Here is a 121,896-nt window from a genome sequence, read left to right as displayed (position 1 = left end):
GGGCAAAGGGCGCGTTATCACTGCTCAGCTGTTCGTATATTAAATAAACAATGCAGTCGCGCAGTAACCACGCGCCGCTTATCAGATACAATCACAGATTCTATGGATAGAATAACCCTTCAAAAAAGTGCGACTTATAGTCCGGTGCGACGTATACATGTTTTTTTCGTCTTCATAATGCATTTTTTGGCTGATGCGACTTAAACTCCGGAGCGACGTATAGTCCGGAAAATACGGTACTTATATATAGCTATAGATATTTATATTGTTTTGTTATATTTCTCCTCCACTGGTACTTGGGAAGTCTTTGAACAGAACCAAAATTTACACAACTATGCTCTGAAGTATTTCTTAGAGCGGAGCACTTCCAAATACTGATTGGTTGCTGCCAAAATGCGTCATAGTTTACTCCCATAAAGTTGCCTAGATTTCAACTTTATTCTGATGCCCCCACTGCCCAAGTCACACCGCCAACAATCATGCCGCTTCTCGCCACCCAGAAACGCTAGCTCTCATACAAAGTAAGCAGCTTCCAGTAACGCTGATGTCTCGCTGTGTTTGGTGTACACATAGGATTAGAATACTATTAAGTTAGTACAGGGAAAAGAAAACAACATGAAGATCTGTAACAAGAAATCTTCAAAATATATCATATGGTCTGCAGTTGAGAAAAGTCAGACTGATCTTCAGTGTCTTTGGGATTTTATTGGAGAGATATTGTTCCTGTTTAGAGCCTGCACCAAAGTCACAGAGAAGTTAAAAGTTAAGTGAAAAACACTGCATTGTTGCCCCACTGCCACCTGATCCAATGTGTGTACCTATATTAAGGCAATCAAAGCTTGACTATGGAACCCCCATCACAGTAATAAGCCACCTTATTCTTCACACTATAGCACTTCTTTCCCCTGAGTCAAACTCGAGTCATGGTGTCGTTGCTTGTGGTTCTTCAGGCTGACGTTGTGACTGAATGACTCTCCGCATCGCTCACACAAGAAAGGTTTCTCTCCAGTGTGGACACGCATGTGGGAAGTGAGGTTTTCCATTTGGTTAAAGGAACGCTCACACACTTGGCATTTGAAAGGCTTTTCTCCAGAGTGGACGAGCTTATGACGTTTTAACTTGATGATGTCCTTAAAGCCTTTCTTACAGACATCACACACACATTTATGTGGACCTCGGTGGGACTTGACATGTTTATTGCGTTTGTGAATCTTGCTAAACTTCTGTGAACAATCTGGACAGCTGTATGGTTGATTTTCTTTAGGATGAGTCTGCTCATGTTCCAGTTTTGCAGACTTGGTTTTGAAGACCTTCAGACAGTATTTACACGGATGATCATAATCTGAATGGAGCTGATTGTAGTGTGTCTTTAAGCCAACCTCCGTGAGGAACCTTTTCCCACACTCTGGACAGACAATAAATTTAGACTTGTGTTCACATTCATGTTCTTTGAAATCTCCGGATTCAGGATCTGCTCTAACAAACTTGCCACAATCTTGACACAGCATATTGAAAGGTTTGGCTCCGTGCTCCTTTTCAACATGCATCTGAAAACTGGCAACATCATCAAACTGAACAGGCAGGGTTTCACAATTATGTGTTTGAACACTGTCACCTATACTGCACTGAGCACAGCAGAACACTTTTTTGTGACGAAGGACAGAACAGGAGAGCGAGGCCTCAGTCGCACACTGTGTACACCACATCACAAGTTTACCCTGACCATCCTCCTTTAAAGCTGTGAACAGGTCTTCATCCATGGACACATCAGAGTCTGTGGCCTCTTCATCTAAACATGGTTCCCACTCATCTGAACTATTAGACTTCCTCTTTCTTTTCTTTTTCTTTTCCTGCAGGCTTGCTTCATCATCATCACTCGATAAATAGGACCCATCCTTTTCGATAAACACCTGCTCACTGCACTCGTTATCTGATGACACAATCTGAACCACAATCTGCAGGACACAGAAAGTCTTTGTTTAGGACACTTAGGATAATGTGAGAATTACAACCCCAATTCCAAAAAAATTGGGATGCTGTGTAAACTGGAAATAAAAATGTGATAATTTGCAAATCATGAAAACCCTATATTTCATTGAAAACAGTACAGAAACACCACATTAAGTGTTGAAACTGATAAATTTTATTGTGTTCTGAAAAATATATGCTCATCTTGAATTTGCGGTCAGCAACACATTTCAACAAAGTTGGGATGGGGCATGCAGGGTTCTCCACGAGGGGTTTTAGAGGGGTGGGCTGCCCCCCTTTCTGTGATTCCCGCCCCCCTTTGTGATTCCCGCCCCCGTTTAATTTCTGCCGCCCCTTTACAAAAGGAAGAGACGTCCCTTTGTTTTTTTTGTGACAGATAGCCTTTCTCTGTTGGAGTACCGACAACGCGACAACACCCGAGTGTGAAACTCATTTACCAGCAATTAGTTTAGTCAGTCTGACGATTATAGTCTAAGAAAAGCGTTTCACACTTCGGCGTTTTTGACACATTGCTCTTGCGCTGGGAGATAACATGCTGTGGCAGCGGGGGGGGTGGTCAAGCATCGGTCTGTGACAGGAGGGCGGAGTCAGGGAAGGTAAGTGGCAGAATCACTACACCTGTCGTTAATTAATGTGTTTGTGTGTCTTCCCAGTGACCGCGCCCTATTTAAGGAGAGAGAGCGAGAGCAGAGGGAGCTCTCTCCTGAACCAGAAGGCTGATGTGTGCGCATGTGTGAGAGTATATATGAATGCTGAAAAGCTGAATAAAAGAGTTTTGTGAACTCAGTTCTGGCCTGCCGTCCTTCTGTGCTCCACCCACCTACATGAACTGTCACAGTGGTGCTGAAACCCAGGAGAGCACAGAAGGACGGCAGGCCAGAACGGAGTTCACAAAACTCTCTTTTATTCAGCTTTTCAGCGTTCATATATACTCTCTCACACGCTCAGACACACGCACACACATCAGCCATCTGGTTGGGGAGAGAGCTCCCTCTGCTCTCGCCTTAAATAAGGCACGGTCACTGGGAAGACACACAAACACATTAATTAACGACAGGTGTAGTGATTCTGCCACTTACCTTCCCTGACTCCGCCCTCCTGTCACAGACTGATGCTTGACCATGCCCCTGATGCCACACACACATTTATAATAACGTGTGAATCGACACCAAGATCGAGATAACTGATTGTTATAGTTAAAACATCTTTTCAATGTACCTGACTCTCTAAAAAAAATAATTTTTTTCCAGTGGTGCCTGCAATTACATTTCCATCTCAAACAATGTCAGCTTTTGTGGAGCAGTGTGAATATAGTTAATACAAAAACTTTTCTGTTCTTTTTTTTGTAGTTTGCTAAATAAAAAAATATTTTTCCAGTTCCATTTCAAACAATGTGTCTGAATATGATTTGCAAGTGTGTAATGTTTGATGTATGATGTGTTTTGTACCAGTCCAATTGATTCCTCTATTCTAAATGATTACTATTTGAGAGTATTTTATGCAAATGACATGTAAATTTATGCAAATTTGTTTCAAGGTCATCCGATTGATCCTCACCCCCCTATATTTTCAATCCGTGGAGAACCCTGGGCATGTTTACCACTGTGTGGCATCACTATACTTTTAAGAACACTCCGTAAACGTTGGGGAACTGAGGAGGAGACCAATTGCTGTAGCTTTGAAAGAGAAAATGATGTCCCAATTCTTGCCTGATATACAATGCCAATTGCTCAATAGTTTAGGATCTCCTTTGCTATATTTTGCGCTTCATAATGTGCCAACTATTTTAAATGGGAGATACGTCTGGACTGCAGGCAGGCCAGTTTAGCACCCAGACTTTTTTACTATGGAGCCATGCAGTTTTAATATGTGCAGAAAATGCCTTGGCATGGTCTTGTTGAAAGAAGGAAGGCCTTCCCTGAAAAAATTTTTGTCTGGATGGTAGCATATTGCTCTGAAATGTTTATATCATTCAGTCCCCCCAGGATTTCACGGGCCTTTTTTGTGATTGTTGCGGGCTAAAATGTCTGATGTTGGGGGGGATTTTCCAAAAAATTACGATGAAAGTTGCGGTGTTTTTTAGGTTTCTGTTGCGATTACATTGCGGGAGGAAGTGAAAGTTGCAAGAAATTGTTGCGATTTTCTCTTTTTGTGATTAAAATTGAGTGATATGTTAAATATTAAGTTATTACTGAAAAACTATTGATTAAAAAAAAACAGACACTGAGAAATAGTCCTATAAACAACTTTACCAATTTAAAAGATTACCAGGACTACAAAAATACAGAAAAATAGGCTTGCCTTGTCCAAATGCACCTGTTGGTTCAAAAGTTGAACTGCATAGAACCTCACAGCACAACATGAAGTTACCTTAAAATATAATATAAATGCCTCAGCTTTCATGTAAGAAAAAAAAAAAAACTATTAATACTAGTGCTGTGTGCAGGCAGTCTCTCCTGAAGACTAAATTAAACAATAATTATAAACTAATAAAATAAATGGCTCAGGCTTCATAGAAGAAAAAAAAACAAACAATTTGAACAGAATCTCACAGTATGATGCTGAAGCTGCCTAAACAATGGAAAATAAAATACCATTTTGGTAAAAAATGTTGGCATCCATTAATTTCTTGTATCAAGTAAAGAAATAAAGTGCACACAGTCCTTCACTGTAAACATAACACACTTTCAGTAACAGAATTTAAACCTACATAAACACTGACACGCACATGCTGCTTCTCTTGAACGGAAACACGGAAGTAAGCAGTGTTGCCAGATACTGCTTGAAACCGCCCAATCTGGCAACACTGGAATTAAGGCGGAAGGTAGTTTGTCGACGTCACCTCAAGACGACGCTAACGATTGGTCAAATTTGCGGGAAAGTTGCGGTGATTGGATAGAATTGCAACACCGCCCTGAATTCGCGGGGATTGGTTGAATTTGCGTTGAAGTTGTAAATCGCAACATCGCGAAATCCTGGAGGGTCTGATCATTTAGCATTACTGACGCCTTCCCAGATGTACAAGCTACCCAGATCATGTGCACTAATGCACCCTCATACTATCACAGATGCTGACTTTTGAACTGTGCACTGATAAGCCGGATGGTCCCTCTGCTCTGTAGCCTGGAGGACGTGGTGCCCATGATTTCGAAAAAGAATTTCTACTTTTGATTCATCAGACCACAGGACAATTTTCCACTTTGCCTCAGTCCATCATAAGAGCTCAGGCCCAGAGAAGGTGGCGGTGTTCCTGGATATTTTTTATATCTGGTTTTAACTTGCATTTGCGGATGCAGTAATGAACCGTTTTCACAGACGATGGTTTTCTGAAGTGTTCCTGAGCCCATACAATAATTTCCACTACAGACACGTGTCTGCTTTTAATGCAGTGAGGGCCTGAAGATCACAGGCATCCAATGTCAGTTTTCAGGCTTACCTCTTGCATACAGAGATTTCCCCAGAATCCTTGAATGATATGTACCGTAGATAATCCCCAAATTCTTTGCAATTTTACATTGAGGACCGTTATTCTTAAACTGTTGCACTTCTGTCTTTCACAGAAGGGTAAAGATAGTGGCACAGCAGTAGCATGCAGCAGCCTCTCTGAATCCAAAATAATGCTTTCTTGTATCATTTTGTTCCTTTGCCTGACCTTGTACAGCACATAGACATCAGATGAACTGGTGTTCGTGTCTATCAATCACCAGGCACTCCTTCGGTACAGAAATCATGCAGGAAAAAAACGATCTGCTGGAGAAGCTACACAACCTCAGTCTGCTGCAAGGAACAGGCCTCAAGTTATCAGCCTCATCCAAGGCCGGTGACCTGGGGAGGAGCCATCGGATGCGGTGTGCAAGGAGGCAAAAACGCAGCAAGCATGGGAGTGTCTGTGCTAGGCTAACGACCAACCCTCACAGGCTGGCTGTCCCATCCATTCTACTCTCCAATGTCTGCTCCCTGGAAAATAAACTGGACTATATCCAACTCCATCAGACTACCCAGCATGAGTTTAGAGACTGCTGCGTCCTTGTTTTCACAGAGACGTGGCCCAGTGACTGAGTTCCAGACATTGCCATTCAGCTGGATGGACTAGCCTCATTTCGAGCCAACAGAAATGCAGCTCTGTGCAGCAAGACTCATGGAGGTGGCTTGTGTATATATACGTCAGCACAGAATGGTGTAGGAATTCAATGCTCATCACAAATGAAGTTTGAGACTGTTAGATGTAGACCATTATATTTACCACAGGAATTCGCATCTGCATTCATAACCGGAGTTTCCATTCCCCCAACACTAATGCTAAGGAAGTGCTCTGTGTACTGTATCAGTACTATCAGCAAACTGCAGAATGCACGCACAGATGGACTGTGTCACCGGAGATTTCAACCATGCAAATCTCAGGTCAGTGCTCCTTAAATTCCATCAGTATGTGGACTTTGCAATGAGAGGGGCAAATGCACTGGATCTGGTTTACATGAACATTGCCGGCACGTACCAGGCAGAACCCTGCCCCCGCCTTGGCTACTTAAAATACAATCGCTGTTATGCCAATTCCAGCATACAGACCACTCGCCAGATGCTCCAAACCAGTTCTAAGGCAGGTTAAAACCTGGCCAGAAGAAGCCAGCTCTGCTCTCCAAGACTGTTTTGAGAGAACTGACTGGGACATGTTCAGGGAGGCTGCAACCAATGGCGACTGCACCAACTTAGAAGAGTACACAGCATCAGTGACCAGATACATCAACAAGTGCATCGATGATGTTACTGTCTCTAAGACCATCACCACTTGCCCCAACCAGAAGCTGTGGATTATTGTAGGTGTGTGAGCGCACAACTGAGGACCCGAAATGCTGCCTTCAGACCAGGTGACAGGGCAGCCCTAAGAGAAGTGAGAGCCAAACTGTCTCAGGCCATCAAAGCAGCAAAGCATGCACACACCCAGAGAATCCACAGCTACTTTCAGGACAGCGGTGACACACCGTGCATGTGGCAAGGCATCCAGATCTTCACAAACTACAGAACACCACCACTGACCTGTGACAATGATGCCTCCCTTTCAGATAGGCTGTACAGCTTCTATTCATGATTTGAGGTGCAGAACGGCATGGCAACGAGCAAGACCATCCCTTCTCCCAACGACCAGGTGCTGTGTCTGAACACAGCCTATGTGAAGAAAACTCCTCAGTCAACCCACAGAAAGCTGCTGGACCAGGTGACATCCCTGGTCAAGTGCTCAGAGGATGTGCAGACCAGCTGGCAGATGTTCTCACTGACATCTTCAACATCTCCCTGAGCAACACCATCATTCCAAAGTGCTTCAAGACCACTACCATCCGCTATCACTAATGAGCAGGACTGTTCTCTTATTCCTGTACTCACAGATGGCTGATGAGGCCAATCCTGGACTTGCATACGTGGCGGCAATGAGGACACTGGGTAGTGGGCTCCGAGGGAAGAGAGTTGCTGTTAGTTGCTTGTTGCCCTTTCCTTCTCTCCCTCCTCCTGGATGCATCTCGGCATAGGCTTTCTTCATAGGTCTTTGTGCCTTCAGCCACCAAACGCCTCCAAACAGGGCGTTCTTTGGCTAGCCCCTCCCAGTTGTCAATGCCACATTTCTTTAGGTTGAACTTGAGATTGTTTTTGAAACGCTTGCGTTGGCCACCCTGTGTCCGCTGACCTTCTCAAAGTTGGGAAAACAGAAGTTGCTTTGGTAGGTGATGATCAGGCATCCGTAGGATGTGCCCTGTACAGGGCAACTGGTTGCAGACAATCATGGTTTTGATGCTTGTACTGTTGGCCTCTTCCAAGACACTAATGTCTGTCTGCTTGTCTTGCCAGCTGATATCTAAGATCTAATGAAAACAACGCTGATTGTACTTTTCCAAGCTTTTCAGATGACGCCTGCAAGTTGTCCAGGTCTCACTTGCAAACAGCAGGGTCGGGATAACGACTGCTTTGTAGACATGTACCTTGGTTTCAGGATTAAGGTCCTTTTCTTCAAAAACTCGTTTCTTGAGCCGCCCGAAAGCAGCATAGGCATAGCTTAGCCAGTGTTATACTTCCGCATCAATATCAGCAGTTTTTGATAGATGACTTCCAAGGTAGGGGAAAATGGACGACATTTTCCAAGATTACATCACCGATTACAAGTTGTGGCTCCTCCGTGGCTACCTTTGGCGGTGGCTGAAACAGCACTTTGGTCTTCTTAATGTTCAGCTTCAGGCCAAGACCCTCACAGGCCTTTGTAAACACACTTAAGATGGCTTGGAGGTCATCTGCAAAGACGGCACACACAACATTGTCGTCTGCATACTGGAGCTCGATCACAGAGGTGGTAGATATCCTCATCTTTGCCTTTAGTCTACTCAGGTGAAAGAGGTTTCCATCCATTCTGTAGACGATTTAGACGCCATCAAGATTCAAGATTAACTTTATTTTCTCACAAAGTGAGAAATTTGTTCTGGGCCATTCGCCCATGCTGCAGCCACAACACAGAACATACAATACAACACTATAACAAACATACATAGTTATGCGCATCCATATTACACTGTGTGCACAATTATTAGGCAAGTTGTATTCCTGATGATTAATTTTATCGTTGAACAAATACAGTGCTCTCAGTCAATCCAAATTGTTCATAAACCTAAAACCAGAATGATTAACAAAGGAAAGGGGAGTTTAGGCCTTCTCAGAGGAATATACAAGTGTGCAGAATTATTAGGCAACATTTAGTGTGCAGAATTATTATGCAACTAAATGAAAAGCTTAAAGTTTCCCATCTCACTTGTTTATTTTAATTTTCAGTGTAACAAATAAACAACTCAGAATTAACAAATAAACACTTCTAGCATTTCAAAAATATTCAGTGACCAATATAGCCACCCTTCTTTTCAATAACTGCCATGAGCCTTCCATCCAGTCTGTTAGTTTTTTGATTTGTTGACGATCAACTTTTTGTGCAGGAGCAACCATGGCCTCCCAAATGCTATTCAGAGTGGTGTATTGTCTTCCCTCGCTGTAAATCTCATGCTTAAGAAGGGGCCACAAGTACTCAGTAGGGTTTAAGTCAGGTGAGGAAGGGGGCCATGTCATTACTTTGTCATCTTTAAGGCCTTTGTGGGCTCGCCAAGCAGTGGAGTACTTGGGTGCATGTGATGGTGCATTGTTCTGCATAACAATCATGGCCTTCTTGAATGATGCAGACTCCTTCCCATACCACTGCTTGAAGAATGTATCTTTTAGAAACTGGCAGTAGGTTTGGGAGTTGATGTTAAGTCCATCTTCAACCTGAAATGGTCAAACTAGCTCATCCTTAATAATAGCAGCCCATGCCATTACCCCTCCACCACCTTGCTGGTGTCTGAGTCAAAGTGCCGTGTCCATTAGTTATCCAGCTATGGGCCCATCCATCTGGTCTATCCAGAGTCACTCTCATTTCATCCGTCCATAAAACCTTTGGAAAATCTGTCTTCAGATATTTCTTGGCCCAATCTTGACATTTCAACTTGTGAGTCTTGTTTAGTGGTGGTCGTGTTTCAGCCTTCCTTACCTTGGCCATGTCTCTGAGCACCGAACACCTTGTCCTTCTGGACACTCCAGGTCGGTTGCAGTTCTAGAATATTGTGGCACTGGAGGATAATGGGTTCCTGGTAGCTTCATGTTTAATCCTTCTCAAGTCTTTTGCGGTTAATTTGTGTCTTTTCTTCTCCACACATTTTTTGCGACCCTGTTGACTATTTGCAACAAAACGTTTGATTGTTTTGTGCTCACATTTCTATAGCTTAGCTATTTCAAGAGTGCTGCATCCCTCTGATAGGCATTTTACAATTTTTGTCTTTTCAGTGTCTGTTAAATCTCTTTTTTGGCCCATTTTGCCTGAGATAAAGAAGCTGCCTAATAATTATGCACACCTTAATATAGGGTATTAATGACTTTAGGTCACACCCTCCCTCATTACACAAATAAATACCACCTGAGAATGCTTAAATCCAATTAGCATTCAAGTGTATCTAGCTTGCGGTTGGAAAACATGCATAGAAATAATGGTAGGGTCAGAGTACTCACTTGCCTAATAATTGTGCACACAGTGTATACAAGGTGCCTAAAAGTGCAAGAAACATTGTGAATTAAAATAAATAAATAAATAAATAAATAAGAGAATGAATAACACCTAATAGGTGTAATAAAATGCTAAAATTCTAATCAGTAAAAATACTAACCTGTGCAAAACAATCACAAGTCCTCTGTGCTCTGGTCTTATCTGACCTTGTTTACCAGCTTAATTGACACAGGAACAAATGAGTTTTTAAATCTGTTCAGTCTGCAGTGAGGAACTCTAAACCTTCTACCAGATGGTAGCAGCTCATACTCGCCATGCATTGTGTGATGGATTGCAGATAATCTTATTTGCTTGTTGCAGAGTGGCCTGTTCATAAATACTCTGAATGGAGAAGTGCTCTTTCACACCAATAATTTTTCCAGCAGCATGAATTAGCCGAAGCAGTTTGTTCTTTAGCTGCACAGAGAGGTTACCAAACCAAGCTGTGATACTACACCTGATCACACTTTCTAAGACTGCCTTATAAAAAAATCAACATAAATCTTTGATCAACACCATGAATTCTCAGACGACGAAGAAAATGCAACTGTTGCTGTAGTCTGCAACAGAGGGTGTCGACGTGTGTGCTCCAGGTGAGTGCGTTGTCAATAAAGACACCCAGATATTTGTATGACTGCACCTGGGCAATGGCTTGATTGTGGATGACCATGGGCCTGTGGTCACCCACTCCTAGAGAGCCGAACACCATTTCTTGTGTCTTATTCACATTCAGAATGAGGTAGTTATCGTCGCACCACTCAAGAAACCTCTGAATTTCCAAAAAGTAGTCAGATATATCATGATTCTTTTTCAACAGTGATAAAATTGCAGTGTCGTCTGAGAACTTAATGATGTGATTGTATAAAAACTTCTACACGCATCTGTGTACAGAGTGAACAGAACCGGTGAACTCACGCATCCCTGTGGTGCACCTGTGCTCAGAGTTTTATTTTCAGATAAAGTTCCATTAACACTGACCCGCTGTCTGCGATTTGTTAAAAATGAAAAAGTACCATTTAATAATAAAAGGTAATTTGCCTTCAACAATGTGAAGCATCACAAAAATGAAAACAGAGCAGGTGCAATCACACATCCTTGCTTGACTCCGGTAGTTATGTCGAAAGGCTCACTTTCAGATCCGTTCCTCGTCAGTATGGTGGCTTTCATGCCATCATGTAGTAGCCGAAGGATGCTTATGAATTTTGTAGGGCATCCAATTTTAGATCGGATACTCCACAGTGCTGGTCAGTTCACCATGTCAAAAGCCTTTGACAGATCTATCAAGGCCATATACAGTGGCCTGTTTTGTTCTCGGCATTTCTCTTCAAGCTGTCTAGCTGTGAATACCATATCCACTGTGCCTCTAGATTGTCTAAAGCCACAGTGTGACTCCAGAAGTATCCCTTCTGTGATTGGTAAGAGACAATTAGCCAGTATCCTAGCAATTGCAGGCAGAATCCTCGCGAGGAGTGAGATCCCTCAATAGTTTCCACAGATGGTCTTGTCCTCTTTCTCGAAAAGGGTGACAGTGAGGGCATCTCTGAAGTCTGCAGGAATTACCTCCTTTTCCCAGATCTTGATAATCAAGATATGGAGCTGTTGGGTTAGCGCAGGGCCTCCATACTTAAATATCTCAGTGGGGATACTGTCAGGCCCAGTGGCTTCTTTGTTGTTCATCTGACTGATGGCTTTCTGTAACTCCTCCATGTTAGGAGTATTTACTAACTCTTCTCTCATGGACAGTTGCAGGATGTGGTCAAACACTTTCTCTTCAACCGTGGAGTTCTGGTTCAGCAGATCCTGAAAATGCTCTTTCCAGCGACAGTTAATGGCGTCATTACCGGTCAGGAGTTCAGATCAGTCTTTTGATCGCACTGAAAAAAAAGCACAAGTATCACCGGCATCCACAAGACACTGAAGCTCATCTGCTTTCACATGCCACCACTTGTTCTTTAAGTCCCTGATCTTTCTCTGCACCTCCACCTTCAACCTACAGAACTTTTCTTTCTTACTGACATCCAGGGGATTGCTTTGCAAAACCTGGAAAGCTTTCCTCTTTTCCTCCATCATACGACATATCTCTGAGTCATTCATATCAAACCAATCTTGGTGAATGCGCTTGTGTAAACCGATTGTTTTGCTACAAGCATCACGGATAGCACTCTTCAGGGTGGACCAGTGCTCTTCATTGTTATCGGGATACTGGTCCTTAGAGATCTTATCTCGAAGGGAGGCTGCTAACTCTGTTTGCCAGGGTCCTTCAGGCAGGCGATGGCCAATTTGCATCTACACAGCTTGCAGTTGAGCCTTCTTCTATGGACAATCTTGATGTCCATTATTGAGCAAATCAAGTGATGGTCTGTCCAGCAGTCATCAGCACTAGTCATGGATCTTGTAAGCAGAGGTGGACAGCAACGAAGTACATTTACTTGAGTACTGTACTTAAGTACACTTTGAGTATCTGTACTTTATTTTTTTTTGGAAACTTATGACTAACTTCACTACATTTGGAAGGCAAATATTGTACTTTTTACTCCACTACATTTCTATCAAGGCCCTCATTACTATGAAGCAACGTTGAAAGTGGATGTTTTTTTCTTTTCTAAAACGTGATTGGTTTATTCGCAGGTGACACTGACTACGTTTACATGCACATCCAAATCGAGCTGCTGTCGGTAATCGAGCTGAAGGTCCCAGCAGGGTGCCAGAGAAATCCAATCGTACATGCACACAACTGAAATCGGGCTATTGTGTGAGGTGCATTGTGCACCCGAGCCACAGGTGGCGCAACACGCCCCATCGTGTTGGTACACTTCCGGTTGTCGTCATGAAGAGCTATTCAAGAGTGTAAACAAAGTTATCAGTTCCGTGTTCTCCATTGCGCGTTTTTCTCCCATCCATGAATTTTAATATATTCAACTCCTTAAGCTGAATGAGCATCAACTCTGTCTCCTCATTGCTCCAGAAGTGCACGCTTCTGCTTGCCTGTGGCAGTGGGGGCGTGGTCAAGCGCCGGTCTGTGACAGGAGGGCGGAGCCAGGGAAGGTGAGTGGCAGAACCACTCCACCTGACGGTAATTAACCTGTGTTTGTGTGTCTTCCCAGTAACCGCGCCCTATTTAAGGAGGCAGAGGGAGAGCAGAGGGGAGAGCTCATCCCGGGACTAGAACACAGCGCGCGTGTGTGCTTCTCTCAAGAATAAAAGTAGGCTGTTAAACTGAAAAGTCTGACAATAAAAAGCCTATTAGTACCAGAAGCTTTGTCCTGCCGTCCTCTCTGCTCCACCCACACTTCAGAGAGCTCTACATTGCCATTTTCTCTTCTCCGTTTGTTCCTCCTGACCTCTTCTGCTGCTCGCGTTGTCATGCCGACTGAGGCTGTTGCGTTTCCCGCTTGTGGTCTCGTCACTCGTCACTTCCGGAAGTAGCTCGACAACTAGCTCGATAGGGTATACATGCACAAAGTAGCTCGGCAGAAATCGCATAAACTAGGTCATGTAGCTTGATTCCGAGAAATCAAGTTCGGTTCAATTTCAGCCGAATTAAGGTGTATACATGGCATTTTGAACTTCGATTTCAGTCGAGCAACGGCAGAAATTCGATTCTCTCTATGTGCATGTAAACGTAGTGACTGAGACAGCCCATCAGTAATCACTAGGGTCAAGTCACGTCCATAGACTGTATAAAATCAAGTTCAGTGATTTCTCCGCAGCGTTATTTAACACGATCAGTTGATGGTAGAATGGAAGGAGGCGGTTCTTCTGGGGAATGAATGCACCCGTGGCCCATAAACCCATGTTTCAATTTTCTGAAAGGATTAAAGAGTCGTTTCGTTTTAAACGTTTGCCTAAAATGAACCACATCACAGCCTACAAAAACTCGCCGTCTGACCTGCAGAAGCATATTGAGGTATATAAACGTTTTATTCCAAGAGAAACCTTGCAACGAAGTTATCTGTGCTTTTAGAGCTAGTGATAAATGTTGCAATAGCTATGCAGTCTGGTTAGTCAAATTACTTTCTATGGATTTTCCCACCAAGTTGCCATAGCCTTGTCCACGGCTAATGTTAATACACAGCTAGTTAACTTGGACACTATTAGTTAGCATGTAAAAATGGAGTTACGCTAACATGAATAATGTTAACTTATCTGAAGCCCTTTCAGAAATATACGCTTTAGCATGATCTTGCCAAATTAACAATGTAGAAGTCTTTCTTTTCTAGTAGCATTAGCTACCCAACATGATTTCAAGTTTGAAAAGTTAGCTAGCATGTCAGGTGGAGCTTCACTAACTAGCTAGGCTTAACGTTAAACCACCATGATTGCACAGTATGTGTTCATTGTGAATTCACATTTCTGTCTTTGGTAATGGTATTAGGTTTTGTAAGCGTTGTGGCAATAATACAAGGATGTGTTGACGGAAAACGTATTTTTAATACTTAAGTATTTTTAAAAGCAAGTACTTCGGTACTTTAACTTAAGTAAAAATATGACTGGACAACTTTCACTTGTATCGGAGTAACATTTGATCAGTGGGATCTGTACTTTGACTTAAGTAATGAAGTTAGGTACTTTATCCACCTTTGCTTGTAAGAAGCACACTGCTGCAATCACGGGATCTGACGATCACGTAGTCGATCACATGCCACTGCTTCCAACGAGGGTGTTGCCAGGATGTCTTGAATTTGTTCTTCTGCTGGAACAACGTGTTGGTGATAAGGTTGTGTTCCCTGCATTTGGTGAGAAGCATCAGGCTGTTGGAGTTCATATTCCCAACACCTTTGCCAATTGTACCAGTCCAGAGCTCAGAATTCCGTCCGACCCTTGCGTTGAAATTGCCAAGCAATACCACCTGATGTTCTTTCGGGATTTTTGAGAGAAGAGAAACAAGCTCAGAATAGAACTTCTCTTTTACATGTTCTTCGTCATCTAGAGGAGGAGCACTAATTATAGTCAAGGACTGATTTTTGTTGAGCTTCACTTCGAGTGTCATAAGGTGCTCATTCATACCCACTGGAGAAACCAGTTATACCAAAAGAAGGTAGAACCACCCCCCTCCTCCCTCAGCTGGCCCTCTTCAGCTCGTCTTGTTTCAGACAAGGCAGCAATGTCGATATTAAATCGTCCCAATTCATGTGCTATGATGGCAGTGCATCTTTCTAGTCTTTCACTGTCCTTGTTGTCCATCAAGGTCCGTATGTTCCAAAAATTAAGCATTTCTGTTTTCGACCACATAGAAGGTGACCTCACTGGCCATGGTAGGCCAGCCAGGGGTTATCGAGGCAGGCTATTTTTGAGGCACCTTTTCTAGCCTCTCCCCTAGCTCTGTAGGGTAAGCAGAGAGGTTCCTGAACAGGGCTGCTTAGTTGTGAATACAGCTCCCGAAATGCTCAACCATCTCAAAATCCTTAAGCAGAACGACTGAATCACGTATTCGCCGCCTAGCGTGCCGATTTGTGACTAGAAGCTTCCGGAGGTCACACGCCTGCTCCCGTTGCCACTCCTCGGTCGCCGCAGGACTCAGTTAGTGGGATTGGGAATAGAAAGTAGAATAAGAGAATGCCTGTGCGTGAAAACTATTCATGTGGGGAGACTATTGCACGACAGCCACCACACATACCGCGCAAAATGGGGGTTTGTAGCCAATGGCAAGGAGAACCAAGATGATCGGGAGTCACCATTTGCTGCAGCTCGCATCCGCCATTGCAGCCAACAGAGTTGCTGCCCATCTACTGCCTGCGCCGCCGTTGGGGTCTTTGGCCAGAACTGCTGCCGAGTTGACCGACAGGACTGCCATGTTGCCAGAACTGCTGCCAGGTTGACCAAACAGAACCGTCGAAGGGGGTGAAGTGACCCAGGCTGTATCCCTGGCTAAAGGAGGCCGAGGGTGTGCTAACATTTGCCCAAGGTGTCTACCCAGGCTAGTGGAGGACAGGAGGTGCCTTACATCTCCATTCTAGACTGGCTCCAAGCAAGGTCTAGCCACTGCCCAACACTACCATCATGCCCATGCTGAAGAAGTCTTCAGCGTCCTGCCTCAATAACCATACTGAGCACTGGAACCCCCCAGCATTGTGTGCTCAGTCTATTGCTGTTCACTCTACTGATTCATGACTGTGCAGCAATGCACATTTCAAATAATATTAATTTTGCTGATGACACAACTGTAGTAGGTCTCATCAGTAAGAAGGATGAGTCAATATACAGAGAAGAGGTGCAATGACTATCAGACTGGTGCAGAGTCAACAACCTGTCTCTGAACGTGGAGACACGGAGTTGGTGACTTCAGAAAAACATGGATAAGAAGAAGAGGAGGAAGTCGTCTTTGTCACATGCACACTCAAGCACAGTGAAATTCATCCTCTGCATTTAACCCATCTGAAGCAGTGAACACATGTGCGAGCACACACCCAGAGCAGTGGACAGCCATACTACAGCGCCTGGGGAGCAGTAAGGGGTTAGGTACCTTGCTCAAGGGCACTTCAGCCCAAGGCTGCCCCATGTTAACCTAACTGCATGTCTTTGAACTGTGGGGGAAACTGCAGCACCTAGAGGAAGCCCACGCAGACACAGGGAGAACATGCAAACTCCACACAGAAAGGCCCCCCATCGGTCACTGGGCTTGAACTCAGAACCTTCTTGCTGTGAGGTGACCGTGCTAACCACTACACCACTGTGCCACATCAGATGACCACTCTCTGCTGTACACGGACAGCTCACTCATGGAGAACGTCAAGAACACCAAATTCCTCGGTGTTCATCTGGCAGAGAACCTCACCTGGTCTCTCAACACCAGCTCCATAGCCAAGAAAGCCCAGCAGCATCCCCATTTCCTACATGGGAGATGGGTTTTCTTCAGCCCATCACCCATCCTCACAATATTCTATAGTGGGACGATTGAGAACATTCTAAGCAGCTGCATCACAGTCTGGTTTGGGAATTGCTCCGTCTCGGATAGCAAGACCCTACAGCAGATTGTAAGGACAGCTGAAAAGATCATTGGAGTCTCTCTTCCCTCCATCACAGACAATTACACCACACGCTGCATCCAGAAAGCTACCAGCATTGTGGATGACTCCACACACAATCTTTTCACTCTTCTGCCATTTGGAAAAAGATACTGAAGCATTTGGGCCTTCACAGCTAGGCTCTGTAACAATTTCTTTCCACATGCCATCAGACTCCTCAACTCTGAGGGACTGGACTGATACACACAGACTGTTCACCACACCATTCCCACTGCAGTCTCTGAACAGTGAACAATAATGCATGCAGGTTTTTTTTTTTTAAACAAACAGTTGTCACAGTTTGGTTCAAAACTGTGACAAAAATGGGATACAACACAAGAGATAGCATATAGAAAAAGATTAGTTATTTACAAAAAATATGTTGATCTACAAAAATAAAGGTAAATCAATCCAAAATCAAAACTGCCTCTGCTGTCATCTGGTCTGCTGGCAATGCAGACCTCCCCCAGACAGATCATGCAGGCAGGTGAGCGGAGAGAGAGACCAACTGCAGTAGACTGAGATTTAAAGACAGGCTGCACTGGGCCCAGGTGTAGCTCAATCAGCTGATGGGTGGCCACTCTGCACAACCCTGCAACACACACTCCAGACAAAGACAGGGACACCTAGTGCCCCAGTGGAACACTGCAGCCCACAGGGGAACAGTCACGCAGGCACCATGCCAGGGGGGCTGTGAGAAGCATTGTAAAAATTGTCACACAAACACCATGTTTACACCCATTTATTTCTTTTTACATATACTACTTCAAAACGCACACTCAACTTTCTGTACATCATTAGTGACAGGTACTGGCCAGCAATGTACCGTCTTTGTTCTAGTTGTCGTTTTTGCACTGTCCTTGTTGTCTGCAGTTTATGTTGTATGTACTTTATAATATGCAATGTTTGCACTCACTGCACTCTTGCACTATGTTCTATTTGTAGATTTGTAGTCCTGTGATGTTTAATGTAGCACCATGGTCTTGGAGAAACATTATTTCATTTTAACTGTACTGTACCAACTGTATATGGTTGAAATGACAAGTCTTGACCTTGACCCCCTCCCCATCTTTACTTCTGAGAGACTCAGCCTCTCTGGGATGCTCCTTTTATACCCCATCATGTTACTGATCTGTTGCCAATTAACCAAATTAGTTGGGTTTTTTTTTTGTAGCATTATACAACTTTTCCAGTCTTTTGTTGCCCCGTCCCAACTTTTCTGAAACGTGTTGCTGACACAAAATTCAAAATGTGCATATATTTTTCAGAAAACAAAATTTCTCAGTTTCAACATTTGATATGTCGTGTTTGTACTATTTTCAATGAAATATAGGGTTTCCATGATTTGCAAATCTTCACATTCTGTTTTTATTTGTTTTGCAGTGTCCCAACTTCTTTGGAATTGGGGTTGTACACACTTCAATTTTAACGTTCTTTCTTGCAATTCCTTGTTTGAAAAGATATTCATTAACAGTTTTAGGCCACAGTACTAAGCCCTTTCCTTTTTTCATATGAATTTTGTTAGAGGAAAGCCAAATGCTTTTGCACATAATACTATGAAGTGTAGCTGATTGCAAAATTACGCACCTCATCATCATGATCATCATCTTCAAGCTTCACTGCATGTTCTTCCTCATCACGAAAGGCCTGTGTAGGTTCAGCTGACAGAGGGTGACTCCTCCAATCTCTGTGGTAGCTACAACTCTGGCAGTCCTGTGTGACCGTAAACAGCTTCTCATTGCCCTCAATGGTAATAATACAGCACTCTTTGTGACAAAGCCAGCAGAACTGGAAGAGCTCCAGCAAACACTGTGTGCTCACCATTACCTCACTGCTCCTGAAGACAGAGGAGAAGAAGAAGAAGAGATTTTCTCCACCATTTCTATTAAAATACCTCCATTGTTGTCTGTGGATACTCTACAAAATCTGAAAAGGTTTGATGTTACATTCTGAAACTGGAAGAGACTGAAACTGGGTCACACATCATGAAGCGACACAAAATTGCCCATAAGAGGGCATGAGAAGTTCTCTGGTTTCCTCCGACAGTCCAAAGACATGGGGGTTAGGTCAACTGGCTACTCTAAATCGCCCATAGGTGCAAATGTGAATGGTTGGTTGTCTCTGTTAGCCCTGCAACAGACTGGCAACCTGCTCAGGATGTACCCCACCTCTTGCACAAAGCCAGCTGGGATTGGCTCCAGCTTCTGCCATCACCATGACAGCTAAGTGGTATAGATAATGGATAGATGAATGGATAACATGGGGAAAAAACTCAACATAGGGAAAAAAATGGTCTAATGTGTAACTACATACGTTGCTGTGAAACCTCTACATTCGTCCAAATGCAACCAGTTGCCATCAGAAGTTATGCAATTCACTGAATGGCGTCAATTCATGCGCAATTTACAGACCACATACTCTCAATATAAAATGCACCCTGCAATATAATGGAAAACCTAAGTAATCATGATCATGTAGAGCAATGAGCTATCTAAATAAATCCAGCAAAGCAAATCCAAAAAAAAAAAAAAAGACCCACACTAATTTTTAAAAACACAGCAACAACAAATCCCTTACATAAACTATGGAAGGGATGTGACAACATTGACTGTCGAGAGGAGGCTGTCCACAAAAGTTCAGTGATTGAGTAATCGGAGAAGCAAACAAGAGGAAAAGTGCAATTCTTTAAAATCTGGAGTAATCCACAGCTCAGATGTGAGAACGTGTTCAGCAGGAATGTCATTGCCCAGATAGTCCACAAAGTGGGGCTGGATGGAAGAGTTGTGAGAACTGAAATAAAGTCTTTCATGTTTCCCAAAAGCAATGCTGGAGGCTCAGCAAACATGGAAAACCCTTTTCTGGTCTGATTAGTCAAAACTGAACATTTTAGCCTTGGCACAAAGTGCTACTGTTGATAGAAACCCAACACTGCTTGGCATCCTGAGAACACCATCCATGCAGCGAAGCAGTGTAGGTAACACAGTCCCTTTTAAAACTACAGATCCCACCAACCAACTTCCGCGATGACCTACGTCACGCCTGGGCGGGATTACCTATGTCACTTCCTCCATGACTCTATAAGTGACCCGGAAACTTCCAACTCGGTCTTTTTGGCTCTGTGAACCACGTGGTAACAGGCATAAAAAGAGGCACTCTCTCCGGACCGTCCGAAATCACAACTTCTGCCTGGCAAGATTTTAGTGCGCTTTCGTTTACCATTGGCCATGGTAAAACTACTTGAGTTGCGCTTTCTCTCTTGGTTGAGTTATAACTGGTTTTATTTGTATTATAAGTAACGTTACGACTGCCGCCCAAAGCAGTTTAATTAAAAGTTAGAAGCGACCGGATTCCTTCTGACTAAATCGCTGTGCACATTGTTTGATCAGAGACTTTTCTTCATGAACGACAAAGCATCGGACCAAGAAATCCTCTGCGCTTTCACGGAAGCAACTCACGTGCTCCTGTGGACTCCAGAAATTCCGGAACATTTCTGCATCCTACACAGGGGCAAAATACTGGAAAGTAAGACTGGCATTTTGGGCAAACTAGTCTTAGGAATTAGCTGTATGAAGTAGTGTGAATTTAAACTCAGGAATTATTTAATTGTGCACACTGATCTTGTGTTCTATGTTCTCTCAGTTGTTTTGTTTAATAGATAGGCTGTTGCATGCTCTCTATCCTTCCTAACACGTTTGATTTCATTATTACACATATTTTGACCTCATCAAGATTTCAGTGAATTTGGTAATAAGTAGTGGGTTAGAATACCACGAGGTGGAATTCCTTTGTCAACCACGTGGTCACCTCCCCCAAACACCACATCTTAGCTAGCAACCAAGGCTAACCATTTGTTTAGGCCACGAGGCCACACACACACACCCTTTTATTCTCCTTAACACCACGAGGTAGATTTCTTTGGACTTAGCTAGCCACCAAGGCTAACCCTTTTGTTTTAGGCCACACACACACACACTCATACACACATCCACAGATATCACTGATGACCATTTGAATGTATTTCAACTGCTATTACTCATTTTTATCTTTGTTATAATAAATTCAATTATTATTGAAACTGTGTTTATTTGTTGCTTCTATATATTCATTGAAGTCATCCAATTTCAAAGAATTCCAAGGTGCATATGAGTTATGTAATAAGGTAAGTGATCATAATAATTTGGAATATACCATAATTTAGCTATTTGATAATTTATTATTAAGCACCAAAATTAAAGGTATTATTCAATGAGACTGATTTAATGAGATTGATCACTTAAGACCAATTGCACCTACAGCAGGGTGGTGGTAGTATAATGTATATAGTGAAAACAATACATCTGGAAATTACATAATCTATTCCTGTTTCACTTAAAACCAAAAGACAAAAAAAAGAGAGACACTTTTTCCTTACCTAAAAATGTCAGATCCTTGAAGAGTCTGAAGGCTCTTGAATGCTGTGGGGATTTTTTAAAAAAAAAATCCAGTTTAATCCATGAGCACTTACTGTATTTAATCAAATATCATATCATGACTAATCAGAAATTCCTCTGACCTTGAGGCCACGAGCTCTTTTCCACCTCAGAACGTGCTGAGACTGGAGTAGGTGCATTTCCCTTGCCAGGAGACACCTGTAATATCAAGAATAAAACATTATACACTCACCGGCCACTTTATTAGGAACTTTTTCTTGATAAGATTCCCGTTCTTGGCTGGCAGCAGTAGAACCCAATGTGGTCTTCTGCTCTTACATGCTGAGATGCTTTTCTGCTCACCACAGTTTGAAAGAGTTGCAGGATTCTAACTAGACAAAAATATCAGCATAGTCACACCAGTCATAATGGCCAGGGGTTAAAACCCACACACGAAGACTGGGCTTAAAACAAAAACACACAATCAAATCAATCAACCAGTCAAACCCTGTACGAAGATGGGGCTTAAAAAAAAAAAAAAAAAAAAGGTGGGGCTTAAAAAAAAAAAAAAAAACAAGCACGAAGGTGGGGCTTAAAAAAAGTGCGGCTTAAAAACCCCACAAACAAACACGAAGGTGGGGCTTAAAAACCCATGAAGACAGGGCTTAAAAAAAATAAACAAACACAAACAAAAGTGGGGCTTAAAAAAAACAACACGAAGGTGGGGCTTAAAAAAAAAAAAACCCGAAGATGGGGCTTAAACCCCCCACAAACAAACACGAAGGCGGGGCTCAACCCCACACACACGAAGACGAGGCTTAAAAATAAATAAATAAATAAATAAATTAAACACAAAAATGGGGCTTAACCCCACCCACACACACGAAGGCCGGGCTTAAAACCCCACACACACGCGAAGGCCGGGCTTAAAACCCCACACACACGCATGCGAAAGTGGGGCTTAACCCCACACACACACACACACACAAAGGTGGGGCTTAAAAAATAAGTAACTAAAAAAAAACACAAAAGTGGGGCTTAACCACCCACCACACACACGAAGGTTGGGCTTAAAAAACAACACAGACAAAGGCCAGGCTTAAAGCCCCCCCACACGCACGCGAAGGCCGGGCTTAAAACCCCACACACGCACGTGAAGGCCGGGCTTAAAACCCCACACACGCACGCGAAGGCCGGGCTTAAAACCCCACACACGCACGCGAAGGCCGGGCTTAAAACCCTCCCACACGCACGCGAAGGCCGGGCTTAAAACCCTCCCACACGCACGCGAAGGCCGGGCTTAAAACCCTCCCACACGCACGCGAAGGCCGGGCTTAAAACCCTCCCACACGCACGCGAAGGCCGGGCTTAAAACCCCACACACGCACGCGAAGGCCGGGCTTAAAACCCCACACACGCACGCGAAGGCCGGGCTTAAAACCCCACACACGCACGCGAAGGCCGGGCTTAAAACCCCACACACGCACGCGAAGGCCGGGCTTAAAACCCCACACACGCACGCGAAGGCCGGGCTTAAAACCCCACACACGCACGCGAAGGCCGGGCTTAAAACCCCACACACGCACGCGAAGGCCGGGCTTAAAACCCTCCCACACGCACGCGAAGGCCGGGCTTAAAACCCTCCCACACGCACGCGAAGGCCGGGCTTAAAACCCCCCCCACACACACGCACGCGAAGGCCGGGCTTAAAACCCCACACACGCACGCGAATGCCGGGCTTAAAACCCCACACACGCACGCGAAGGCCGGGCTTAAAACCCCACACACGCACGCGAAGGCCGGGCTTAAAACCCCACACACGCACGCGAAGGCCGGGCTTAAAACCCCACACACGCACGCGAAGGCCGGGCTTAAAACCCCACACACGCACGCGAAGGCCGGGCTTAAAACCCCACACACGCACGCGAAGGCCGGGCTTAAAACCCCACACACGCACGCGAAGGCCGGGCTTAAAACCCCACACACGCACGCGAAGGCCGGGCTTAAAACCCCACACACGCACGCGAAGGCCGGGCTTAAAACCCTCCCACACGCACGCGAAGGCCGGGCTTAAAACCCCCCCACGCACACGCAGGCCGGGCTTAAACCCCCCCCGCGCACACACACGCAGGCCGGGCTTAAATCCCCCCACCACCCACGCAGAGGCGGGGCTTAAATACACACACACACACGAGACCTGTGGGCTCGGAACGTTGCCTTCAGAGCTGGGGAGGAGGTGGGCCTGAAGACAGCTAGGGCCAACCGGTCACGAGGCATCAGGGTAGCCAAGAGACAGTATTCCAGGTACATTACTGACTATTTAAATGACAGCAGAGACACCAGGAACCTGTGGCGGGGGATTCAGACCATCACAGACTACAAGCCCTTGCCGCAGATCTGTGACAACTCCACGTCTCTGCTGAATCAGTTGAACGACTTCTTCGCTCGCTTTGAGGCAGACAACAGCACCACGGCACAGAAGACCCCACCACCTCCTGGCAACCAGATGTTGACGCTGTCCCCGGTCAGCGTGAGGAGAGCGCTCAGGACGACAAATGCACGAAAAGCCCCGGGTCCTGATAACATTCCTGGTCGTGTCCTGATAGACTGTGCCGAGGAGCTCACAGATGTCTTTACAAACATCTTCAACATCTCGTTGAGCCAGGCTGTTGTCCCCATGTGCCTCAAAACCACCACCATCATCCCGGTCCCGAAGAAGCAGTCTCCCTCCTGCTTCAATGACTACCGCCCTGTCGCACTCACTCCCATCCTCATGAAGTGCTTCGAGCGGCTCGTCATGCGGCATATCAAGTCTGCCCCCTGCCCTGGACCCTTTACAGTTTGCATATCAGTCCACTGTTCGACCGATAACGCCATCTCCACTGCCCTCCACTCAGCCCTCACCCACCTGGAGACAAAAGACTCGCATGTCAGAATGCTGTTCATAGACTTGAGCTCGGCATTCAACACAATCATTCCTCAGCAGCTCATTCATAAACTGGACCAGCTGGGACTCAACACCTCCCTGTGCAACTGGCTGCTGGACTTCCTGACGGGGAGACCACAGACTGTACGGGTCGGCAGCAACTCCTCCAGCACCACCACACTGAACACGGGGGCCCCCCAAGGATGTGTGCTGAGCCCCCTCCTCTTCACTCTGCTGACCCACGACTGCACACCAACATCCAGCTCAAATCTCTTCATTGAGTTTGCGGATGACACAACTGTGGTGGGTCTCATGAACAATGGCAATGAGACAATCTACAGGAGCGAGGTGAGCCGCTTGGCCATGTGGTGCAAGGACAACAATCTCCGTCTGAACGTGGAGAAGATGAAGGAGATTGTTGTGGACTTCAGGAGCGCGCACACCCAGCATGCTCCACTATCTATCAACGGTGCTGCAGTGGAGAGGGTGAGCAGCACCAAGTTTCTGGGTGTGCACATCTCTGAAGACCTGTCCTGGAGCAACAACACCGCATCACTGGCCAAAAAAGCCCAACAGCGTCTGTACTTCCTCCACAAACTGAGGAGAGCAAGAGTCCCGGCCCCCATCATGCACACATTCTACAGAGGCACCATCGAGAACATCCTGACCAGCTGCATCACCGTGTGGTACGGCGCCTGCACCGTGTCCTGCTGCAAGTCTCTGCAGTGCATCGTGAGAGCAGCTGAGAGGATCATTAGTGTCTCTCTCCCTTCTCTAATGGATATTTATAACTCCCGCCTCACCCGCAAAGCCATCAGGATTGCAGGTGACCCCACCCACCCATCTCACAGCCTCTTCAGTCTGCTGCCATCAGGGAGGAGACTGCGGAGTCTCCGGGCCAAAACCAGCAGGCTCAAGAACAGTTTCTTTCACCAGGCAGTCAGGAGGCTCAACTCCCTCCATGTTCTGCCTCTCCTCCCCCCTCTTCCCCCTGCCACAGATTCTGCTCGCACACCCCCCTGCCCCCCCCTTCAGCATCTGACATGTCACCCTCACAGTTCCCCCCCCCCCCCCCAACACACACACACACACACACACACACACACACACACACTCAACGTTCATTAACACACTGAACTCAGGGACTGCACATTTCAGATTTATTTATTTCACACACACACACACCATTATTTAACTTTCAATTGCATGTAATGAAGAAATTTAAGAGCATGGAGAAAAGGGTCCCCAAGTGAAGCTAAGAATAAGCTTATAAGCTGGGGCCCATAGTACAGTAAGTAATAGGTATTAGAGCAAAGAAAAATAGTCAGGCATACAATATGCAAAACAGTTATGACAACCTGCATTTACTCATCACCATATGACATATCTAGGTCCATAAGACATTTAGCACAATTATGAAATACAAAACCATCTACATACACCCACAACCACACACACCATACACAGGCACACAGGTACACATTCACATGCACACACACAGACACTCAACCCAGCTAACCATGGAAAAAAAATTTTTTAGCTATAGATGACTAAAGAGATGTTTTTTGAAGTTGGAGATAGATGGCATCACCTTCAAAGCTTCATCAATTTGGTTCCAAATCTGTGGCCCCCTACAAGCAACACTCATACTGGTGCATACACACCTGCAATATTTGCCTAGAATTAGTGTTTTATGTCGCGTGTGATGGGAATGCTGGGGGCTAGAGATGGGGAGGAGACTGCATAATTTGAGGTTTCTTTTGTTAACAACTTGAAACATGAGACAAGCATTATGAGATTCGTTTAGTTCAGTTATGGCCCTTTTCCACTACCCTTTTTCAGCTCACTTCAGCTCGCTTCAGCCCGACACGGCTCGCGTTTCGACTATCTAAAAACAGCACGACTCGGCTCGCTTCAGCCCTGCTTAGCACCCAAAGCTCGCACGGTTTTGGAGTGGGGCTGAAGCGAGCCAAAACGAGCCGAGTGAGGCTAGGGGCGTGAGCAGACACTCCCCTGTGCACTGATTGGTGAGGAGGAGTGTCCTCACACGCCCCGCGAGCACGCTGGGATCTGTAAACACCGTAAACCTGGCAGAAGGAGAATTACGAATTATGAAGCCTTATGCGCCTCGCCTCATCTATACGCTCTTGCCAGTATCTGTTGGCGTTGTCGGTGACAAGCCACAGCACCAAGACCAGCAACACTAACGACTCCATGTCCTCCATGTTTATTGTTTACTATTCGGGTCGTGAGACTACCGCTTAAAAGATCACTGATGTCACTGTTTGCGCCGCCTAACGACGTCACCTGACGTCCACCCACTTTCGCTAACTCCACCCAATGTGTCCACCCACTTCCAGCCAGCACGGTTCAGCGCGGTTGTAGTCGAAATGCAACTCCAACAGCCCCGCTCAGCTTGACTCAGCCCGACACAGCCGCGTTGGTAGTGGAAAAGCGGCATTAGTCCTAATAACTTAAAGTGGCGGAAGAGAGGGAGAGATGAAGAGTTTAACTCAGACCAAGACAGGGCCCTAATGACTTTCTTTTGTAAGGATTGAAGTTTTTTGAGATGGCTAGAGAAGGTGTTGCCCCATATAACATTGCAGTAGTTAAGATGAGGTTCAAATAAAGGTTTTATATAAAGTAAAAAAGAGCCGACTGAGAAAGATGATGTCTGACTCTGTAAAATAAACCAACATATTTAGATAATTTGGATACAAGGTGATCAATATGACATTTCAAGTTAAGCGAGTCATCTATGAGGACCCCCAGAAATTTTGTGGCATCCACTCTTATTACGTCCCCACTTATGGCAATTTGACAGTGCTCTACAGTTTTAAACTGTTTATTTAAGGTAAATAACATAAAATTGGTTTTACTGATATTTAGGGAGAGTTTATTGCATTTGAACCATGCATCTACTTTAATTCAGAGTTGACAGAATCTTGTAATATTTCAAGGTTTTTGTGTGATCTAAATAAATTAGTCATCAGCAAATATGATTTTATGAAAGACTGTGGAGGAATTAACAAAATCGTTTATATAAAGAATAAGAGTGGCCCCAAAATAGACCCCTGGGGGACCCCACAGGTTATAGGCTTGCAAGAAGAGTTATGGTCATTTACATACACATTGTTCTCTGTTGTACAGATAGCTCCTGAACCAGTCAAGTGCGACACCTCGGATACCATAGTGCTGTAGTTTGTGTAAGAGAATGTCAAAATTTATGGTATCAAAAGCCTTTGACAGGTCCAGGAAGATACCGATACCACATTTCCCCTCCTCAATGCAGTCATTTATTTTTTCGATTAGATCAATCATTGCCATACATGTTGTACTCTTTTTCCTAAAGCCATACTGGGAGGGAACAAGAATATCCAACATGTCAAAGTAGCCACTTAATCTATTGTACACAACTTTCTCCATCACTTTAGATAGGACTGGTAAAATAGAAATTGGTCGATAATTACTCAGGTCATTTTGGTCTCCCGATTTAAAAATTGGGATGACCTTAGATATTTTTAACATCTTGGGAACATTCCCAGTAAGTAAGGAAAGATTAATGCAATGGGCCAGTGGCTCTGCAATGATGTCTGCAATAGCTTTTACGATTTTACTGCATATTCCATCAACGCCAACAGTATGTGAGCTCTTTAAGTTAGAGATGATCTTAATGAGTTCAGTAGTATTTGTTGGTGCCATGTAAAAAGAATGAGTGAAATTACCGGTGAGAAACTGCTTAAAGGTGACTCCCTGAGGTTGGTTGATTTTCTTGGAAAGGTTTTGGCCTATTGAGGTAAAATACTCATTGAAATTCTGTGCTAAATTAGCAGTGATGTTACCAACATCTGGGAGCGTAGTGACTTTTTGTCTCCTGTTCAAGACTTCATTTAACACATTCCACGTCCCCTTACAGTCCCCCTTCGAGGCATGTAAAAGCTCTGTGTAGTGTTGCCTTTTGCTTTTTCTTATGATAAGTGTAAGTTTATTTTTGTAAGAGATATATTTATCTTTTCTAAGGCTAGATGGATTTTTCAGGTAGGATTTGTAGAGATTATTTTTATGTTTAATAGACTTTAAGATTCCCTTTGTTATCCAGGGGCTCTGGAGGGTAGTACTGCACCTGACAGCCTTCTCAGGAATAGTGATATTCACGGAATCTAGAATAATCTTAATTAGACTGTCGTATGCTTCATTGGGTGTACTACAGGTGTAAACTGTATCCCAGCACTTGGTTTGAAGGTATACAGTAAGATGTTGCAAAGTTCTCTTATTTACAATTTGTGTTTTTATTTTAGAGATTGGAGGTGAGGACCGCTTACCTGAGCCCCAGAATATTACAATGGGAAAATGGTCTGTAATGTCAGCCTGCAAAACTCCTGTTTCCAATTTAGTATTTTGAATGTTTGTTATAAAATTATCAATGATTGTTTTTGATGACTTGGTAACTCGTGTAAAACAATTGATAGTGGGGAAGAAAGAGGAGGAATATATAGTGTTCATGAAGTCTTGTTTAGTTCCATCTTCCTTGGATATATCAATATTGAAATCACCAAGGAGGATGCAGTCTTTTTTCAAGTTGTTTACTTTGTGCAACAACTCACCCAGGTTACAGCAGAAAGCATGAGGAGGAGAGTCTGGAGGGCGATAGATTACACCAGCAATTACTGATTTCTCATTAGCCTTAATCTCAATGAATAGAGACTCACAATTGTCATCCTCCAAGGTAAAGTCACACATTTTTACTTGGAGTGTATTCTTAACATAGGCCGAATCCCATTTCACCCCTTGGACCAACCCCTTGGCCCTTCCCCTCCATTTTGCGCGTTCACGTGAAGGGGTAGGGGTATCCCAATCCCAGTTAACGCGGAGGGGTAGGCGGAGGGCTTCTGTACCCCTCCAAACGGAGATTTTCCTGGAGCAGACTCCGAACGAAGGGGTTTGAGTGATTTCCCACAATGCCATGCGGATTTCAGAAAGATGGCGGTTCCCGCGGCGAAAGATTGTCATAAATGTATTTTCTCCATTATTTACGTGTTTTAAGTTGTTATCCAGAGGAAACACGCCGCTTGATTCGCTTTCGAGCTGAGAATGAGCAGCGATTTCTGAAATCCAAGCTGCTGCTAAAAAGCTTTGGGAGCGAGTATTGTTTTCGGTTGCTTACTGCGTACGTTTTGTTCTGTTATTCTCGCTTTTATTGTTTACATGAGTGTTCTGACACCTCATTCTGTCGGATGTGGTGCACGAAGCGCCAAAGATATCCCATTCAGTGGTGTTAGTTAACAAATCACACCCTGCCAGCAGAGATTTCTGGTTCTGCCTCTGGCTCTGACTGTAGCGGCTGGTCGCAGCCAATGACGCATTTGGTTGCGTTTTGCTAACGTAAACGCTGACGGAGGTACGCGATGACGTATGCGATCGTTGAAGGGCTATCCCAATACGTAAGGGTTGAATTTCAAGCCCTATCCCTTGTAGCTCAGTTTCAAGGGGAAGGGCCAAGGGGAAGGCGGAGGGGAAGGGGTAGAAATTAGAATTGGGATTGGGCCATAGAGACAAACGCCTCCACCTGTTCTATTGGGTCTGTTCTTAATATATAAATTATACCCTTCAATGTTGAGTAGTTCCACATAAGCATGGTCACTTAACCAAGTTTCACTACAGCCAATAATGTCAAAATAACAACTTGAAGTAGACAATAAGGAAATTAAGTCATCATGATGTTTGTTTAAGATTCTAATGTTTACATGTAACATTGAGTAGTGATACGAGTCACTTACTGACTTTAGATTATCAAGATCAAGAACGTTACAAGTAATATCGTCACCCAAATGAAAACAGTGATGCTGATCTCCAACAATATTTATATCGTCAAAACCCATGATGTAAACTTAAGCAGTATAGGTTGGCCATGTAGTTAACTGGAGTCACACATTTCCACACACATCTACAAAAAATCCATTTACACACACACACACGAGGGCACAGCCTTAAGGATGCACATAAGAATGCACATTGTACCACACTGTGGTCTTCGCTGCCAGTCCGCAAGTGTCCTTTAGAAATGAAAATAACCTAGAGAATTTCTCACTTCTACCACCTTCCCGCCTGGAGAGGGAAAAAATAAATAGATACACAAGTAGATCGAGCCTCCGTGAGCAGCGCTCGAAACTAACGGTGTCCCGACGTCCCGGGGACCATAAAAAATGTCATCGGGACACAAAATTATCATATCTGGGACAATCCCGGGACAATGGAAAAAAATAGATCTAGAGACAATTCCCCCGGGGGAAATCGTGAGAGTGATGCAGTGCGCGTAGCAGTCACAGTTGCCGGAGCTGAGCTGGACTGTATTTTTGTCTCTCTCTGCTCAGCGCGCGGGTGGGGGAGGAGCACACAAAAAGGGCAGCTTTCCGTCAGAGCGCTCCTTCCAAACAACGGGGGTTTACACGAAAACGGAAGGAGATATTCACAAAATTATTTCACATTGAGTGCCACAAGGGTCTCCTGAACACACTGATGTACTTTTTTTGTCTGTAGTGTAAAAATTGAGGACACTACAGTGAGTTAAAAACGAGTGACTTTTCTGATTTAACAGTCAAAGCGCAGCCACGTTTATAATGGCAGTCTATGGGGCTGCGCGCCTGCCCTCTCCTCACTTTCAGGCTTCTCATTCAAAAACTGCAAGTCCTATCGTGTAGGTAGACACATTATGTGAATCAGGACAAGTGTGGCTACTACTTTTGAGAAAATTGTGTGTGTAGAGTGAAAATTGGGGCTGAAAACACAGTTTAAATGAGAAAGTTTGAGCTATTTTTCCAAGCTCTCTACACTCTAACTTAACGAGCTGCACTGGTGTGTAACGCAATAGACACCCATTATAAAGCCGGAATTTCTCCAGGAACCCACATGGTGTTTGAGCTGGGACTGAGCCAAAAGTATAGAACCTAGCAAAAAGTTGAATGCCAGATCCACAGAGGAGAAGTTTCTCTACGTTTTAAAGTTTGAATCATGTCTCTAGGTGAAAGCATGCCAGAGCAGTGGATGTTTGAAAATGTGTGTAGTTTTTCAAATAATTCCATAGAAATGAATGGGAAATTTATCTAGGTCAAAGAAAATGAAATTAAGCACTGTAAATAATGTAAATGATTTCTATGACTAAAGGTTACAATAAAAAAAACCTTGCATTACATTGCTTTGTTTGCACTTATATGATATGACACTTTTATCCAAAGTGACTTTACGGTTTTTTACAGTGTTACAGTCCCTGTAGCAATGTTGGGGTAGGTGCCTTGCTCAAGGGCGTTTCATCTATTGATGGTATGGCTGATGGCTTTCAAAACATCTCTGAATGGGGCAACTGGTATATTACATAAAAATGGATAACGGTAATGGTGAAAATGATAAGTTGGCCTTATATATGCCAACAGATATTCAAGGTATAAGTAGATGAAATGAACATAAAAGGGGTCTTATTTTCAACTAAAGTGTACTGCAGATGTAGTGAGTTGAAACATTTTCTGAATGAGCTAGTTGGCCCCTTTAAATAAACGGGTATCTATTCATACAGTGAGATCGCCAAAGTTTAATAAACTGAAAATGCAATAACTGTAATTTTGAAGTAGATGATGTATAGGACATGTGTCACTTGTGTTTTGTGACTTATTGTAAAAATGATATAAAGGGTTCAAAACCGCATAGTTACAAATATAATAGTAACTTCATATGATAATATTAACCACTGGTTATTTCAGAGAGGAAAAAAATGGGGACACTATTGCTTCCATTCGGGACAATACAACACAGAATTCGGGACCACTGGGGGACACAAAGAAAAAAAGTTAATTTCGAGCCCTGTCCGTGAGGCTGTTTAAACAACTCTCGCGTAGAACACAAAAATAGGCACATGGGCATATGTGTCAGAAAACAGAATCCAGGGACACATGTCTGCCCGGGGGCACTTTGAATTACTGACAGATTCAGAAAGTACAGGTTTTTTTTTTTTTTTGGGGGGGGGGGGGGGGGGGGGGGGGGGGGGTAATTATTATTTTTTATTATTATTATTATTATCATCATCATCATTGTTAGGAAAGTCTGATCAAGCTGAAATTTGGTGTACTGCACTGTTGGACTAATCTGTAATTGTACAATTAATGATGACTGCATTACTTAACAAACATGGCCAATATCAGTCAGGTTTCAGCAGAGATTTCACACCATTAACAATAAGCTACCACCCAGAAACTTGAGAATGTTCATCAATGATTCTTCTCCTCCTCCCAACTGGAAACTGAATTTTAGAACACTGGACTGAAAAATATAAAACATGCTGGATATAAAAAAAAATTAAAACAATTTATGTATGTTGAATAAATTGATACAGGATAATGAGAAACTGAGTAACTTCTTGGATAAATTTTTTTTTTTTTGGCCAAAAATCTGAATTTGTTAAACTTGGGAAATTTTTTTTTTAATTTACTACAAAACCAAGATGTGTGTAACAAACAATATAACAAAAAACATACAACAACATTAGTGAACCAGGACATAGGACATTCAGTAAGGGCTAGGGACATGGTACTGGGGGGGGTTAAAATGTATGTGTGTGTGTCTGTGAGTGTGTTAGAGGGGGATGTTTGAGTGTGGGTGTGAGGGGGGTATTTGTGTATGCATGTGTGTGTGTGTGTGTGTGTGTGTGTGTGTGTGTACATGAATATATGTACATTATCAGTTTAGCAATTATGTAAATGATATGCGAGCAGAAAAGTCCAGGGCATGGGGAATTAGGATGAGTCCCACTGGGAGGGAGTGGAGGAAGGGAGGAAGAGACAAGGGAGGGAGAAGCAGACTTCGGGCAAACTGACGCACCCCCCCAGACACAATCACACCCCCCAAGAGAAAAAATAAATAAATAAATAAATAAATTAATTTGGGGGGGGGGGGGGATAAGATGACTTCCTCTGACCACTCCAAGCCCCAGTGCATCAGAGGTACAAGCCGAACCCTAGCGGGAGGAGAGGACAGGAAAGGGCCGCCGCAGAGCCCCCCAAACCACCCCACCCCCACCATCCCAAACAGAACAGGAGCCCAAGGCTCCCCCAATCCACGCGCCTCACTGGCCCTATGATGTATTTTATCTAATGTCTAAATGCATTAAAAAGAGGGGGGGCAGAGCAGAGAGAGAGCCTTACTAAAGACTCCACCCCTCCGACCCACCCCCACCTTTCCTATAAATTGAGATTGTGATTTTTCTAAGATGTGATGCATTAAAAGAAGTGAGGCGCAAGCTGATTCAGGCCTTTTTACAGGCCACTCTACAGAGCGCCCCACCTCGGCCCTTACTTACTGGAGGTGTTTGTGTTATTGAGTGGGAATGTACCTTCCGAGTCAGCTAATGTGGAGCGTTAAAAAGTGAGACATGCAGAGTGGAGGCAACCCGGTCCATTCCAGGGGAGGATGGGGTCCGCAGCAGAGGCAGCGGGGGAGAGGCCCCACCACGGCCAGAACCCCCCCACACAAGTCAGCCAGCCCCCGACCCCTGGAAGCCAGAGCAGTACAGAGGAGAGACTGATGTTATGTTGTGTTTTGGATGGGGGGCGTGGGGGAGGGGATAGATAAACAATGGAAAAGGGGGGGTAGGGGTGGGTCTCATCCTGTCTCAGGCACCGATCACATCACCTATTTAGGAATAAGAGTTTCCCCCAGGCTGTCTGATCTATTCACTTTAAACTTTTCCCCCCTTCTAAAAACAATTCAGGATGATTTGCAACGCTGGACAAACCTTCCACTCTCCATCATGGGCCGTATATCTGCTATCAAAATGATAATTCTACCCAAAGTTAATTACCTCTTTTCAATGATCCCAATACAACCACCCACATCCTGGTTTAAATCTCTAGATTCAGCAAACACAAAATTCTATTGGAAAAACAAGACACCCAGAATTAAACTAGCAACCCTTCAAAAACCCAAGACCCTAGGAGGATTAGAAGCACCAAATTTCATTCTATATAGTCTGGCAAATCATCGCCAATATGTGCACAGATGGACCCATCATAACCAATCCGATACTATCTGGCTGGACTTAGAACAGACAATTTGCAATGACCTTCTGATTTCAGATCTGCCATTCCTTACTCCAACAATCAAAAAAACACCCCTGTTTCAAAGCCCCTACCATCTGTTCGGGTCTGACAGCCTGGTGGAAATTCCACAACATCACTAACACAAAGCACTCACTCTCAAAGCTCACCCCGATTTGGAATAACCCAGATTTAATTTGCAACAAACGAACACTTAATTTCTGCACCTGGAAAGATAAAGGCATTACACACCTACAGCACTTGTTTACGAACAGCAAATTTTCCACATTTGCGGACTTGGTCCAGAAATTCGGCATCACCAGCAAGCACTTTCTACAATACCTACAGATCAAATCCACAATGAATACCTCAACACCCAATTTAGAACTCACTACACCCATCTCAAATTTTATTAATATATCTTCTTCAAAAAAGCTATTATCCAAAATTTATGAGTTCAAACTGATACCAGTATGAGCTTACCATCTGCCAAATGGGATTCAGATCTCTCTATCTCTACTGATGCCAATTTCTGGACTCAAGTCTGCAATAGGGGTGTCATGGTATGAAAATTTAACATGACGGTTATTGTGACCAAAATTATTGCGGTGTACGGTATTATCACGGTTATTTGAGTGGGCGTGGCTCAGGTTTTCAAGTTTGGACTGTGGACAAGTGGATCCTGACCTGGAGATGCAAGTACAGTATGTGGAAATAGCAGTGGGCGCACTTCGCAATAAAGATCATTATCAAAGTTTAACATTATTGACAGTCGGATACAACTGTTGTATTTTCCCTCGACCCGAAGTCATACGTTACTTCGTGTGTTTCACTGATCCATTTTCACCGTCTTGTGGCGAATGAAAGTTTAGCTGTGTAACTTAGCTTAGAATGGTGATGTTTACCTCAGAATAGCGCTAACCACAGCTAGTGCTAGATGCATTTTAAAACTGCTAGCAGTGGCCGTCTTTCGACAATAAAGATTATCATCAAGGTCTAACATTATTGACAGTCGGAAATAATTGTTTCATCTTCCCTCGTCAAAAGTCACTTTGCGCATTTCAGCTAAAACATACACGTTAACCTACCTTGCACTTGCTGTACAGATGCTGATGATGGTCTCGCAGATGAGTCATTAGATTTGATGTATTGCTGCCTTTCGCTGACACCTTTTTTCTGCACACTCTACATGCAGGAGCACCGTCATCAACAAGTTGTCCCTCCGAATTTTTGAAATATCCAAAATATTTCCACACTTCCGATTTTATCCGCTTGGAAGGCGGATAGATGTCTTCATCTTGATGACCACCACAGTCTCCTCCTTCCGCCATGCTTGAACTTCGGACAGTGAGTGAGTGAACTTGAGTGGCGTCGGCGGGAAAACTCGCACGAAAGTTCAAAGTCTCGCGAAAATGGAAGCTATCGCGGTTTTGACACTCAGAAGGTTATGGTCACCGTCAAAATATTTTAGCGCAGTAACCGTGTACACCGGTAATCGTGACAGCCCTAGTCTGCAAAAATACCTCTCATGACCAAAAATACCAACCTACAATTAATCCAATACAAGATTATCCTCAGGACTCATCTCACGGGCCACAAATTGTTTTGCATGGGTTTTTCCACAGACATCTGCCCTCACTGTACTCAAAACTGCCCGGACACCTATATTCATGCACTCTGGCACTGTACCCCCATCAAACAATTTTGGGAGAAGGTAACAGATCTACTTTCCACTTTCTTTGGCTGCTGCATCCCAACCTCTCCATCGCTCTGTTTGCTTGGAGATACCACTGTATCCACCTTGAATCACTTTAACATCATCCTATTGGGGGCGTCGTGGCTCAGGTGGTTAAGGCGCCATACCATGAATGCGGGCGACCCGGGTTCGATTCCGGCCCGAGGTCATTTCCCGATCCCTTCCCGTCTCTCTCTCTCCCGCTCATTTCCTGTCTCTGCACTGTCCTATCCAATAAAGGTGCAAAAAGCCCAAAAAAATATCTTTAAAAAAAAAACAAAAAAAAACATCATCCTATTGGTTGCGCTAGCTGTCGCCAAGAAAACTATCCTCATGAACTGGAAATCAAAGAACAAAATTCACATATCTGCCTGGAAAAACTTGTTACTGGACCACATATCATTAGAAACCTCTAATATCCCATCTAATAATAACCTAACCTGGTCATCACTTTCCAATTTCTTACAGTTATAACCGCTCTACTGGCCCTCTCTGCCTGAGAAAGTACAGTTTCTAAGCTTTTCAATGATGCCTTCCATGTGGAGATCTGACAATATTTGAAGAATGTGTGGCCTTTTGAAAGTGTATACCGTATTTTCTGGACTATAGACCGCACCTGTATATAAGCCGCATCCGCTCTATTTTTAAAAAAAAAAAAAAAAAAAAAAAAAAAAAGATATACAAGCCGCACCGGGCTATAAGCCGCAGATATCTATGTTGAAAAATTAGATATTTACTGCATGTACAGAACAATTTTGTACTGTAAATGTACATGTATGTACCTGAACAGATTCTTTCCGAACAGTGCCTTTTAACACGGCAGCAACTTTGCTGATTAAAACGGAACAGAACCAAGAGAAAATAACCGGTATTTATTTACCTTCATTTCTCCTGTGTTTGAAACCACAAGTCACTTTAATCATCTTCGCTGGATTTGAAAATAATTACCAGTTAGTAATTTGTCGTGTGTGTTCTATCTGCTAAAGATCTGCTAATTCTTCTTTGCATTGATTTTTCATCTATCTTATTTTTGATTCTACTTCCGGTTAGAGCGCCCCTAGTGGTGGAAGAAAAATCCACAGAATAGCCGCACCTTTGTATAAGCCGTATGGTTCAAAACCTAGGAAAAAAGTAGCGGCTTATAGTCCAGAAAATACGGTACTTCTTAAAACAGAAAAGGGAGAAAATCGCCCTCAAAAGTTTTCCATCTCAGCTACTCTGGATGTAGGGTGGGCAGATAATGGTGCTCATTTGCATGATATTCAGGAAAGCCCTACCCCCTACTAGCTAGCACGATACTACTTTCATGTAAACAAAGATCACCACGTCAATTTTCCTTCCATGCAAAGTATGCCCAAAACAATTATGAAGTACAAAAATAAGTCCTAAAGTATACTTTAACGTTTTGTGGTTGAAAAATTACTCACACCGTAAGAAAGAAAGATAGCACGATGATGACACAACTAACACAACACTAGTTTCATGTAAAGCCTCGGTCACAACCGGCCGTACCATGCTCCTACGGCCGGTCCACATGCAAAAAACGCAAGAAAGGCGCGTGTGATGTGCTGATTTTCGAGCCGCAGACCGGCCACAGAGGTTCTTTGTCATGTCAAACAAACTCTACGGGCGCTTACGTTTTTTTTCAGGTTGCAAGACAAACTTACGGCCAACGCGCATCTTTCTCCATGAACAAAAAACACGCAGCGATTTGGGAAACGCCAAAAATCGCACGGCCAAAAAAAAATCGTACGTCCGGTTGTGACCTAGGCTTAACCAAACCACAACTCCTCTCCGTTACATGCAAAAATAACCACACAGCCTTAGATTAATAAACTTACCCCATCAGAAAGAGAAACGGCGCCTTGCACACACCAATGCCTCCGATGGAATGTAATCCTAGAACGGTCCGTGTATCATCCGATCATTCAAGTATTCCATTCAATCTGGAAAACGAGGTTGCGGTTTTTTTTGCTAGAAATGGTGATCTCCGATGTAAATACCGTGTGTCTGTTTGCTTCGCGGTGTTTCAGCTCCTCTGCGCTCTGTTTAACTTGCTCATTCCATAGTGAAATTACATGCCTGTATGCAGGTTAAGTAGCCACGAGCTCAGCTCGCATCATACAGCTGATTCGCCAAAAAAAAAAAGACTTAAATCATCATGTGAATGGCCCATATGGTAATTTACCCACACACCCCAGCAGGCTACAGTCCTGACAAAAATGAGACAATTTGCAACAAAAAATGTATGCTTTTCCAACAAAATCTATTATCTGAAATACTGATTGCATTCTTCAAGATCTCAACTTGCACATGATGGAAAAAAACAAAAATCACAAATTTCGAAAAAAAAAAGCTTCTTTTGCGATTATCTCGTATTCATTTCGGCCGACATGTGTCCCTGGATTCGGTGAGGGGTCACGTGTGCATATAGGCAAAATAAATAAATAAATTAAGCCTCCCGTGAGGCTGGTTATGTAACTCCCCCATAGGACACAAATTAAATTAACGGTACCTCATTGTCAAATGAAATCATAAAATCCTCAGTTTATAACATTAAAACAAAATTGAAGACGTTAATTTCACAGTTCAAAACGTTATGACCGGAGTTCATGCATTCTGAGAGGGAAATAAGAGTGGAGGTTACCGTGGCCCAAGGCACCCATGAAAAAGGAAATCAGGACAGGCAGGACTGGTAGAGCTTTACGTGAGACATGGAAGATGGGAGAACTCTACTCCATAGAAGAGCATTCTTGGTTTTGCTGTCTCGCTGTCACCGGTGGCAGGGGGGCAATGTCATTCACCGCCTCAGCCGCTGAGGCCAGGTCTTTCATTATACCCGACTTCAACCAGCTTTCTTGGTTTTGCTGTCTCGCCGTCACCGGTGGCAGGGAGGCAATGTATTTCTCCACCTCAACCACCGAGGACAGGTCTTTCATTTTACCCGACTCCAGCGTGATGTACAGCCTGGCTGGATAGCGGAGACCCGGCTTTAATCCCCGCTCATATAGCTCCGACATGACTCCCTTGTATTTTTTACGCTACTCCACTACCTCAGGTGGATAGTCTTCGTAGACGAGAATAGGGTGGTTCATGTAGTTCAGCTTGCCCCTGTTGGCCCGGGCATACTGGATAATCTTGTCCTTTACCTGGAATTTGAGGAGACGAATGATTACCGGTCTTGGGCGTTCGTTAGGTGGGGGTTTCATAGCCAGGGATCTGTGAGCCCGTTCGCATTCCACAGGTGACTTGACAACTTCTTTGAAAACCTCCTCGAGCATCCCGGTGAAAAAGGCCGTAGGTTGAAGTCCTTCGATGTCCTCGGGTAACCCGATAACCCTGATGTTGCTTCTTCGGCTCGGAGACTCGAGTTCAATTATTTTGTTTGTGAATTTTTTGTTAGCGGCCTGAAGCTTGACAATGGCCTCCTCGACAGCTCTCAACCGTGCTTCTCGCGCGTCGCCCTCACACTTTAGTGATTCCACTTTCTCTTCATGTTCTTCCACAGTCATTATGACCCCGTTGAGTTTGTTCTCGAGAGCTGACAGGGTTTGCTTGAAATCCTCCGAGATAGCAGCTCGGTGCGACTCGAGCAGACTAGTGAGGGACGCCATGGAGACATCGGGGTTTGGTTCAGCCGGCTGTCCTTTTTTTGGTGGCATGGTCATCACACGTTGTAGTGTTTAGTTTAATTATAATGAGTTAAAAGTTTTAGGGGAGAGTTTTGCTTGAAGTTTTGATCTAGTAGAAGTTAGAAATCATTTGCGGGAGCGAGAGAGACACAGCGTGCATTTCACGTGTTACCACATCACCGGAAGTCTCACTTTACCTAGCTCATTTGCACTATTCCGCACTACCTCACCTTAAAGGCCAATTTATGCTGACAACCCAGTCCTCGCAGATGGCGTCGTAGATGGTGTCTGCGAAGCCCCCCCCCTTCGCAGACGCTCTGCGCGCACCTCCCAAAAATTGTGACCACCGCAGACAGCGTCACAGACAGCGTCGCAGACAAGAGGGCTCTGATTGGTCCACTCTACATCCGCTGTACACGCACTTCCGCACTTTCCCGGTCTGGTTTGTTTTCACGACCGCCATTTTTAAAAACACGAGCGAAGATGGAGCAGCACGAAGAGCGGTTGATCGAGGAAGTACGTACATCTACCTATACGACTCCAGTTCTAGTCATTATAAGTAACCGGAGGATAAACACTCCATTAACCACACCCACCAACTACTCCTAACGATTTCGCGACTTCGCGCCCCCTTGCGTTGTGGCAGTGAATAACATCGCGCACGCCTATTACTCCCCGCTCAACGATAAATTACAAGTGTCTGTGAAAAGCTATCTGCGAAAGCCTTGTCGCAAGAGCATGCAGAGGCCCTAACACAGTGTTTTCCCCAGAAAAAAATTAAAGCCCTAAATTCTGGCATGATAATACACAGACAATTGAGCGCCAACGGCGCGAAATGAAACTGGGGGGCATGCTCCCCCCGGAAATTTTTTTTTTTTAAATAATGCTCTCAGGTGCATTTTCAGGGTCTCTGAGAGGTTTTAGATACATGATTATAGGATAGATTTTACCAGTGTTTCAATGATTTCTGACCTAAATAGTATTAATGTATACACATTTGAAATTTCACCTTAAAGTTCAATATGCAAGTTAAACTGTTTTGTTATAGGTTACTGAGATATATGATCGATTGAAAATCTACAGGGATTCCTTAATTATCTATGATCAAGTAGTGTTGTAACAAAAATGTGCATGACCAGTGGTTTGCTCCATCTTATGCAGTCCAATGAAGAGAATCGATCATCATGACCTCCTGTTGATCACAAAGGGATCTGAACCTAAGAACTGCCACCTTAAAATAAGTTGCTGTATTACTATAACTGTAATGATTTAGAATGCTTCTGATGGCATTACCGTAACATATGGATAAGATACTTTTCTTTTCAGTGTAAGGCAACTGCATATTATAAAGTTTAAATTTTTGCACTTTATTAAATGGACTAGATTAAGATTAAAACATTTAAAGGAAAAGAAAACTTAATTCATACATTTAAGTCTGCAGAAAGATTATGTACTTATAAACACATTCATGAATGATAATAGACTAGGTCAAACTTTTGTGATTTAAAATCAGTCGGCTTTGTCCGTCTGATGGGGGACAATATCGGCAGCCAATGAGATCTCTTATAATGAATCAGAAACTCCCGGGATGTCTGACGGTTTCTTTCGATATTTTTATTGGACGGTTTGAACATGTGATCTTGACATAGCCAACAGATTACAGTTTGTTTACATCATACCACACGGACATATCACTTTGACAGAATCAACACAAACATTGGAAAAAAAGACCACTTGTTTGACACAAATATCAATCAATATGTAAACGGATCTGTTATTTGCTCTCCTATGTATCTAGTTACTTGTGGGTAGGAAATTTAACGTATCGGTATAAATCTAAGCGTATCGGATTTTAGCTAAAGCGACCAAGCGTATCGGCAGGCAGAGCAAGCGTATCGGGCCCGATACGCTAAAACGCTTTGGGGAAAACCATGTTAACAGCCATTAGTTTATTGTTTATACTGCTTATTTCATGTTCACCTGCTATACCTCAAGTGCTCTTGACTGTTTATTTGCACCAATTTACGTGTGCGTGTTTTAGTCTATGTCTAGTTCTTATCTAGAGTGTCTATACTGTTTATTTTTTCAATTATTCTATTTTTATTTATTGCATTGCCTGTTTGCACCGTGGGTCAGAGAAGACTGAAATTTCATCTGTGCTGTATGTCGAGCATGTATAGCATATTTGACAAAGTTGACTTGACGAAGGCAGGGCTTAAATCCCCCTCCACACACACACACAAAGGCGGGTCTTAACCCCCACACACACGAAGGCGGGGCTTAACCCCCCCCCACACACAAAGACGGGGCTTAACCCCCACACACACACGAAGGTGGGGCTTAAATCCCCCCCCACACACACACACGAAGGCGGGGCTTAAATCCCCCACACACACGAAGGCGGGGCTTAACCCCCCCACACACACACAAAGACGGGGCTTAACCCCCACACACACACGAAGGTGGGGCTTAAATCCCCCCCCACACACACACACGAAGGCGGGGCTTAAATCCCCCACACACACGAAGGCGGGGCTTAACCCCCCCCCACACACACACGCGAAGGCGGGGCTTAAATCCCCACACACACACGAAGGCGGGGCTAAAACCCCGGATACCGACTCTAGGTATCACATTAAAACCTGAACAGACATTCAATGCATTTGAAGTGCGTTATATTAAAGGTGTCATTGCATCGTTTTTTTATTAATTTTGCAGTGGTCTCTAGTATGAATGAATGCCCTGTGAGCCAGTTTTGGTGAAAAAAAATGCTGTGGTTCTCCTGTTTCAGGCTGTTCTAGTTTGGTGGAGGAGTGGGTGGGGAGAGAACGACAGGATTTCAGCTCTTACTCATTAATATTCATGACATGTAAACGTGTTACCTCTGATTGGCTTAACAGCACTGTGACGCTGCCTCCAGTGGGTCAGAACAAGCGGATGTGGGTGTCTTTGTAAAAACTGTTGATTGGCTATTATGGTCTCGACATCGATGTTCTGACCAATAACAATGTAGATAACACGAATTTTACATCACATTCAATGAGATTTAACCGAGACTAAAGATGGCGACTTACAAATAATGTGTAAACGTCGTTGGAGTTAATAAACTTTGAACAACATGAAGGAACATACCCCAACCCCCCGAAATTAATAAAAAAAAAAAAAAAATTCTCAACGGATTTGGCACAATATAAAAAGGTCGTTTTTTTACTCAGAAAAAGCGGAAAACTCTCATCCCTGCCTAGCTTGTGACCATGTCATGCATGCTAATGTGGAGAATATGAACATACTATTTTGTAACAAAAACCTTCGAACAAAAAGTTCATGTTTTACTTACAGCTTGTGAGCCGGTGGTCGATCGTCTTGACGGTACAGATCCAAGGATTAAAAACAACCTCGAAGCAAAACCACTACTGAAGGCACCGAAGTTTGAAAAGTCACTGTGGTTGAAATGATTAGATCACAGTACTAACGCTGCATTATACTTCGCTGGTGGTGTTCCAAAGATAAATTCCAACCATTTCTTCTTCAGCTCTTTTTTCTTGGGCAAGACATGCAATGTTGATGTGTTACTGCCACAAATAACACAGGCACGAACTTGTTCAGCCATGTGTTCAGCTTGCTGTTAGGTCCTCTTCGTTAGCTACTGAAGAAACGGGCTCTGCTATCTCTCCTCGCGCTTCAATCCGAACTTTCTTCTAATTTTCGAACTTACGTAGGTTCGTAGGGCTTGTTCTGATTCGCTCGTTCTTCCGCCTGTTTTCTTTCATAGGCTAATACAGGGGCTTCAAAGTTTGGGAGAATAGCAGGGTACAAATAATTTACAGCAGGGTGCAAAATGGTAAAATGTCGGACGGACGGACTTTTCATGGGGCGGGATGGTTTAGAACAGGCCATCTAAAATTGGGATAACATTTACCCGGGACAGGTATTTGAGGCGGGTCGTCTAGCTTAAGCTTGATTAGCGTTGTTACGCACGCCAGTGTTTCCCACAGAAATTTTGGAGACTATGGGGGCAAGCCATGGGGGAGGCGTGGGGGTTGTTTAAAATTGAGTGATAAGTTATTACTGAAAAACCATTGATTAAAAAAAACAGACACTGAGAAATGGTCCTATAAACAACTTTACCAATATAAAAGATTACCAGGACTACAAAAATGCAGAAAAATAGGCTTTACTTATCCAAATGCACCTGTTGGTTCAAAAGTTAAAGTGCATAGAACCTCACAGCACAACATGAAGTTACCTTCAAATATAATATAAATGCCTCAGCTTTCATGTAAGAAAAAAAAAAAAACTTAATACTAGTACTGTGGTGCAGGCAGTCTCTCCTGAAGACTAAATTAAACAATAATTATAAACTAATAAAATAAATGGCTCAGGCTTCATAGAAGAAAAACAAACAAACAATTTGAACAGAATCTCACAGTATGATGCTGAAGCTGCCTAAACAATGGAAAATGAAATATCATTTTGGCAAAAACATTGGCATCCATTAATTTCTTGTATTAAGTAAAAAAATATGTTGCCAGATACTGCTGACGTTTTACAGCCCAAAATATGTTCAAAACCCGCCAAAATTGGGCGGGAAAACGCCCAATCTGGCAACACAGGTGGCAGTAATGGCTGCACTCATGTCGAGGATGTAAACACAGTTGACGCGGCAACGGACATACATGACATAGTGGATGTAATTTACGTTCACAACTTTTTTTGCTGTCAGAAATATTTAATATTAAATTTTGTGACTCGACTGACAATAGCCGGCGGGATAACAAGCCATAGCCGGCGATTTGCCGCCGGTGACCGGCTACTTTTGAGACCGCTGGGAATGGGGGTAGACAGAGCATTTTTTAAGGATTTTCCACTAGGCGACCAACTGGTCTGGGCAATACAATCGCAGGCCCCAGAGTCCATGCGGCTGCACCGCTGCGGCATATTCCGTGATGCAAAATGGTTCACCAATCACCATACAGACAAACACACTACAGTGACAACACAGCTATCAAGAGCAATTACCAAGCACAAATGTTATGTCAAAGACACTCAAAGTTACACAGTAATGACATCGGATTCTGACATCAGCCATCTCAGTAACCAAATTTTAGCTTTGTTTTTCTTAACCAACATGATCTTGTGTGTGTGTGTGTGTATATATATATATTATATATATATATTAATTATTATAACATAGATCTTTGTTTTCCTTGTTAAATGTATACTTACATGGTACTTGGTTAATTAATTGCAACTGATTGAACCAAATGATAAGACATAACTTGGTTTAAAATTTGGTCTCCCAGTGAAGCTGGTTTGGCATTGACTAGGAGACCAAATCTACAATGTTAAAAAATGCTCTGGGGGTAGAAGAACATTTTCACATGCAACTCGGACTGAACTATGGTATTTCAAAAAGAGCCAGTATTAAACGTTTTTGGTGGAATGGCACCTTTAACATAACAGATGTAGCCACAAAAAAGGTCTACCGAGTTTATTCTTCTCCAATAATCACCAAACACAAAGCAAAGCATGACAGTTGCTTGCTAAAATTACAGCACGATGACGTCACTATCCCTTACACCATCCTCTCATTTCACTCTCAAGAGAGTGTCGATTAGATTCAATTCAATTTATTTTATTTTAACCAGGTTTGTCCCATTGAGATCACGATCTCTTTTACAAGGGAGACCTGGCCAAGAATGGCAGTACATGAAATTCCATCACATCGTCACAACAAGCACAACAAATCATCATCACATCGCCACATCAACACAAAAACAATTACATCGTCACATCAAAACAGACAAAACCTCATCTCATCTCATTATCTCTAGCCGCTTTATCCTTCTACAGGGTCGCAGGCAAGCTGGAGCCTATCCCAGCTGACTACGGGCGAAAGGCGGGGTACACCCTGGACAAGTCGCCAGGTCATCACAGGGCTGACACATAGACACAGACAAGCATTCACACTCACATTCACACCTACGGTCAATTTAGAGTCACCAGTTAACCTAACCTGCATGTCTTTGGACTGTGGGGGAAACCGGAGCACCCGGAGGAAACCCACGCGGACACGGGGAGAACATGCAAACTCCACACAGAAAGGCCCTCGCCGGACCCGGGGTTCGAACCCAGGACCTTCTTGCTGTGAGGCAACAGCGCTAACCACTACACCACCGTGCCGCCCCAGACAAAACCTGAAATTCAAAATCAAAACTAGTAAATTTACAAGGTTTAGTCAGATATTTGTTCTCCAATAAAACATTTGCACTCCTGAAGCTTAGATGTAATGGAATTTATCATGGATTTGAATGCATTCAGAGATACCAGACTTTGAAGTTTGAGCTCTGCCTGCAGACTATTCCATGTACTTGGAGCAGAAAATCAAAGCGCTTTCTTTCCCATTTCTGTTCTCACCTTAGGAACAGTAAAATGAAACAAGTCCTGAGAGCGAAGACTGTAGGCCCTATTATTCAAGATTAAAAGTGATAAGCAAGATGGAGTCATCTCAAGAATAGCCTTGTAAATTAGCACATACCAATGACCGAGCCTACGCACATATAAAGATGGCCAGTTTACTTTGCTGTATAAGACACCGTGATGAGTTAGAGCGCTACAGTTTGTAATAAACCTAAGAGCACCATGATACACACTGTCCAGATTGTGGAGGCATTGAGCAGAGGCATTCATATACAACCCCGATTCCAAAAAAGTTGGGACAAAGTACAAATTGTAAATAAAAACGGAATGCAATGATGTGGAAGTTTCAAAATTCCATATTTTATTCAGAATAGAACATAGATGACAAATCAAATGTTTAAACTGAGAAAATGTATCATTTAAAGAGAAAAATGAGGTGATGTTAAATTTCATGACAACACCACATCTCAAAAAAGTTGGGACAAGGCCATGTTTCCCACTGTGAGACATCCCCTTTTCTCTTTACAACAGTCTGTAAACGTCTGGGGACTGAGGAGACAAGTTGCTCAAGTTTAGGGATAGGAATGTTAACCCATTCTTGTCTAATGTAGGATTCTAGTTGCTCAACTGTCTTAGGTCTTTTTTGTCGTATCTTCCGTTTTATGATGCGCCAAATGTTTTCTATGGGTGAAAGATCTGGACTGCAGGCTGGCCAGTTCAGTACCCGGACCCTTCTTCTACGCAGCCATGATGCTGTAATTGATGCAGTATGTGGTTTGGCATTGTCATGTTGGAAAATGCAAGGTCTTCCCTGAAAGAGACGCCGTCTGGATGGGAGCATATGTTGCTCTAGAACCTGGATATACCTTTCAGCATTGATGGTGTCTTTCCAGATGTGTAAGCTGCCCATGACACACGCACTAATGCAACCCCATACCATCAGAGATACAGGCGTCTGAACTGAGCACTGATAAGTTGGGTCGTCCTTCTCCTCTTTAGTCCGAATGGCACGGCGTCCCTGATTTCCATAAAGAACTTCAAATTTTGATTCGTCTGACCACAGAACAGTTTTCCACTTTGCCACAGTCCATTTTAAATGAGCCTTGGCCCAGAGAAGACGTCTGCACTTCTGGATCATGTTTAGATACGGTTTCTTCTTTGAGCTATAGAGTTTTAGCTGGCAACGGCGGATGGCACGGTGAATTGTGTTCACAGATAATGTTCTCTGGAAATATTCCTGAGCCCATTTTGTGATTTCCAATACAGAAGCATGCCTGTATGTGATGCAGTGCCGTCTAAGGGCCCGAAGATCACGGGCACCCAGTATGGTTTTCCGGCCTTGACCCTTGCGCACAGAGATTCTTCCAGATTCTCTGAATCTTTTGATGATATTATGCACTGTAGATGATGATATGTTCAAACTCTTTGCAATTTTACACTGTCGAACTCCTTTCTGATATTGCTCCACTATTTGTCGGCGCAGAATTAGGGGGATTGGTGATCCTCTTCCCATCTTTACTTCTGAGAGCCGCTGCCACTCCAAGATGCTCTTTTTATACCCAGTCATGTTAATGACCTATTGCCAATTGACCTAATGAGTTGCAATTTGGTCCTCCAGCTGTTCCTTTTTTTGTACCTTTAACTTTTCCAGCCTCTTATTGCCTCTGTCCCAACTTTTTTGAGATGTGTTGCTGTCATGAAATTTCAAATGAGCCAATATTTGGCATGAAATTTCAAAATGTCTCACTTTCGACATTTGATATGTTGTCTATGTTCTATTGTGAATACAATATCAGTTTTTGAGGTTTGTAAATTATTGCATTCCGTTTTTATTTAAAATTTGTACTTTGTCCCAACTTTTTTGGAATCGGGGTTGTATAACACATCACCGTAATCCATAATTGGAAGAAAGGTTGACTCCACCAGTTTCTGTTTCACCCTAAAAGAAAAGCAAGACTTATTTCTAAAATAAAATCCAAGTAAAAGCTTCAGCTTCTTTAAAGCATACTGAATATGTGCCTTAAAAGACAAGTGATCATCAATCAAAAACCCCAAATATTTAAAAAGTACACTACCATTCAAAAGTTTGGGGTCACTCTGAAATTTCCTTATTTTTGAAAGAAAAGCACTGTTCTTTTCAATAAAGATCACTTTAAACTAATCAGAAATCCACTCTATACATTGCTAATGTGGTAACTGACTATTCTAGCTGCAAATGTCTGGTTTTTGGTGCAATATCTCCATAGGTGTATAGAGGCCCATTTCCAGCAACTCTCACTCCAGTGTTCTAACGGTACAATGTGTTTGCTCATTCAGTGCGTTTACATGCACATAGAGAGAATCGAATTTCTGCCGTTGCTCGACTGAAATCGAAGTTCAAAATGCCATGTATCCACCTTAATTCGGCTGAAATTGAAGCGAACTTGATTTCTCGGAATCGAGCTACACGACCTAGATTATGCGATTTCTGCCGAGCTACTTAGTGCATGTATACCCTATCGAGCTACGTATTCGAGCTACTTACTTCAGCACTGCCCCTTCCGGAAGTGACGAGTGACGAGACCACAAGGGAAACACAACAGCCTCGGTCGGCATGACAACGAATCATGACAACGGCATGAATCTTTTCTTTTTGTGGCATTGTTTGCACTGTTAAAATTTATCTCACTTACTGTATCACCAAATACATCTGTACAGCTGTTGCATAGCTGTGAATTGTGTACATAAGTCACTGTGTGTGTGCGCGCATATATATATATATATATATATATATAATAAATAATGTCCAACATCTGAAGAATGTCAATAAAAACAAAACAATTGAACTTTGTGTGTTTATTAAGACATAAGTTAAATTGTAATAAAAAAAAAATATTTTTTTGTAAGCAAAAAATGGACTTTAGAAAAATATTATTGTGCAAAATAAGTTGTCTTACAAAACAGTGGTCAGCGCAGGACAGTTTGTAGCCATACAGTCTGTTAGAGCAAGCCTAACAGCTTGAGCACAGAACTGCCAGTGTTGCCAGATTGGGGGTTTTAAGTGCATTTTAGCGGATTTGAGCATGTTTTGGGGTGGAATACGTCAGCAGTATCTGGCAACACTATAGCTCTTCTTCATGACGACAACCGGAAGTGTACCAACACTATGGGGCGTGTAGCGCCACGTGTGGCTCGGGTGCACAATGCACCTTGCACAATAGCCCGATTTCACTTGTGCATGTAGGATTGGATTTCTCTGGCACCCCTGCTGGGACCCTTTGCTTGATTACCGACAGCAGCTCGATTTGGACGTGCATGTAAACGTACGGAGTGCCTCAGAAGGCTAATGGATGATTAGAAAACCCTTGTACAATCATGTTAGCACAGCTGAAAACAGTTGAGCTCTTTAGAGAAGCTATAAAACTGACCTTCCTTTGAGCAGATTGAGTTTCTGGAGCATCACATTTGTGGGGTCGATTAAATGCTCAAAATGGCCAGAAAAATGTCTCGACTATATTTTCTATTCATTTTACAACTTATGGTGGTAAATAAAAGTGTGACCTTTCATGGAAAACACAAAATTGTCTGGGTGACCCCAAACTTTTGAATGGTAGTGTATACACAAGTTCAATTTGATAAAAATCATCTTAGAGTGCTTCGAGATCAGCGCGAACCCAGCGGTGGCCATATTGGAAGTCAAATGTCGCTGTGTTAGTGCATTGTTGTTGCTCAGCGAAGCAAAATGCCGAATACGTGTGTCATTGTTGGCTGTAGTAGCCGGGGGGAAAAGGGTGGCAAAAGCTTCCACAGACTCCCTAAAGTCGTGACTAACCAGGGAATTGCAGCACAGGAGAAAAGCGAGCGGAGGAGACGACAGTGGCTGGCTGCCATTAACCGATCAAATTTAGGACAACTGGACTGTAACCGGATTTGTTCTGATCACTTTGTGACAGGTAGGTTAAATTGTCTTGAATTTCATAGTTACTAAAATAAATGTGATACAAACTATTAGCTTTTCTATGTACTTTCAGCAATGATTAATGGATATATTTGTCACATTAGGTAGCTTATGTCTACTGCAGTGCATTGTTGCATCAAATGGCATTTAAGATCTAGGCCTAGTAATGTTTATGTACACATGCTGTTAGTACAAGTTACATACTAGGCCTACATTTTATTCACTGACTAAAATAATTGATAATTTTGCGGCAACAAGCTGGGGTCAGCTTTCCATTCCTTCTCACTAACAGTATATGGATCTACATTCCCAATGAAACGTACCTTCTCAGCATAACGCTCCCGTGCCTGCTTATCCAAACTTTCACAGTAGTGCTCCATCACTTCAGATGTCTAAATTCTGAAAAAATCCAAGCTTCTAAGCCCTCATCGATGAATGTGTACTCTATGCGCGCTCTGGAGCGAGTGACTTCCAAGATGGCCGCGCCGACCGCATGGTTACTATTTTTATCGTCATCTCGGAGCACTCTATAGACTTGCATTCAGCGAGCACACTCACAGCGTTCATCCTGTTATAAATCCTGCAGCAAGTCACGTCAAGAACATCTGTTACCCCAGCTGTTAGCATTAGCTGGTGCTAAACACCCATTTTAAACACTTACATTCCCCTGGTGTTCAGTTGTGACCCGGATAGTCGGTATAGATCCGTCTTTGAGATACAGTTTGGTCGCCAGTCCTGCATTGTACTGGCCCAGGTTAGAAAAACAGTCGGACACAAAGTGTTGAGCGCACACGAACAGGTTTTTACTGACTGTAGCTGGGACACTGTCATTAAAAATGAAATTAATCCACTCCGCTCTCCTGGGCTCTGAAGCTGGGGGTCGGTGTAATGAGACGTGCTGCTCTCTACAGCCCACAACAGAGCAGTTGGCGTGTTTAGCTCGCTTCGACATCATGCTCGATTACAAAAAAATAAAAATAAATAAATGCTGCCCTTAGATTTAAAAAATGGCGGGTGTTCAGGCGCGGTTTGATGACGTAGAATCGACGCGCAGATATTTGTTGGTGTTATTCTTCCGGGCTTGATGACAGTTAGATTTTTTTTGTTGTTGAAAAAGTACAAACCCAATATAGCAACACCATCATGTTATCAAGTCCACCGTACTTCCATAATGAAATATGTTCTTCTCTGAATTGAGACGAGCTGCTCCGTACCTCTCCGAGCTTTGTGCGACCTCCCAGTCAGTCAGACGCGCTGTTACTCCTGTTAGCAATGTAGCTAGGCTCAGCATGGCCAATGGTATTTTTTGGGGCTGTAGTTAGATGCAACCCAACTCTTCCACATTTTTCCTGTTTACATAGGTTTATATGACCAGTGACATGAAACTAAGTTCAGTTACACAAATTGAAACGTAACGATTTTCTATGCTATGGAAAGTCCGCACTATAATGACAGGCGTACTAACACCTTCTGCGCGCTTCGACAGCGCATTGATACCTTCACTCCTGTTTTTTTTTCCTCTCCCCCGCCCCCCTAACTTCCGTCAATACAACCAACGTGACCACCAAGACAAGTAGCCTGCACTCCTTGGAACACAGTCTAGTCAGGAAGCATCAGGTTGTGGCAAGAGCTTGCAGAAAATTATAACAGAAAAGACTTTACGTGTGCTACAATGGAACATTTTCAAATGGAGGACATAGATGCTGAAGATTGGCTCTGCAGTATGGTGCTGTAGATACACAGCATTTATGTAGCCTGGCAAGCCAGACTAAATGTGAATATTTAGTCTGGCCTCGATCCGTAGACATTTGTGAAGGGTGTAGGAGGAACAAACCGCTGTCTTTCAAACTGTCTCTGTGCGTATAGGCCAACGCTCTGACCAATCAGCGCAACAGTGACTGTGACGTAGTCAGAGCGCACAGTGGGGGAAGCCTTGAAATAAATAACTTTTCAAAATGCATATTAATTAATAAACAGGTTCTAGATATTAAGAAGTTTGGAGATAATTACCACAAGTTTGGAGTCTGTACCACATACTTAAAGGAATACGCCACCCCCAAGTGAAATTGAGTCAGTCCCTGCAGTCCCTAGAGTTGGATGAGTGAGCCAAAGCGTTCTGTAGCCGACCCAGCCATTGTCCTGATCTGGAAACGTCCCGGTTAGCTTTAGCTTAGTCGCTGTAATCCGGCGTGTCCAGCTAGCATTGTCGTTGCAAAAGTGAATCAAATAACAAGATTTTCTATAATTATTTCTCATGACTTGTACAGTCACATCGAGTACACATATCAATGCAAATTAACACGAAGGGATTTACAGTGGTGCTTGAAAGTTTGTGAACCCTTTAGAATTTTCTAGATTTCTGCATAAATATGACCTAAAACATCATCAGATTTTCACACAAGTCCTAAAAGTAGATCAACAGAACCTAGTTATGAGCAATTCCAGCGTTATGGACGTGACACTTGAACTCAAAATGGCAACAAATGACCCAGTGCATGTTTTATCGTCTCCCAGTATTTAAACAGGTGTTGCATATTTTAAGGCTGTACCATACTGGAGAAGTGATAGAACAAGAACAATTCCCATAGTACATCTAGGGCATGCCAGAAAATGCCAATAAAAGATGCGTTATGGATGTGACAGAAAAAGTATCACTTTTCTTGGGTGACTGTACATTTTTATCAAACTCTGTGAAATTGTAAACCTAATGTCGAAATGGAGATATCCATTTGATAGAGGGGTCCAAGGTGAATATTAAAAAAATCTTTGTTTAAAATATTTTGCATTTCATGCAGAGTTTCGGAAGGAAAAGTCAGCGTTACGGATGTGACGAAATTCCGTTACGGATGTGACGCGTCTGAAATAGACATGGCATATGTTTAGAAAATCAGCAATTTAACCACCATAACCCTTTGAAAAACTCTCTAAATATCAGCTAAAACTATCAAAGTTCTTAAATAATATTTAGGATGGCTATTGTTTTGCTGTTTTGTGGATTTTAGCATACATTTCTGTGGCTTGTGGCAATAATATAGAATTGTACATGATCAAAGTTGATTTTAGCTTGGGGTTTACATTATAAGAAAGAAAGACTGACAGTGATACATTAGGTTGGTTACAAATTGGTTCAACTTATTCACATCTGTAAAATACAGGCCTAGGTGATATCTCTGGGAGTGATTTTGATGTATTACATGCTGCTTTATTTTTGCATGGTGAGGTTGACATTTACATGGAATTGCCCTTAAACAAATGAGACAAAAATATTATACTTGGTTGTGTATTTATTGAGGAAAATGATCCAATATTACATATCTGTGAGTGGCAAAAGTATGTGAACCTCTAGGATTAGCAGTTAATTTGAAGGTGAAATTAGAGTCAGGTGTTTTCAATCAATGGGATGACAATCAGGTGTGAGTGGGCACCCTGTTTTATTTAAAGAACAGGGATCTATCAAAGTCTGATCTTCACAACACATGTTTGTGGAAGTGTATCATGGCACGAACAAAGGAGATTTCTGAGGACCTCAGAAAACGCGTTGTTGATGCTCATCAGGCTGGAAAAGGTTACAAAACCATCTCTAAAGAGTTTGGACTCCACCCATCCACAGTCAGACAGATTGTGTACAAATGGAGGAAATTCAAGACCATTGTTACCCTCCCTGGGAGTGGTCGACCAACAAAGATCACTCCAAGAGCAAGGCGTGTAATAGTCGACAAGGTCACGAAGGACCCCAGGGTAACTTCTAAGCAACTGAAGGCCTCTCTCACATTGGCTAATGTTAATGTTCATGAGTCCACCATCAGGAGAACACTGAACAACAATGATGTGCATGGCAGGGTTGCAAGGAGAAAGCCGCTGCTCTCCAAAAAGAACATTGCTGCTCATCTGCAGTTTGCTAAAGATCACGTGGACAAGCCAGAAGGCTATTGGAAAAATGTTTGTGGACGGATGAGACCAAAATGGAACTTTTTGGTTTAAATGAGAAGCGTTATGTTTGGAGAAACGAAATCACTGCATTCCAGCATAAGAACCTTATCCCATCTGTGAAACGTGGTGGTGGTAGTATCATGGTTTGGGCCTGTTTTGCTGCATCTGGGCCAGGACGGCTTGCCATCATTGACGGAACAATGAATTCTGAATTATTCTGGCGAATTCTAAAGGAAATTGTCAGGACATCTGTCCATGAACTGAATCTCAAGAGAAGGTGGGTCATGCAGCAAGACAACGACCCCTAAGCACACAAGTCGTTCTACCAAAGAATGGTTAAACAAGAATAAAGTTAATGTTTTCTAAGGGCCAAGTCAAAGTCCTGACCTTAATCCAATGGAAATGTTGTGGAAGGACCTGAAGCGAGCAGTTCATGTGAGGAAACCCACCAACATCCCAGAGTTGAAGCTGTTCTGTACGGAGGAATGGGCTAAAATTCCTCCAAGCCGGTGTGCAGGACTGATCAACAGTTACCAGAAACGTTTACTTGCAGTTATTGCTGCACAAGGGGGTCACACCAGATACTGAAAACAAAGGTTCACATACTTTTGCCACTCACAGATATGTAATATTGGATCATTTTCCTCAATAAATAAATGACCAAGTATAATATTTTTTGTCTCATTTGTTTAACTGGGTTCTCTTTATCTACTTTTATGACTTGTGTGAAAATCTGATGATGTTTTAGGTTACCGTAAAATACCAAATAATAGCCCGGGCAATTATTTGTCTCAATCACGTAAGAGACCCGGTGCGTATTAGAGACTAGGCGGCTATTTGGAACAGGCGATTAATTCCTTCTTCACAAATACCTTCCCCAAAATCTACCTCAAAACGGGGAAAAATCATTCTCAGATAGGCCTACTTTTAACCAGTATAACTTACAGTTTGTTTAGAGTTAGATTACAGATAGCACGGTGCCGACTTCGGGGAATTTTGAAGACGCAGAATGCATCTTCGCATGGCACAGTCGGAGTGGATAAAGGATAAATCACACACCTTTTCCTGTTAATGACTAGTTAAGCGCATGCTTTACAAAATAATCAAGAAACCACACCATTGTCTGTGCGCAGCACTGTGATTTAATTACTCTGCAAAGTTATGGTCACTTGCTATCACCCTCACCCATGCAGCCTCCACCCTTTGCGCTTCGCGATGTCTGTCAATCTGAAATTGCATGGAGGGCGCGACGTTGAAGCAACATAATTAGGGTGCGAAGTGTCAAACCAAAGGGTTTTTTCTTATGCTGAAAAATAAGTGACCTGCAGTGGCTACATACTGTCCTCTTGCATCACGTTTCTCTCCAAGACGTCTCCCTATTTGGCCGATATGAGCCTATTCCCCGAGTGAGTTGGTACGGTGGCTCGACCCCGTAGAAAACTTAAAGTTCGGATGAAAGTTAGTTGAATAGGTTACTGACTTGTAGGCCTACATGTTGCCTGCCTGACACGTGCTTCTGCCCAACTTGCACGACAGATTACTTGTTGAAAAGGCCCCTTGGATTAGATTGGCCGCGAGCAGACTGAAATGCATGTTAGAACGCTCTCACCTTTTTTGTAAAGCGTCTTCCAGATCCGAATGGGTAAGGGCAAGTGAAATGGTATAAGGTCTTTAATAAAACTCAGTGTGTGCTTTGACGCATGCATTCGGCAATTTAGGTCGTTTAACAGAAGCAGCAGTCCAACCTTGGAAACCCGCAGTCCTCAATGTCACCACACACGCTGGCTTTCGTTGGGTATACCCAAAGGGGTGGCTAAGACATCTGTCAAAAGTTACGGAGTTGCATTCCTCAAGAAATATTACAGTAGACCAAGATTATAACATTGAAATGGCATGTTTATTATCACGTAACAAAATGTTGTAAACAGTATTATAGAAATAATTTAATTCATTCATTCATTCATATTGTTTCGGTAGAAAACTATGCAATGCAAAATCGTTTAAACACCAGAAAACCAGAAAAGTGCTGGGCCTCAAGATTCTAGATAGAACGTTCGGACGCTTTTTTTTTTTTTTAGACCCCGGCGAGTATTCGGAACCGGCCTTTATTTGTCACAACACACGCGTACACCCGGCCGTTAAAGGGAACTCGGCGGTTAATTGGAACTCGGCTATTATTTGGTATTTTACAGTATATTTATGCAGAAATATAGAAAATTCTAAAGGGTTCACAAACTTTCAAGCACCACTGTACTAGACCAATTTATATATGGAACTATTTTCGGCCACAGCACAGGCAAAGCACCGCTGCAGGCGCAAAGACACCACGCAGCACCACAACTTCCATCAATACACCAGTGTTACCAGGGAAACCAGGGTTTTCAGGTGCTGCGTGGTGTCTTTGCGCCTGCAGCGGTGCTTTGCCTGTGCTGTGGCCGAAAATAGTTCCAGATATAAATTGGTCTAGTAAATCCCTTCGTGTTAATTTGCATTGATATGTGTACTCGATGTGACTGTACAAGTCATGAGAAATAATTATAAAAAATCTTATTTGATTCACTTTTGCAACGACATGCTAGCTGGACACGCCGGATTACAGCGACTACGCTAAGCTAACCGGGACGTTTCCAGATCAGGACAATGGCTGGGTCGGCTACAAAACACTTTGGCTCACTCATCCAACTCTAGGGACTGCAGGGACTGACTCAATTTCACCTAGGGGTGGCGTACTCCTTTAACATACTCATTTTTTTCAAGGGTTTGCTTAAACTGTTTGAGAGTTTTTATTTAGTGGTGTTTGGTGAAATAATTTCCCTTAAATTTAAAATAACGGGAAAATAAGAAACAATCAAAAAGTAAATGTTTCAAAGCTGTTTATTAATTCTTCGTACTGCACAAACTAGCCCCATCCTTTTGGCTACGAGCGGAGCCGGCTGGTAGATCAGACTTTTGCCATAGCCAGTCGGCAAAACAGCAAAAACATCCTTCTTGAAAAGGAATGAGCGGAGAGCCTCTTCCTGCTCATGTTTCAATGAAAACTCCAAGTCTAATTCTTCTAAAACTGATTCCAAAGCGGAGTCAAACGCGCGCTGTTCACTAGCCGTAGCCACCTTCCCTGTTGTGCTTTCTCCAGCGTCGCGCAGCTTTGTCATCACTCCTGCAAAAGCCCGCCCAAAGAATCCAAACAAAAACCTTGCGTTGTGATTGGCGGGCACGATTTGATGCCCGGGGTGTTTTTGTTTATATGGTGCGAGGCTAGACCCATTCGCTAGGCAAAAATATTTTTGGCTGCTAGGCAGGTGGGTCTAGTTTACTAGGCTAGCATTTATGGTCAATTGAGGGAAATCTTTTTTTCAACATCATAACGGATCGAAACATCAAAAACACAAACTTCCCCCCCTGCACCGTCGGTCACGGATAGCCCATCTACTGTTTACGACAATAGACGCAGGCTACCCCAGTACATTGCCATGAACTACACATAGGGCCTATGGAGCACTTGCATGTGACGTCACAGCCGATCCAGATTGTGACAGACGCCATCGTGTCGGTCAAACGCCATATTCCGCCTTCTACTTCTGGTTCTACTTCTACCTTTTCTTCTGGAAAACCCTACTATATACAATTCTACTACAACGGCTGCGGCTACAAGCTCTCCCTACCTGTGCACGTTTTTTATGGTTTTGTGTGTATTTTTGCGTGTTGTTCGTCTGTACCGGACTTCAATATCCACTACAACCATATGGACTTACTGGACACTGGTTTCCAGCAGAAAATGACGGTTTGTAGTGATTTCCATCGCATGCACAACATTCCGGACGAGAAAAAAACAAACAAACAAAAAAAAACATTCCGGACGAGACAGCGAGGTCTCCGTGGATTGTTATTGGAAGCAAAGCGAAGGAGGCAGCGCCGGGAGCAGAAGCAAAAGCGAGGCTGCAGGCAGAGTCGGCCTGTTGACTAAGCTCAGAAAACAGCCACTCAAATCTCCACTGCTAAGCCTCTATCTCTCCAACGCCAGATCCATGTAAACAAGACGGACGATTTGGAATTACCTTATTCTATTCTATAATCGGCTGGTCAGTGCTATACTCAATACTTAAGTGACTTACCCATCCAATGAGGATTCTTGTTTACAAGATGCCACATCTGAGTCGCTGACAAATCCTGAATTTCTGTAAAGAAAACTGTCCAGAGATTTATAAGCACGCAGTGCTTCACCACTGAACAGCGAGGGAAAGTTGATGAGGTAATTATACACGTCCGGGTATTCCGCTGGCAGTTCAAAATCCGGTCGTGAAAACTCCGTCCGGAAAGCCATAAGGGTCACAAATCTGTAGATCGTTTATTTTAGACATATATCTAGTTATCTGTTCATTAGAAAAATGAGCCGTGTAGTCCGTCGGTTGAAATTGATCCATTCTGTACACGAGTGCAGCAGTATTCAGCGGTGTTTTTGACCGACAAGATGGGGGTTGTGTACTTTCTGGTCACGTGACTGCAAGATCTCTATGGACCCTTTTCACGTGACGTCACGACAAACGCGGTCGCCATTTTGGACGTGTACTACCAGTAGTTTACCACAGCCAGCATTGAGGAACGGCAGCAAAGAAAGTGTTTATTTTCAGCAAGACTTCCATCATGCCACTATATTGTTGTGCACCTGGATGTAGTAACCATCAACAAACAAGGCAAGGGTTATCATTTTATCGGATCCCGACGGAGAAGATGGCTAGCAGCCATAAACAGATTGGCAGCCCTCGGCATACCAACGCTTGTGTAGTGACCACTTTGTTGGAGGTAAGACGAATAAAATCAGCCAGAAAAGGCATTACATTGCTGTTAACATTCTGTGGTGGCGAGTGTGCAACCAAATAGGTTAAAATAACCCATTGTAACCTCTTTGTTCTTCTGTAGTAGCTATTGTTGACTAGCTAATGTCAACAACATCATAGCTAGTATGCTACTGTAGCAATGTTTACGTTCAGTCATTTGGATGACTGTTAAAACCTTTCAGTCTCAAGTTTTTCCTTTACTGGATTTACTAGTTTACTGTAATTATGATCTGGCAGCTATTTACAGTGTAAATCCAGTGTAAATAGCTGCCGGAGCCAACGTCCGAGAATTAAGCAGCGCGCTCCGGCTTGCTCCCGGAGTGCTCCGGCCGAGGTTCCGGAGCTCGCTCCGGCTTGCTCGCCCTCAAATTAAGTGGCTTGCTCCGGAGCAAGCCGGAGCGCGCTGCTTAATTTGAGGGCGAGCAAGCCAGACCGCGTTGCTTAATTTGAGGGCGAGCAAGCCGGAGCGAGCTCCAGAACCTCGGCCGGAGCACTCCGGGAGCAAGCTGGAGCGCGCTGCTTAATTTGAGGGCGAGCAAGCCAGAGTGCGCTGCTTAATTCTCGGACGTTGGCTCCAGCAGCTATTTACACTGGATCCGGTGTAAATAGCTGCCGGATCATAATTACAGTAAACTAGTAAATCCAGTAAAGCCGGAGCGCGCTCTGGAACCTCGGCCGGAGCACTCCTGGAGCAAGCCGGAGCGCGCTCCGGAACCTCGGCCGGAGCACTCCTGGAGCAAGCCGGAGCGCGCTCCGGAACCTCGGACGTTGGCGTGTATGTGTATGGCGATGGGTTTTTAACGACATGGGTATACAGATCATGTGGGCCGAAGTCAGGTAAAGACGAGGGCTTCGTGTACTTCCGTACATCAGTGAACAATCCTGGTGGAAGCAGGTAAACGTCGTTCTCTAAGCCTGCTAACCTCAATTTTTGCAAATACCTCTCCCTCTGCTCGCCCTGTAAACGCCCTACGTCGCTGGATAGCGAAGGTGTTTTCTGCATCTCGCTCCTTTTTCTTTTATGTTTTTCGTTTGTCGCCTTCCTCGCATTCAAACTGATTCGAGCCGAAGTCCGCTACATGTCCAAAATGGCGGTCGTGTTTACGAAGGTCACGTGACTGAAAAGGTAAAGTTTGCTCAATATTCAGGCTTTGCAGTATGATGCTGTAGATACACAGCATTTATGGTCAATTGAGGGAAAACTTTTTTCAATATCATAACGGATCGAAACGTCAAAAACACAAACCTATCGTATGAATAATGATTTTACTTTTACTTTAATTCTTCGTTACTGTGATCCTCGTAGATTGTGTCTGCGGGACGATTTTTGGTGATCCTCGTGGAAGAGCGCACTTTGAGTTAAACCCATAATAATTAATCTCGAGGCTGATTATTTCATTTTATTAATTTAATTTCTACTATTGTTTAATTATTATTTTTCTTCCCCAATTATTTTATGTAATTTTATTTTCTATTGTTTACTGTTCTGCTTTTACTTCTGTAAAGCACACTGAACTGCCACTGTGTATGAAATGCGCTCTATAAATAAACTTGCCTTGCCTTGAATGCAACATACGGTACATCATCAGATAACACCGTCAGACAATACAAAAGTACACCGTCAGGCAAGCACAAAAACATCACACAGAGTGGCACGGTGAAGTCAGGCTACTTCTTTGTTATACCTTAGCTAAGTTACAGCATGTACCTCAGTCAGTAAATTCTTATAGCAAGTGTGAATTTTGTCGTGAAGTTATCTGTGCTAACCGGACTCGCCTGCAGTAGGACAGGCTAGCTCGTGTGAATGCCGCTTCCAAAAACAATCAGGTGCAAAAAAGACACTTACAACGCTGAGCGGTGAGTTCCTGCATTGGATGCGTAATTTCTGAATTGACGGTGTTGCCGTGTCATTCAGTCGTTTCCCAGTTGCTGTGTAGTCCTCATCTGTGAAATGTTCGGAGCAAACTCTCCAGGTCCTCACAACGTCCAGCGGTGTCGAGGGATCCAGCTGTAAAGCAGCTAGCCAAACTTTCCGCCGCTTGTAATACGCTGGAATGTTGTGAAACATCACGGGACTGTAAACCTTCGGCTTGTTGCCACAACCCGGCACGATGCATGTAATAACCATTGTTTTTTTAGCCGCAAACAGATGATTCCTCGACTAACCTCTGACTATTACTGACCCCAGCACTGACGCTTCCAGTCCCATTGGCTGTGTATTAACGGAGGGCAGGGGGAGGGGAAACAGGAGTGAAGGTATCAATGCGCTGCCGAAGCGCGCAGAAGGTGTTAGTGCGCCTGTCATTATAGTGCGGACTTTCCATAGCATAGAAAATCGCCACGTTTCAATTTGTGTAACTTTGTTTCATGTCACTTTATAACTTCAAGCACATTAGAGGTGCCATGTCAGATACAGCTGCCCTAACGTTTTTACACGCAATGATTTTTTTCTCATTTAAGCTACTGTATTACTAACTGGACCATGGTGGGTTCCACTACACTTAGGCCAGTCGAGATTCTATATAAAAAGGCATTGAAAATTTTAGATAAGAAACCTATATCATACCATCATTGCAATATTCTAGTGAAGTATAATCTGCTGAGCTTTGATAATTTCTGTAAACTGTCTTACATTTGCTTATTATATAAAATTCTGCATGGCTTGGCACACGGGCGCAGATAGAGGGGGGGACGGGGGGGATTCGTCCCACCCAGATTTAAATTCACCTCGTTCGGTCCCCCCCACTTATAGGGAGGAAAAAACGTCTATGCTGTCTTTCTTTGCATAAGGCAAACCTCACGGAAAAATCAAAAGACTAATTACCATTCGGTTTATTGAGGTGCACAGCAGTACATACATAGCTGCAACTGCGCAGACTGCACGGGTTGCGAGCTCGAGCTTGGTTGCTATGGTTACCCACAAGTTTGACAGGCATATCGGGGACAGCGCCTCCTAGTTCAGGACCCCAACACGGCATGATGAAGGGTGCCAAAAGGCAGAAAACAATTGCATCGTTTTTTCAAAAAAAAAAAAAAACGACTGTAAGTAAACTGTGCCTTACTTTATCATACCACCTTGCAATTTTTTGATAGTCTGTTCAAAGTAATGTCGTAGTGAAAGTAAAATCGTACGGAGTAGAGATGCCTTTCTGGTAGCCTCCTTCTTTCAGTGGCAGCCTGTAGATACAGTGCTCAGAAGGCAGTTTTAATGTTTAATCTGGCGTTCCCTGCCATAATTTCAGCGAGCATATTGTTTCATAAGGAAACTTTGCGAAGAGTTGTTGACTGACTGCCGCTCACGCAACACACAGGCATAGTTAGAAAGTCAGGATGCACTGGTTTACACTTTACACACACACGTAGCCCAGCCTCTCGCTATGTTTAACAGTTGGAACTTAGCGGTTTTAAAACTAGTTTTGCAATTTCTGTGCGTGATGATAATGTGTAAACTTTGGATTTCCATAGGCTATGTTAAAATGTTATCATTGTCCTGGCCTGCAGGTAGTTCCTGGTGATGGCAGTGAGGGAGGTGAAATAACATGTATACACACTACCGTTCAAAAGTTTGGGGTCACCCAGACAATTTTGTGTTTTCCATGAAAAGGCACACTTTTATTTCCCACCATAAGTTGTAAAATGAATAGAAAATATAGTCAAGACATTTTTCTGGCCATTTTGAGCATTTAATCGACCCCACAAATGTGATGCTCCAGAAACTCAATCTGCTCAAAGGAAGGTCAGTTTTATAGCTTCTCTAAAGAGCTAAACTGTTTTCAGCTGTGCTAACATGATTGTACAAGGGTTTTCTAATCATCCATTAGCCTTCTGAGGCAATGAGCAAACACATTGTACCATTAGAACACTGGAGTGAGAGTTGCTGGAAATGGGCCTCTATATACCTATGGAGATATTGCACCAAAAACCAGACATTTGCAGCTAGAATAGTCATTTACCACATTAGCAATGTATAGAGTGGATTTCTGATTAGTTTAAAGTGATCTTCATTGAAAAGAACAGTGCTTTTCTTTCAAAAATAAGGACATTTCAAAGTGACCCCAAACTTTTGAATGGTAGTGTGATATATATATATATATATATATATACACACACAAAATGGAATCATTTGTTGACAGCTCAGTCCCCCCCAGTTCAAAAATCCTATCTGCGCCCCTGGCTTGGCATCACCCTGCCTGCAGGAATTCTTTAAATACCGTCAAATACGGACGACACGAGCAGCGGTCAATAAAGACGTGGTGGTTCCATTTAGGAAAACGGCTTTTAGTCAGACTGCATTATCTATAAAAGGTAGTGCCTTATGGAACTCCATACCTGTGCAAATTAGAGAGTGTCCCTCTTTTCCCACTTTTAAGTGTCAGGTCAAAATGTGGATCAGAGATCAACAAATATGTACACACCTTTGATTGTTGTCCTCTCTTTCTCTTTTTTTTTCTCTCCCCCCCCCCCCCCTTCTTATTAAGTGTGCATGTCTGCTAATTTTTATTGTCTCTGGTCTGTATATGTATTTATATAAGTGTGTATATCTGCTAATTTCTTTTGTCTCTGGTCTGTATATGTTTGCTTATTCCCTGTGTCTCTGTTCTTTCAGTTTCTGCTTTTATTACTACCTTTCCATTGCTTTTATATACTCTTACTATTTGTTCTTATTACTACTCTGTGTTTAACATACATCTAACCTGCCTATGTTGGACAACAGATGGAAATTAGCACTTGTGCTAAAATCTGGCACATTTACATGTATGTATATATGTTCATTAATGTGCACTGTCCTGAAAAATAAAGTAAAGTAAAGTCACTGGTCATATAAACCTATGTAAACAGGAAAAACGTGGAAGAGTTTGGTCGCATCTAACTACAGCCCCAAAAAATACCATTGGCCATACTGAGCCTAGCTACATTGCTAACAGGAGTGACAGCGCGTCTGACTGACTGGGAGGTCGCGCAAAGCTCGGAGAGGTACGGATCAGCTCGTCTCAATTCAGATAAGAGCATATTTCATTATGGAAGTACGGTGGACTGTTCCTTTAAAAGACAAGTGATCATCAATCAAATATTTAAAAGTAGATACAAGTTCAGTTAGATTAAAAAAAATCTTATAGACTTGCATTCAGCGAGCACACTCACGTCACGTCAAGAACATCTGTTACCCCAGCTGTTAGCATTAGCTGGTGCTAAACACCCATTTTAAACACTTACATTCCCCTGGTGTTCAGTTTTGACCCGGATAGTCGGTATAGATCCGTCTTTGAGATACAGTTTGGTCGCCAGTCCTGCATTGTACTGGCCCAGGTTAGAAAAACAGTCGGACACAAAGTGTTTAGCGCACACGAACAGGTTTTTACTGACTGTAGCTGGGACACTGCCATTAAAAATGAAATTAATCCACTCCGCTCTCCTGGGCTCTGAAGCTGGGGGTCGGTGTAATGAGACGTGCTGCTCTCTACAGCCCACAACAGAGCAGTTGGCGTGTTTAGCTCGCTTCGACATCATGCTCGATTACAAACAAAAATAAAATAATAATAAATAAATAAACGCTGACCTTCTTAGATTTAAAAAATGGCGGGTGTTCAGGCGCGGTTTGATGACGTAGAATCGATGCGCAGATATTTGTTGGTGTTATTCTTCCGGGTTTGACGACAGTTAGATTTTGTTGTTGTTGAAAAAGTACAAACCCAATATAGCAACATCATCATGTTATCATTATATTAATAAATACAGTGGTGCTTGAAAGTTTGCGAACCTTTTAGAATTTTCTGTAATTCTGCATAAATATGACTTAAAACGTCATCAGATTTTCACACAAGTCCTAAAAGTAGATAAAGAGAAACCAGTTAAACAAATGAGACAAAAATATTATACTTGGTCATTTATTTATTTATTTATTTATTTATTTATTCCGGAAAATGATCCAATATTACATATCTGTGAGTGGCAAAAGTATGTGAACCTCTTGTGCTGCAACTAAACTTTTGCGGTAACAGTCCTGCACACGGCTTGGAGGAATTTTAGCCCATTTCCCTGTACAGAACAGCTTCAACTCTGGGATGTTGGTGGGTTTCCTCACATGAACTGCTCGCTTCAGGTCCTTCCACAACGTTTCAACTGGATTAGGGTCAGGACTTTGACTTGGCCATTCCAAAACATTAACTTTATTCTTCTTTAACCATTCTTTGGTAGAACGACTTGTGTGCTTAGGGTCGTTGTCTTGCTGCATGACCTACCTTCTCTTGAGATTCAGTTCATGGACAGATGTCCTGACATTTGCCTTTAGAACTCGCTGGGATAATTCAGAATTCATTATTCCATCAATGATGGCAAGCCATCCTGGCCCAGATGCAGCAAAACAGGCCCAAACCATGATACTACCACCACCATGTTTCACAGATGAGATAAGGTTCTTATGCTGGAATGCAGTGGTTTCCTTTCTCCAAACATAACACTTCTCATTTAAACCAAAAAGTTCTATTTTGGTCTCATCCGTCCACAAAACATTTTTCCAATAGCCTTCTGGCTTGTCCACATGATCTTTAGCAAACTGCAGATGAGCAGCAATGCTCTTTTTGGAGAGCAGTGGCTTTCTCCTTGCAACCCTGCCATGCACACCATTTTTGTTCAGTGTTCTCCTGATGGTGGACTCATGAACATTGACCTTAACCAATTTGAGAGAGGCCTTCAGTTGCTTAGAAGTTACCCTGGGGTCCTTTGTGACCTCGCTGATTATTACACGCCTTGCTCTTGGAGTGATCTTTGTTGGTTGACCACTCCTGGGGAGGGTAACACTGGTCTTGAATTTCCTCCATTTGTACACAATCTGTCTGACTGTGGATTGGTGGAGTCCAAACTCTTTAGAGATGGTTTTGTAACCTTTTCCAGCCTGATGAGCATCAACAATGCTTTTTCTGAGGTCCTCAGAAAGCTCCTTTGTTTGTGCCATGATACACTTCCACAAACATGTTGTGAAGATCAGACTTGGATAGATCCCTGTTCTTTAAATAAAACAGGGTGCCCACTCACACCTGATTGTCATCCCATTGATTAAAAACACCTGACTCTAATTTCACCTTCAAATTAACTGCTAATCCTAGAGGTTCACATACTTTTGCCACTCACAGATATGTAATATTGGATCATTTTTCTCAATAAATGAATGACCAAATATAATATTTTTGTCTCATTTGATTAACTAGGTTCTCTTTATCTACTTATAGGACTTGTGTGAAAATCTGATGATGTTTTAGGTCATATTTATGCAGAAATATAGAAAACTCTAAAGGGTTCACAAACTTTCAAGCACCACTGTATAAGGAAAAAAAGAAATTATCAAAGGGAACAATATGATAAAAATCCAGTATAAACAACTAATAATACAAAATTGAAAATAAATAATGTAGGAAGTGCTGTAGTTGAGTGTTTTATGAATACTGAGAAATGTGGAGTGGGCAATTTGTCAAAAATTAGGTATGTTGGGTTTTGGTATAAATGATAGGACCACACAGTGTTATAGTCAAGTCACTAAACCTCAAGTCTCAGTCCAGTCTCGAGTCCCTAGTGTTCAAGTCCGAGTCAAGTCCAAGTTATTAAAGAAAATTTAGAGTCGAGTCTGAGAACAAGACTCCATTTGACGGTGGCTGTTGCTGCATTTACCTGAAACCGTCTCTGCTACTGTGTTGGACTAATGTTACTGCTCAACTGCCCCATTTTAGTTAATCAAAGTCCTTCCCACGCCATGTGGCGCATAGGGCAGTGCTGATCTCCGTTTCCGTAGCCCTCAACCTCTCGCCTATTACATAGCTAGGGTTACAGTAGGGAGCTAGTCCTCTGGTAACCACGAGAGTTTGACTCCCCACTCGCATCTGTATTGCAGCGTGCCTTGCCCGATGGCAGTAGGTACCATTTTTTTATAACATGAGAGAGGGTTAACACGAGCTAGTTCGTCGGTCAGCAAGCAAGCCCCACTATCAACAGAGCAATGAACACAGCGTGTCACTTCCTTCTCTAGGTGTAGTTTTGCCAAATGAAGACTGAAGTTCGAGATTGTCCCCGTTGTCTCCTCAATAGTTCTTTTACATATGGAACACACAGCAGTGCATTTTTTCCTACTGCACGAGAAGTCTGTATAACCAAAGCAGACAATTCTAGGGGCATCCTCTCTAGGCATTTTAGTGCCATTAACCTTAGTTTGTTCCTGAACATGATGTATGAACAGGTGAATGGGCATTCTCTTGCACAAAATTAGTATAAAAATTCTCATCTCATCATCTCTAGCCGCTTTATCCTTCTACAGGGTCGCAGGCAAGCTGGAGCCTATCCCAGCTGACTACGGGCGTAAGGCGGGGTACACCCTGGACAAGTCGCCAGGTCATCACAGGGCTGACACATAGACACAGACAACCATTCACACTCACATTCACACCTACGCTCAATTTAGAGTCACCAGTTAACCTAACCTGCATGTCTTTGGACTGTGGGGGAAACCGGAGCACCCGGAGGAAACCCACGCGGACATGGGGAGAACATGCAAACTCCACACAGAAAGGCCCTCGCCGGCCCCGGGGCTCGAACCCAGGACCTTCTTGCTGTGAGGCGACAGTGCTAACCACTACACCACCGTGCCGCCCAGTATAAAAATTGATGTAGATATAAATGTCTTATGCCAAATTATTATGGCATGTTACAAAAAATAAAGACAAAAAAATCAGAGTCCTCATCTCCAATTTATGAGTCCGAATGTAGTTAATGCACAAGTCAGAGTCCAAGTCATCAGTGCTCAAGTCCAAGTTAAGTCACGAGTCCTTAACATTAGGGCACATCTCCTGGACTTGAGTACTACAAGCCTGGTACCACATCCCAAATGAAAGGTACACTGCAAAGCCATGCTCAAATGCTTTTATATTTTACAGTCTATTCCTGTAATACAGTACAATCCTGGTGGCTGTAATCCTTAAGTATTTTGTATAAATGACTGAAAATACTAACTTGCAACTTATCTTAATTTGGGACTAAATGTAGTCAAAATATTTATGCTAATAATAACTAAGCTAGGCCTGTTACTTTTTGTGCACCCCCTCCTTTAAGGTCAAAATCAAATGGCTTGTTGTCTAGAATTTGGTTTCATTAGTAGACATTGTTGGTGGAATTGTAGCCTGCACTGCAGTGTCCAGTAGCATTGGCAATGCTAAATCTACCTTCAATTAGATGTCACATAGTTGACAAATTTGGGTCTTTTTGGCTTGCCATGTCCACTGGTGCTATTATCGCCCAAGGTCATATGCTTGAAGGGAGTGGGCTGCCACTTTGTTTCATCATACTGACTACTTACCACAGTTAATCACACAGACGTAATCATCGTCACATAGTTGACACACAAAAAAGGTACACTTAAATTTTTACACACTCAACCCCATGCAAAAAATATACCAAAAGCAGTACACACAATCATGTGTACGAGATGATGTTCTGTTGCCCTGCCAGATAACACGAGGCAGGCGAACCTTGTATCTGAGTAACCATTGCAATGCTGGGGCTGAATTCAGCATGATCACAGAGTTGATCACAAGTTCGTGGGACACCTACTTTGGCTGAGCTGCAGTCGAAATGATTAAAAGCTGCATCAAGTTTAGTTGTATTTTATTTAAACATACTCATATCCATGACATGCCCAGAGGGTAATCTTGTCTGCTGGCTTTCAGTGGAGAAATAACACTTAGTTCAAACCAAGGTTGCAGGTGGGTGGGACAAGCCAAGTTGGCCATTTTCACACTTATTTTGATTTTTTCCAACAACTAAGAAATGTCAGAGAGGTCTGCTGAGTTTTTTCACAATAGGTCCCAGGGAGTTTTTGCTGTATATACAGGTTTTAGATCTCTCCACATTACACAGGCCTAGAGATGGCTGTAGGACACAAATTTCTCAGTATTCACAGAAACACTCAGTTAAAGATGGATATGGATAGAAAGAAAAAAAAAGGAAAACAAGTAAACAAGCAAGAAAAAAAATTACAAAAACATACATACAAGGGGAAACAATTTTGTGTTATCTAATTCAGTGGGAAAACGTTTTAATGTGTCATACAATCTTTCTGCTTTTGCTCCTTTTACAAATTTTAAGGATATAAAGTATAATTTAAACTCGTTCAAGAAAGAAACAAATTTGGGGGATGATTTTAGGATTCTGTTCTTGTGCTACAGTAGCTCTTCTGTGGGACTGAACCAGATGAGCTAGCTCCCATGTCCCACGCAACGAGCCTTGGCTGCCAATGACCCTGTTGCCGGTTCACCGGTTGTCCTTTGGATCCATGGACCACTTTTGGTAGGTACTAACCCAGTCAGCAATTTGGCCCTTGTCAAAGTCCACAAAGGTTTGTGGACACCTCATTAATTTGTGCTAGCAGCAAAAAAAACAAAAACAAACAAACTCCCTTCCACCCCAGGATCTGGTCTTCCCAGGCAGTCTCCTGTCCCAGTACTACCCAATTCCTTAAGGTGCAGCTCCAATTTCCAATTTGTTAGCCCTCAGCCTCTCACCTATTACATAGCTAGGGTTACAATGGGGGGCTAGTCCTCTTGTAACCACGAGAGTTTGACTCCCCCATTCACATTTCTAATGGAGCATGCCTTGCCAGGTGGCAATAGGTACCATTTTTATGATGGCTTTTGGTATGACCTGACCGTGAGTAGAATCCACAATCTCCCGGTCAAGAGGCAGGGACACTAACCATGAGGCCAACTCACAGTTGCGCTAGCAGCACTGGCACAAATTGTTATTCTCACTCAAGAGTTTTCTACTTTATTATTATTATGATTAATTTGCACTAGCAACTGGAGCGCAAATTGTTACTCAGGATCTTTCCATTTTATTTTTATTATTGTTCTCCAAATGTTTTTTAGGACACAATTTCTCCCTCAGTTTTCAACCAATCATAACCAAATTTCACATGAACACCTCTTGGCTGAATTAAGTTGCTGTGACTTTTGGGGCTGATCCGGATCACCGAACCAGAATGATCCATGAAAAAAAACAGCTTTTTTCCTTACTAAGCATCATTATATCGCTTACCATTCCAGATCTATAGGGAACGATGACCAGACGTCCCAGTTTGTAAGCGCTAGCACAAATCACTGTGACTTTAGTCACAGTCTCTCTGTAGTATATGGTTCTTCCCCAAACTGTTCCCACAAATCTGGAAGCACACAACTGTATAGAATGTATTTGTATGTTGTAGCTTTACAAATTAGCTTCACTGGAACTAAGAGGCCCAAACCTGTTCCATCATGACAATGCCCCTGTGCACAAAGCACTCCACGAAGACATGGTTTGCAAAGTTTGTAGTGGATGAACTCAAGTATCTTGCACAGAGCCCCAACCTGAACACCGCTGGGATAAAGTGCACCCCAGGCCTCCTCACCTAACGTCAGTACCACTAAGGCTCTTGTTGCTGAATAAATAAAATTTCTCCACAGCCACACTCCAAAATCTAGTGGTTTGATGTTATTATAACAGCAACTCCATGTTAATACCCATGGATTTGGAATAGGATGTTCAACAATCACTTATGGGTGCAATGATTTGTGTCCACATATTTTTGGAGATAATGTATTTATAAGTCTTTTGGACAGTCCTTTCTATCATTGATATCAAGTCAAGTTTATTTGTATAGCGCTTTTAACAATAAAGATTGTTGCAAAGCAGCTTTATAGAATTTGAATGACTTAAAACATGAGCTAATCTTATCCTTAATCTATCCCCAATGAGCAAGCCTGTGGTGACAGTGGCAAGGAAAAACTCCCTCAGACAACACAAGGAAGAAACCTCGAGAAGAACCAGACTCAAAAGGGAACCCATCCTCATTTGGGCGACAACAGACAACATGACTATAACATTAACAGTTTTAACATGAAGTCAGTTTTGTACATTGATATCTACAATGATATTTGTTAACAGGAGACACCGCTGTGCAAAACCATAAGCATCACCATGCAACTAGTCAGTAAAGTATCGGAATTAGCATAAGTAAAGCAACTGTGCCTACAGTTTGATTTATTTACATGTTTTACAAAAACATTGCAGTAGTCTTTATGGATAAACATGTCATGTTACACAGTACACAGGCCATGTTCTATGAATAGCATTAGGTCAGTACAGGAATAGCAAACAGAGCTGATTTCAAAATGCATCATATGGTCTGCAAGTGGGGAAAAGTCAGATTGCTCTTCAGTGTGTTTGGGATTTTCTTGGAGAGATGTTGAAAGAATTTCAAAGTTAAATGAAGAACACTGCATTATTGCCACCTGATCCGATGTGCGTACCTATATTAAGGCAATCAGAGCTTTACTATTTAACCCCCACTGCTGTATTCATCACCTTATTCTCTACATCATTTAGCACTTCTTTCTCTTGAGTTGAACCCGAGTCATGGTGTCGTTGCTTGTGGTTCTTCAGGCTAACGTTGTGACTGAATGACTCTCCGCATTGCTCACACGTGAAAGGTTTTTCTCCAGTGTGGACACGCATGTGGGCACCAAGATTTTCCATTCGATTAAAGGAACGCTCACACACTTGGCATTTGAAAGGCTTTTCTCCAGAGTGGATAAGTTTATGCCTCCTCAGCCTGTTAATATCCCTAAACCCTTTCTTACATACATCACACACATACTTATGTGGACCTCGGTGGGACTTGAAATGTTTATTGCGTTTGTGAATGTTGTCAAACTTCTGTGGACAATCTGGACAGCTGTATGGTTGATTTTCTTTAGGATGAGTCTGTTCATGGTCCAGTTTTGTTGACCTGGTTTTGAAGACCTTCAGACAATATTTACACGGATGATCATAATCCGAATGGAGCTGAGTGTAGTGTGTCTTGAGGCCACCCTCGGTGAAGAACCTTTTCCCACACTCTGGACAGACGATAAATTTGATTTTGTGTTCGCATATATGCTCTTTTTTTGCTACGACGAACTTTCCACAATCTTGACACAGTATATAAAATGGTTTGGCTCCGTGCTCCTGTTCAGCATGTGTCTGAAAACTGGTGATGTCATTGAAATGAACAGGTAGTGTTTCAAAATTATGTGTTTGAACATCACCTGTACTGCACTGAGAACAGCAGAACACTTTTTTGTGCCGATGGACAGAACACGAGAGCGAGGCCTCAGTCCCACATTGTGTACACCACACCACAAGTTTACCCTGACCATCCTCCTTTAAAGCTGTGAACAGGTCTTCATCCATGGACACATCAGAGTCTGTGGCCTCTTCAACTGAATGTAGTTCCTGTTCATCTGAACTGTCAGGCTTTCTCTTAGAGTTTCTCTTTTTGGTCTTAACTTTCTCTTCATGCAGACTTGCTTCATCACCACCACTAGATAAATATGAACCATCCTCTTCAGTAAACACTTCATGTTTCTGCTCACTGTATTTGTTACCTGAACACTCAGTCTGAACCACATCCTGGAGGAGAAAAAGATGTTTTCATTAACAGATGTTCTAGTCGGTCATCCTCAGCCCTATCCCTTTTTAACATGTGTTGCCGGTTACATAAACATACACCTCTTCACGCTTCTGTGCATGTCGTACCTCATTATGAAAGCTCTGTGTCGGTTCAGCTGACGGAGGGTGACTCCTCCAGTCTCTGTGGTAACCACAACTCTGGCAGTCCTGTGTGACTGTAAACAGCTTCTCACTGCCCTCAATCGTAATACAGCACTCTTCCTGACAAAGCCAGCAGAACTGGAAGAGCTCCAGCAAACACTGTGTGTTCACCATCAGCTCGCGACTCCTGGGGGGAAGGAAAAAAAAAAGTATTCAGTCATTTATTATTCATTATGTATTTGGAATACTGCTGAATTATCTAAACAAGAGTGCTCTAAGAGCACAATATCCCCTGCTGAGAACTATGCCATAACTCTGGTAAAGTGCGACTGAATTGAATGAAATTGCAATATGTGTATTGCCGATATACAACAAAGAATCCTGCCAAGTTTCATAAAATTCCTCCAAAAATTGTGAGAGGAGTTGATTTCAGAAGGTGAGTACCCTTCCCGGGATGGACATCGCCACGACATAATCCCCCTTCGGGCCTTTCAGCCAGTGGGGGATAATAAAAATTGTGAGGGAAGTTGATGTCAGAAAGCAAGCGCACCTTGATGAAATTGCCAAAGTACAAGTTTGTTAATAAATCAAGGGCATAACTCTGGTAAAATCTGCCCAAATTAAACATAATTTCAATATGCGTATAACTGTCATATAACAAAGCCTTTTGCCAAGTTTTGTGAAATTCCTCCAAAAATTGTGAGAGGAGTTGATTTCAGAAGGGGAAAACACTCATGAAATCGTCAAATTAAGAAGAAAACTTTATTCATCACATGCACACTTCAAGCACAGTGAAATTCATCCTCTGCATTTAACCCATCTGAAAGAGTGAACACACGCACCCAGAGCAGTGGGCAGCCCAGAGCGCCCGGGGAGCAGTCAGGGGTACAGTACCTTGCTCAAGGGCACCTCAGCCCAAGGCCGCCCCATGTCAACCTAACTGCATGTCTTTGGATTGTGGGGGAAACCAGAGCACCCGGAGGAAACCCACGCAGACACGGGGAGAACATGCAAACTTCACAGAGAAAGGCCCTCGCCGGCCGATTAATGAGATTATCTCATCTCATTATCTCTAGCTGCTTTATCCTTCTACAGGGTTGCAGGCAAGCTGGAGCCTATCCCAGCTGACTACGGGCGAAAGGCGGGGTACACCCTGGACAAGTCGCCAGGTCATCACAGGGCTGACACAGACAACCATTCACATTCACACCTACGGTCAATTTAGAGTCACCAGTTAACCTAAACTGCATGTCTCTGGACTGCGGGGGAAACCGGAGCACTCGGAGGAAACCCATGCAGACACGGGGAGAACATGCAAACTCCGCACAGAAAGGCCCTCGCCGGCCACGGGGCTCGAACCCGGACCTTCTTGCTGTGAGGTGACAGCACTAACCACTACACCACTGTGCCGCCCATCGTCAAATTATAATTTTGTTAATCAAGAGCTGTAACTCTGGTAAAATGTGACCCAATTTAATGAAATTACAGTATGCGTATTACTGACATATAACAATGAATCCTGCCAATTTTTGTGAAATTCCTCCAAAAATTGTAAGAGGAGTTGATTTCCGAAGGTGAGCACCCTTCCCAAGACGGACGGATGGACAGACGGAAATTGCTACGACATAATCCCCCTCCGGGCCTTTTGGCCAGCGGGGGATAAAAAAAAGTATTCAAATACACAAGACACTTTCAATAAATTCAAAACAAAAACCAAGAGAATACAAAGCAAAAGAACTTAAAGCACCATGGGTTGCTTACTTAAAAATGTTCGATCCTTGAGGAGTCTGAAGGCTCTTAATAGCTGTGGGGAAAAAATTCAAATGTCAAAACTATCCAGTTCTATCCAAATACACAAGCTTTCAACACAAGCCCCTACCTTTAAGCCATGACATCTCTTCTACCTCAGAACACGTCGAGAGTGGAGTAAGTGCATTTTCTTTTTCAGAAGACACCTACCAAGAACAAGCATTAAATATTATACATTTGTAAAGAAAAAAATGACCTTTATAAAATAAAGGTTTCTGTCTGAAATCAACAGAGCTGTATCTCATATCATCTCTAGCCGCTTTATCCTGTTCTACAGGGTCGCAGGCAAGCTGGAGCCTATCCCAGCTGACTATGGGTGAAAGGCGGGGTACACCCTGGACAAGTCGCCAGGTCATCACAGGGCTGACCCATAGACAACCATTTACACTGGCATTCACACCTACGGTCAATTTAGAGTCACCAGTTAACCTAACCTGCATGTCTTTGGACTGTGGGGGAAACCGGAGCACCCGGAGGAAACCCACTCGGACATGGGGAGAACATGCAAACTCCGCACAGAAAGGCCCTCGCCGGCCACGGGGCTCGAACCCGGGCCTTCTTGTTGTGAGGCGACAGCGCTAACCACTACACCACTGTGCCGCCCAACAGAGATGTATTTAAAACTTATTTTTTTAGCAACTAAAACTTATTGCCAAAATACAGTATTGTGTGAATTGTTTATTAAGATGATTATTTCTAATATTTTTTGTTTGCCACTATTTATTTTAAAGCTAGACTGCCTTTCGATTTCATAAAATCGGTGAAATTTAGTTCCCTCTGAAATTTGGTCACTGTGATACATGTTTATTTCTGTAATATCTCAAAAAAAAGCACCACAAAAAACAGGCCATTCTGTGGCTGGGAAGTTATTTAATTTGAGGGGATTAAAGCAAATAAAGTGCATGAAAACGCTCACTTCGCGCAACCAAGCAGACAGAGGAAGTCCGTGTGCACATGAGCAGGTTTACTTTGACCGTGCACTGACAGTTCCATCATTCTGTCGCTCAACAAACAGCTGATCACACCGAGGTGCTCGTTGACCACTGATATTTATTAGTTTGGTCCTGCGTTCCCTTTCCTTCATATATAACATCTTTTCTTCTCGCTTTCTGTTACTGTAGTCGGTCTTTCATGTTTCATTCGCACACTCACGTCCTCCATTTTTCTCTCCTGTTTCAAATTTGTATCCCACAATGCCTTGTGCGATCGGGGAAAGCCCACCACATGATGCATGATGTAGTATCTTGAATTGGGTCATGGTGAAGCAGGAAAAAATAGTGGAGAATCTAGGGCCACGTCACCCTAAATTCATTAATTGTTCTATTTTTAAAAACCCTAATAAAACTGGAAGTCTGTGATTTGAATTCAGTAGCTTTTGGTCCACTTAAAAATAACTGGGTGTCAGGGGAAATTCTTTTTATGATCTATACTTGAAAAATCTGAAAGGCAATCTACAACCCCAATTCCAAAAAAGTTGGGACAAAGTACAAATTGTAAATAAAAACGGAATGCAATAATTTACAAATCTCAAAAACTGATATTGTATTCACAATAGAACATAGACAACATATCAAATGTTGAAAGTGAGACATTTTGAAATTTCATGCCAAATATTGGCTCATTTGAAATTCATGACAGCAACACATCTCAAAAAAGTTAGGACGGGGGCAATAAGAGGCTGGAAAAGTTAAAGGTACAAAAAAAGAAACAGCTGGAGGACCAAATTGCAACTCATTAGGTCAATTGGCAATAGGTCATTAACATGACTGGGTATAAAAAGAGCATCTTGGAGTGGCAGCGGCTCTCAGAAGTAAAGATGGGAAGAGGATCACCAATCCCCCTAATTCTGCACCGACAAATAGTGGAGCAATATCAGGAGTTCGACAGTGTAAAATTGCAAAGAGTTTGAACAGATCATTATCTACAGTGCATAATATCATCAAAAGATTCAGAGAATCTGGAAGAATCTCTGGGCGTAAGGGTCAAGGCCGGAAAACCATACTGGGTGCCCGTGATCTTTGGGCCCTTAGACGGCACTGCATCACATACAGGCATGCTTCTGTATTGGAAATCACAAAATGGGCTCAGGAATATTTCCAGAGAACATTATCTGTGAGCACAATTCACCGTGCCATCCGCCGTTGCCAGCTAAAACTCTATAGTTCAAAGAAGAAGCCGTATCTAAACATGATCCAGAAGCGCAGACGTCTTCTCTGGGCCAAGGCTCATTTAAAATGGACTGTGGCAAAGTGGAAAACTGTTCTGTGGTCAGACGAATCAAAATTTGAAGTTCTTTATGGAAATCAGGGACGCCGTGTCATTCGGACTAAAGAGGAGAAGGACGACCCAAGTTGTTATCAGCGGTCAGTTCAGAAGCCTGCATCTCTGATGGTATGGGGTTGCATTAGTGCGTGTGGCATGGGCAGCTTACACATCTGGAAAGACACCATCAATGCTGAAAGGTATATCCAGGTTCTAGAGCAACATATGCTCCCATCCAGACGACGTCTCTTTCAGGGAAGACCTTGCATTTTCCAACATGACAATGCCAAACCACATACTGCATCAATTACAGCATCATGGCTGCGTAGAAGAAGGGTCCGGGTACTGAACTGGCCAGCCTGCAGTCCAGATCTTTCACCCATAGAAAACATTTGGTGCATCATAAAACGGAAGATACGACAAAAAAGACCTAAGACAGTTGAGCAACTAGAATCCTACATTAGACAAGAATGGGTTAACATTCCTATCCCTAAACTTGAGCAACTTGTCTCCTCAGTCCCCAGACGTTTACAGACTGTTGTAAAGAGAAAAGGGGATGTCTCACAGTGGTAAACATGGCCTTGTCCCAACTTTTTTGAGATGTGTTGTCATGAAATTTAAAATCACCTAATTTTTCTCTTTAAATGATACATTTTCTCAGTTTAAACATTTGATTTGTCATCCATGTTCTATTCTGAATAAAATATGGAATTTTGAAACTTCCACATCATTGCATTGCGTTTTTATTTACAATTTGTACTTTGTACCAACTTTTTTGGAATCGGGGTTGTAGCTTTAAAATTACTATAGTTCATCATGCCCTCCTGTGGCTCATTGCATTATTACAGCCATACTGGTTATTAATCTTTGTCCTGATGAAAATTATACTACCAGGTAATGAACAAAGTCAGTCATCTGCATTATTTAATCTTTCAGATTTTCTCATCTCATCTCATTATCTCTAGCCACTTTATCCTGTTCTACAGGGTCGCAGGCAAGCTGGAGCCTATCCCAGCTGACTACGGGCGAAAGGCGGGGTACACCCTGGACAAGTCGCCAGGTCATCACAGGGCTGACACTTATGGCCCTTTTCCACTACCCTTTTTCAGCTCGCTTCAGCTCACTTCAGCCCGACACGGCTCGCGTTTCGACTACCAAAAACCGGCACGACTCAGCTCGTTTCAGCCCTGCTTAGCCCCTAAAACTCGCACCGTTTTGGAGTGGGGCTGAAGCGAGCCAAACCGTGCCGACTGAGGCTGGGGGCGTGAGCAGACACTCCCCTGTGCACTGATTGGTGAGGAGGAGTGTCCTCACATACCCACACACGCCCCGCGAGCGCGCTGGGATCTGTAAACACCGCAAACCCGGAAGGAGAAGAATTACGAATTACGAGAATTTCTGAAGCCTTATGCGCCTCGCCTCATCTATACGCTCTTGCCAGTATCTGTTGGCGTTGTCGGTGACAACAAGCCACAGCACCAAAACCAGCAACACTAACGACTCCATGTCCTCCATGTTTATTGTTTACTATCCGGGTCGTGAGACTACCGCTTAAAAGATCACTGAATCAGTGACATACAGAGCATCGTGGACGAGTTCGCGGAGCGCAAGGCTCGTCGTATGCCCTTCAAATAATGCGCGCAGTAGGCTATTGATGTTTTATTATGAGCCATGTACAGTATGTCGCCTAATGTTTTTTTGTTTCTGAGTTACATGTTCGTTTGAAGGACTTAATGTACAAAATAACATAGTTGCACCCCGGAGTGTTGAAATTGGTAAACACAGTGCATTCAGTGAGGTTTGCACCGCCCTCCTTTTATTTCTGACTCTTCCTGTCACCACTCTGAGCGCTCATTCGTATGCCCTTCAAATAATGTGCGCAGTATAGGCTATTGATATTTTATTATGAGCCATGTACAGTATCCTAATGTTTTTTGTTTCTGAGTTACATGTTCGTTTGAAGGACTTGATGTACTAAATAACATATAGTTGCACCCGGTAGTGTTGAAATTGGTAAACACCGCAGTTGCGGACATTTTGTAGCCTAAAATGATGTTATGATAAGCTTTAATAAAGTGCCCGGTCATTTGCCCCGCCCCCGGCCCGGCTCTGACTTGTTCCGCCACTGTCACTGATGTCACTGTTTGCGCTGCTTAACGACATCACGTGACGTCCACCCACTTTCACTAACTCCACCCAATGTGTCCACCCACTTCCAGCCAGCACGGTTCAGCGCGGTTGTAGTCGAAATGCAACTCCAACAGCCCCGCTCAGCTCGACTCGGCACGGCACGACTCAGCCGCGTTTGTAGTGGAAAAGCGGCATTAGACACAGACAACCATTCACACTCACATTCACACCTACGGTCAATTTAGAGTCACCAGTTAACCTAACCTGTATGTCTTTGGACTGTGGGGGAAACCGGAGCACCCAGAGGAAACCCACACGGACACGGGGAGAACATGCAAACTCCACACAGAAAGGCCCTCGCCAGCCACGGGGCTCGAACCCGGACCTTCTTGCTGTGAGGCGACAGCGCTAACCACTACACCACCGTGCCGCCCTCTTTCAGATTTTATTTGCTTTTATTTATCTTTCTTCCATTCAATACTGCCACTCTTGCACAGTTTTTATCTTCATTAATTTGCACTAGAGCAAATTGTTACTCTCACTCAGGACCTTTCTACTTTATTCTTCTTCTTCTATTATTCTCCTAACATTTTTAGGACACTATTTCTCCCTCAATTTTCAACCAATCACCACCAAATTTCACATGAAGAATACCCTCTGGGCTGAATTAAGTTGCTATGACTTTTGGTGCTGATCTGGATCACCGAACCAGAATGATCCACGAAAAATGGGCTTTTTTTCCCCTCACTAAGCATCATTCTCTCTCTGACTGTTCCGGATCTATAGGGTACGGTGACCAGACATCCTGGTTTGTAAGAGCTAGCGCAAATCACTGTGACTTTCGTCACAATATCTATCTAGTTTAATTTTTTTAAATTAATCCTGGTGCCATTAGAAAGTAACACACATTTCACCTGAACTCACTTAAAAATTCAATCTTATTTTTCTCCAGGTGTAGTACTAGCCTTTGTCTATCTTGGTGATACTTAGGACAGTATTCTTTGGTTTAATTTGATGGTTTCTTCTTCGTTCCTCCATATCTTTTTCTGTCACACAACCATCCTCATGTCCTCCTTCACCACATCCATAAATCTCATCTCTGGTCTTCATCTTTTCCTTCTACCTGGCAACTCCATCTCCAGCATTCTTTTCCAATATACCCTGGATCCCTCCTCTGTACGTGTCCAAACCATCTCACTCACTTTGTCTCCAAGCCGTCCTACATGTCCTGTCCCTCTAATATGCTTGTTTCCAATCCTGTCCAACTTGACTTCCAATGAGACGCTCAACATCTTCAACTCCATTACCTTCAGTTCAGTTTCTTGTCTTTTTTATCAGTGCTACTGTCTCAGGGTTCCTACAGATATTTTATGTTGAATTTACTACCTTTTTACTACCTTCACAATTTTTTTTACTACCACAGCAACAATTTGGATTTGGACATTTTCTCACAATTTAACAAGGTAATCTTTGAGTGTGTGTGTTAGTCCAAGTGAATGTGCTACATACAAGTTAGTGACAACTCTACCCAAAGTGTTGGACTGATGAGACAAGATAGAAAGAAAATCTGAACGTACCGGTAGTGTAACTCTTTCCCTTTGGACGCATAATAGAACCTCCCATTGCTAGGGCTACACATGGAGTAATGCATATTTGCATAAAAGAAAACAAACTTCCACATACAAGTTATAATTTTATTGAACTGTGAAACTGTGGCCCATAACCTCTTAACAGGTACACAGATTTGCACTAAACCTTGTGTGTCAACACTTCACATTAGGTACAAGATCTGATTACATTTTGTCGGCCAACACTTTCAAGATGGCCAGCCTTTTGTTTGTGGAATAATCTTTTGAACAGGTGAACAGATTTGCACAAAAAATCTTATGTGCTTAGGTACATCAACTCATTACATTTAGATCAGGTCAAATGGCAAACACGAACCCACACACACACACAAAGCGCACCAGGCGCACGCACACATGGGTGCACACACACATGACAAAGACAAGACACACACCCTAAAGATACAAAACACACATAACCCAAGCCCTATTTTGGCAGTCTCTCAACACATTGCCAAGTTTGCTTAAGAGCAATTCCAGTGTTATGGATGTGACATTTGGACTCAAAATGGCAACAACTGACCTAGTTAATTTTTATTCCTTTCCAGTATTTTAAAATTTATTGTATATTTTTAAGACCTCTCATATTGGAGAAGTCATGGGAAAAAAAGAATTCCCATAGTACATTTAGAACTCTAGAAAATGCCAAAAAAGACATGCGTTATGGATGTGACGGAAAAAATACCCCATTTCCAGGGTGACTACACATATTCATCAAACTCTGTGAAATTGCAAACATAATATCCAAATGCAGGCATGCATTTAATAAAGGAGTCTTAGCTGAAAATAAAAAAAGCCTTTGTTTAAAATATTTTCTATTTCAAGCAGAATCTAGGAAGAAAAAATCAGCGTTATGGATGTGACATAATTCCGTTATGGATGTGACGCGTCTGAAATAGACATGGCATATGTTTAGAAAATCAGCAATTTAACCACCATAACCCTTTGAAAAACTCTCTAAATATCAGCTAAAACTATCAAAAGTTCTTAAATAATATTTAGGATGGCTATTGTTTTGCTGTTTTGTGGATTTTTGCATACATTTCTGTGGCTTGTGGCAATAATATAGAACTGTACATGATCAAAATTGATTTTAGCTTGGGTTTTACATTATAAGAAAGAAAGACTGACAGTGACATATTAGGTTGGTTACAAATTGGTTCAGCTTATTCACATCTGTAAAATACAGGCCTAGGTGAGATCTCTGGGAGTGGTTTTGATGTATTACATGTTGCTTTATTTTTGCATGGTGAGGTTGACATTTACATGGAATTGCCCCCAAGATAGTCATTTGCACCAGTCCTGTAGTCAAATTTAGACAAATAATCCAGTGTTAGTGAGTAACTTCAGATTGCTGTGTCTTATACAACATCGTGAAAGTGTTCCTTGAATAAACTGAACCAAGTACTTGCTGTTTGCAGCAGAAAAGCTCCAACTTTACCTCAGGCTGACGTTTATTTTGAGTCCGAGAGTGAGAGGGCCTACTGCCTGCCTTTCGTTTTGTCTGGAATATGGACGGAACTGCGGTTTTCTTTAAAACCTTTTTAGGTGGATATCCCAACAATTCCGCCTTCAAATCCCTCTCATAGTCGTCAGGTTTGAAGTGCTGACTACACACTCGTAAAGACGCGTACTTCTCAGTTTTGCTCGCGTCCCTGCCGATAGCCGTTAGCCATTTACTGCAAAGCTCCAGGTCTTTTTCAGGGAACCGGTGAATCACAACGTCTTTCGCTTTGGCCTGATTGCGTTTCCCACAGCCGCGGACACTACACCTCCACGACATGCCTCAGCCGTGCTTTCAGCTTCAAAACTGACTAAACAATGCACTGTTTCTTTCTTTACATGAAGCTTTCTTCTCCTTCTTCCTGGTGCTGAGAGAAAGCATCGTGACTGTTGCCCTCTACTGTAGGGTTCTTCTTCTTCTTTCAGGTTTAATGGCGGTTGGCATCCACTATGGTGCATTACCGCCACCAACTGTATTTTTGCGGAACTGCGACACTATCTAGTTGGAGTTTCAATGGAGGAGTGACCAAAAAAAAAAAAACCCAATAAATACACTAAATCCTACCTAAAAAGCCTGTATTTTTAAGGAACTCAAAAACATGCTTCCAAGCAGATGGTACTGAGAAGGCAAGTAACCTATCAAGAGTGAGCCTAGTCTCCCCTAGCTCTCTAACTCGTTCTAACAGAATTGCTCTCTGGACACTATAAGCTTGGCATTCTAATAACACGTGATTTACAGTCTCTCTTTCCTGACAGTAGATGCAGTGACCAGTGGCATGTTTGCCAATTGTGTGGAGGTTGCCATTTAATCTACTATGACCTATTCTAAGCCTTGTGATTACTTGTTCTTCTCTACGGCTACCGCTGCCCAGTCTTCTTGAAGGGACCTGTTTTTGAATTGCTCGTAGAAAGATGCCCCTACTTTCCCTATCCCACTGCCCCTGCCATGCACCCAACATTTTCCTGAATATAATAACCTTGACCTCCGCTTTGCTTAGTGGGATGTTAGACTGGATTTCAGATTTCAAAGCCTCTTTGGCAAGCTGATCCACAGCCTCATTTCCTGCAATGCCCGAGTGGCTACTGTAGGGTTGCGAGCTTTCACAATTTTCTTTTCTTTTTTTCCTCAGTCAGAGACCCATTTAAAGGTGCAATAATCAATTTTGTGCCAAAATGTTCATACAATACTTTTGAAATAATCAAACAAAAACGATAAATCAAAATTCAAAAATTTTTTTAAAAGTCAATTTTTTTTTAGACTGGCAAACAAATTATTCGTGTAATCATGCAAAATAGTCTATTACTCTTCAGAAACCTTTTATTTTTGTTCCGCGTCTTTCTCAGTTTTGTTTGACGTAATTTATTTTGGTTGCGATTCCAGCTTTCTCGTTTGTGCTCCCTGACTTTTTGCTTGCAGTTTTGGCACAAACTTCACGTGTGGGTGGGCTGTCCAGGAATGCATTCCCATTGGCTAACTTGTGTTTGACTGACAGCTACGCTCAGCCATTCCCTACTCAGATTCTGGCGGACTGTGACGAGTGACCGATCCATTGACGGTAAACAAGGATCGAGTGGACTTCAGTGGCGACCAACACTACGTTCACACTGCAGGCTGAAGTGACTCAAATCCGATTTTTTCGCCCATATGTGACCTGTATCCGATCTTTTATTGACAATATGAACGACACAGATCCGATTTTTTCAAATCCGACCCAGGCCATTTGGATATGTGGTCCCAATTCCGATTCCTATCCGCTCTTTTCATATGCGACTTCAGTCTGAACCGCCAGGTCGCATTCATCCGACTTACACGTCATCAACAAGCCACAAACGTCACTATTCTGCGCTGGAGTAGGCGGTGGGTCTTTCAAAAAAAGTTACAACAACATGGCTTTGATGTTCCTTTGAACGGAGGTTGCAGTCACTACCCCGCAGAACGCCTGAGCCAAAACCCTTGCCCTCTTCCTTCTCAACCTCCTCCTTAACATCAGGTTATTGTGCATGTTCTGGCTCCATCACAACAACAACAACAACTGCATCATCGCCAGGTACTCCATGCTGGCTACTGTCATACACAGGAAACTTTAGGTTACTTCCATAAACACTGGCCATGCTCACTGTGTGTGACGTTGTCGTATCCTGCAATGCGCATGCGGAACACTTTTAGGTCGCTTTTCGTTCATACTGAGGATCACATACAAGTCGCATATATTTGTTAATGTGAACGACCTCACAAAAAAATCGGATTTCACAAAAAAATCGGAATTGAGCATTAAGCCTTGCAGTGTGAACGTAGTGCAACACTACATTCAGACTGCACCCTGAAACGACCCATATCTGATTTTTTTGCCCATATGCGACCTGTATCCGATTTGTTATTGACAATCTGAACGACACAGATCCGATTTTTTCACATGCAACCCAGGCCGCTTGGATATGTGGTACTAATTCTGATGCATATCCGCTATTTGCACATGCGACTGCAGTCTGACCGGACAGGTCGCATTCATGCGACCTACACGTCATCAACAAGAGACAAACGTCACTATTCTGCGTTGGCTAATCCCGCCTCTTTGGTGGAAAACAACAACATTTGTACAGTTTTCAGAATTTAAATAGACTTTTATAGAATTGATCAAGCTAATCAGGGCTTAATTTGAGGGGGAGCAAGCCGGAGCGCGCTCCGGAACCTCGGACGTTGGCTCCGGCAGCTATTTACACTGGATCCGGTGATCCACCACCTCTCTTGACTATGTAACAAAAAAAAAAATAATAATAATAATAATTAAATAAATAAATGCAAGTTTTTTTTAGTGTTAATGTCTGATTTTGATATCTGTCATCTTGGTGATTTCTCCCATGAAACGACATCCACAAAATATCTGTTTGTATATTACGGAAAAGGAGGGTGCACACTTTCGTGGCCACGGGAGGAAGACGTGCTGTTTGGGGAAAAAGAAGTGGAACCGCTCTGCCAGCAGTTTTGCATCAATGACCCACGACATGTCATCAGGGCATTCAGGGAATTCAGGGAAAGTAATGGAGAATTCATCCCAGATGAACTGAAGGGACTCTTGGCGGGGTTTTAAGCAGATGAACTTAATTTGCAGTGTTATTACAATACATGCCCAGAAGCGCCCCCCCCTTCTTTTTTTTTCCGCACCGGAGCCACTCATCCTCTGCGCTCCGGGACCTCCCACTTTACAAATTAAGCACTGAAGCTAATGGTGGATTTGGTAGGGACCTGGATGTTAAACCATCCTGTATTACAAGATTGTTCTGGAAATTTCCAGTAATTTGACACCTTCGGTCTCATTAGTCTGCTGCCCACATTAATCAGATTATTGTGCGAGTTCCGCCGCCGCCACAAAAACCACATCGCCAGATCTCGCCTCATCTCCATGCTTTACTTACAAACTTGAAGAGTGCGCTTTTTTTTTGTTTACGTATTATGTAGATGTGCTTATTACGTGTCAATTTGCGCATGCGGGACACTTTTGGGTCGTTTTCCGTTCATATTGGAGATCGCATACAAGTCTCATATAATTGGTAATGTGAACGGCCTAACAAAAAAATCGGATTTCACAACAAATCGGATATGGGTCGTTTCAGGTTGCAGTCTGAACGTAGTGTTTGATATTGAATTAATTCAACAAAATGCAAGTACGGGACAAATGTGTTGCAGTAGTATACATTATGCAGGCGTGTTTAACGTTAGCAAGACAGCTATTATTTTGGGTAGTGGAGCTAAGGCTAACATTTGACTTGCCACGAAACACCTGCATAATGTGTACTACTGCAACACATACAACACATTTGTCCCGCATTTACACTTTGTTGAATTAATTCAATATCATAGCTGCCACTGAAGTCCACTCGATCCTTGTTTACCGTCAATGGATCGGTCACTCGTCAAATAGTCCACCAGAATCCGAGTAGGAAATGGCCGCAACTGCCTCCGGGGGAAGTCGCTGAGCGTAGCTGTCAGTCAAACACAAGTTACCCAATTGGAATGCATTCCTGGACAGCCCACCCACACGTGAAGTTTGTGCCAAAACTGCAAGCAAAAAGTCAGGGAGCGCAAACGAGAAAGCTGGAATCGCAACCAAAATAAATTACGTCAAACAAAACTGAGAAAGACGCGGAACAAAAATAAAAGGTTTCTGAAGGGTAATAGACTGATATTTTGCATGATGACACAAATAATTTGTTTGCCAGTCTAAAAAAAATTGACTTTTAAAAAAAATTGTTTTGAATTTTGATTTATTGTTTTTGTTTGATATTTCAAAAGTATTGTATGAACATTTTGGCACAAAATTTATTCCATATACTTAGTAAACACTTTATATCCAAGTATAACAAAAAGCTCACTCATTCTGAAAGATTATAACAAGTCTGATGTATTATCTATTTGAACAAGATACTTAAAATTCCCAATTTCCCCAAAATGTAAAGAAGTTCATTTTAAAACTATAAATAACATTTATCCCTCAAATGAATTTAGAAAAAGATTTAAACTTGATGTAGAAAATTGTTATATTTGCAAAACAGATATGGAAACGACAGATCACCTGTTTTACAAATGTGGAATTGTCCAAAGTTTGTGGAAATCTCTCCATGATTTAATATCGCCCAGCTCCAGAAACATTGCCTCCTGGTCCTTTCAAAATATTCAGATGGGAGTAATCCTTAAAAATAAGAAAACTGCGTTTTTGGTGAATAATCTCATTATTTTTTACAAAATATTATGTACGGGTGGCATGGTGGTGTAGTGGTTAGCGCTGTCGCCTCACAGCAAGAAGGTCCGGGTTCGAGCCCCGTGGCCGGTGAGGGCCTTTCTGTGCGGAGTTTGCATGTTCTCCCCGTGTCCGCGTGGGTTTCCTCCGGGTGCTCCGGTTTCCCCCACAGTCCAAAGACATGCAGGTTAGGTTAACTGGTGACTCTAAATTGACCGTAGGTGTGAATGTGAGTGTGAATGGTTGTCTGTGTCTATGTGTCAGCCCTGTGATGACCTGGCGACTTGTCCAGGGTGTACCCCGCCTTTCACCCATAGTCAGCTGGGATAGGCTCCAGCTTGCCTGCGACCCTGTAGAACAGGATAAAGTGGCTAGAGATAATGAGATGAGATGAATATTACATACACAAGTGTCGATATGCCAAATCCCCCCCTTCATGGCCTGCTCTTAAGAATGAACTGTCCTTGTTACAAAATTGTCTGAAATATATAAACAATCCCCATGCAAATAAACTGTACACATTCATAGCAGAAATTAGCCTTTCATAAACCCCTTCTTTTTTTTCCTTCTTACATATATTGTATATATATGTATTTGATAAGTTTTCTTTTCAGATTATATTTCCAGAGGAGGTGTGATTTTATGTTACTTTTTTTTGTTTATTCCTTTGTCATGTCTTGGAATATCTGTCACTTTGTCTGTCACTTGTTCTTGCTGTTTTATTGTTGTATTGTATAAATAAATTTAAAAAAAGGTGTAAGAGGGGCTTTTCACTGATGTCATAGATGTTTGTTTATCACGGAACGTCCGCCATATTGCCGGGCAAACAAAGAAACAAACATTTCCAAACTAAGAGGACTCATGTCAAAAAATGATCAAGTAGTCAAGGCCACTGCAGTAGGGTTGACTACTGCAGTGGCCTTTTCACAGGCCTGCCAAAAAAGACCATCAAACGACTTCAGCTGGTTCAAAATGCAGCGGCTAGGGTTCTCACACGACCAGAAAGAACAGAGCACATTACTCCAATTCTAAGGTCCCTTCACTGGCTTCCAGTAAGCTACAGAATTGACTTTAAAGCATTGCTGCTGGTGTACAAATCTCTAAATGGTACAGGGCCCAATTACCTCTCTATGTTGCAGCGGCCTAACCCAATCAGATCTACCAGATCGCAGCAGAAAAATTTATTGGTAAAACCTGTTGTTAAAACAAAGTGTGGTGAAGCAGCTTTTAGCTACTATGCAGTACAGCTATGGAACCAACTGCCAGAGGACATTAAAAATGCTCTTGCTGTTGGCAGCTTCAAATCTAGACTAAAGACCAAGCTGTTCTCAGATGCTTTCTGCTAACTGATAAATGTTATCTTTACATGTTTTAAACTTTACTTTTACAGTCTTTGTATGTTTTAAATTTTACTTAACTTTTATTCCATTTTATTCTGCTGTTTTTTACTGAACTTTTACTTCATTACTTTATTTCTACTATTGTTTAATTCTTATATTTTTATTTTTCTCTCTTCCTCCCCCTTTATTTTATGTAATTTTATTTTTTATTGTTTGCTGTTTTGCCTTTACCTCTGTAAAGCACATTGAACTGCCACTGTGTATGAAATGCACATATAAATAAACTTGCCTTGCATACTTGCCAACTTTTCAAAATTCTCATGGGGAGAAAAGTGCGTGAACGACATTTTCAATTGGACGAGGGTATGATGCGCGGTTGAAATAGGGTGACCAGATTTCCCAAGTCTAAAACCGGGACACTTTGCACGTGACCGTGATACTCATGCACGCACACACGTTTTGATGTAAACATGCTTAAACCATGGCTCAGACAGGTGCTTTTATCATTTTGTGGAAGCTCACTTTTATCAACATTTCAGAGAATAATGATGATGATGATGATGATGATGCTTTATTCCAGACTCAAGGTCCATCCCCACAGAGTACAAAAAAAAATTAAATTAACACATAAGACAAATAACAAAAACAAAACAAAACACAATCACAATATAAAAACAAATCATTACAAACAACACACAAAATTAAAAACATCTAATGTCACAATTTCAAGAGACACTTATACCAATGCTTCCAATACTGAGATGTGCAGCGAGTGTCACTGTATACCATGCTTACTAGTGCCACAACATTTTGGTTTTTTAAGTCATTCAGCCTGCAGATAAATCTATACATTGTGTTTCTCAACACTGCATTCAGTGTATTAACTCCAGCACTCACACACAGCCCACTCGCACTTGTCCATCTGGGCCTTTTTAGGAGTATCCTCAACGCATCATTGTAAGCCACTTGTAATCTCTGGAAGCTGGATTTTTTATAGTTTAACCATAAATGTGCAGTATATAGAGGTGAACAATACGCTTTAAAGAGAGTCAACTTCACATTATCAGAGCAGTTACCAAATTTTCGTGCCAATACATTTGCTTGCACACACAACATACGGCACTGGCGATAAATATCCTCATCATCTGTCAGTTGGTCTGTGATAACATGTCCCAGATATTTCACTTCCCTACAGATGTTTAGGACCTTTCCCGAGAGTTTAAAGTCAGGGAAAGTCATATGCTTATCTTCTATGGTTCTGCAAATCATGATCACACTCTTAAGCTCATTGTACCTTATATCTTGCTGCTCCCCAAACACAGAGCATACATTAAGGAGCTGCTGCAGACCAGCTGAGCTAGGGCTAAAAATTACACAGTCATCAGCATACATAAGATGGTTCATAACTGTACTGCCCACCATACAGCCAGTTTTACATGTTCTTAGATTATGGGACAACTCATTCATATAGAAATTAAACAAAACAGGCGATAATATACTCCCCTGTCTTACTCCATTTCTGATATGAAAGGGGGCAGACAAGCAGTTGTCCCATTTCACCTGCATGGTTTGCTGGGCATACCAGTAGGACAATATTCTGACTATATACTTGGGGACACCAACTGCACCAAGTTTTTTAAATAATTTATCATGATTTATTCGATCAAATGCCTTAGAAGCATCTAAGAAACAAATAAAAATTGAGGAGTTTTTTTCTCTTATAGTTGTTCAGCAGTTCTTTTAATACATATATGCACATGTCTGTGCCATGTCTCGGTTTAAAACCAAATTGGTGATCTGTAGAGGTAATTAAATAATTAATTCTCTGCAAGATAATTTGCTCAACCACTTTGGACAATATATTAGCTAAAGCAATGGGCCTGTAGTTATCAGAGGATCCCACTTTTCCAGCTTTATCCTTAATCACAGGAACCAGCTGCACTGTCATCATGGAATCTGGAAGAAAACCATGGGCCATGAGGGCAGTGAAGCATAAGGCAAGAAGTATACTTAACCTAAAGCTGGCATATTTAAGATGTTCAGCAGAGATAGCATCCATCCCTGTTGTTTTATTTATTGATAAATTTTTAATCGCTTGGGAAACCTCATGAGACTTGATCACCTCAATAGCTTCAACATTTGCTACTCAACGGGTGCTAGGCCAAGTCAAATTAAATAGTTTACTGTAATGCATTCGCCAAAACTCTGCAATATTACTAGCTCCAGAGACTCCATCTACTGAACATGGTAAAGAGGGTTTGTACCCATTAATATGTTTCACCTCTTTCCAAAAATCATTGTTAGTATTATTTAAAAGTTTCTTTGCCATAGAGTCGGCCCTCATACATTGTTCATTTTTACTAATGAAACGAACTGCATATTTGTATTTTGCATTTGTACTCTTCTTATACTCAAAAATGGGCCCCTGTCTTGGTTTACCAGCCATTGCCCAAGATTTAGTAGCTTCACGAGCCTCAGCATAGAATTCTGCTACATAGATATTCCATCCAGGCTGGACTTTCCCCTCTCCTTACGACTTTAAGGTGAGGCTTACTAGCTTCAAGTAAACAAGAGACAATGTCAGTATACATTGCAGAGATATATGTATTATGTTTGGTATTTGTACAGTTACAATTTTTACATGAAAGTGCATCTATAGGGAGATATATATTGCTCAATAGCTGATCAGAATATTTACAATAAAAAGCTATGTCTTCACATGAAAAAGATGACCAATCCAGTTTACCAGGAATAGAATTATTTGCACATTTTACTGTTGTGGGTATGTACTCAGATCTGACAACCATCTTTACTGGGATGTGATCAGAAGTGGATACATTATATAGGATTTCCATGTGTGACAAGGAGGCATGAGCATCGGCTGTAGAGAGACAATGATCTAACCAGGATGTGGTGTGCCAAGCTTCACTAATATATGTATAGCTTTCGGCTGGCAAAAGCTCTTTGCTAGAAAGAATCAAGTTATTATCTACACAAAAATTCCTTATGTGATTAGCAAAGCTTGACCTTTTGTCTGAGATATCCGCGTTCATATCTCCAACAATAAAAATGTTTGTGACACACTCACTTTGAACGTAAGAAGTAATAAAAGCAAGCTTATTTACATATTCTTCCTCATTATGTTGACATTCATATGGGATGTAAATATTTAAAATAATAAATTTCTTATCCCCCTGAGTGACCTGTATAGCAATACACCAGTCCACAGCAAGCCTTATGAGATTAATGGCTGAGTCCAGTCTCTTATTCCACAGGATTGCCACACCTCCTGGAATTCTGCCCCTTTTTATACCCTGGCTGAGGTCAGTGGTGGACTCTCCTGCCCCATGGAAACTGTCACTTACGGAATTCAGTCCCTTTAAATCCTGTTTTGCTAGGAAAATTTCCTGTAGGCACAGTATGTGACATTGTTCCAACAGTTGATCAACAACCAAGCGGCGAGCTTTATCCGCTGCACTTTGGCCCAGACGTAGGCCACGACAATTGTATGACAGAATATTTATATCCATAGCAACACCATGGTTAGGCACTCATGTCAGTAGCGAGCACACTCGTGGCCCCAGCAGATAGTGTAGCCGCATTACCAATTATTCCAGCCTTCCGTGGTTCGTAAAAATGCCTTACATATATGTTCCCTCGGGCCAAAGCTCCGGGTTATACATATCGCCAATTTCTTTGCATTCAGCGGACACTTTAAATGATGCGTATCTGGTGTTAACAGTGACAATCCTTTCACATAACACACCATGTCCAAGTTTACTCGCAAGGTGAGTACGCAGTACCTCAGCATCTATATCGGGTGAAAATCTGGATGCAAAGACACTCACCCTTTTTGTTGTTATCATCTTGATGTCCCCTGCATCTCCTGTGCCCACAATAGTTTTTCCAGTTTTCTTTTGGCCCAACGAAGATTTCCCCGAGCGTGTTCCATGTTGGTACTCCTCAGTGCTCTTTCGTTTCCCCTTTCTCACCACGTCGCTCCACTTTGATAATCCGGGGCTGTGTGTTGGTGTGGTACTTTCCATTGTAAGGAGCTTCGGTCTCTGTAGCTCTCCTCGGTGTCGATCCTCTAAAATTTCGGTCACCTCCGCCAAGCTGTCGGCATCTCCAGCAGCCGCGAATTTGGCAGCATGGTCAGTGCTTACATTCCCATCCTCCAGCCGCTTCACCGGCCCAACAAAGCCATTGTGGCCATGATCAGAGTGCTGTTCCAGGGCACCAATACGGCGGGTCACATCCGCCGTAGACACCCACAAGCACTCGCTTATTTCAGTCTGCCGATGAAGGGCATGTTTCATAGCGGAAACATCACAGTGTAGCTGCTCTATTTTTCGAAGTAGGCCGCAGACATCCATATTGGAAAAAGTCACAGGTGGCAACTCATCCAAGTAGTGAGATACAAATCTCGAGACATTTTCCCCACACTCATTTAGCACTTTGAGACAGCTCTTGATGTTATTAGCATCCTTTTGTGCTCCCTTGTGTACGATATTCCGTTGTGAAGTAGGACAGATTTCAAACAGCACTTTCTTTGAGGCCTCTATCCAGTCGGAGTCGAAGTTGTTAGCAGCTAACAAAACAATCTCATCCTGACTCAGCGTTCTCATTTTTATGGCAAGGAAATGTAAAAGTTCATCTTCCACTATGACTTTGCCATCAGTACTCTTATAGATGTCTGGTTTTAGTCGTACTCTGGCTAACACTGGTGCACCCGAGTAAACGGCAGTATCGCCCGCCATCTTGGAATGAGCCATCTTGGTCAATAATCAAGTATTTTCTTGTTATCTACATGTACTTCTATCACAATTCAGTTAAAGTAAGTAAATCAGACAACAGATGTGATGATAGGGAATAGGCCAATAGTCTAAATTTCAACTGATTTATTTCACCTCTGTGAAAATGCATTGCTTGCATATTAACGTCAACATTTTATGCGATGAACTTTTTTTTTTAAACAATAGGCTACGCGTTGTAACAGGAACGAGTGCATGAGCATAATCGTTGTCACGTCTGAACCTTTACCCAAAATGCCTCTGTTTAATCTTAACCAGTGTAGGCTATCAACTATTTTGAAAACGTGAACCCTGAGTTGACAACAGCATCAAACAAGTCAAGACAATCTGTGATACAGATTAAAGAAAGATGAAAGACAACAAAAAATGTTTCAGAAACACAGCCACCCAACCCACCCACCCTAAAGAAGATGCCATTTTATTGCATATATTTACATGATGAGTGAATTTGCTCCAGTAGCACTTTATTGCCCGAGAGCCTGCAGTGAAACTGTGAGCAAGTGTCGTTGAAATTGGCCCGGGTAATGAGCAAGGCTTCGAGAGTAGGCACGGTCATGCGATTCCTCTCGTCAGTCCAGGTGTTGCTCATGAATGAAAATATTCGCTCAACTGGAGCATTGGTGCCAGGTAAGCACATGGCAAACTGCCAAAGCTGGCTGACATTGCTGTAAGGAATCTCCCTACTCCTGAAGTGCGCAAACATCTCCGCCTAGTGCTCATCCGTTTGGTGTTATCGCGTACAGTGGTGCTTGAAAGTTTGTGAACCCTTTAGAATTTTCTATATTTCTGCATAAATATGACCTAAAACATCATCAGATTTTCACACAAGTCCTAAAAGTAGATAAAGAGAACCCAGTTAAACAAATGAGACAATAATATTATACATGGTCATTTATTTATCCAGGAAAATGATCCAATATTACATACTTGTGAGTGGCAAAAGTATGTGAACCTTTGCTTTCAGTATCTGGTGTGACCCCCTTGTGCAGCAATAACTGCAACTAAACGTTTCCGGTAACTGTTGATCAGTCCTGCACACCGGCTTGGAGGAATTTTAGCCCATTCCTCTGTACAGAACAGCTTCAACTCTGGGATGTTGGTGGGTTTCCTCACATAAACTGCTCGCTTCAGGTCCTTCCACAACATTTCCATTGGATTAAGGTCAGGACTTTAACTTGGTCATTCCAAAACATGAACTTTATTCTTCTTTAACCATTCTTTGGTAGAACGACTTGTGTGCTTAGGGTCCTTGTCTTGCTGCATGACCCACCTTCTCTTGAGATTCAGTTCATGGACAGATATCCTGACATTTTCCTTTAGAATTTGCTGGTAAAATTCAGAATTCATTGTTCCATCAATGATGGCAAACTGTCCTGGCCCAGATGCAGCAAAACAGGCCCAAACCATGATACTACCACCACCATGTTTCACAGATGAGATAAGGTTCTTATGCTGGAATGCAGTGTTTTCCTTTCTCCAAACATAGCTCTTCTCATTTAAACCAAAAAGTTCTATTTTGGTCTCATCCGTCCACAAAACATTTTTCCAATAGTCTTTCTGGCTTGTCGTGATCTTTAGCAAACTGCAGACGAGCAGCAATGTTCTTTTTGAAGAGCAGTGGCTTTCTCCTTGCAACCCTGCCATGCACACCATTGTTGTTCAGTGTTCTCCTGATGGTGGACTCATGAACATTAACATTAGCCAATGTGAGAGAGGTCTTCAGTTGCTTAGAAGTTACCCTGGGGTCCTTTGTGACCTCGCCGACTATTACACGCCTTGCTCTTGGAGTGATCTTTGTTGGTTGACCACTCCTGGGGAGGGTAACAATGGTCTTGAATATCCTCCATTTGTACACAATCTGTCTGACTGTGGATTGGTGGAGTCCAAACTCTTTAGAGATGGTTTTGTAACCTTATCCAGCCTGATGAGCATCAACAACGCTTTTTCTGAGGTCCTCAGAAATCTCCTTTGTTCGTGTCATGATACACTTCCACAGACGTGTTGTGAAGATCAGACTTTGATAGATCCCTGTTCTTTAAATAAAACAGGGTGCTCACTCACACCTGATTGTCATCCCATTGATTGAAAACACCTGACTCTAATTTCACCTTCAAATTAACTGCTAATCCTAGGGGTTCACATACTTTTGCCACTCACAGATATGTAATATTGGATCATTTTCCTCAGTAAATAAATGACCAAGTATAATATTTTTGTCTCATTTGTTTAACTGGGTTCTCTTTATCTACTTTTAGGACTTGTGTGAAAATCTGATGATGTTTTTGGTCATATTTATGCAGAAATATAGAAAATTCTAAAGGGTTCACAAACTTTCAAGCACCACTGTAGTAGTTGACAGCTGCTAGTGAAAAAAAACCGTTATAACACGGCCTCTATTGCAACGTTGTACAAATAGATACATTGTAAGGTTGACTGCGCACACACGCACATTGATGCTGAATTGCTAGAAGCTTTATTGACATCTCATTGGCTATGTATGATCGCTGTAACCGGGACAGTTCGTTAGTGTTTGGTGTAAACCAGGACATTTCAGCGTCCCGATGGACCTTTGTCGGGACTGGGGACACGCAACTCAAAATTGGGACTGTCCCGGTCAAACCGGGACGTCTGGTCATGTTAGGTTGAAATCAGTGGCGGCTGGTAGTCTTTCAAACAGGGGAGGCTGGTCGGTTACAATATTTCCAGATTTTAAAAGAAAAAACACATCAATTTTGCCCATACTCTTGCCTCTGATCTGGCTGATTGTTGGCAGGGTCACAAACTGTGAAATAACAGGTCCTTTTGGCCCATTAGCCTACTGTCCAATATACATGATGGTAGTGTTGGGGGTGTATATTTTAACATTTTATATTTTAAAATTGTGGCATGTTGTTTAAAAATTGATCATTATTGAAAGCAGCTCTTTGTCAGGAGGAGGCGAAGTGGCCAAGTGGTTAGAGCGCTTGACCACTAAGCGAATGGTCCCCGGTTTGAGCATCGGCTCGACGGGGATCTGGGGCTCGCTCCCTGTCCACCCAGCAGTGAATGGGGACCTGGTGGAAACACTGGGGGAAGTAAGGCGGCGAGGAAAGGAACTGGCCACCCTACCTCACTATGCCGATGGCCCAGGACAAGTGCGCTCTCTAACAGGCACTCCCCCAATGTACGAATCGTATATGGGACCCTCTCTTCTTCTTTGTCAGGAACCTCAGCAGTAACAGCAAAGTGTTCTGGAATAGGCACAAGCACTGACCTTGGGGAGCCAAACATAGAGCTGGGTGCCACACATTTCATTCAATGACACTTTCCCTATATTTTACTTATTTTGACTGAGAAATGTTTTATTAACAATTTTGATAACCCTTCACTTTTAATCCAGGTCTGTAGTGTGAAATGTTCTCGGCTGTGTTTTTGTTTAAAAATGTTTTCCAAATTGTAGCTGTGTTTAATTCATATCCAGAAAAATATATATTCCAATATAATATACTCAGCATAAACATTTTAAATAGATTCTATATTTTTGGTCCATCCATGACATATGACTAAAGTAGCCTATTTACTGTTGTTGATGTGGGTCACTTGCTGTTAGCCAATTCACTTTCTCGTACCAGGAGAGCTGAAAGGAATGAGTATTATTCCCTACCTTTTTCACCAAGTCAGTTTGAGGCGTTGGTCTACCCTGCTCTTTAATTTCAATTTTTTCCTCGAAAGGAAGACTGGCAAATGGCTTTGCCAAAATTAAATCAGCAATGCTTGGCATCCGTGCGCAGCTTTCTTGCTAGCTGACTAGCCCGTTCAAGTTCAGTCACTCAAATAAACGGAACTAAGATAGCAAACTTGACAACACTATATTTACACTTTATTTAAAATGAAAATATATACAAACTAAAAAAGCTGGTAGAAACCGTATGTAATGAATGAAATCAAAATGTAAACTGATCTCTTACAATACACCACAGCACTTGCGAATCCGCATGGGACTGAACTGAAATTCACCGCTGCCTGTCTATAGTTGAAACGAGATGTCAATCAAAGAAAATATCCGGCCACTTTCACCAATCACCAGTCTCCTCACGGAAACTGCCATGTCCCTCCCACTGTGAGGCTGGGACTCCGTGGGCGGGCATTTTTGCAGTATTTGTCCAATAACCGTCTTGCATTTTGAGATTGACAAGCGCATAGCTCCCAAATGCCATTGAAGTCCACTGAGGCTGGGAGTCCGTGGGCGGGCATTTTCGCAGTATTTGTCCAATAATCGTCTTGCATTTTGAGATTGACAAGCGCATAGCTCCCAAATGCCATTGAAGTCCACTGAGGCTGGGCTGCATCGCTCTGTCACAAGGGGGAAAAACTCACGCATGCATTAGGCGAACTGGGGAAAGTTATAACGGAATGATTTCGCACTGTAGTTGGGTTGAGCACATATATTTCTATGATTCTGGATCTGAAATAGCAATGTTATAAGGTCGGCTATAACATAAGCCTAGCGCAATTTATCCTACACAATGTTCATCATTTTTAGAGGAGGCTGAGCCTCCCTCGTTGTCTTAGAGCAATCGCCCGTGGTTGAAATGATAAAAACAGTGGATCCCAATTAATTGCAAACCATTTTAAATTTATACAATTAAAGAGTTTTTGAATTGTTGATATTGTTCTATCAATTACTATAGGTTATGCGATTCATGTATCAGGCATGAGAGAGCTCAGAGTGAAACATCTGAAATAATACTCATCTCATTATCTCCAGCCGCTTTATCCTGTTCTACAGGGTCGCAGACAAGCTGGAGCCTATCCCAGCTGACTACGGGCGAAAGGCAGGGTACACCCTGGACAAGTCGCCAGGTCTTCACAGGGCTGACACATAGACAACCATTCACACCTACGGTCAATTTAGAGTCACCAGTTAACCTAACCTACATATCTTTGGACTGTAGGGGGAAACCGGAGCACCCAGAGGAAACCCACGCGGACACCATGCAAACTCCGCACAGAAAGGCCCTCGCCGGCCACCGGGCTCGAACCCGGACCTTCTTGCTGTGAGGCGACAGCGCTAACAACTACACCACCGTGCCACCCCGAAATAATACTCGTGTCTTGAATTTTAATATAATAACAATGAAAGGGAAGTCTTAAATCAGATTTTTAGCTGAAAAATCTCATGCCTGAATATTGTATACATACAGAGACCCACAGAAAATAACACAAGTGATGCTTTAGAAGAATGTTTATAATTTCTTAAAATAGTCACAGTGAATGAAGGTATTATTGGAGTGCATCAAATGTGTTTTCCTTCTGTAAAAATACAGAGAACTATAATATCATATATAAATAAAATTTTAAATTAACCAAAATAGTAACAACTCAATTAAATAAATACTGCACTGTCTTAGTACTACTAAAAATGCATCTCTCTCACTTTCCAACAGAATTTTTAAAAAGCACTAGAAATCCTATCAAAATCCTATCAGAATGCATCAAAGGAATTTGCTCATTTGCAAACTCTGACCGAAAGTTTTCAAACAAAATGTAAAAATGGCACTATAAATACTACCATACTATCAAAATATACTCCACAAAGAAATTCACTCGAATGCAAAATTTTAGTACGACCAAAATACACTCGCTAGTAATCTTTCACTTAAAACCTCAAAACTCTATCAAAATCAATCACTTTCCAGATAATTCAATTGTAAACTTTCAAACATAAATTCAAAATAGCACTAAGACACTACCACACTATTCAAATACACTCACCAAACAAATTCTCTGTCATGCAAAATTTCACTAAACACCTTAGAAGTTGTACAGTTTGTTTCTGAAATGGTGTGGAAGACTAGTTTAATTTCACACTCAAATGTCCATTATATTCTGATTTAAGGTATCTTTACCTTAAAATGTGTAACTGGCTGGTCGAACATTTGCTTATCCATGGAAATTCATTCTCCCATGCAACCTGGTATTTGCATTCATATTTTTGCCATTTGGTATTTGGTTTAGTGGCCATGATGAATGACTGCTTGTAAAAAATGTGGGACAGCCTGGGTGAATCCTACATTATGGAAGTGACTGTCATTCTTTTCATTGATTGGTTAAAAATCAGTTGACGTCAGCAGTGTTTCTCATACGATTCTGATTGGACATAATCGGGAGTATTTTTAACTTGGCGGTAGGGATTTCCCAAAACCGGGAGATTATCCAGTTTTTAACAAATACGATCGGGAGGCAGGAGACGGAGGCTAAAATCGGGAGGCTCCCGCCGAAGTCGGGAAGGTTGGTAAGTATGAAAGTGGCTGTGACAGATAATAACGAACATCGAGATAGCTGCAGTCAGTACAATCTCTCTGAAACAATTAAAATTTTAGTTTATACCAGCATCCAAAAGCTGAACATGGTTTTCACCAAAGCGTTTTAGCGTATCGGGCCCGATATGCTTGCTCTGCCTGCTGATACGCTTAGTCGCTTAGTTAAAATCCGATATGCTTAAATTTATACCGATACGTTAAATTTCCTACCCACAAGTAACTAGATACATGAATGAGAAGTATATTAGAGTGGTGCAAGACATGTATGAGAACAGTGAAACAGCAGTGAGCTGTGCAGTTGGAACGACTGAATGGTTCAAGGTGAAGGTGGGACTCCATCAAGGATCTGCTTTGAGTCCTTTCTTGTTTGCCATAGTGATGGATAGCTTGACGGACAAAGTGAGGCAAGAGTCACCATGGAACATGATGTTTGCGGATGATATTGTGATATGTGGTGAAAGTAGAAAGGAGGTTGAGTTGGGTTTGGAGAGATGGAGGTATGCATTGGAACAAAGAGGAATGAAGGTGAGCAATCGCAAGACAGAATGTGTGTGCATCAGTGAGAATGGGGATGAGAGTGTAGTGAAGATGCAAGGAGTAGATGTAAAGAAAGTTGGTGAATTCAAGTACCTGGGGTCAACTGTGCAGGAAAATGGGGGCTGCGAAAGTGAGGTGAGAAAGAGAGTGCAGGCAGGGTGGAGCAGTTGGAGAAGGATTTCAGGAGTCAGTTGTGATAGGAAAGTCCCAGCAAAAGTGAAAGGTAAGATGTATAAAACAGTAGTGAAACCAGCTGTGATGTATGGATTGGAGACCGTACCCTTAACGAAGAGACAGGAGGCAAAGTTGGAGGTGGCAGAGTTGAGGATGTTATGGTTTGCGATGGGAGTGACAAGGTTGGACAGGATAAGGAACGAGCACATCAGAGGGACAGCACATGTGGAGAGCTTGGGAATTAAGCTAAGAGAGATGAGACTGAGATGGTATGGGCACATCCTGAGAAGAGATGCAGAGCATGTGGGAAGGAGAATGTTGAGGATGGAGCTGCCAGGAAAACGAAAACGAGGAAGGCCAAAGAGGACATACATGGATGTGGTGAGAGAGGACATGAAAGTGGCAGGTGTGGTAGAGAAGGATGTGGAAGACAGGGAGCAATGGAGACGAAAGATCTGCTGTGGTGACCCCTAATGGGGGAGGCGCCAAAAGAAGAAGAAGTTTTAGTGTATTGGGCCCGATACGCTTGCTCTGCCTGCCAATACGCTTAGTCGCTTTCGTTAAAATCCGATACGCTTAGATTTATACCGATACGTTAAATTTCCTACCCACAAGTAACTAGATACATAGGAGAGCAAATAACAGATCCATTTACATATTGATTGATATTTGTGTCAAACAAGCGGTCTTTTTTTCCAATGTTTGTGTTGATTCTGTCAAAGTAATATGTCTGCGTGGCATGATGTAAACAAACTGTAATCTGTTGGCTGTGTCAAGATCACATATTCAAACCATCCGATAAAAATATCGAAAGAAACCGTCAGACATCCCGGAATTTTCTGATTCATTATAAGCGATCTCATTGGCTGCAGATGTTGTCCCCCACCAGACAGACAAAGCCGACTGATTTTAATCACAAAAGTTTGACCTAGTCTATTATCATTCATGAATGTGTTTATAAGTACATAATCTTTCTGCAAACTTAAATGTATGAATTAAAGTTTTCTTTTCCTTTAAATATGTTTTAATCTTAATCTAGTCCATTTAATAAAGTGCCAAAATTTAAACTTTATAATATGCAGTTGCCTTACTTTTCTTTTCAGTGCATCTTAGTTATACATATGGTAATTGCATCAGAAACATTCTAAATCATTAGTTATAGTAATACAGCAACTTATTTTAAGGTGGCAGTTCTTAGGTTCAGATCCCTTTGTGATCAACAGGAGGTCATGATGATCGATTCTCTTCATTGGACTGCATAAGATGGAGCAAACCACTGGTCATGCACATTTTTGTTACAATGCTACTTGATCATAGATAATTAAGGGATCCCCGTAGATTTTCAATCTATCATATACCTATGGAATCTGGAACAAAACAGTTTAACTTGCATGTTGAACTTTAAGGTGAAATTTAAAATGTGTATACATTAATACTATTTAGGTCAGAAATCATTGAAACACTGGTAAAATCTATCCTATAATCATGTATCTAAAACCTCTCAGAGACCCTGAAAATGCACCTGAGAGCATCTATTTTCAAAAAATTTTCGGGGGGGTATGCCCCCGGATCCCCTAGTATCGCTTCGTGCCGTTGGCACTCAGTTGTCTGTGTATTATCATGCCAGAATTTAGGGCTTTCATTTTTTTTCTGGGGAAAACACTGCTGAAACATGCAGGCATCACAGATCCATGTAATTTACCCACAAACGTATTTATTTATTATTTATTCTGCACCTCTCTCTCTCTCTCTCTCTCTCTCTCTGTGTGCGAGCATACGTCTGTTCACTGCTTCAGATGGATTAAATGCAGAGGAGAAATTTTGCTGTGCTTGAGCATATATGTGGCAAAAATAAAGACTTCTTCTTTTTCTTCATTTACCCACAAATGTATTTATTCCACTCGAAATGCGTACAGCAAACCAGCTACAGGATTTGGGACACTGCAACATCCTGAATTGTTTAGTATTTGTGACTTCTAAATACACCGGAGATGCTAAAGGTTTACAAAAGTACAGATGCCTACCAGTATTTCGAGGCAGGTTTTGTGCATGCCAGAATGCTATGGGAAATTCCTGAGAAAGAAAAATTGCTTATTATGACAAAGGTAAGCTCAAATGTGGACTTCTAATTGTAATAAACATGTCATGGCCTAGATCTAGCATATTTTTCAACCACCTGGCCGAAGTGAAGCGCCATCTAGTTGGAGTAGTTTTTTCACTTCGTACTTTTTACTCTTACTCAAGTAATTAATTGGACGACTATTTTTTACTTGAGTAATATTATTCTAAAGTAACAATACTCTTACTTGAGTACAATTTTTGGCTACTCTACCCACCTCTGCTTACCACCAACCATGAGCAGCAACTTCCTCTTGACAGTTTGTTTTATCTTCCACTATAACCTGACAATGTGTTTTTTTGCCTAGCTGCAGCTTATTCAGTAATTTTCATTGGCTGATTTCTCATGATCGCTTCCTGTGGGTTCTTACGGAGTATTTAGTCAGTTGAGTTCTTGTTCTATCACCAGTCTTTCTTGGGCATCCCTGAAACACAGGTATGTTAAATTTATATTTTCTCTGATATAATTTCTCTGGTGGTTAATAAATTATTATTATATAGAGGTTGTCTCTTGCATTTTATGATATTTTGGTCCCTCCTAGATTAAGTGCTCTTTCTAGGTAAATTGAATAGAATAGAATAGAAACACTTTTAATGCCAGGTGTGTGGACACACACGAGGAATTTGACTCCGGTTCACTTAGCTCTCATCGTACAGAAACAGATAAAAAAGCATATACGGGTGATTCTTAGACTACGGGTACTTTTATGTTATTTGGTCATATTTTAAAAAATGCTTATAATTTTGGACAAATTCCATTTTCTTTGTCACACTACCAATGAACCCCCCCCCCCCCCCCCCCCAATCTGTCCCTCTGAGTTACATGTTGATCCTGGGATTGAGATGCTGGCCTCTTCTGCCCCTCGGACCTGCTTGGTCCATCCTGGTGCCCTGTGTCTGGTCGGAGTTTTATCGCCCCACTCCTGTGAAGGACGGCCCCATGAGGACAGTTGAGGGTTATACCTGTTAAAACTATTAATATTATAGTCAGGCTGTCTGTTGTTGCCCAAATGAGGATGGGTTCCCTTTTGAGTCTGGTTCCTCTCGAGGTTTCTTCCTCATGTCGTCTGAGGGAGTTTTTCCTTGCCACCGTCGCCACAGGCTTGCTCATTGGGGATAGATTAGGGATAAAATTAGTTCATGTTTTAAGTCGTTCAAATTCTGTAAAGCTGCTTTGCGACAATGTTTATTGTTAAAAGCGCTGTACAAATAAACTTGATTTGATTTGACTTAAAAATTTTTTACTAGCTTTCTATTATGATTTTTTCATACTTTTCAACCTCCTGGAAGGTGTCAAAATCACTGTTTTGTCCTTGTCGCACACCCAGACTTTTAAACTAAAAGACTGAAAATAAAGTTTAAGAATATGACTTAGCTGGTAATTATTAATGTACTTGTATTAAATAATAGTCACATAAATACAATGTCATATAATATTTCATTTGAGTCCATCATTAATATATTTTTTTATACAAAATATACCTGTCGCACAGTATTGGTGTCATTTCCACCACAACACTGTAATGTCCCTTTAAAAAGTTTGTGAGAAAGATTGTTTGTGTGGTTACCATGGAAATCTACACTGACATCAGAGCACATGTCGAACACGGAGGGCATTTAAATTTTCATTAAAAACTACTGAAGAAAAATCAAGGTAAATATTGCTTGATCAGTAAATACATTTATTGTACGTCATTTCCAAACATGCATAGGCGGTTTTAAACGGGGGCCAGTGCCCCTGTAAAATTGCTCCTGGCCCCTGTTGTGGCCCCTGTGCTGAACAGATAATAAGATTTATTAATTTCGACGTGCGCTGGCTCGAAGATCGGAACTGACATGACGGAGTGTTCTACACGGACTCCTTAAAGCGCTGCACGCACACTGTCACCTGCAGCAGAAAGGTCAGCGTGAATTGTAAACTTCGGACTTGAGAAATAACAGCTGCAGCCCTGCAAGGACTAGGCTACTGCAAAGAGGCGAAGGTAAGGAAAATTATTCAATTTCGTAACGTCAGTGTTTGCACATATCCGTGTTTTACTGTTGTTGTTCACTACAATAATAAATCCGTTTTATTGCGCTTTCTTAAAAGTGCGTTGCACAGCAATAAGTAGCCTAACTTAATATTTTTGGGAAATGGGTAAAATAACCGACAGTGTTTAACCTGCTTGTAAAACTTTAATGGCCTTTTGATATGTAGAGGCTACATTCCTCTCCGTTTACTTTTTAGTATAGACCTACTGTAGGCTATCATCATAGAAAGGAGCAAGAAGGACATTATGTCCTTTTTTGCCCCTGTTGGCAAAAAGCAACATAGAGAGAGTAAGGAATATAAAGATTATGAAAGAGGAGAGAGAGCCAGAGGTGGAGAGAGAGCCAGAGGTGGTGGTTGGAGAGGTGGAAAGTGAGGCATCTGAAAGGCAATCTGAGAGTGAGGATGAAGACATTCAGGATCAGATTGAGGGACAGAATGAGGGACAACCCAACGAGTCATTGGGACAACCAGATTCACCATGCATATCAAGTACAGCACCATCAGGTTTGTGATGTTGAATAAATGTGTGTGTGTGTGAGCAGTTTCGGCCTATAGCCTACCCTGAAAGTGTGAAGTCTGAATAATAATTAATAAATATAAAATAAAAATAATAGATATAATAATAAATTGATAAATAAATGAATAATGATAGATAAATGTTGTTCTCAGTCGCACTCTCATATTTACTGTATTCATCTTTCTCCAGATATCAGCAAGTGCTTGGACGACACTCCAGTGCAGCCACGTCTGAAGAAAAGGTTCATTGTGTGCAAAAATAGAAATCTTATTTTACAAAAAAGAGAAACATGGTTTTAAGATTTATTGAGCACAATTTATTTTATGTTTAGGCTATTGAGGTATTTCACCTGACGTCACAGGGTCACGTGACGCCCCGGTGTCCGCCATTTTGAAGGTCAAGCTAGCTAATGTCAACAACATAGTAGCTAGTATGTTACTGTAGCAATGTTTACGTTCAGTCATTTGGATGACTGTTAAAACCTTTCAGTCTCAAGTTTTTCCTTTACTGTATTTACTAGTTTACTGTAATTATGATCTAGCAGCTATTTACACCGGATCCAGTGTAAATAGCTGCCGGAGCGCGCTCCGGCTTGCTCCCCCTCAAATTAAGCAGCGCACTCCGGCTTGCTCCTGGAGTGCTCCGGCCGAGGTTCCGGAGCGCGCTCCGGCTTGCTCCCCCTCAAATTAAGCAGCACGCTCCGGCTTGCTCCCGGAGTGCGCTGCTTAATTTGAGGGGGAGCAAGCCGGAGCGCGCTCCGGCAGCTATTTACACTGGATCCGGTCTAAATAGCTGCCGGATCATAATTACAGTAAACTAGTAAATACAGTAAAGGAAAAACTTGAGACTGAAAGGTTTTAACAGTCATCCAAATGACTGAACGTAAGCATTGCTACAGTAACATACTAGCTACTATGTTGTTGACATTAGCTAGTGCTAACAGCTAGCTGCTAGTGCACTGCTACAACACAGACACCGACCCTAATAACACAGTTCTTAGTCATTGGCTGGTAACAGCAAATTTATAACGGGCCATGTCTCAACAGACTAAGAAGTTATTTCAATGACATTTAATAACATTTTGTTTATCCTGAGGACCGAAAGTAAATGAAAATGTGAACAAACCTTAGCTGTAATAAGATGGTGACCACCGGCTCCAGGGACGACCCGCTGATGTAGGCATGTTACCCAGCCTGACACAAAATATTTGTAGGCATCCAAACTCTTATACGCTTTCAGATCAATACCTGTGTATGGCGATGGGTTTTTAACGACATAGGTATACAGATCATGTGGGCCGAAGTCAGGTAAAGACGAGGGCTTCGTGTACTTCCATACGTCAGTGAACAATCCTGGTGGAAGCAGGTAAACGTCGTTCTCTAAGCCTGCTAACCTCAATTTTTGCAAATACCTTTCCCTCTGCTCGCCCTGTAAATGCCCTACGTCGCTGGATAGTGAAGGTGTTTTCTGCATCTCGCTCCTTTTTCTTTTATGTTTTTCGTTTGTCGCCTTCCTCGCATTCAAACTGATTCGAGCTGTGACGTCCAAAATGGCAGCCTCACATGACTTGGTCACGTGGGTGAAAAACCTCAATTGAGACAGAATGTTTATCTCATTGTATTTATGCTCAATGTATTTTGTTTTGGTTTTAAATAAACTAAACAAAAATTTTGAACGCTTAAATATTGGCATGTTTTGTCCATATGTGCCCCCCTGAAAAAACACTGGCCCCACCTTGGCCCCCCTAGTAATTTTGGTCTACAACCGCCACTGCACACATGCTGTACTGTCATGGGTGTTTTTAAAGAGATGAAAATTTTAAGTTAAATAAGAGTATCTTGCATACATGAAATGGTAAGTATTAATTCAAAGCTAATCAGTGAAGTCATCTTCCTTTTTTTCACAAAAAAGTGTAGAAATGTCATTTCCACCACGGTCATTTCCACCACACTGCTCTCTGTGGTGGAAAAGACAGTATTCATACTCTCTCTCTCTCATACACTCACTCTCTCACACTCTCAGTATCTCACTCTCTCTCTCACACAGTACACTCACTCTCTCATACACACTCTCTCTCATACTCTCATACACTCACTCTCTCACACTCTCAGTATCTCACTCTCTCTCTCACACAGTACACTCACTCTCTCATACACACTCTCTCTCATACTCTCATACACTCACTCTCTCTCGCTCTCTCATATACTCTCTCATATACTCTCTCTCTCATACACTGTCACTCTCTCTTTCATACAGTACACTCACTCACTCTCTCATACACACTCTCTCTCATACGCTCATACACTCACTCATACACTCACTCTCTCTCTCTCATACACTCTCACACACACACTTATAGGCCTAGACTGTTACACCCATGTAAGCCCCCTTCAGGTTCAGCATTGTGGGCGTTGATACCCTGTTTTTAAGACCCTCTGTTAGGTCATCTTTCTATTAGTAGGCAGTTCCATGATGTTCCATGATACAAATCATACAATTTCAGGAGTTAGTTACAGTTTCAAGTACAGAGTGTTCATTTAAGAGACCAATTAGAAATTTTCAGAATCCACTTTTTAATATTTCTGCCTTAAGCCATAGGTTTAATGAGTTATTTGCAGCCTATGAACTGTACTCATTCATGTTTGAGACATCAAGTCAAACTGTTTGATGAAATTCAGATATTGGCTTGGCACTAAACTAAAAACAGGTGTGTTTAATTATTTTGTGAACTGTGAAATGAGTTTTATCTCATCTCATCTCATTATCTCTAGCCGCTTTATCCTTCTACAGGGTCGCAGGCAAGCTGGAGCCTATCCCAGCTGACTACGGGCGAAAGGCGGGGTACACCCTGGACAAGTCGCCAGGTCATCACAGGGCTGACACATAGACACAGACAACCATTCACACTCACATTCACACCTACGGTCAATTTAGAGTCACCAGTTAACCTAACCTGCATGTCTTTGGACTGTGGGGGAAACCGGAGCACCCGGAGGAAACCCACGCGGACACGGGGAGAACATGCAAACTCCGCACAGAAAGGCCCTCGCCGGCCCCGGGGCTCGAACCCAGGACCTTCTTGCTGTGAGGCGACAGCGCTAACCACTACACCACCGTGCCGCCAAATGAGTTTTATAATTTTTCTAATAAATATACTTTTATGTCAATTCATTGTCATTTCCACAACACCTGGTCATTTCCATCACCACACATTTTTTGAAAATATTCAAACAGTTCTCATCACACATTAAAACTATATGCACAGTTTCTGAGATCTTGTGTTATTTAACATAAAAAATAATGCTATTTATTTTCTAACAAGGTCCTACCCAAACCAACGTTAAGTTTCCCTCTGTGACAGGTGTTCAATACAGCATTTGGTCCATAGGACAGTTAATTTATCTCATTTAAAAATGCATGGTTGTTTTATATCATGGACAAATGGGTAAAGTTACTTACAAACATGATCCTAAACAATTATTAAATGGTGTAATTTATTCTACTTTTACTTTACAGTTGTAGATTGAGATGTGGTGGAAATGACGTTTCTTCACTGCGGGTCAGATAAAATGTCAAAAATAACAATTTGTCTTGTAATCTAAGTTTGAACTCTTACATATCTTAAAACTAGGTATGTTATTTAAATGTATGATACTGAATTAGGTAAATTTTGAAAAAGTTTTTTTTCATCAACTTCACAATGGTAAAAGTGCCCCTAGTTGAAGAAACGCCCATACACAAACAAACAAGCAAACAACAACAACAAAAATAGGTGCATAGTGCAAAGTAATCCAGGTAAGTCAAGTATGGAATAGTTAAATAAATATAAATTATACAGTGAGCACAGAATGATGGTATAAGGGTTCAGATATTTTACAAGTGATATTACTGATATATGAATCTGGATTTTAGCTGTTCATCACAGAAAGGATTTCCCTTTTGGTGCAATATGGTGCATAGTGCAAAGATGAATAGTCAATTTAAATAAGTTAAAAATAAATAAATAATAATTAAAAATATATATATATAATATATATATACACACACACACAGTGGTGCTTGAAAGTTTGTGAACCCTTTAGAATTTTCTATATTTCTGCATAAATATGACCTAAAACATCATCAGATTTTCACACAAGTCCTAAAAGTAGATAAAGAGAACCCAGTTAAACAAATGAGACGAAAATATTATACTTGGTCATTTATGTATTGAGGAAAATGATCCAATATTACATATCTGTGAGTGGCAAAAGTATGTGAACCTCTAGGATTAGCAGTTAATTTGAAGGTGAAATTAGAGTCAGGTGTTTTCAATCAATGGGATGACAATCAGGTGTGAGTGGGCACCCTGTTTTATTTAAAGAACAGGGATCTATCAAAGTATGATCTTCACAACACATGTTTGTGGAAGTGTATCATGGCACGAACACAGGAGATTTCTGAGGACCTCAGAAAAAGCATTGTTGATGCTCATCAGGCTGGAAAAGGTTACAAAACCATCTCTAAAGAGTTTGGACTCCACCAATCCACAGTCAGACAGATTGTGTACCAATGGAGGAAATTCAAGACCAGTGTTACCCTCCCCAGGAGTGGTCAACCAACAAAGATCACTCCAAGAGCAAGGCATGTAATAGTCGGCGAGGTCAGAAAGGACCCCAGGGTAACTTCTAAGCAACTGAAGGCCTCTCTCACATTGGCTAATGTCAATGTTCATGAGTCCACCATCAGAAGAACACTGAACAACAATGGTGTGCATGGCAGGGCTGCAAGGAAAAAGCCACTGCTCTCCAAAAAGAACATTGCTGCTCGTCTGCAGTTTGCTAAAGATCACGTGGACAAACCAGAAGGCTATTGGAAAAATGTTTTGTGGACGGATGAGACCAAAATAGAACTTTTTGGTTTAAATGACAATGTTATGTTTGGAGAAAGGAAAAGACTGCATTCCAGCATAAGAACCTTATCCCATCTGTGAAACATGGTGGTGGTAGTGTCATGGTTTGGGCCTGTTTTGCTGCATCTGGGCCAGGACGGCTTGCCATCATCTATGGAACAATGAATTCTGAATTATACCAGCGAATTCTAAAGGAAAATGTCAGGACATCTGTCCATGAACTGAATCTCAAGAGAAGGTGGGTCATGCAGCAAGACAACGACCCTAAGCACACGAGTCGTTCTACCAAAGAATGGTTAAAGAAGAATAAAGTGAATGTTTTGGAATGGCCGAGTCAAAGTCCTGAGCTTAATCCAATCGAAATGTTGTGGAAGGACCTGAAGCGAGCAGTTCATGTGAGGAAACCCACCAATATCCCAGAGTTGAAGCTGTTCTGTATGGAGGAATGGGCTAAAATTCCTCCAAGCCGGTGTGCAGGACTGATCAACAGTTACCGGAAACGTTTAGTTGCAGTTATTGCTGCACAAGGGGGTCACACCAGATACTGAAAGCAAAGGTTCACATACTTTTGCCGCTCACAGATATATAATATTGGATCATTTTTCTCAATAAATAAATGACCAAGTATAATATTTTTGTCTCATTTGTTTAACTGGGTTCTTTTTATCTACTTTTAGGACTTGTGTGAAAATCTGATGATGTTTTAGGTCATATTTATGCAGAAATATAGAAAATTCTAAAAGGTTCACAAACTTTCAAACACCACTGTAAATATATATATAGACACACAGACACACACACACATATATATATATATATATAAAAGTCACAGTGAGCACAGAATGACAGTATAAGTACAGATATTTTGCAAGTGATATTACTGATATATGAATCTGGATTTTAGCTGTTCATCACAGAGACAGCCTGAGGGAAGAAACTATTCTTGTGTCTGGTTGTTTTAGCATACAGAGATCTATATCGCCTCCCTGAGGGGAGAAGATTAAACAGATTGTGACCAGGGTGTGATGGGTCCACAGAGATGTTACCTGCCCGTTTCCTGACTCTGGACAAGTATAAGTCTTGGATGGAGGGCAGGTTGACACCAATAATTTTCTCTGCAGTCCTTATTGTCCGTTGCAGTCTGTTCTTCTGTTTGGTGACCGATCCAAACCAAACAGTGATGGAAGAGCAAAGAACAGACTGAATGATGGCAGAGTAGAATTGTGTCAGCAGCTCCTTAGGCAGGTTGAGCTTCCTGAGCTGGCGCAGAAAGTACAACCTCTGCTTCAGAGAATACAGAGAATGTTTAAAATCAATATGTCTGGCAATCAACAAATGCTGTATGCTTGTAAACAACATAATTGTTATGGGTTAAACTGGGAGCCCAACACATGTGGAAAGTGAATAATTTTAATCAAGTAAAGTGTCATTACACAGGCTGATGAAACTGGCTGTTAAAGTCGAAACTGTTTGTTTGTGTGGCATGTAAATAACAATCCGACTTGATACCAACAACTGGTGTTCATTAAGGTCGCAAAGACATTATTAAATAATATCAAACTGTGCTAATGTTGCACCGAGTCTTGCTTGTGAAGCACCTGCAAAGTTTAGCAGCCCACTAACCAATAAGCAAAACTACGGAAGCGTATTGCTGCCACACTCAAAAAAAAAATTGGCTTAGTATCAAGTAATTACATGAAAACTTTGTTAGGGGTTGTTTTACAATCAGGATACAAAGTTTGTGTCACAGGGGTCCAAAATTCAAATTGATTCAAAGTGGTTCTTGTACCAGTTTTTAAGTGAAGGACAAGTTAAAGAACAGATTTCAGGTAATTTTTTGACATATGTGTATGGTAGTTTTGTGTAATCTGCTATAAGATGGGAGAAACAAATGAAGTGATTCTCGGAGAGGACTTTTTTTTGACAATTCAGAATCCACTACTTCCATAGCGCTTTTAAATATAAGGCTGTAAGCTTTGTGTTAGTTGTCTCTAATATTTATGTCCCAATATCTTGACCACATTTTAGAATGAAAATAATAATTTTAGATATGTTATTTTATATTGAAAAATTAGCTGTCTCGGAGAGGACTTTTTTTTTGACACAATTACATACTAATTTGATCAAAATAGTTTGAAAACTTACTGGCATTCAACATTAAAACTTAACTATGTTTCCAATTATATGGAACCAAATATGTGTTTTATGGTATAAAGAATGATTTAAGTGCATCTCTTTTGGAGCTACCTGTGGTCAAAAAAGCACTTTTTCTAAATGACATGAATAATTTTGCTAAATATGACATATATTGCCATACATTCACCAAAAATAACGTTATCACCAAATTTTTTTTTTTTTGCACGGTAAATAGAGTTATCACAGGGCTACAATAAACAACCAAGTTTATTTAGTCAAGCCTTTTGATATTGAAGATAAGTGTTAAATGTGATTTTTAGCTTGCGTACCCTGATTGTAAAGCAACCCTTATAACAATATCTTATCACGTTTTTACAATATATTTATCATGTAATAACATATCACGTTATTTCATGATATTTTCATGTAATAACGTGAAAACACCTTATCAAGAAATAACGTGAAAGTATGGTTTAACGCAGGGGTTAAAAAAATTTATTTTTTCCATGGGGCCACATGAGAAACAGAAAATTTTGTGGAGGGCCGGACCAAAAGGCTGAACTAAATTCTGCATAATATTAATTGTATTTCTTTATATAAAGCAGTAAATAACATTGTTTTTACAAGCTGCTAAGACTGGTAAGAGTATGGAAAAAACAAGGTTGCCCTACAAAAAATGTCATTTATTCAATCAAATTTCCCAAAACAATGGTTAACAAAATGTGAACGTTTGTACCTTTTTTTTTCAGTCACATTCACCCCAAAACACAGTAAAGACATCACAATATTGTCTTTCTACTCCAAATATCAAGCAAGATACATCATATTATAATAATGATGCCGTGTCGATTCGGTGTAGGTATTGGATCTACAGATCAGCTCGGGCTCCGGCGCCTGCTGGTGACGTCACACTATGTGATTGGCTGGACCGTTTGAAGGATGACAAACAAGTTTGTGGTTGGTCTGGACAAATTATGGAAGTAGTTATCGCGGGATTAGGTTTCGTGGGATTTCATGTCATGTTCATGTCGCGCGCATTGCGTTTTTGTTGAACACAACTTCAAAATAAAAGCAATGCACATTCAGTCCATGCATGGGGTAAAATTATAAAATACGTTTATTTTGTAATTTCTAATTAACCTTACGTGGACCGGTCAGAATGAACCAAAGGGCCGGATGCGGCCCGCGAGTCGTAAAATGCCCAGGTCTGGTTAAACGTCATAGGCTAGGCTACTTCCATTAAAAGCAGACGTCCTAGCCTAGAACACTGTATAACTTTGGTCATAGTTAATAGAGGGAGATGGTTAGGAAGGCCAGCAGACTTCAAAGGACTAACTCTTTGTTCAACGTTGTGACATGTCACATGACATTTGCCGTGCACATGAACCCTGTTTTGCTATTGAAAAGACTATGCATGCGATGTATTTTTTACAGTTTATTGAGAATATTCTAAGAATTTTGGTTTAAAATCAACGTTTTCAAACCGCAACATGCTTATTCTCCTTCATAACGGGTGAAGATCGTTTGAAAGTGGCCTTGAAGATCGCGAAAACACGAAAAACCATCGCGATACGGAGAAGTCTATTTGGTCAGAAGGACAATCAACTGACTAAACTGGATAAATAAACCAAAGTAGATGAATTCAGAACTTGAAGCAAACAGATATGATCGTATATTAGCATGTTGGAGACTGTATGCCAAAGACATCGGAATATTTTAGTGATTAAAGTATACAAATATTGCCATGGAAGTGCACTTGTATACTGAGGAGGAAGCAATTTGCATTACAGCCGTGAATGAAGATTCAAAATGGCGCCTCGGCTCAGTGTTCCCTTCGTCCTCGGTATACAAGTGCACTTCCATGGCAGGAAAAACGCTACATTTTGCCGCCTATGTAGTCCCCTATTAATACAAATTGGAGTCATTCAGGATTCAGCCATGTTTTTGCTCAGTGTTTTTGCTCGACCAAAGCATAGTTAATAGAGGGAGATGGTTAGGAAGGCCAGCAGACTTCAAAGGACCAGCCTTTTGTTTCGATTCTTATGCACCGTTACGTGACCACAACCGTGCACACCGGCCAAACAAACATATAGGACGACAGTGAATTTAGAGATGATTTTGAGTTAAAACTCATTATTTTAGAAGTGAAAGAAAGCTTAAAAACAAAACATTTAAAACTATGGATAAGATGAGTAAAAATAATTTAAAATAAGTCGCAATTATTGTAAAAAACGCCGTCAATTTACATATTTTCTAACGATCATCGTTTTACTATACGGCAATCAAAACCAAATACTGAAGGTTTATCAAAAGAAAAAAAAATCTTTGCCCCAGATTTCCTGGTTGTTATTTCTTTAAGAAGAATAGTAATAAAAGCCAGAATCTTTCAAATCAAGCGATCTGAGAAATAGGGACAATTTGGCATCTCATAGTGGTGAGCTTCAACAGTTCGAAACTGAGTACAAGTCAAAAAATCCTTAAACTGTAAAAAAAAACATCTGAGATTTGATTTTTTTTTTTTTTTACTTCGATTTCAAGAGATAAAATATTGATACTCAATGTTTTGGGACCTTTTATTATCCCAGTAGCTTTTAAAGTACGTACAGCGTTATTCAATTTGTGCTCATAATATTTTCAGTGAGCTTCGCGCTACTTTACTCTTGTTGCGAAATGTAAACAAACACAAGCGAAGCACGAGTAAGACAGCTGCGCATTATCATCTTTATCATTACTCGTAATTAACTGAACATCAAGGAAATCTTGTTCAAATATTAGTAACTATAACTGAAAACTGTCATCACAAAGAGAGTTTGTAAAAGGAAATATCAGTATCTGAGTAAGCAGCCAATCGAGCAATGAACCGGCCGCAGCATCGCGCACATATGCAAACTTTAATAACTAAAATATTCCGATGCCTTTGGGATACAGTCTTCAACATGCTAATATACGATCGTATCTGTTTGCTACAAGTTCTGAATTCATCTATTTTGGTTTATTTATCTAGTTTAGTCAGTTGATTGTCCTTCTGACTGAGTAGACTTCTCCGTATCGCGATGGTTTTTCGTGTTTTCGCGATCTTCAAGGCCACTTTCAAACAATCTTCACCCGTTATGAAGGAGAATAAGCATGTTGCGGTTTGAAAACGTTGATTTTAAACCAAAATTCTTAGAATATTCTCAATAAACTGTAAAAAATACATCGCATGCACAGTCTTTTCGATAGCAAAACAGGGTTCGTGTGCACGGTAAATGTCACGTGACATGTCACAACGTTGAACAAAGAGTTAGTCCTTTGAAGTCTGCCGGCCTTCCTAACCATCTCCCTCTATTAAAGGTCCCCTTGCATCATTTTTTCATTAATTGTGTGGTGGTCTCTAGTATGAATGAATGCCCTGTGAGCCGGTTTTGGTGAAAAAAATGCTGTGGTTCTCCTGTTTCAGGCTGTTCTAGTTTGGTGGAGGAGTGGGTGGCGGGAGAACGACAGGATTTCAGCTCTTACTCATTAATATTCATGACATGTAAATGTGTTACCTCTGATTGGCTAACAGCACTGTGGGTGTCTTACTACGGCGAGAGAGAAGGAACAAACCACGAAGGGAAAAATACCACGTGCTGACGTCATTGATGTGCGACGCGAGAAAATAAGAAAATAAATTCAAAAAATGTTTGGGTTTTTACTGAACAAACAAACGAATAAAATGAATGAGTGACTTAAAAAAAAGGATGCGGGTGTCTGTGTAAAAACTGTTTTGATTGGCTATTATGGTCTCGACATCGATGTTCTGACCAATAACAATGTAGATAACACGAATTTTACATCACATTCAACGAGATTTAACCGAGACTAAAGATGGCGACTTACAAATAATGTGTAAACATCGTTGGAGTTAATAAAGTTTGAACAGCATAAAGGAACATACCCCAACCCCCCGAAATTAATAAAAAAAAATTCTCAACGGATTTGGCACAATATAAAAAGGTCGTTTTTTTACTCAGAAAAAGCAGAAAACTCATCCCTGACTAGCTTGTGACCATGTCATGCATGCTAACGTGGAGAATATGAACATGCTATTTTCTAACAAAAACCTTCAAAAAAAGTTCATGTTTTACTTACAGCTTGTGAGCTGATGGTCGATCGTCTTGACGGTACAGATCCAGGGATTAAAAACAACCTCGAAGCAAAACCACTACTGAAGGCACCGAAGTTTGAAAAGTCACTGTAGTTGAAATGATTAGATCACAGTACTAACGCTGCATTATACTTCGCTGGTGGTGTTCCAAAGATAAATTCCAACCATTTCTTCTTCAGCTCTTCTATCTTGGGCAAGAAATGCAACGTTGATGTGTTACTGCCACAAATAACACAGGCACGAACTTGTTTGGGCATGTTTTCAGCTTGCTGTTAGGTCCTCTTCATTAGCTACTGACGAGATGGGCTCTGCTATCTCTCCTCGCGCTTCAATCCGAACTTTCTTCCCATGGGCGGTCGCAAGCCAAGGTGGGCAAGGCCATGAATGCTAATTTTCGAAGTGACGTCACTTCGTATGGTTTTTTCTGATCCGCTCGTTTTTCCGACTATTTTCTTTCATAAGCGAATACAGGGAATGGGAGTAGAATTACATTTTCACATGCATATGCAACTCGGAGTGAACTATGGTATTTCAAAAAGAGCCAGTATTAAATGTTTTTGGTGGAAGGGCACCTTTAACTATGACCAAAGTTATACAGTAGGCTAGGCTAGGACGTCTGCTTTTAATGGAAGTAGCCTAGCCTATGACGTTAAACCATACTTTCACGTTATTTCTTGATAAGGTGTTTTCACGTTATTACATGAAAATATCATGAAATAACATGATAATTTTGTATCATGAAATTACGTGATAATGTTATTACATGATAAATATATTGTAAAAACATGATAAGATATTGTTATAACAAAGTTTTCACGTAATTATTTGATACTAAGCCAATTTTTTTTTTGGAGTGTGGCAGCAATACGCTTCCGTACAAAACAGCCTCCGCCTTCTGGATCAGAAATTTTTAGTAACTCCCACCTCTCTTTTGAAAACGTCACATACCAAGTACACACATCCGCTGAACTGATTTGGTTTTCGAGGTGGTTCATTTGAAAGCGGTGGCTAAAAACTTTTCTCTGTAGAACCCTGTCTGTCCCTCCCCTCTCTCTCTGGGCTCAAGAAGATAAAAAAGGGCAATAATATAACAACAACCAATCAGAATTCACATACATTCTGTTGGCAAGTAAAATTGTAACCTTTCAACGTGTCAAAGTTGTCGAACCATCGTGCTGTTTTACCGTTAGATCAATCACATAGCTTAAACTAGCATTCTAAACTAGCTACAGATCCCACAGAAGAGAGCCGACTCCCCCTGCCAGCCTCATGGAATGCAGTGTTTAAGGCTCTGTATGTGTTTTACTTCCATTTATGAGGGAAAGGAACATACACCCTCCTGACAGTCAATGCATTATTCGCTTGTAAAACACATTTGCAAATTGGTAGAATGAGTTAATCATCACATGCAAGATTTGCAATTAATCAAATGAATTTATTGTTATTATTATTATTATTATTATTATTATTATTATTATTATTATTATTATTATTCATGAATTACTACAGTTCTGAACTTCAAATGTTAAAAGTCTGGACTTTGGCGAGATGATGGAGACTCTTTTGGTGGAACACAACAGAGCAAAATATTGTGACCCTCTAATGTTGACCTGAAGTTGGCACTGGGTTTATGTCCCCACCAATGTTAATACCAAACCTGATTTGTTTTATTTCTTTAGGTTATTTATTTACATTTTTTATGTTCCACTGTTGAATTGAATAAGTTGACTTAATTAAAAAGTTTACTGTTCTTTGAAAGGGTGTATTTGCATGATCATTATTTTACATACTAGTGGCATAAAATTGTCTTGAAAAGACGTCAACAATAATATTGTTTATCGCAATAATTTCTGAGACAATATATTGTCCAACAAAATTTGTTATCGTGACGGGCCTAGTTGTATTTATAAAAAGTTATAATCTTGGGATAGATCTAATGGATGATGTTTACTTCACAGGTTTTTCTGTTTGCTGGAATCATCAGAAATTTTCATTTCAATTTTTCACGTGTTATTATGGCTACTAGGTGAGTGAACAGCTGAAAATTATAATATGGTTAATTTTATTCATAATTTACCTTTTAAAAATAATTATTTCTGGGGAAAAGACAAAATAAAAAATATTTTATGATATGTTTTTATTACAAATATAGTGGCTAAAATTGTATTAAATTACCAGTAATCAAAACATAAAGCAGAAACTGTCATTGTATTGAAGTGAATTTTCATGAATGTCAATTGCATTTTACAGATTGCAAGAGGCATCGGAGGTTGTACGTGATGTAATCAAGAAGAGTCAATTAATAGCTTCATCTCCTGATGGTCCACCTGCACGATATCGTCTCCTCACAACCAGATGTAATCTTGATCAAGACCGCTCAGTGAGAAAATGGACATTTGGACAGCAAAACGTCAATATGCAAAACAAAATTGTACTGATTGTTGGAGAAACTGGAACAGGCAAAACTACTCTGATCAATGTCATGGTAAATTATAAACTCGGGGTGAAGTTTACAGATGAAGTATGGTTTGAGATTACAGAAGAGGGAGAAAATAATCAAACTTCAGATCAGTCACAAAGTCAAACAACTCAAATCACTGTGTATGAGGTCTTTGCCCAGGACAACCCAATCTGTCTGACCATCATTGACACTCCAGGTTATGGAGACACCAGGGGAACAGATATGGATAAACAGATTGCTGAGAATCTGTACAAACTGTTTCACAATGATAATGGAGTGAAAGTAATCGACTCAGTGTGTCTGGTAGTGAAGGCATCCGAGAATCGACTCTCTGACAGACAGCATTACATCTTTGATGCAGTTTTGTCCTTATTTGGTAAAGACATAGAGAACAACATTGTCATTTTTGTCACTCATTCAGATGGAATGCCTCCAACAAATGTGATGAATGCAATTAAGAGAGCAGGGATTCCCTGCAGGAAAGGTGAAGAAAATGAACCCGAGTGTTTCTTATTCAACAATCGTCAATCTGAGAAAAGGAGCAAAAAGTATAAGAAACCGCTCCAGGCAGCTTGGGAAATGACAGAGGACACATTAAATGACTTCTTTGCCTCCCTGAAAGAAGAGAACAGAAAAAGCTTAGAGCAGACTGATAAGGTTCTGGCTGAGTCCAAACGACTTGAAGCCTGTATTTCGAATCTGCAAGAACGTATTGACTTTGTAGAGTGCAAAAGTAAAGAACTAGCCCAGATTCAGGAAGCCCTTAAGGCAAACCGAGAAAAGATTGAGAGAAATGAAAACTTTACTTTTGAAGTCACCACATATTACAAAGAAAAAGTACCCATTGAAAATGCTTCATGGAAGGACAGAAAGGCCACCAGTTGCTCTCAGTGTGAAGAGAACTGTCATGAGTATGGCTGCTGGGCTGCCTGGAATGCTTCGTGGTGTGAAGTCATGAAAAATAACCACTGCACATCATGTACAGGTAAATGTCACGAAACTAAACATGTCAGAGAGAACAAGAAATATGTTAGACGCAGTAGACAGACCACAATGACATATGATAAGTTCAAAAAACGATTTGAAACTCGCAATAATTCAGCATCAGATATCGAGTGTGATAAAAAGTCCTATGAAAATGTCAAAAAGGAGTTAGAAAGTGACAAGAAACAGGAAGAGGAGATGACAAGCATAGAGAAGAGACTGAGAGAAGAGATAACCAAGAAAGAAAAGGAAAAAGCTGACCTGGTGGAAGAAGCCCACAACGCCATCATGAAACTGTCTGAGATAGCTTTAAAGCCAGACTCTGCTTTCATTGTTCAGGGTCTCGACTTCTTGATCCCTCGTGCTGAAGAAACTGGAAGAGACGTCCTTGCAAATAATCTGAGAGAGCTGAGAAAAATTAAACCTGAATCAGAGGAAAGAGTTAATGCTGCAGCGGGGTACGCAAGGGCAGGTCTCAATAAAATGAAAAATTTTTTCTGGTCAAAATGAATTAAATGTGGCTGTGTAACAGGTAATACAGACGGAATTATAAACATATCAGAATCAAGCGTGCAAGTTTTGTTCAGTTAATGAAATGCGTTGCGTTTATTCATTAATGCTGTTGTTCAAGATTTAATCTTTTACTTTGTTTAGGTAATCATTTAGAACTTTTATTATGATTAATTATGAATGTGTTATGGAGTGCCTGAAGGAACATGGAGGGGGGGAAAGATGTACTTTTGTGAGATCTGATTTTTTATGCAGGTCAAGGAACTTCCAGATCATTTTGGCAACATCTAAACCACAACAATGGAGCGCATACACCAGTGGGTAAGGTTCAGAGAATTTTGACATTGGCCTTAAATATGAAGATATTCAATCCATTTTGTAGATATGGATTTTTTTGTGTGTTTTCACAGCATTCGAATTAAATGCTAATGTTAATGCTAACAGAGCTTCTTAGTGAGGCATTCTGGCAGTGACTTTCACATACAGTGACATCGCGTGCAAACCCTCTAGCAGGAGACAATTTGATTTGTCACACAGTTTAAATATCGTAAATGCTGATTATGCAGCGCAATTTTGAATATATTAGGGCTTGTGCTGGTAAAACAACAGGAAACTCTTACACAAGAAATTTTTAAAGTTGCGTAAACTCTATTTCAGTGTGTGTACATGCTATTTCAGAAATGGACGGTAAAGTTTACGTGAGTTTAGCCTCCACTACAGTCTTGTTTCAATGTTGCCAAACTGACCCGAAAAGTACATTGGCCTCAGTGAAAAACTATGTGAGAGCTCAAATTTCATCGAATTTTACTTTGAGATTGGCCTCAAATATAAATACAGTAAATCAGTGCTTGGCAGTGCTACGGTTTTCACATAAGTGAGAGAAAACTGAAGAGAGTACTAGCGTAAGGGGATACACTCATTGCAGTTTTGATGAACTGGAAGTACACTGACCTAAATAAAATTTCCATTGAATTTTTTCAAGTTTTGAAAATTTTTAAACCTTCAAAGTTTTTCAAAGTCTGAAACAAAAAAAGTATTTTCCTCCCTCCATATCCATAATGTGTTTAACATGTAGCAGGAGTTTTTTTTGTTTTGTTTTATTGTTTTTTTTACCTCCTACATGTATGTACCATATATGAATCTGTACTGTTCATGGATAGATATTTTCCTTTTTCATTTAACTTAATGTAGTTCATTAGATTATATTGTTAATTCCATTATTGCTTGTGTTCTCTGTTTTTCTGATTTTCTCATTAAATATTTGGTAACTGCAGTGTGTCTGAGTCGCCTCTTTCTGAGACTCATCCACATGGATCAAATAACACTGAATCTTCAGTAATTCATAATCCAGATAATTAATACTACTGCTACTATTATTATTATTATTATTATTATTATTGTTACAGGGTAAATGAACAACTTATTTTTGAAAACAAAAATTAAGCTTGTCACACAAATAGTGTTCTATTCCCAGTATTGTATTTACATTCTGTTTCACAAGTTTGAAAAATTACTGAGTAACCTTTAATAATTCAATTATTGCTTGTGTTCTCTGTTTTTTGGACTTTCTTATTAAATATTTGGTAACTGCAGTGTGTCTGAGTCGCCTCTTTCTGAGACTCATCCATATGGATCAAATAACACTGAATCTTCAGTCATTCATAATCCAGATAATTAATACTACTGCTACTACTATTATTATTATTATTATTATTATTATTATTATTATTATTATTATTGTTACAGGGTAAATGAACAACTTATTTTTGAAAGCAAAATTTATTTGCTCAATGGTTAAATTTTCAGCTTGTCACACAAATACAGTATTCTATTCCCAGTATTGTATTTATATTGTTTCACAAGTTTGAAAAATTACTGAGTAACCTTTTAAGCACAAATTTTCATGACATTTTTATCTGTCCAAATGGATTGAACAGATGTCAGAGTCATCACTGCTGATACACGATTTAATCCAGAAGAGTAAATTAATCAATGAAGGCGCTCCTGAATAACATCGTCTTCACACAACCAGAACTGATGAAACGGCTCAGTGAGAAAATGGACTGAACTGAATCAAGAAGTTCCCAGTCAGGAATTTGATCTCCTGATGATCTCACAATGATCTCAACGGTGATCTTGCAGTATGAGAAGTCTATGATCTCACAGTGGGCATGAGTTTGAAATGAGATCACATTCTCATCATGATCTCAAATTCTGATCTCACACTGTGACGTAGTTTTGATATGTACATGATATTAGGCTTAGGGTTATGTCAATATATATA

The 121,896-nt window shown here is 41.8% G+C and overlaps 3 protein-coding genes and 1 long non-coding RNA gene across 9 annotated transcripts; 2 read left to right on the top strand and 2 right to left on the bottom strand.

The window, feature by feature from the left end:
- Positions 1-685: 685 nt before the first annotated feature.
- Positions 686-64,572, bottom strand: LOC132881835 (zinc finger protein 728-like). Of its 3 annotated transcripts, none has more exons than XM_060914796.1 (5): positions 64,212-64,572; positions 21,647-21,722; positions 21,506-21,548; positions 18,682-18,931; positions 686-1,955 (listed from the first exon to the last, which is right to left on the bottom strand). In XM_060914796.1, exons 1-5 carry the CDS (start codon positions 64,503-64,505, stop codon positions 888-890), a joined length of 1,731 nt encoding a protein of 576 aa, XP_060770779.1. In that variant the 5' UTR covers positions 64,506-64,572; the 3' UTR covers positions 686-887. The 3 variants fall into 3 exon arrangements, with proteins under 3 accessions (XP_060770779.1, XP_060770787.1, XP_060770770.1); XM_060914804.1 differs by lacking the exon at positions 64,212-64,572 and adding an exon at positions 60,844-61,250; XM_060914787.1 differs by lacking the exon at positions 64,212-64,572 and adding an exon at positions 50,894-51,356.
- On the top strand, positions 63,812-71,202 carry LOC132881858 (uncharacterized). Its single transcript, XR_009654083.1, has 3 exons — positions 63,812-63,971; positions 69,203-69,323; positions 70,767-71,202. It is a non-coding gene; the product is annotated as an uncharacterized LOC132881858 (long non-coding RNA).
- Positions 70,690-82,342, bottom strand: LOC132881829 (zinc finger protein 23-like). Its single transcript, XM_060914774.1, has 5 exons — positions 81,870-82,342; positions 74,482-74,557; positions 74,364-74,406; positions 72,588-72,789; positions 70,690-72,461 (listed from the first exon to the last, which is right to left on the bottom strand). The coding sequence occupies exons 1-5, from the start codon at positions 82,209-82,211 to the stop codon at positions 71,346-71,348; spliced, it is 1,779 nt and encodes a 592-aa protein (XP_060770757.1). The 5' UTR covers positions 82,212-82,342; the 3' UTR covers positions 70,690-71,345.
- A 19,971-nt stretch (positions 82,343-102,313) lies between these two features.
- Positions 102,314-120,686, top strand: LOC132889485 (uncharacterized). 4 transcript variants are annotated; one of them, XM_060926058.1, is made up of 4 exons: positions 103,882-103,934; positions 104,691-104,742; positions 117,616-117,683; positions 117,908-120,686. In XM_060926058.1, exons 3-4 carry the CDS (start codon positions 117,673-117,675, stop codon positions 119,610-119,612), a joined length of 1,716 nt encoding a protein of 571 aa, XP_060782041.1. In that variant the 5' UTR covers positions 103,882-103,934; positions 104,691-104,742; positions 117,616-117,672; the 3' UTR covers positions 119,613-120,686. The 4 variants fall into 4 exon arrangements, with proteins under 4 accessions (XP_060782031.1, XP_060782050.1, XP_060782041.1 ...); XM_060926039.1 differs by lacking the exon at positions 103,882-103,934 and adding an exon at positions 104,289-104,488; XM_060926048.1 differs by lacking the exons at positions 103,882-103,934; positions 104,691-104,742 and adding an exon at positions 102,314-102,388.
- Positions 120,687-121,896: the final 1,210 nt, after the last annotated feature.

This window comes from Neoarius graeffei, chromosome 1, assembly GCF_027579695.1.
Source record: "Neoarius graeffei isolate fNeoGra1 chromosome 1, fNeoGra1.pri, whole genome shotgun sequence".
In the NCBI taxonomy this organism is placed as follows: domain Eukaryota; kingdom Metazoa; phylum Chordata; class Actinopteri; order Siluriformes; family Ariidae; genus Neoarius; species Neoarius graeffei.
Note: the sequence above shows the minus strand (reverse complement) of the source record. Positions and strands in the feature narration are given on the sequence as shown.

Excerpts from the sequence above, each read along its gene's own strand:
- LOC132881835 (XM_060914796.1), bottom strand. The coding sequence starts at position 64,505 with ATGATGTCGAAGCGAGCTAAACACGCCAACTGCTCTGTTGTGGGCTGT. Across the intron at positions 21,723-64,211 it reads AAACTGAACACCAGGGGAAT|GTGTCTCCTGGCAAGGGAAA; the intron begins GTAAGTGTTTAA and ends TTGATATTACAG. Across the intron at positions 21,549-21,646 it reads AAAGAGCTCGTGGCCTCAAG|CATTCAAGAGCCTTCAGACT; the intron begins GTCAGAGGAATT and ends AAATCCCCACAG.
- LOC132881829 (XM_060914774.1), bottom strand. The coding sequence starts at position 82,211 with ATGTCGTGGAGGTGTAGTGTCCGCGGCTGTGGGAAACGCAATCAGGCC. Across the intron at positions 74,407-74,481 it reads AGAGATGTCATGGCTTAAAG|CTATTAAGAGCCTTCAGACT; the intron begins GTAGGGGCTTGT and ends TTTTCCCCACAG. Across the intron at positions 72,462-72,587 it reads CACAGAGCTTTCATAATGAG|GATGTGGTTCAGACTGAGTG; the intron begins GTACGACATGCA and ends TTTCTCCTCCAG.
- LOC132889485 (XM_060926039.1), top strand. The coding sequence starts at position 104,463 with ATGCATATCAAGTACAGCACCATCAG. Across the intron at positions 104,489-104,690 it reads ATCAAGTACAGCACCATCAG|ATATCAGCAAGTGCTTGGAC; the intron begins GTTTGTGATGTT and ends ATCTTTCTCCAG. Across the intron at positions 117,684-117,907 it reads CGTGTTATTATGGCTACTAG|ATTGCAAGAGGCATCGGAGG; the intron begins GTGAGTGAACAG and ends TGCATTTTACAG.